At 38.4% G+C, this 122404-nt stretch overlaps 9 protein-coding genes, 1 long non-coding RNA gene and 2 pseudogenes across 13 annotated transcripts; 6 read left to right on the forward strand and 6 right to left on the reverse strand.

Moving 5' to 3' along the window:
* Positions 1–2617: 2617 nt before the first annotated feature.
* LOC133715669 (uncharacterized) lies at positions 2618–4692 on the reverse strand. The gene is made up of 2 exons (XM_062142271.1): positions 3970–4692; positions 2618–3602 (listed from the first exon to the last, which is right to left on the reverse strand). Exons 1-2 carry the CDS (start codon positions 4675–4677, stop codon positions 2883–2885), a joined length of 1428 nt encoding a protein of 475 aa, XP_061998255.1. The 5' UTR covers positions 4678–4692; the 3' UTR covers positions 2618–2882.
* Positions 4693–20199: 15507 nt separating this feature from the next.
* LOC133716480 (receptor-like protein EIX2) lies at positions 20200–25123 on the forward strand (annotated as a pseudogene).
* A 316-nt stretch (positions 25124–25439) lies between these two features.
* On the reverse strand, positions 25440–28068 carry LOC133715280 (ankyrin repeat-containing protein NPR4-like). The gene is made up of 2 exons (XM_062141717.1): positions 26971–28068; positions 25440–26598 (listed from the first exon to the last, which is right to left on the reverse strand). Exons 1-2 carry the CDS (start codon positions 27589–27591, stop codon positions 25708–25710), a joined length of 1512 nt encoding a protein of 503 aa, XP_061997701.1. The 5' UTR covers positions 27592–28068; the 3' UTR covers positions 25440–25707.
* Positions 28069–35645: 7577 nt separating this feature from the next.
* Positions 35646–40341, forward strand: LOC133717565 (peroxisomal membrane protein 13-like). The gene is made up of 6 exons (XM_062144288.1): positions 35646–35803; positions 35893–36013; positions 38295–38528; positions 38661–39007; positions 39244–39336; positions 39735–40341. Exons 2-6 carry the CDS (start codon positions 36007–36009, stop codon positions 39954–39956), a joined length of 903 nt encoding a protein of 300 aa, XP_062000272.1. The 5' UTR covers positions 35646–35803; positions 35893–36006; the 3' UTR covers positions 39957–40341.
* A 3211-nt stretch (positions 40342–43552) lies between these two features.
* Positions 43553–46526, forward strand: LOC133715214 (UDP-glucose 6-dehydrogenase 1-like). Its single transcript, XM_062141622.1, has 2 exons — positions 43553–43686; positions 44805–46526. Exon 2 carries the CDS (start codon positions 44824–44826, stop codon positions 46270–46272), a length of 1449 nt encoding a protein of 482 aa, XP_061997606.1. The 5' UTR covers positions 43553–43686; positions 44805–44823; the 3' UTR covers positions 46273–46526.
* Positions 46527–47859: 1333 nt separating this feature from the next.
* Positions 47860–48887, forward strand: LOC133714972 (large ribosomal subunit protein uL3c). The gene has a single exon (XM_062141261.1). The coding sequence runs from the start codon at positions 47941–47943 to the stop codon at positions 48733–48735; it is 795 nt and encodes a 264-aa protein (XP_061997245.1). The 5' UTR covers positions 47860–47940; the 3' UTR covers positions 48736–48887.
* Positions 48888–63751: 14864 nt separating this feature from the next.
* LOC133718335 (uncharacterized) lies at positions 63752–67576 on the reverse strand. Of its 3 annotated transcripts, none has more exons than XM_062145158.1 (7): positions 67190–67576; positions 66950–67093; positions 66782–66839; positions 66405–66476; positions 66244–66312; positions 66036–66078; positions 63752–64099 (listed from the first exon to the last, which is right to left on the reverse strand). In XM_062145158.1, the coding sequence occupies exons 1-7, from the start codon at positions 67254–67256 to the stop codon at positions 64058–64060; spliced, it is 495 nt and encodes a 164-aa protein (XP_062001142.1). In that variant the 5' UTR covers positions 67257–67576; the 3' UTR covers positions 63752–64057. The 3 variants fall into 3 exon arrangements, 2 of the variants coding, with proteins under 2 accessions (XP_062001142.1, XP_062001141.1); XR_009850257.1 differs by lacking the exon at positions 63752–64099 and adding an exon at positions 64106–64464 and having other exon boundaries at positions 64751–66078; positions 67190–67575; XM_062145157.1 differs by lacking the exon at positions 63752–64099 and having other exon boundaries at positions 64106–66078; positions 67190–67575.
* A 1241-nt stretch (positions 67577–68817) lies between these two features.
* LOC133715301 (uncharacterized) lies at positions 68818–97414 on the reverse strand. 2 transcript variants are annotated; one of them, XM_062141745.1, is made up of 9 exons: positions 97137–97413; positions 96086–96679; positions 95596–95799; positions 83277–83563; positions 82802–82913; positions 81859–82140; positions 73833–74285; positions 70785–71657; positions 68818–69646 (listed from the first exon to the last, which is right to left on the reverse strand). In XM_062141745.1, the coding sequence occupies exons 2-9, from the start codon at positions 96653–96655 to the stop codon at positions 68957–68959; spliced, it is 3471 nt and encodes a 1156-aa protein (XP_061997729.1). In that variant the 5' UTR covers positions 96656–96679; positions 97137–97413; the 3' UTR covers positions 68818–68956. The 2 variants fall into 2 exon arrangements, with proteins under 2 accessions (XP_061997729.1, XP_061997730.1); XM_062141746.1 differs by lacking the exon at positions 73833–74285 and having other exon boundaries at positions 97137–97414.
* On the forward strand, positions 93443–95504 carry LOC133715302 (uncharacterized). Its single transcript, XR_009849021.1, has 2 exons — positions 93443–94713; positions 94955–95504. It is a non-coding gene; the product is annotated as an uncharacterized LOC133715302 (long non-coding RNA).
* An 11621-nt stretch (positions 97415–109035) lies between the features above and the next one.
* Positions 109036–112272, reverse strand: LOC133715722 (phosphopantothenate--cysteine ligase 2-like). The gene is made up of 9 exons (XM_062142335.1): positions 112125–112272; positions 111866–111989; positions 111742–111786; positions 111547–111632; positions 110708–110760; positions 110493–110552; positions 110280–110381; positions 109892–110011; positions 109036–109376 (listed from the first exon to the last, which is right to left on the reverse strand). The coding sequence occupies exons 1-9, from the start codon at positions 112270–112272 to the stop codon at positions 109128–109130; spliced, it is 987 nt and encodes a 328-aa protein (XP_061998319.1). The 3' UTR covers positions 109036–109127.
* Positions 112273–112754: 482 nt separating this feature from the next.
* On the reverse strand, positions 112755–115022 carry LOC133715721 (putative pentatricopeptide repeat-containing protein At3g49142). Its single transcript, XM_062142334.1, has one exon. The coding sequence runs from the start codon at positions 114781–114783 to the stop codon at positions 112756–112758; it is 2028 nt and encodes a 675-aa protein (XP_061998318.1). The 5' UTR covers positions 114784–115022; the 3' UTR covers position 112755.
* Positions 115023–119601: 4579 nt separating this feature from the next.
* Positions 119602–120317, forward strand: LOC133716481 (kiwellin-1-like; annotated as a pseudogene).
* The last annotated feature ends 2087 nt before the right edge of the window (positions 120318–122404 follow it).

Raw genomic sequence — 122404 nt, forward strand, 5'->3', positions numbered from 1 at the left:
CAGGTTGAAGAAGGCGGGCAAATCTTTATCCGCCCTGGGAACACATGCATACACCAAAATTTTAAACACCTTACAAAGTTCTAATTATGATCAAAGAAAAAGGAAAGAAACCAAGAAAATAATACTCACTTGTGACATATCGGCATTTTGGTTTTCTATTTTTGAAAGGAAAAATAACTTCGAGCTATTTTAGTTGAATTTCGATTATTTTTAAACTATCTATAGCTTTTGAAAATTATTAAAATTTTTCTTTTGTCAAAATTTATCTTTCAAGCCTGTAGAATTAAACTTGACGTCGTTACGAGTTTGTAAGAATTTTTAAAGGAATTTTCAGACACTCGAGCTATTTTTAATGATTTTTGGAAGTTGGTATTATCCAAAAATTATTTAAAAATATAGTTTTAGAGGTGGTTTAATCTGGAGCGTGTATTTCAAACATCGTTAGATATGAACCGTTGACTTTAACTATATATAGGTCGGACCGCATCAGATCGAGACCCAGACCAACGCTGCCTTCGACCCGTTTGGGCAGCGGCGGAGATCCGATCGCATCTCCTTTTTCCGACCTCTCCTGTACGTCAGACCGGCGCTGTTCGACTCCTCTCGGCGGTTCGAAGCGGATCCTGGTCGTCTCTGCTCCGAAAATCCATCGACGACGGCAGGAGGAAGCCCTAAATATTTCTGGATTTCCTATCGGGTTTTCTGATTGTGGCCAATTCGCGGGGTCTGACCAGTATGGATGGCTTCATCTCGTTGTCCTCTTCATGAATGTGGTCTCAGTTTCTTCAGAGAAGCTTCCTAGAGAGAGAAACGAATGAAAGAAGGTCTTTAAGTTTTCGGGCCATATTCTGTGTTTTCCGGCTACCTTCGATTCCAACTCAGGTATCAAACTTGTTTTCCTTGTCGATTTCTACCTCGCTATATGATTGAATTTGGTTGAGTTTAGAAGAAATTGAGTTTTGGGCAGAAGTTTGGCCACCGTCTGTTTACTGTTCACGGCGGCGATTTTGGTCATTCTTTGGCCAATTCCGACCATGACGCGAAACCTTGAGTATGAATTGATCATTTGATATTCTGTTATGCTTGAATTCTTGAAAATGAAGAGTTGGGTGGAATTGCAGATTAAGGCCATTGAATTTTCGAGATTGTGAAGTTCATATTGATTGCTGAAGTTACCGGAGTTCATTGTATTAGCTACTGTGATTATGTTTGAATTCAAGAGATTGGAGTGATGGATGAAAACCCAGAATTGGTTATCAAGTGTTGGGGTTGGCAGGTACTGTGATTTATGAAGCATATGTTGATGAGAAATTTGAATCGAATTCAGAATTGGGTCGAGAGTGCAATCAGTGCATAGAGGATTTGAGTAACGAAGTTTTGGGTGTCCAGAATAATTGGATGAAAGGACCGGGGGACAATTTGAGGACTTGCATCGAATGAGGAAAATTACATCGATGGTTATTTGGAGTTATTTGGGTGTCCTTAGTAAATTTGAGAACTAGCTCGATTTCTATTTCTGAATAACTGATTGAGTTAAATTGAAGAACTTCGCCGACCGTCATTGATCAAGAGTCGATACGAGGATTGGATGATTATCGACAATCCCATAAGTAGAAGGATACTGATTTCAGAATGTGAGTCGCGGTGTTACTAGTTTTCAACAGTGTTGGATTTGAAGCTCGGATTTCCAGGTAGGGTTTTTCAAGGAACATTTTCTTAAATTGATAAATAAAATTATTATTGAAATCGGTGATTGCTTGTCATTGATTGACATTACTTGATTGAAGTCTCGAATGTTATTGCTTTTGATAAAAGCATGTGTAGTTGATGAGTTACTTATTAAAATGTTATCGATTTCTTTAAAAGCATGTGCTTGATATCATATTGAGTTTTAATTAGCATAAATAATGCATATAGAGGCATTGAGAGTATGCATTTGAAGTGGTGTATGTAGAATGATGTGAGTGATCGATGTTGAGACTGAGACAAGAAGTGAATATTTTTGTGTAGTTAAGTTTGGCGTCATGAGGCGTTCAGGATCGATGATCAGCCCCAACTGCACATTGAGGGAAAGTATGCCCTTTCAACAAAAGAGTGTTGATAAAACGATCTTATTGGGTTTCGGGTCTGAAGATCATGAGCAAATAAGATGACTAACAAAAGGGATATGTGGATTGAAACCTTATGGGTTGTGATGAGTTGTTAGATCATATATTCGAAACATTGTTACCATGTTTGATATAGTAAATAAAAAGTGATGAGCAAGAGTTGGTTGCCTATCACTATATTTCTATTGCTTTGCTTCATTTCCTTAGACAATATAAAAAAGTTCAAATGTCTGCTAGTAGACTAAAAAGCGAAAGATACTCTTATTTGCAAGTCATTAGCTAGTAGACTATCAAGGATCAACTCTCTTCAGGTTTCCATCTTTCAACTAGATCTAGATTAGAGATGATTTCTATTCTGTTGTACAACACATGTGTCTATCAGTGTTTTAGGCATATTTCAGGGCCTGATCATATTTAGGTTGCTTATGTTGAGGCGTGGAAATGATTTGATTCAAATAGGAAGCCTAATTCATCATCAAATACCACAAGCATAATAGTAACCATTGAGGAACACCTAAAGATCGATGTATTATATTTCATGTCTTAATTAAATACGTACGCAACAATATAGGGAGAAAAGATGAATTATACAACAGCGTGCACTATATAGTAGCTAGATTTTTTTTTTTTTTTTGTTTCCAAACAGATAGAACATCAAAGTAGGGGGAAATTAAATTGATAACAGTATACATGCCGGTGACTAGCTAGCTTGTAGTTTGATTGTTTTATCAAGCAAACATGCCAACAGATCGAGTATCGATCTTTTCACTCCACTTAGACGTTCGAACTGCTACCATGTGGGCTTATGGGAGGCGGAAAATTGTCGTTGATCGTCACCTCCTTTTTGGGAAAGATTATGCGCCACAACAGCTTTACGAGCCAAATGAGAAGTCGAATAACGTTATATAAACCAACCAGTCCAAGTAGCGGAACCCAAAACAATGTGACAGAACTCACAATCCTGATAGCGGTAGTATATTCAGAATTAACACTTTTGGGTACTACCATCTTTGCACCTTCACTGAAGGTCAGCGCCAAGAATGTGAGAGTGAGACACATGACTATTGACAAGAGCCAGACAAGTACTCGTTTACGGAGAGGAAATCCGCTTATAAGCAAAAGAGTGATGCTCAAAGAAAAAAGGAAGCATATGGCATTGTAAGTCTGGAAGTTGTTGAAGTAATCTCTATGTATGTAGCTTGAGACTGCAGTTCCGGCAACACAAGGCTTTGTTGCACTGCAAATAGTTGCTCCATCAAAAGTCGAATTGGTGTTCATTTCTTGCCAGAACCCACCTGGTGGGTTAATTGTAGCTTGGAATGTCATTGTTGAGATCATGGTAGCCACAACCATCAGCATGCCGCGTTTCTCTTCCACCCAAGTCCCACTGTTACAGCATTTCCCATTCACCTTATTTTCACTTTTCCTTCCCTTTTTTCCATCTTTCTTTGCTTCTTCTCGTACAACAGGCAGCGAGAGCAAGTATTTTATTGTCTGCACAGACATGGACTTCCATGTTCAACTTTGTCTAGGTAGAATCAGTTTCAAAGAAACTCAAAACGACATTAAATAAAAAAATAAAATAAAATAATAATAATAATAATAATAAAAAGAAAAGGCAATTGCTAAATTCGATAGTGCCTAAATGGTTCGAAAGTTGTTATTGTGGCAACGAGAGATTGTGATATTTATCCAACTTCAATGTGCATGATTAAAAGTACATCTAACATTTACATTCATGAACACGATTAACAATAATGATTAATCTTCTTTACGAGCAATTCATTAAAATGACCAAAAAATGGGATCCCTCACTAGAAATGTCATGTGTGTGTGTGTGAATTATATAAAACATATATACCTCAGTTTGCCTTAGCATCACAGCTAATTCGAGGATGGTCATACCACCATCGCATCCAGCTCTAGCATTGAGGAGGTCTCTATTGTCCCCTACCTCTTTCACCAATAGCTTCAAGCACTCTAATTGGTTATAAGTAACACATAAGTGGAAAACCGTGTCTCCTCTATCAAGAACCCTTAACATGACTGATTTGGGCATTGTGTGCATCAACTCAACTAAGACCTCAGCGTGTCCTCTCATAGCGGCATAGTGAAGAGGGATTCTTCCATACTGATCAGGAAACAAGCAAGCGGCCGGGTAGGCTTTCAGAAGAGCTTGAACAATCTCCTTTTGGCCCTCGTCAGCTGCCAAGAGAAGCGGCAGGCGTTTCAAGGAGTCCCTCACGGTGGCAAGTCTCCAGTTATGGGTAAGAATAGCCTTGGTGAAATCAATGTTGCCGAGCAGAGCTGAGATGTGGAGGGGAGTTTCACTGAAGTGAGTGAGTGAAACTTCGTCGAGGATGAGACGGTCTTTCTGGATCAATGTTTTAAAAGATGATACTGAGCCTGCAACTGCTGCCTCATAGAGTGCTTTTGTTGTATCGTCTTCATGGTCGTCTTCTCTAACCTCCATCTCTCTCTCTCTCCCCATTGATTCACTTGTTCTCGAAATGGAAAGGATTGTACTTGAAACAAGAGCAGCCGAGTGGGTGGAGTACTTATAGAACATGTGCGTCAATGCTTGACTCTTCTTAATTGCACCCATGCTTTCACAAAGTCTTGGTCAAGTGCAATAATTTTAGAACATGTGCGTCAATGCTTTACTCTTTTGACTCTTAAGATTGGACGCCCATGTTTACAAGGAAAGCATTAAATCTTGGTCAAGTGCAATAATTTTACAACTAGACTTATAGCAAAATTATTGCGGAGAGAATGCATAATTATCATCGTGGTGGTGGTCCGGTGCTTGATGCCGAGAGGGAGAAGAGTGGTGCTCGGTGATAGAGAGGAATGAATGATTAATTATGAATGATGAAGAGAGAAGGCTAGCTGCACGTTCCGGAAAGGACAAGGAGAGAAAACAGAGAGGGAAAAGGAAAAGGGATAATGACCACTTACCCATAAAATACTAAAATACATCTCATACACCCAACCAATTTATATTTATCCTCACTCACCCAAAAGTTTTTTCTTTTTCTCCCAACTATTCATTTCAATCTTTATTCCATTACCTACCCTCTCTCTTTCACAATCATTTCTTTTTCATTTCCGTTTTACTATTACAACAGTAAGTTTTCTTTATTTTTGACGGAACGTGGTGGGCCCAATTTTGAAATTATTTGTTTAAATAGCAATTACAGCTAAAGTTCATCCTCTGTATTCAAAGGTAAACAGTTAAAATTAGAGAGTTTCTATTCGGACCTCCAAATCTGCTCACTTGACCTCACTCTATTATGAATTATTAAATGACATATATAACCTACTATAAAATGACTATTAAGGACAATAATTATACCAAAAAAATATTATATTTATTTTATGTAGACTTTCCAATTCAATAATATTAGATTGTATTCCTTATTATTTTCTTTATCTATTTTCATTTTCCAATTTCAGTATTTCACTACATACTCATTAAAACATTCATATATATTTAATAAGAATTAAAAATATGATTAAGATCATGTAACATAAAAATGTATGATATATATGTTGAACACATATTGGTGAGAGAAAACAAAATAAATCCTCTTATGATTTATGACCTAAATCTAAGTCAATCAATTATATTTGCAAAAATAAAAATATTTAAATAATTAATCATGTGGTAACAAAAAATACAGAAAAAAAAATAAACATTAAAAAACAAATGATTTTTTTTTTAGAATAAAAACAAATGATTTCTTCATTTTTTTTTGCAAAGCTAAAATAGAAAAAAAACTAAAAATATTTAAATAATTAATCATGTGGTACAAAAAATACAGAAAAAAAAAACATTAAAAAACGAATGATTTTTTTTTTTTTGAGAATAAAAATAAATGATTTCCTTTTTTTTTTTTGCATAGCTAAAATAGAATTTTTTTTTTTTTAAAATAATAGTTCATGGCATTTTCTTATTGATTAGACATTAATTTTTGAAACTCAAGTTTGATTAAGAAATGTATATTTAGTTAAGATTTATAGAGTGATTAAATCATTGAAATGACTAAAATTTTTATTTTAAAGATAATAATTTGTTTGCAAATTATATAAGTGAGGTTATTTAAGGAAGTTTAGTGAGGTTTAGTGAGTAAATTTAGTATTTGAAGATTTGATAAGAGGTGTAAAAAGCATAGAGGTCAAGTGAGTAAATTTGGAGGTTCCAATAGAAAAACTCTTAAAATTACTATCCATAATTTCGATCGTTGACAGACTTGAGTTAATTGTTATTTGTAAGAATACTAGCAAAGAACTGAAGAAGGAAAGAGAAATTGAAAAAATTGAAAGATTTTAGAGAAAGTCTCAAAAGAGAAACTCCCAATTACTGGGATATCATCTTTAGAATTCAAACAAGAATCTATAAAATAGAGCAAGCTATTGAAAATATCTTGTATATTTTTAAAGAGGAACAAAAACCTCTTGATTATATGAGCATTGGTTAGATCCGCAAATCACTGGTATCAGAGCTTGCAAAGAGCTCAAAGGGGAATCCCTAATGGGGACAATTTCAGATTTAATTTTAGAGAAGTTGAATTCTCTACTTAAATCTGCTTATGATAACCATCAGACCCTACAGAAAGAATTGACTAGATGTCAAAATCATCTAGAAAAACTACATGATATACTCTACCAATTAGAAAAATTGGAAAACAAAATAGATTATATCAAAGAACTTCCAAAAACGGAAGAAGAAAAACTAACAAGTGTTAGTAGAAAAATCAATGAACAGCAAAAAACGTTGGATTCTATAAAAAATATACTGAAGGACAAGAAAGTGCCTACAATAAAACCAAAGAGAACTAATGGGTTCAAACCATTAGAAAGACCGGAAAAGAATCCTGTTCCAAATATGATTTTTCTGGAACCATTTACTAGTCAGACTAGTATTCGGTATGAAAATCCGAAAGAAACCAGAGATGTCAAAATGATGAGCATCTTCGGAAAAAAGAAAGGAGTACAACTCCTAAATACTGAAGAATTCGAATACAACGAAATCGAGCATGAGGTAAAAAATGCCTCAATTCCGAAGCTAGATTTTAAGCAAATCTACAAAAGGGGAACGTTTGACCTGATGGATAGCCATCATTCAAATTACTAGAATTCACAACCCCCTCTACAACAGGAGAAACAGACCTCTTACTAATCACTCCTGAAGAAGTTGCCAGAGCAAGGACAAAAAATTATCAATTTATGCATATTGGAGCAGTCCAAGTAGGCATAAAACTTGTTGCTCGAGAAGGTATAAACTGTTCAGTTCTATGTGTCTTACAAGACAATAGACTAACAGATTTTCAAGCTAGTCTTCTGGGAACACTTGAAGCATCTTTATGCAACCAAGTGGCTTACTTCAACTGCTTCCCAAACTTCTCAATTAGCTTGAAAGATGCAGCTCACTATCTAAGACTGAGAGTCAAGACAGATGGCATATCTATGAAAAAAGATATGCAAGAACTCGCAATAGTATACAGAATATACTATAAACTGATGAGTACCACAGTAGAGCCAAAGACAAGGATATCAAACATCCCTGGTCTTACTACTGGATTCCTCACCAGTCAGAAGAACCATTCACAACAGATTCACAAGGTTACTTGGAATGAAGTAACTTTTCCTATTGAATGGAAATTATCTGGTCCGAAGCTACGAGCAGAAAATGCAAAAGCAAAAGTTTATGAAAACAAAAAGACTGGTGAAATCAGTCTAAACTTTGACAATCACAGGAAAAGTGATGTCTGTCATGAAAACATCAGGATAAACAAAAATCTTCTCAGAAGAAGCTACAGCACTAAAGAAGCTAGTGTTAGTGGTACTAAAAACTATGAAGAACCAACAGAGTTTATTACTGAAGAAGAATTATAAGCTGATCTAAACAGACCAGTAAATTTGCTTAGAGCACAAAAGCTCTATGATGTCTATGAAGAAGCAGATCGAATCTTGTGAAAATCCTGAACGATTAGAAAAACTAATCGAAGAAATGAAAAATTTCAAACCAGGAAAGGAGAGAAAACTCCTACCTTATCAAGATGCTGAAATGGAAGAAGGAGAAAGCTCCAATTCCAAAACAGTAATCATTAGAGAAAAGGGAAAGATAAAACTCCCTGTACAGAAAGCCCCTACGGGCAAAAATGGAGAAAGAAATTCTCAAAGATTTGTCCCAGAGGACAATATACCCAAAGTACCAATTTCTTCTCATGATATCTGGCTAAATCTAGACAAAGCTCTAGACAAGCGAAAAACTCTTGACCAATGGGTTGATAGCCTGATGATGGCTTCTGCTCTAACCCTTGGAAAATTTGAAGCACCAGACCTTTAGGTGTACTATGAAACTACTCTCACTGGAGTAGCAAAGAAGTATTATTTCTCTTTCAAATAGACTGCCAGAGGAAAAGACTGGCTAGAAGAAATAAAAAACTCGAAGTCTCCGTATGAATTTGCAATACCCCTGTATGATCAGTTCTGTGGAGATATTTCAAATCTGAGTGAAAAGGCTAAAGAAACGGCCAAATCAAATATCTATGCTCTCAAAATATGTGACATGAGATATTTTGAAGAATACTTGAATGAATTTCATGAATACTACTGTACGATTGGTGAACTAGAGAATATTGATCTAGTCAACCTGTTGCACAGGAAACTCCCTGAACCATGGAGAACAGCTGTGAGAGAAAGCATAGCTGAAAAACCAATTGAAAGATTTTCAGTTGGAGGAATTGCTGACAGAATTCGGCAATTACTAAAAGAGCAATGCAAAGCCAATCTTAGAGCTAAGATGGCCAAGAAACAACTCAAATGAGTTGAAAATTTCTGTTATGGAATACTGGATATGCCAACCAACTGGGGATGTCACGAATCCAAGTTCCACAGAAAAAGAAAGGAAAAATATTACCCCAAAAGATTTAGAAAGGGTAATAAAAGAGATTGGAAATTCAAGAAAAGTTCCAATTTCAAGAAACAACAGGATGAAGATCCTAAAAAGAAATTCTTCAAGAAAAAGAAGAATACTCACCAGCATAAACAACCAAGCAAAAAAGCTTGCAGATGTTGGTTATGTAAAGCTGAAGGGAACTATGCCAATGAATGCCCGGAAAAGGGTAAAAGATCTACTAAAGCTCTATTTGAAGAATATGAGCCTATAGTAGAAACTGCAAATATGAAATGCTACAAAATAGCCTATTCTGATGATGAAGAAGGCGACAGGTCAGTATACTCTGCCTGGTCTGAAGAAGAAGAATCATATGACTTTGAGACAGATTCTGAAGTAGAGTACTTAGAATACAGACAGATGAATGTCTTAAAAGTCAAAAATTGGGAAGAAAGTAAGACAGAAGCATTAATGTCTTCTTATCAGGTGAACCCTGGTACATTCGTTTGTGACTACTGCCTATGTCATGAAAAGGACGGTCTCCCTATGTTCTGTGAAGAGTCAAAAAAGACTTATCACAAAGAATGCTTCATAGCTGAAGCAAGAAGAAAAACCAAGCATGGCCTTATCAGCCAGTTGGCTGAACAAGAATATGAAGAATATTTCTCTGAACAAAAAAAGGTAGAAGCCTTGTTCCAAGAAATTATGGAACCATCTTCCTCAAAAATAAAGGAAGAAAAAATTATCGATGAAGAAAAAGTCGATGAAAATATTGAACTGGTTGAATCACCAGAAATTGTTCCAGAAGAATGTAAATCATTCATTCCACAGGAACAAGCTCAAGAAAATGAGCTTCAACAATCGAAAATCGTCTCTACTAGTAGATACAGTAACTACATAGAGATTGGATTAAAATTCCCTGATCACAAGAAATATCATCTACATGCATTTGTGGATAATGGATCAGGATTTACTGTTGCAAAGAGATTTGCAATCCCAGATGAACTCTGGAAAGAAGATAAGAAAAGAACAGCTACTAGTGTCACCTTTGACGGAAGCCACCTTACAATGAACAAAGTAGCAAAAAATGTTCATATCACCATTGGTGGAGGAACATTTTTCATCCATAATGTTTTGGCAATCTGAAGGCCAAGGATCAGATTTCTTGTTGGGAAATGATTTTATTCTCCAACAGAGATTCATCCAGGATGAAGAAGCGATAGGCTTCAGAAAAGGAGAACGGGTGTTCTGGGCTGATCGGCTTACTCAAGCCAAAAGTGTAGTAGGACCAAACTTTACTACACAATATCAGAGATCGCAACAGAATAGTGGTGATCTTACCCCCTACAAACCCAAATTTGAAAACATACTCCAAATAAAACAACAAGAAGAATTACTTGTTGAAGAATCTTCTGAAGAAGAAGAAGAAACTACTGAAGATGAAGAAACTAGTTTCATCCATGAGCATAACCTCAAGCACTTCCAGAATAAGCTTGAGTCTCAGAAAATTCCTACTCTTGATAAAATCAAGAAACTACTCGAACAGAATATCGATGTAGATCCCCAGAAGTTCTGGGAGAAAGACCCAGTGGTCTATGAATTAAGATTACATGATCTGAATGCCATCTGTCATGTCAAAGCAATTCCTCAATACAAAGAGGAAGATCAGAAGGAATTCAGAAAAGATATCGAAGATCTCCTGAACAAGAGATTAATTCGATCATCCACTAGCCCTCATCATGCTCCAGCATTCTACGTGAGAAATCATGCAGAAAACCTTAGAGGAAAAGCTAGAATGGTAATTGACTACAGAGATGTCAATAAGAAGACCGTGAAGGACGGTTATCAAATTGCTCAAGTACGAGTACTGATCAACCAGCTCAGAGGAGCTAAAGTCTTTTCAAAATTCGATGCAAAATCGGGTTTCTGGCAAGTCAAGATGCATCCTGAGAGTATCCCTCTCACTGCATTTGGAACACCATAAGGTCATTACGAATGGTTAGTAATGCCTTTTGGTCTAAAACAAGCTCCCTCAATCTTCCAAAGAAAGATGGATGACATCTTCAAACATGTTGCAGAGTTCTGCGTCGTCTATATAGATGACATCCTGGTCTTCTCCAAAAACAGAGAAGCTAGAACACATGAAACACCTCCATGAGGTAGTAAAGCTGATAGTTCAGCATGGAATTATCCTAGGAGAAAAGAAAATCTTCTTTATCCTCGAAGAAGTTGATTTCCTGGGAATAAACATCAAGAATGGAGTGATAAAATTCCAACCTCACATCCTTGAGAAAATCTGGAAATTCCCAGATAAAATTCCTGATGCCAAGAGTCTAGAGAGATTCTTAGAAGTCATAAACTATGGGAGAGATTTCATTCCCAAAATCTCAGGACTAACAGCAATGTTATTTCCTAAAACAAGCTCCAAAAGAAAATGGAACTTCACAGAAGATGATGAGAAAATTGTGAAGCAGATAAAAAATCTCTGCAAAAATCTCCCTCCTCTACAACAACCAGAGGAAAATGATGACATTATCCTCCAAACAGATGCGAGTGATAATTATTGGTCCGGTGTTGTTCCGGCAAAAACGCCTGGAACTAATATTGAAAAGATCTGCAAATTTTGTAGTGGCAAGTTCAGCCCTGCAGAACTAAATTATCCCACAGGGGAAAAAGAAATTTTGGCTGTCAAGAAAACAATTTTAAATTCTCCAGCTTTTCTTGGAAAACCCTTTACTGTTCGCACCGATTGTGCTAGAGTAAACAATTTCAAAAATTTTAAACTTGATAAAGCTGCTGATAGAGGAAGATTAGCAAATTGGCAATTGTTTCTTAACCAATACGATTATATTGTTGAATTAATTGCAGGAAACAAGAACTATCTTCCAGACGCCTTAACTAGAGAACTGGCAATGTTCAGCCGAAAAGATGACGACGAAGGTCGCAATCCCAGAAACAGAAGAACTGGGAAAGAACATGAACCTGCTGAGGATCCCAAAGAAAAAATCCTCAAAAGATTCCTGCTAGGTCCAAAAGGACTAGCCACAACTGATCAATCCCAGGGTAAAGGATTGGCTAGCCCGTCTCAAACGGCAGACGGTAAAGGCTCATCAAGACCGTTGACGGCTGTTGCTTTGCCAAAAAGCAAACCTACTCCAACTGGAGTAATAAATGTTTTTAATTATGAACTTCAAACATTTGACACTCCCGTGTTCAAGACTGGCAGGAGACTATCTTACCACCAGAAAGCAATTCTGGATAATCTCCTATTTGCCTTTCAGGAAAGAAGCAGTGGTCTGATGTTTCCAGCTCTCTTTGCACTATCTGAAGAACTCTATGAAAATGCTAGACCACAGTTTGAAGAACTTCATACACAGCAGAGTGCTGTTCGAAAAGAAAAAATTCACTTCCTTGAAGATCCAGAAAGTGCTAGAGTTCCTATCATAGCACTAAAAGAATCAGATTGGTTTGAATTCCATACTTTGATAGGAAGTCACAATTCTGAGGCATGTATTCCTCCAACCCTCTTCATCATTGCAGGACCTTATGTTGGAAGATACTTAGTCAATGTTCAGAGTGAGCATCCTCAAGAACACAAGCTTTGGCTTGTTGAAAATGGTTTTGTCCATAATCTGTGGACTAAAACAAATGATGATCTCAAAGGCATGCCCCCCATTATTGTCAACACAGTCAAAAATATCAGAAAAAATGACTGTACCCTAAGACTGAAGTTCAGATCCACTCCACCAGAATGGATTCAGAAAACAAATGGTGAAGTTGAATATATTTCTCCTTATCACTATGTGAGGATTATTCAACGAATATATCTTCAGCCTGCCTGCGTTGGATACAATAGCCAGCCAAATTCAAGCATTCCATGGATGAAGGCCATGTCTCTAGAATATATCAAAAAGATCATCTCTGAGGATACAAAAAATACTTTCCTGGCAGTAGGAGAAAAAACAATTATCACTGCTTATGATCATCCTGACGTTGTCAGCAGTGACCTCTTCCTATCTCTCACAAGAAAGGAGATAGACTCGACACTGGCATGCTTACAGTGGGTTGAAAGGCTTGAAATAGACAACCACTACAAGATGTATGTTGATACAGATGTCGAAGACAATGCAACAAATGCTCGTATGGCCCAGGCAGATAACAACTTGTTTGTCCTTGGTCACAATTCAGAAACAAACGAGAACATGTGAAGCAGCAGGTGTAGAAAGCACCGAAAGTACTTTTGGACTTTTCCCAAAAGTTGCTTTTGCTTTAAGACAGGTGAAAAACATTTCACCTAAAGGAATCTGTTTTTCCCCGTCCGACCTCCACCAGCAGGAGCACTCAGGAAAGCAAAAAATCACGGAGTTGTTCTGTACATTTTTATGTTTTGAATTTCGGTTTGAGTTCCGCTCTCTATATAAGGAGTTTTAGTTTCAGTTGTAAGGCATTCGAAAAAAAAGATCGACTATCAGATAAAATAGTTTAAGAAACTTGAGCAGAAGAGTCTTTTCTCAAGAAGAATGCCATAGTAGCAGTGTGCTCTTCCCTTCCTGTTTAGTGTGAAGTAGCGTGCTTTCATTACAAGTAAGTATCTGTAATCATTCTCATGGATAGCTAAACAGCTTTTTAGCTGTTTACCTGAGAATGAGGCTCTGAATTCTTAGCTTGTAATTATGTTTGAATAACTAATTTCAGATTGCTCATCCACTTCGTCAAGTACTTTAAATTTTAGTTTATCTTGTTTATATCTAAGTTTAGCCTAATTCATGTACTTCCTTTTAGTCCGGATTTTCAGTTTCTAAAGAAAATTTGCCTCAGCTTAGAATAGAAACAAGCAGCAGTGATTCCGCCTGTTAAAGTAACCGTTAGGTGAAAAACTTGGGCATGTTGAAGGCTAGTTTTGTTTTTCTCAAAAGTTTGAACAGATTTTCCTAAGAAAAAGTGAATTTTGATCCAAAAGTCAGCATAGGATATACTAGGGACTACTTTATAAATGACTACCCTTATGAGTCTTTTCCCCAAAAGTTTGTGTAAATGGGCAAAATACAACGTTGATGGATTGATTGGGCAAAATACCATGTGCTTTTGGGCAAACGGGCACAACCCCAAAGGAAAAATAAGAGAGAGAAAAAGGAAGAAAGTGGCTGCGTGCGTCAGATTGGCGGATGTGTGCTGACGTCATCACGACAACATTAACATATTCAGATTTTTTAGATTCAGCATATATTATCAAGGGAAGATTCTGCTCTCTTGATGTGGCTGACTGCGGTTGATTTGTATTGCCTATTTCATCTTTTTTTCGGAATACTTAATTTTGCACTATTTTATTTCGTTTCCGCAACTCTGCTTATTTACTACAAAGTAAATAAAAATAAATTAATTAATATGTAATTAACTTGAAGATTAGCTCATTTCTAGTATTTGAAATTGAAGGAATGGATGGATTTCAAAACTTTTTAATTAGTGCGGAATAAGTTTAACAATTAAACTACTAACTAAACATAAAATCCATTCCTTTAACCCATGATCTTGGCTTATTGTGATATGTATATAAACAAAGCATGCATAGTAAGGAAGAACAAAGAGGGAGTTTATGTTCTACTCACCCTTGGAGCGTGATTTTAATCTGATCCAAGTGAACCACCAAAGTTCCTCTCCTTGATCTCTCCTTGTGTGTGTTTTCTCCACCTTGAAGCACCTTGAATTAAGAACTCCTTCTTATACTCCTTCTTGTGCTTGTAATCTCCTCCTTGATGTAACAAGTAAAGCCACAAAAATATATGGCCTCTAAGGATCTTCACCAAGTGAATCAAGAGATGAAGAAAGATGAAAGAAAAGAAGAAATTATGCAAGTGTTCTTCTTTCCTTTAATTTCTGAAAAATGGACCAAGAGAGAACTCTCTTTCTCTCTCTCTAATCTGAAAATAATAGTGTGGAGACACTCACATTTCTTTGTCCATGCTTTCCCTTTTATATAATAGGAAATAACTCCAATTACTAAAAGAAAAATATTGACTTTCATAAAGCCAATATTTTGGCTGGTCCATACATGTTATTGGGCACTAAAAATGTGTCTTGGGCTTTCATTTAAATCTCATTTAGTGAAGCCCAAGTCCACACCAAAAAACCCGACAATCGTTTAGGCCCAATAGGTTCGGTTTTACCCGAAAATCCTAATTATGTTCAAATAATAAATCTAATTAATTATTTGCTCATAACCAACTCTTGTTTAATCTTCTTCATATACTATCTCAAGGATCCACTTATATGGTGTGCGATCTCTTAGGTTCTAATTAACAAGGCAGTGAAGTTTATAGAAACCATTCTATTTTGTTTACGAATCAAAAACTCCATTTTTGATTCTCCCTTGTTATTAGGATAATAAATGTTTATTAATCCTCGGGGACTTCACAAGTCATGAGTGATGTCTTGCAACATATCATGACTACCCTAGTTAATGTAGAATGACAAAGAACCTATTCAATTGGAATTACAATACAATACGGTCCTTCTCTAACACGATGTTCTAAATCACATCATCGGGGTATGGAATTGATATGTCAATCCCCTAATGTGATTTTCATTCTTATGTGATTCTTAGAATGTGATTAAAAAACTCCTTTTTAAATCTCATTCAATGCTTTGGCCAAAGACTCATTGAATCACATCTTTGAACATACACCTTATTTACTTAAGGATAGAGATTCCTTGTTGTACACTCACATGTCTCCATGACCGAATTGATTATACCAATGAATGCATCTATTATATCCATTAAGGGACACAATATTATTGCATCATCAAGTGATAATCCATTCACTCATAAGACAACTATGGTGTCTCAGGTCAAAGGACTAATTTGTATTATTGCAATTTAGAGTTCAAGTTTGACATGTAAGTAAGACTCCATACAAGAACTCTAATGATCGCGTTCAGTGTACTCTTTAAGTTAAGAGCACCCACATACTTGTATTAGTGTCTCTACACAAATGACAAGAGACATATCATCCTCCATATTGAGCATACATAGTATGTGCTAGTCTTTCCGGATTATCAATGTCCAAGTGATAATCCTATGACTATGAACCTTTTAGGATAAGAGTGTGAAAGAGTAAAGGTCTCACACATCTAACTCTTTAGATTACTTTCTCTTTAACTCATATTTCTTGGACCTTGTTCAATCAAATATTAAATATAAGCAATGAACAATAAACTTGCCCTTTTGATTAATAATAATTACAATAATAATTATATCAAAATGATTGTTTTAGGACACAATTCCTTCAGAAATATGATTACATGTATAGAATTGCATGTAATTAGAGAGTTTATTACACAACAAATTCACCATCTGCCAAATTCAAAATATGAAATCATATAAATTTTGTTTTGTAGGACAAGAGTTTCTTATCGATTTTACTTGATTCACAAAAGCCATACCAACACGGACCGCCACTATATTTATGACCCTTTATTTGGTTCTTACATCTCCTTTTGGAGCACAAGGTGGCGACAAGAATTTGCAAATGAAATTTATTTTTTAATAAATTTCTTTTGTGGCAGATGCTTTGGCGGTTTGGCCAACCTAGGTCATGGATCTAGTGATCGAAGAGAAAATTTGGGAGAATGCTTATCCATTTCAAGCGACAAAAGAGTTGTTATTTCACTTAGGGTTAGGAAGCCCCAGAGGCACTTGTATTCAATCCCTCTTTTGTATTTTCTTATAACAAAAAAAACCTTTATATAAAATTATTTATAAAATTAGTCTGCAATCACATGTTCTGCATGTGTAAGAAAAATTTTCTATTATAATTTTTCTTAAAAATTATTTTAAAAAATACAAAAAAAAAAAAAGTTAATGTCCATATAGTGGGTAGTTATTTGCACATAAAATGGATTCAGAGAGTACTTTCAGGTGGGTAGTTTTTCCAACGTACTTATCTGTTTCACCATTTTTCTTTTCTTATTATGATTTTTTTTTTGTAGTCATCGTAAATAGCCATTATCCAGCGGGTCATCACACAGATTTCGCCGGTCATCACACAGATAGCAATCATCTCAAAGATTCATCACACTGATTTCAACGATTCATTACACAAATATTCCTACACAAGCTTTACATGGCAATCATCACAAAGATTCATCACACTGATTTCCACGATTCATTACAAAAATATTCCTACACAAGCTTTAGATGGCAATCATCACAAAGATTCATCACACTGATTTCAACGATTCATTACACAAATATTCCTACACAAAGCTACCATATCTTAAATCACCAATTAAGATGGTCGTACTAGACCCATGGTATCTCAACAATTGCACCAATACATATATATTTCACGTAAATATATATATACGTAGTCATTCACTCAGGAATGCCACTAATACCAACTATAGTCATAGTTAACCTAATAACTCCAAGACAATAGGGTAATCTTGCTCATAACGAATATCAATCATGCTCATAACGAATATCGTGAGATTTACTCACCTCAGAATCCCGCTGCGTCTTCATACATTAACCAAAGCAAGCACAATCGCCGAAATCCGTTCAACAAGTCCAACAAGCACCTGAACACATAGGGTCTTGATTCACTGCACGAATCACAAAGTGACTAAAGTTCGAAACCCTCATTTTGAACTAAAATCCCCATAAGTAACGCCAATTGAGGCGAAACCTCACCCAAGACCTCCCTAAGTCACCAGAACACTTCTACGATCGATGTGACAAAACCACAAGTCGATCGGATAGTCGGATCCTCACGGATCAATAACCGAAACTATCGAAACCGCAAAAACCCTAACATGCTCATACGATCTCCAAAAATGAAGTGTTGTATATCGAAATGCTCGTATCGACGAGTAGATCAAAATCAGGGACAAAAACTATCCCTGAGCCGGAAAACACCACCACAGTGGTGGCGCCGCCGCCGACCCAAAGTCATAATTTGGCCAAACTTCCAACACAAAAGTTCATCATCTCAACTCCAATTACAACTTTCATAACTACACCAAAGTCCAATTATAAACCAATCAGTCGAATTTTACCTTAGAACAAATCGGGCCGATTGAAACCCTAGAATTTCAAATCCAAAATTCAACCTCCACACTTTGAATCGATGCAAGCCACCTTGGGGAGAAGCATCTACGTCCTCTGGGCTCCAAAAGCCCTTAAGAATCACCGGCAAAGGTGGCCGGAATCTCCAATTCCGACGAAGGCGATTTCATCCTCGTCGCGGCTCCTTCTCGGCCTTGCAGCGGCCACCACAGCTCGAATCGTGAAGAATCACTTCCACAGACGTGTAGAGGAGGATGAGGCGAAGAGAACCCACTTTGAATCGCGTCCAGAGGCGGCCGGACGAGGAAGAACGACGCCAGCGAAGGGAGAAAGGCGACGCGGGCTCGGGGAGAGAGAAAGAGAAACATGTTTCCCAAAATGGAAATCTAATATTTTTCCGGAAACTCCTCTATTTAACCAAGATGGAAACTTTTTCTAATTGCCATAACTTCCTCATATGAACTCCGATTTCCGTGTTCTTCATGTCCACGAACTCGTATCGACGCGCTCTACGACTTTCGTGAAGGAAGTTTTCAGAGAAACCCAACGAATAAAAAGTCAACCTTTGCACCCCCCCCCCCCTAAAACCATATTATTCGAATAAAAATTCGTCCGAAACACTTCCGCTCCGTCCACGAGCCACGAAACCGTCCAATAACCACAATTTAGATTCTGGAAAATCCTTGGAAAATAATGACGAATTTCTGGGGCACTACAAAAATAATGAAAGAATGAGTGAATATGAAATCGTAACAAGGGGGGTTTTAGGTTTTGTAACACAGAAAATTAAAGTAAAACATAAAAACAATGCGAGATTTACAATGATATGAATGAAGATGTTAGAGATTCGGAAATCCACCACCAAGACATGCTCAAGACAAATTTGTTATCCTAGTTTCAATTACTAAGTCATGAAAAGGTTTCAATCAAGAACAAACTGTGAACGCACTGCATAAGTTCTTATTACTTCCCTAGATTACTTAAGCAAGATGAACGCACCATTACTAAGCCTTTAGAATAAAGAATCAAGGTATAGAACGCTATCCTATCAACAATTTATTCTAAGCATTAATCACATGTGGAAGTTTGAAATAAACAAGTATGCAAAACTAGTGTGGAACGCCTACCTAGCATGCAATCCTTTTTATTTGGTTTCACCTATTATCCTATAGGTTTTACTACCATTGAAATAAGCATTATTAACCGTTTAGGAGATTAAGATACCTATTTCTAGCCCCACTCACATGATCATAATATTTTATGTGCGCATTCATAAAACATAAACATGCAAGTGTTATCTGTAAACCAAAACCAAATAAACAAATTCACAACAAAGTAGTTTCAAAACTAAGAATCAAAATATTGTCAAAAACATGTCTTAGGGCTTCAAACCTCGCCCCTAACAAAAGTAATTTAGTTATACATTGTAGCAAAATAACTTAGTATAATAAAATAGGGAAAAAAAAAAAAAAAAGATGGTGGCGGAGGAACAAGAAAGAGAGGTAGAAGAGAAGGTGGAGGCTGCGGTCCTTTTCATTGTGTTGCAGAGGCTCTTTATATAGGGGATACACAACCCTAGTTTCCTTATTCAACTTTGCTTGTAATTTGCTTGAAGTTTCCTTCGATTGATGCACAATTTAATTACTTTCAAGCCAATAAAATAATTCCATGTCATCAAGATTGAGTCATCATCTCCAATTCGTATCCAAATATGATTGGGGAAGCCTTTGGATGTCATAAACTCTAGAATCTTCATGTAAATATAAATTCCCGTCAAAAACCAGATTCACGCGCAACTTGACCTTCCTGTACTAAATCGGCCATAACTTCTTCTAGAAAAATGATATCGAGGAACCGTAAAAAACTGTGGAAACTAGACATCCCAATATAAAGATCATTATCTGGTTCGTTCTGAGCTGTTCTCAGTGTTCTGTCGAAATTGACTGATTTGCACAGGCAGATTTCCTGATTTCACCTTTCGTGCGTCTTTTCTCCTTTACTCCACAAGAATCCAAAAACAATAAAACAAACATTAATACTTTTTATGAAGAGAAACAGCGTGAAAAAATGCAAGGAAATATTAATATAAATATCGCACATTATGCTCCTATCACCTCGTCGTTGTTATGTCAGGGACGAAGAGAAGCCTTCGCCTCGTCGACACCAAGGTCCGGGATGAAGGGAAGTCTCTGCCTCCGGCTTGTCGTCGCCAAGTCAGTTACGAATTGAACATTCTCAATCATTTCTGGTTAGCTCCCGCTCTAGTCCGCATTCATTAGTGAGTCAAAATCATCTACGGAATTTTTCATCACCAACAGGGTGCAGTGTTAACACATGCATCGTTGCATGCATCCATGTATTTTCAGTCATTTATTCCTTGATACATATAAAATCATATGCTTGAATAAGACATTGGGCATCAATCTTCCCTCAATTTTTTTTTTTTATCAGATAAACAACTCAAATGCTACAACTAGTCTTTCGTGATTCGAACTCAGAACCTCCCACTTACAAAGGGGAGACTATGCCACTAGACCAAATGGTACTAGGCTCAATTTTTCTTTTAGTTTATTTAACATTATTTATTTATTTTTATTTGATTGATTTGTTTAAGGGCTTCGCAACTGTTGATGCAAAATTTGGGATGAAATTGGAAATTCCTTATGGAGTAATAGAGAATGAGGTGAGAGCCACCGACACTTATTTGCTTATGTTCTTTACTTGGATGATTGTATGCCAAAATGTTATGTGTACGTTTGCTTTGTTCCCATGATGTGCCACAAGGAGCGTGGCCTCAATAATGAAAGCTATATGAGGATTTCACTTGCTTCGATCCGGTGATTTAGTAGAAATGAATTGTAATTTACCAGAATTTAAGGATGCCTCCTCTTTCAAATGGTTTTGTCAATAATATTTTTGGTCCACCTGGGTACTCATGGGCACACCTGAAACTTGGTATCATAAATGAATTTTTTTTATACAATTATTTTTTTCCTATCGGGTCAAATTATGAACACTTTGATGGATGGTTTCTTTTGTTCAAATTCTGATTACGAGAAGCATTCACTGATACTGTAAAGACCAAAACGAGATAAACCCAGATGACATTTTGATCAATATTTAGGTTTGTGAACAAAACTGGAACATAGTCAATATTATATTTTGGTGTGATAAAATAATGCTCTTGTAGCTTTCATTGTTTTTTTTTTTTTTCCCTTCAAATCTCTGCTATTCCTTTTTATATTACTCGATCATATAGTTTTCTGACTTTTCTCTACTTTACCCTATATTCACCAGTCAATCACATAGTACAAATGGTCTGATATAAAAAAATATTATGTTTGCATCACAATGTTTTATAACTTGCAGTTCACTTGTCATGACATTTTCCTTGTTAAATCATGAGATTCCAGTTTATTGAAATAGTCAACCCAACTATTTCCATGTTGCATCAAGTCAAGTCCGAATGCTAGCTGATTCGTTAATCAATTGTCTGTAGTGACTGTGTTGCCCCTAAAATGTGTCAAATGCGGACGTATGTTTGAATATGTGAATTTTTTAAGAACATAGGTAGACTATAGGAACTGGAATCCAATTGTTCCGATCTTTTTCCTCTAGGCTGGCCGTATCCAGGAAACTTCAACTTTTTGACTCTCTGATTAAGTAATATCAGTTTCTTTCTCAGCACGGAAGTGATTACTATACATTGAAATCTAGTTGTTCATGGCTTAGAGATACACTTGTAGCTTAATGAGATTTGAGTTGATGCAAATTGTTGCAATGCTTAGATTAGTTTTTCTGCTTCTTTTTTTTCATATTAACAGAGATTGCTTGTAACAGTGGTGCTCAGTTGATAGGATGCCTAGACACGGAAAGAGAAGCTCTTATTGACTTCAAGAATGGTCTCCAAGATCCTGAAAACCGGCTGTCTTCATGGAAAGGAACCAACTGCTGCCGATGGTGGGGGATAAGCTGTGATAATACAACTGGAGCTATTATTGCAGTTGATCTCCAAAACCCACATCCACTGCATCCATTTGAAGATTCTGCTTCTTCTGGCAGGTACGGATTATTTTGGAACCTTAGTGGTGAAATTAGACCTTCCCTGAAGCTGCTGAAGTCCTTGAAACATTTAGACTTGAGCTTCAATACCTTCAATGGCATTTCAATTCCTAAATTCTTTGGATCCTTGAAAAATTTGCAGTATCTAAACCTGTCGAATGCAGGATTTAGTGGTGCAATTCCAACAAGTTTAGGAAACCTCTCTAGCTTGCAGTATCTTGATTTTGCATCCAACTTTATTTATGGTGATAACCTCGAATGGGCGACTGGTGTTGCCTCTTTGGAATATCTCAATATGAATGGAGTTGATCTTTCAATGGTAGGATCAAACTGGATTCAGAAGCTTAATAAACTATCATCCTTAACTGAGTTGCATCTATCTAATTGTCAGTTAGCTGGATTTATTCCATCTATCTCTATGATCAATTTTACTTCACTTGCTGTAATAGAGCTTGATGGTAACAGCTTCAGTTCAGTAATACCTACTTGGATTGTCAATATGAGCAACCTTGTTACTGTCAGTATTAGCGACTGTGGCTTGTATGGAAGGATTCCACTTGGTTTTGGTGAACTACCAGGTTTGAAGTTCCTAGATCTTTCTTTGAATAATAACCTAACAGCAAGTTGCTCTCAACTTTTCGGACAAAGATGGCCAAAGTTAGAAGTTATTGCTCTAGCTTCAAATAAACTACATGGTAAACTTCCTTTTTCCATTGGCAATATCACAACTCTCACCTATTTTGATCTATTTGATAACAAGGTCGAGGGTGGGATTCCAAGCTCCATCGGCTGACTTTGCAACCTGAAGTTTTTCCGCCTAATGGGTAATAACCTTACAGGAGCTTTACCCGAAGTTCTGTTGGCTGACTACTGCACTTCTAGGACTCCACTACCTAAACTGCAGTCCTTGCAGTTGGCACACAATCAGTTGGTTGGCAAACTGCCAGAATGGTTGGGTCAACTAGAGAATCTTGTTGAACTAAGTCTATCCAGTAACTCACTCTATGGTCCCATCCCGGATTCATTAGGATCATACAATAAACTAAATGGAACTGTCCCAGATAGTTTAGGAAAACTGTCCCAGTTGTCTGTCTTTGACGTATCTTTCAATCAGTTGACAGGTATAGTAACCGAAGCACACTTTTCGGAGCTCAGTAAGTTAAAAATCTTACTTCTGTCTTCCAATTCCTTGGTATTAAATGTCAGTTCAAACTGGATGCCTCCTTTTCAGATACGGAATCTTGATTTGGGCTCATGCCATTTGGGTCCTTCATTTCCTTCCTGGTTGAGATCACAAAAGGAGGTCCGGTATCTTGATTTCTCAGAATCTAGCATTTCAGGTTCCATTCCCAACTGGTTTTGGGAAGTTTCATCTAACCTCTCGCTGTTAAATATTTCATTTAACCAGTTAGAAGGTCAACTCCCAAATCCATTAAACATTGCTCCTTATGCAGACATTGATTTCAGCTCCAACTTATTCCAAGGACCACTTCCTCTTCCAGTTGTTAATGTTGAGTTACTAGATTTATCCAACAATACATTTTCAGGTCCTATCCCGAACAACATTGGTGAAATCACACCAAGCTTGATATTCATGTCTCTTTCAGGAAACCAACTTATGGGAGAAATCCCTGCTTCTATAGGCAAAATGCTGGATCTTGGAGCCATTGATCTTTCAAATAATATATTAAGTGGAAGCATTCTGCCTAGTATTGGGAACTTTTCTTTTCTAAAGGTTCTAGACTTTAGTAAGAACAATCTCTCTGGGAGTATTCCCAACTCGTTAGGTCAGTTGAAGCTGCTCCAAACACTGCACCTAAGCGACAACAAACTCTCCGGAGAGTTCCCTCAAGCTTTGCAGAATTTGTCAAGTTTGGAAACACTGGATCTTGGAAATAACAGCCTAACAGGAACTATCCCACTATGGATTGGCGAAAGGTTTGGAAATCTGAAAATTCTAAGGTTGAGGTCAAATGCCTTTTCTGGCAAACTTCCTTCTCTTCTATCAAATTTGAGTTCACTATAGGTTCTGGACCTTGGAGAAAATCAACTGAACGGGAGCATTCCATCTAGTTTTGGAGATTTCAAAGCTATGTCCCAAGTGCAAAACATAAAAAGTTATCGATTCTATGGGATGTACAGGGGAATTTATTATGAAGAAAGCTTGGTTCTTAACTGGAAAGGCTCGCCTCAAAAATTTAACAAGTCCCTCTCCCTTGTAAACAGCATAGACCTTTCAGGAAATCAACTGAGTGGAGATCTTCCAGAAGAGATAACTGAACTTTCAGGTTTGGTTGTCCTGAATATATCCAGAAACCATATACGTGGTCACATTCCAGTAAGCATTTCCAAGTTGCAACAGTTGCAATCACTTGATCTTTCTAATAATAGGCTCTCAGGTCCAGTTCCTCAAAGTCTGTCTTCACTATCATTTCTGGGGTATCTGAATATGTCGAACAATGACTTCTCCGGCATGATCCCTTACACAGGTCATACGACAACTTTCGAAGCATCTTCTTTTGCTGGAAATCCAGGTCTTTGTGGTGCTCCTCTCGCTGTAAGGTGTCCAAGTACTGCTCCAGAAAAGACTCCGGGTGGTGATGATGATGATGACAACTTTATTGACAAATGGTTTTATTTGAGTGTTGGATTGGGATTTGCAGCAGGTATTTTGGTGCCATTCTTCATTTTAGCAACGAAAAAGTCCTGGAGTTATGCTTATTTCTGTTTCATAGATGAAGTTTTGGAGAGGATATCATGCTTGAAAAATTGAAGAGCAGTACATCACAGAACTTGCCATTGTCACCTGCATTGTATTTCCATCTTTGTCATTTGTGTGTGTGAATTTTCTGATTTCGCTACTATCTGTAGATTTCATATTTCAACATTGTTGTCATGTTTGATCTAGTAAATAAAAAGTGAGGAGCCAGAGTTGGTTTCCTATCACTATATTTCCTTTGCTTTGCTACATTTCCTTGGACCATATAAAAAAGTTCCAAATGTCTACCAGCTGTAGACTAAAAAGCGAAAGATACTCTTATTTGCAAGACATTAGTAGATTATCAAGGATCAACTCTCTTCTATTGCTAGTGTTTCCCTATAACATCATGGTTGTCAAGGTAACAAGGTTGCCATCTTTTAACTAGATTAGAGATGATTTCTATTCTGTTGTGTCTATCTGTGTTTTAGGCATGTTTCAGATCCTGATCATGTTCAGGTACGTTGCTTATGTTTCAGCATGGAAGTGATTTGAATCAAAGCCTAATTCATCATGAAATCATCAAATACCACAAGCACACAAGCATAATAGTGACCATCGAGGAACACCTAAAGATGTATAATATTGCATGTCTTAAGTACGCAACAATATAGGGAGATAGAAATGATGAATTATACAACAGCATGCACTATATAGTAGCTAGATTTTTTTTTTTTTTTTCTCTCTAAACAGATAGAACATCAAAGCAGGGAGAAAGCTTCATAACAATATACATGCCGGTGTCTACTTGCAGGTTTGATTGTCTTATCAAGTAAACATATGAACAGATCGAGTATCGATCATTTCAGTCCACTTAGACGTACGAACTGATCTCATGACTAGAGTTTAAAGGAGGCTGATGAGGATTTGCTTTGTTGCTGCTCGTCTTCTTGATTTTGGGGTAGATTAGGCGCCTCAACTTCTTTACAAGCCAAACCAGAAGTCGAATAGCGTGATATAAAGCGGCCAGTATAAGCAATATTAATGGAAAATAAAGGAATGAGGCACAACCACTAACCATATCAGTCATAATATCTTCATGATTAACACTTTTGAGTATTACCATCTTGGCACCTTCATTGAAGGTCAGCGTCAAGAATGTGAGAGTGAGACACACCACCATTGACAAGAGCCAAACAAGCACCCTATTAGGGAGAGGAAATCCACTTATAAGCAAAAGAGTGATGCTCAAAGATAAAAGGAAGCAGGCGATATTGAAAGTCTGGAATCTGGTGAAGTAATCTGGATGCATGTAGCTTGATACTGCAGTTCCGGCAACACAAGGGTTTGTTACATTGCAAACAGGTACTCCATCAAAAGTCGTATTGGTGTTCATTTCTTGCCAAAGCCCACCTGGTGGGTTAATTGCAGCTTGGAATGTCATTGTTGAGATCATGGTAGCCACAACCATCAGCATGCCGCGTTTCTCTTCCACCCAATTCTCACTCTGACTGCGTTTCTCATTCACCTTTTTTGCACTTTTCCTTCCCTTTTTTTCATCTTTCTTTGATTTGCTGGTTGGTAATGGTAGTAGTTGATCATTTTCATTCTTTCTATTTCTCATGATACCAGCACCCATCAAAACTCGTTGAATTTCCAAACTTACGAAGTCTCTTGGACTGTTTTCTAGCATGTTTAAAACCCTCCCATGTACAACATTTGCTTCTGCTTGCACAACAGGTAGCGAAAGCAAGTATTTTATGGTCTGCACAGACATGGACTTCCATGTTTAACTTTGTTTATTGTAGAAGCTTCAAAGAAATTCAAAATGACATCAAATAAAAAGTAAAAAATAAAAAAAGGACAATTATTAAATTTGAGCGTGCCTAAGGGGTTCCAAAACTGTTATAGTGGCAATGAGAGATTGTGATGTTTACCTAACTTCTATGTGCATGATTAAAAGTAATGAATCATCTTATTTTTACATTCATAATTAAACATGATTAAAAGTAATGATGAATCTCTTTTACACAGCCATATATGCATATATATTAGATTCAAGGACACAGATATATATATATAATGTTAACCAGAAAAGGAAAAGAAAAGCAAATTAAGATGGATACAACATATATACCTCAATTTGCCTTAGCATCACAGCTAATTCGAGGATGGTCATACCACCATCGCATCCAGCTCTAGCATTGAGGAGGTCTCTATTGTCTCCTACCTCTTCCACCAATAGCTTCAAGCATTCTAATTGGTTATAAGTAACACATAAGTGGAAAACCGTGTCTCCTCTATTAAGAACCCTCCACATGACTGATTCGGGTTTTGTGCGCATCAACTCAGCTAAGACCTCAGCGTGTCCTCTCATAGCGGCATAGTGAAGAGGGATTCTTCCATCCTGATCCCGAAACAAGCAAGCGTCGGGGTAGGCTTTCAGAAGAGCTTGAACAGTGTCCTTATGGCCCTCGGCAGATGCCAAGAGGAGCGGCGGGCGTCTCAAGGAGTCCCTCACGGTGGCAAGTCTCGAGTTATGAGTAAGAATAGCCTTGGTGAAATCAAGGTGGCCGAGCAGAGCTGAGATGTGGAGGGGAGTTTCACTGAAGTGAGTGAGTGAAACTTTGTTGAGGATGAGAGGGTCTTTCTGAATCAATCTTTTGAAAGATGATAATGAGCCTGCAACTGCTACCTCATAGAGTGCTCTTGTTGTATCGTCTTCATGGTGATCTTCTCTAATCTCCATCTCTCTCATCACTCTCTCCACTGATTCACTTGTTAACGAAATGGAAAGTATTGTACTTGAAACAAGCTAGAGCAGCCGATCGAGTGAGAAGGTGGAGTTATACATGGAACATGTGCGTCAAGGCTTTATTCTTTCAAGTCTTGTTAATTGGAACATGTTCGCAAGGAAAGCACTAGCTGATGCATGTTTGCACCCGTGTTGGAGAAGTGCGCATATGTATGTGGTTCAAAAAAGACAAGCTACTGATGACAGCCAAAGCAAGCAGCCAAACAATTCTGATCTGTGGAGAGAAGAGACTAGCAGTGACGTCCTTTCCATACATGTTTGTGGAGAGAATGATTAATTATGGTGGTGGTGGTGGTTCCGTGGTTGATGCCGACAGCACCACTACTCTTGGTGCTCGGTGAGAAAGATAGAGAGGAAGGAGGTGGCTGCGCGCGTGAAATGGGGGAATGGTATGATGACGTCATCATGACTTCATCAGGATTAATTCAGACATTCAGTTATTAAAATTTGGGTGGTGCTATTCACACACCCATTCAGTTATTACTTTAATTCAATTTATTTTTATAAATTACTCTAATTACCCTCCTTTATAAGTTTGATTATTTTCTTTTTTCTACTTGACAAGTCAATCATTAATCAATTATCATTTAAATTGCAAGGTTTGTCCTCATACGAGTAGGAGGGGTAAGACCCATAAATAAAAGCTTAACATTACGCTGAAAAAAACATTAGGCTTTGGAACATTATTTCCAATATGTAAAGTAGATCCTACGCAATAATATCTCAAATGTTGCAAAATAGCATCCAAAGAAAGTACAATAGCACTTCAGTCAAAAGATTGTTGTTACATAATGGCACTACGAATCTGCAACAAAACATAAACAAAAAGAGCACGATGTTAGTCAATGCAGAGTTTTATCATTCAGTAGTCACAAAAACTTTCTTTGATTACTTCCTCATCACTCAAAACTTAACTTCTTCGTGCAAAATCTAAAGATCATGGTCAAAATTTTGATGTAAGCAAAAAATTTGAATCATCAACCCTACATAAGATTTTAAGAACATTATCTAATGACCTAGAAAAAGAGTTTACCTCATTAAAATCGTCAACGTTCAGGAAGCAATAAAGGTGCTTCTTATTTTAGTTAATTATTTAGTTGCCCTGCAAAAATAAAGAAGACAAAACACGCAATGTCCTTGATTATTTCCTCATCACTCAAAACTTAACTTGTTCACGCTAAATCTAAAGAGAAATTAGGAAATTTGATACCAATTTGTCACACCCCAACCCGGCGTATGACTTAAGGAGTTCTCAAGCAAGAGATTTTTTTTTTTTATTTTTTTTTATTTTTATTTTTTATTTTTTTATTTTTTTATTTTTTTATGACTTTGTCAAGGGGAACCCAAAGGCTTCTTAGGCCTAAGATAAACCCCTTCGCGCGCATGTGAAATGCTCCAACTGTGCATTGCAGCACAGTGCCTGGCCACTTTGACAGCTTCGGGATTCGAACCTAGATTAGGGAGCACACCCAACTAGGCAAGAACCACTAGACCACTTGCAGTGGTTCAAGTTAGAATAAGACCAAATTTAACACAATTTAAAGTGGAACCTTAAGGTAGAAACAGTTCAGCTTTGGAGATTTACTAAAAATTCATTTGTGTAGCACTTGAAATTTTCCAGAATCAAAGTAAACACATTAAGGTAGAGCATGCTAAATATCATGCGGTTTGGAGTTTGGGAAGTAAGGCAAAACTTGAACACAAACTGACTTGCAAAATAAGGGTTTTGAAGTCCTTGTTTGCGGAAAAATAATGGTTTAGAATTTGACGATAATTGACTTGCAACATAAAAAAAATAATCAAAAATGCAAGAGACGGTAGTTAGTGTTGAAGGAAAATCGACTTAGTGTGCCTTATCAAACTAGGAGTAGTAATAGGAGAGAAGGTTCTAGAATTCCTAATCATAGATGGATTAGTATTCCTTGTAACATTAGAATATGTACTTTGTAATCCCTATATATAGGGCTCCTATTCTCAATAATATGTTGGACAATTCTCTCTACAATCTCTCTCAAAATCTTTTTTCCTTAAACACGTTATCAGCACGAGCTTTAACCAAAAACCAAAAACCCAAAAATCTTCTTCATCACCGCAGCTCCTAGCCCACGCTAGCCTCACCTGCGCGCCTGCCCCTGCAGCACCTACGCGCCACTGCACACGTATCCCTGCTGCCCCTGCAGCACCACTGCACGTCTGCTGCCCCTGCATCACCAACGCACACCAACTGCATCCTTCTCCTTTCCTGTGCACGTCCGTCTGCTTGCAAGCCCCGAAACGTCTAGTTCGGAACCTCAGATCAAAATCCTTTCTTCATAAAAGTTGTTCGTCTCTGTCTCTTCCATCTGACCTCCGAATTTCAGCCTTATCGGAGTTGTTTTGAGACCGGTACACCAATCGAAGTGCAAGCTGTTCAGAAGAGAATCTGTTCCGAATTTCATCAAGTAAGTTTTAAGTTAAAGTTGCCGCTTTTGAAATTTAATTTCCTCCTTTTTCTTCGGGGACTTGCAACCTCCCTTCTTCTACATCCCACCTTTCTTATAACGTGGGTTCGATTCTTGAGAAAGCGGAATCGTGGGGATTCACGCAATTAACGAACTAAGAGCGTTCGTAAGACTTCGGACTAAGAGCGTCCGTAAGCATCAATTTAACGAACTAAGAGCGTTCGTAAGCTACGGACTAAGAGCGTTCGTGAGCATAGATTTTGACCATTTAAACATCATTGTTTCGGTCTAATCCAAATATTCTTGGAAATCGATTTCTTGGTAGCATTAAGGCTCAGAAATCTTATATTAGTTTTCGTGGAAGCATTGACTCCGAAACTAATACGTTCTTGCTTTCCTTTCAGGATGTAAGACTTGAACTAGCTCGATTTTACTCCATTGGATTCTACGGGCACGGGATATTTATTTGCCTACAATCCAAGAGCCCTGTCCTAAAGGAACCGCTCAAGACTCACAAACTGAGATAGAAAATTCCAGGGCATTTACCCTGATGAAGCGCCACATGAAGATGGCCCTCCAGTTTGAGTACATGAATGAGGATAACGCTAACAACCTTTGAGTTGCGCCTAGTGAACGTTTTAGTAACATTCACAACTTTCCGAACATAGAAGCACGATGGAATAATATCTGCTTCACTATAACTTTGAAAGAGTTATGAAATATTGTTCGGAGGCTCTCTGCATCATATTATTTATGCATGCTTGTGGAAAAACACAAAATAACAAATTGATTGAGAAAACCCTAACATGACCATAGGAGTCATGACGTTGAGGGTATAGGGTTGGACACCATGGCGCCATTTTTGGCCATGATTGCACTATTCCAACGCCATTGGTTCTAGGGACCATATGTATTGTGTCAATACACCTCAATCAAGAGAGCATCCTCTTCATGGTATTTTATGGAGTACCTGATCAATGGTAATATATCGAGCTATAAAAGACTTTAAATCTGGCGATGAAGATAGAATGCCGCAGATTTTTATTTAGAATAGTCTTTTAATTTCCAAGAATTATGTAATGGCAATTATGCCTTAATCAATAAAATGATTTATTGGATTATCTCTTTCCCTCTAGGCGTACTCAATTAAGTATGATGTCTAGGAAAGTAATTGAGATTAGTGGTACTTAAGAGAGCTTTGCTCCACCGACATCTCTCTCTACTTCCCTGGTCATATTTAATTGGAATTACCGAACGAATTGAGTGACTACAATTTGTCTAATGTTTGATTTTACTTTGGATTAGATTATGGTCACGAAACTTTGATGTAATCATTGGCTATTATTAACAAAGTATCGATTTATTTTATCTCATGTCATGGACATATTTTTTCGAACTTTATTACTTCAAAGATATAAGAGCCAATGGTTTTCATGTGGAAACACATTGTGAGAATGGACAAGAGTTCCTTTGCATCACCTCTAATGACTACGGACATAAACGAGTATGAGAGAAACTTATGTGTCGATCTAGTGGGTTGTATGCAACCACTATTCGAGTAATTGAATCCAATCATGTTATATGATTTATGGGATTCTGACACATATAGGCTTTGGCATGACCGTCTGGGACACCCAGGTCGTGATATGATGATCCGTATATTAAAGACTTCACACGGACATCCATTCTTCAGAACGAAGAGAAGTAAAAACCAAAAATTGGTTCGAGGAGATGCACCTGCGCCTCACGGCGCCAAGACTGTGCAAGACCGGCCACTTAGGGCCGGCGCCGTCTACCCCCTACGGCAACAACATGGCATTAACGCCATGGATCATTATCTGACTCCTCCTTCTACTTCTAAAGTCAATTGTGACTAATGGCTAAACCAAAATCCTCATTGGTTGTCTCTAAAGCCCATCATTCGTTCTGCAAAGCCTGCTCTTTAGCAAAATTAGGATCGAGACCATCCTATGCAAAGGACACTAAAGAAAATATACCATTCTTGCAAAGAATCCAAGGTGATATTTGTGGACCTATTCAACCATTATGCGGACCATTTCGATATTTTATGGTATTGGTTGATGCATCGACACGCTGGTCACATGTCATGCTATTGTCCACAAGGAACGCTGCATTTGCTAAACTCCTAGCACAAATAATTAAGTTAAGGGCTCACCACCCTGATCATCCTATTAAGTCTATAAGATTAGACAATGCTGGAGAGTTTACATCAAAGACTTTTGATGATTATTGCATGTCCATTAGGATTGATGTTGAACATCATGTTCCTCATGTTCACACCCAAAATGGTCTCGCAGGAGCCGCCATTAAACGACTACAAATGGTCGCTAGGGCATTGGTAATGCGCACCAATCTCCCTATTTCTACTTGGGGCTATGCAATATTGCATGCAGCTGTGCTTATTCGTCTAAGGCCCACTGCCACTCAACCCTTTTCTGCGTCCCAGCTGGTGACTGGGTATGAGCCTAATGTCTCACACTTACGCATATTTGGGTGTGCAGTTTATGTGCCAATTGCGCCACCACAGCGCACCAAAATGGGTCCTCAAAGACGATTAGGCATTTATGTTGGATATGATTCTCCAACGATTATCCGCTACATAGAACCCTTGACAGGCGATCTCTTTACCGCTAGATTTGCGGATTGTCACTTCGATGAGACAGTCTTCCCGTCGTTAGGGGGAGATAAGAACATCAATGTTCAACAGGAACAACAGGAATTGTCGTGGTCTGTCCCCACTCTGTCTCATCTTGATCCCTGAACCGCACAGTCCGAAATTGAAGTGCGGAGAATTCTCGATCTTCAGAACGTAGCAGAATCGATGCCTGATGCGTTTTCTGATATCGCAAAAGTGACGAGATCACACATACTTGCTGCAAACGTGCCTGCAAGGATTGATGTCCCTAAAATCAGAGGACATGACGCCATCTCAAGGGCAATTGAGTATGGCGCCAACGTCCCCACCCTTGGTGACGTTGTGGCTAGGCCTACAGCTCCTGCCAGGAAGCGCGGGAGGCCCATAGGTTCGATGGATTCTCGCCCAAGAAAGAAAGCGAGTTTGGCACAAAATAATCCATTAATCATCGATGTGAATAATCCATCTCATGAGAATATTCCGGATTATGGTTATGTCCAAGAGACATCATTGGGGGACGCTCCAATGTCAGAACCAACTCCAGAGAATAGAGAGATCTCCATAAATTACACTAGTGTACATGAGATGATGGATAGAAATTCTATGGCAATTGATGATGCGTTTGCATATCATGTTGCAAAAGGAATCATAGAATATGATGATATCGAACCTCGCTCTGTTGAAGAATGTCAACAAAGAGCGGATTGGCCTAAATGGAAAGATGCGATCCAGGTTGAATTGGATTCACTAACAAAGAGACAGGTATTTGGGCCTATAACGCAGACACCCCCAGATGTAAAACCTGTTGGCCATAAATGGGTCTTTGTTAGAAAGCGTAATGAGAAAAATGAGGTGGTAAGATATAAAGCCCGCCTTGTGGCGCAAGGTTTCTCACAACGCCCTGGAATCGACTACGAGGAGACATATTCTCCCGTAATGGACGTTATAACGTTCCGCTACCTTGTCAGTTTGGTAGTTTCCGAAAAACTTGACATGCAGCTTATGGATGTGGTTACAGCATATCTCTATGGGGATCTAGATTCAGAGATATATATGAAGGTTCCAGATGGACTTCAATTACCCAAATCAAGTGGCTCTAAACCACGGAGCGCGTTTTCAATAAGATTAAAACGCTCACTATATGGATTAAAACAATCCGGACGGATGTGGTATAACCGTCTAAGTGACTACTTGATTGGGAAGGGATATATTAACAATGAAATATGCCCATGCGTGTTCATTAAAAGAACAAGTTCCGGATTTGCAATCGTAGCAGTTTATGTCGATGACATGAACCTAATTGGAACTCTAGATGAGTTGAAGGAAACTGCTAAATAATTGAAATCCGAATTTGAGATGAAAGATCTTGGGAAAACACGGTTTTGTCTCAGTTTAGAAATCGAGCACCGTAGTGATGGGATTTTGATCAATCAGTCTGCATATACTCAGAAAATCCTAAGGCGCTTTAATGAAGATAAAACAAAGCCTGTGAGTACTCCCATGATCGGTCGTCGTCTTGAGCCCGGAAAAGATCCGTTTCGTCCAAAAGATGAGGACGAAGAACCATTAGAGGCCGAAGTGCCCTATTTAAGTGCAATAGGCGCATTATTGTACTTAGCTCAATGCACAAAGACCAGACATCTCATTCGCAGTGAACTTGTTAGCTCGACATAGCTCTGCGCCAACACGCCGCCATTGGATTGGTGTAAAGACAATCTTTCGATACCTAGGAGGTACGATTGATATGGGCCTATTTTATCCCTACAGAGAGAAGAGGAATGACGGAAGAATGGGATCGGACCCCATTAGGCATGGAGCCGCCGTCCACCATAACATAGTGGCCGGCCATGTTGCCGCCAACGCCGCCACCACCATCAAGGGTGGCCGGCCTCACCCTACTCCCCTCCATCAAAACGACAATGATGTTTTGATGGGATTTGCTGATGCAGGGTACCTCTCTGACCCTCACAAAGGTCGCTCCCAAACAGGTTATGTCTTTACCATGGGAAGCACTGTGATATCTTGGAGGTCTACGAAACAGACCCTTGTTGCTACTTCCTCGAATCATGCAGAGATTATTGCTCTACATGAAGCCGTTCGTGAATGTATATGGCTAAGGTCTGTGATTCGACATATTCAAGGAAGTTGTGGTTTGAAGTCTACCACAGATGAACCTACATGCATTTATGAGGATAATGCAGCTTGTATTGAACAAATGAAGTTAGGTTTCATCAAAGGCGACAACACCAAGCATATATCGCCTAAGTTCTTTTATAACCAGCAACAACAATCACTTCTAAAGATTGAAGTGAATCAAATCCGATCAGAGGATAATGTAGCGGACTTATTCACTAAGTCGTTACCTAAATCCACCTTCGAGAAACATGTGAAGAGCATCGGATTGAGAAAGTTATCCGAACTCCCACGATTGTAGCAATCAGGGGGAGATATCGACATTAGGGGGAGTTATGATGTCTACATGTTCGATCTCGAAGAGTGAAGGACGTGTTGTGCTCTTTTTGTCCTTCGACCAGGGTTATTTTTATCCCACAGGGTTTTTGTTACCTGGCAAGGTTTTTAACGAGGCAACGGATGAAGCGTCACCACCAAGTTTGAAGCGGCACAAGGGGGAGTGTTGAAGGAAAATCGACTTAGTGTGCCTTATCAAACTAGGAGTAGTAATAGGAGAGAAGGTTCTAGAATTCCTAATCATAGATGGATTAGTATTCCTTGTAACATTAGAATATGTACTTTGTAATCCCTATATATAGGGCTCCTATTCTCAATAATATGTTGGACAATTCTCTCTACAATCTCTCTCAAAATCTCTTTTCCTTAAACAGTTAGACTTTAATTCGAAAAATAAGGAGGGTGTGTGTCTGTGTGAATAGCACCACCGAAAATTTTAATAAAATAAAGCTCTCAAAAAAAAAAAAATGTGCACCGCTTAATACATACAAGAATTTTCAATTCGCATAAGGCTCTAACATCGTCTTCTACCTTCGTGATCAGTCTCTGCAATTCTGATGGGAGTCCAAGCCCCACCCCTGAGCTTCAGGTTCGTTGATAATTTTCTCTTGTTTGCAACGCAATAGTTTTAGCGAATCCATTAGACAACAATTTTGATTCTTGATTTTTTTATTTTAGTTCATCTGTTAGATCATTGTTCGTTTCGATTGTGGCACTTGTCTCCCTCGTCGCATTCTCTTTCCCCCAGAGCGATTGATCTCATACCTCTGATCAATCTGTTTGATCCATCTAATGGCCGGTAAGTATATTTGATCATGCTTTCTATCCAGACCTAGGTTTATTTGGAATTACAGAGCTGGCTATTGTTTGTAATATGTGCATCTGTTCATGATTTGAAGATGATTTCTGGTTAGCTTAAAGCTAATGCTGGAAGCTAAGTTATGCCTTATTCTTTGCTAGCATTTGTTCCGTTTTGATATATATGCGTGTCGAAAATTGTGTGTAATTGCACTCATCTTTCTTATTAGCATTGTTATTGTTACTAGTTTTGACACCTAGAAATCCCCAAGCCTCCTTGGCGAACATGTGCTCGGAACTGGGGCCTCGAAAAATAGCTAGGTCGGTACTAGAGGGGGTTGGAGCCTATGAAGGAAGCAAACCATGGGCCTGAAGCCGTTCAGTTTGTCTACAAACTTGTACAAGATCGTTGCAAAAGTGTTGACTGGAAGATTAAGGCCAGGTGGTGAAAGACACTGTGTCTTGTGTCTAGGGACCTTTTGCTAAAGAATAGGTAGATTCTTGGTGCAGTTCTGGTGGCAGATTAGGTGGTCGATGAGGTGAGAATGGAAAAGAAAGGGGGTCTAGTTGAAAATTGACTTTGAGAAAGCCGACAGTCATCTGGACTGGAATTTTTTGGATTCTGTATTGGGAAATTAGGGCTTGGGACTCAGATGGAGCAAGTGGATTGGGTGGTGTCTTAAATTAGCAAATTCTCCTGCAATTTAAATGGAGACCAAGAGGGAAGTCTGAAGGTACTAGAGGTTTGAAACAAGGGGATCAGTCACCCTTTTTTCTTTATTCTGGTTGGTAATTGTTTTTAACCAGACTAACAGAGAGGGCTGAGAATTGTAGTTTATTGAAGTTTGGCTGTAGGGAGAGAAAATATTGAATTTACTCACGTTCAGTTTGCTGATGATACCATTGTCTTTTTTAGATGATGAGCAGAGTTGTGCTGATCTGAATTTGATCTTAGAGAGCTTAGATTTGGTTTCAGGGTTGATAATAAACAATGATCACCTTAGTGATTGGAATGGGGTTTCCAGAAGTACTAAAGAGAAGGAGGTCTGGAGATCTGAAATTTCATTGTGAAGAATATCTCGCTGGGGATGTGGCTGTGGAGATTTCCTGTGGAGAGAGACTCCTCGTGGCACAGTCTAATCACAAGTATAGTTATCATGAAACTGAATCAGACTCTAATCTTGTTCATCGAGGTTCTAGCAGAAGCCCTTGGAAGGACATTTCAGCTGGTTTGGACAATTTTCTAAATGTTTTCAGATTGTAGTGGGTAACGGGGGAGGAGTAAGATTCTGGGATGACAATTGGACTGGTTACAAACTTTTTAATGAAACGTTGCCAAAACTTTTTAAATCGTCAAGATTCAATCACACATTTATCGAACATCTAGCCATTCTAAACACTTTCCCGGTGAGTTGGAACTTTGGTTTTAGGACAAAATTTACATGATGAGGAGACAAAAGAAGTTTCTTTATGTGCTTGGATTGGTAGAAAGAATTAATTTGATGAGTTCAAAAAGGGATGTGAGGAAATGGAAGTTGGAAGCATTTGGTATTTCTTCTGCAAGTACATTCACAATTTTCTGAATGAGGGTAGCTCTGATCCAAGCTTTTCTCCTGCAAAGTTCATTTGGAATGCCAAAGTTCCTCCAAAGATGAAGGTCTTAGGCTTGTTGCCTTGTTGGTGGCGCATCAGAGTGAATGCTTCTCAGATGCTTCAATGGAGGAGGCCAACTTGCTGGTCTCGCCTCATTAGTGTGTCTTGTGCAAATTGAATGGAGAGAGTGCAAATTTTTTGTTATTAATATATTTTTATTTTTTGCATTGTGGGGTGACTGCCTATCCTCGGCAGAAGTTATATATGGAGGCTGGGGTGGTTTAGGAGTCCCCAGTGGAGATTTCTGCTTTGTTTTCTGAAAACCATTATCAGTTTGGTAAAGGGAAGAAAGCCAAAGTGTTGTGGGGCTGTGGTGTCTTGGCTGTTTTTTGGGTGCTGTGGATGAAAAGAAATAGGAGAATTTTGAGTTAAAGGGGCAGAGATTGAGGAGTTTTGGGAGAGAGTGAGATTTTGGTCCGCTCTTTGGCTTCAGTTTCTGAGGCTTTTAAAGATCACAGCTTCTCTTGTATTTTGAGGGACTGGCAGGCGGGCAAAAGTAGTTTAGCAATTTTATTTCTCTTTGGGAGTTTCTTTTGGGGTTACTGTTTTTTATCTTTTTGCTGTACAGTTTGGGCATTGGTGCCTTTCACTTTTACGTTTGGACTGCATAATAATGATGCCTTTTGCAGGTAATGGTCCTCCGCCTAAGCCGTGGGAGCAAGCAGGCTCCTCCTCTGGGCCTGCACCTTTTAAACCATCATCAGCTGGAAGCACAAGTGATGTAGTGGAGGCTTCAGGAACTGCTAGACCTGGAGAAATAGTATCAAGTACTGATAAAACCGCCATAATTAATCGAAATACTCTTGGTAGGCCTGTTCCCTCTAGGCCTTGGGTGCAGAACTATGGAAGTAACACATATGGAGGTTTGTGAACAAGTTCTTTTCCCTCCCTCCCCTTGTTTGTGGCTTTCCATTTTTCTTGGTTTCCATATATCTCTGTGTGTGTGTGTGTGTCATTTTTTTAATATTAATTTATGTTATGTTTGCCTATGACAGGCTATGGTTCTACTACGAACTATAACTCAGGTTATGGCTCTGGAATGACTGGCATATCTGGAATGTATGGTGGTACATATGGTGGCAATGGAGGATTATATGGTGGAGGGATGAATGGCAACAGCATGTATACCGGAGGATATGGTGGGCTTTATGGTGGATCTTCTGGGATGTACGGGGCTGGGTCTTCTGGGATGTATGGTGGTGGAATGTACAATAGTGGCATGGGAGGCCCAATGGGTGGCTATGGAATGGGCATGGGTGGTCCTTATGGAGGTCAAGATCCAAATGATCCATATGGTGGTCCTCCATCTCCACCAGGGTTTTGGGTTTCAGTACTTCGGGTGGTAAGCATCTCCTTTTGACTTGGTAGTAATTTCTGTTGGAGGGATGAAAAATGCTTGATAGCTAATATATTATTATTTTATAACATTGTAGAATTCAGAACTTTCTAATGAATAAATGAGGATGCTTTATTAATAGGTTTCCTTACTACCATTGAGATCAAATAAAGTTTTTGTTAGAGTGAACTAGTTGATGATACATTTAATACAGATACTCTCAATTGTTCCTGTTCTTGCAGATGCAAGGTGTGGTTAACTTTTTCGGTCGGATTGCAATTCTAATAGACCAGAATACACAGGCATTGCATTTGTTCATGACTGCTCTTCTTCAGGTTTTTATCTGCCATTATATATTCTAATTTGTCTCGAGCATAGAATCAACACATTGTTGCAGGAAAAATTGGCAAATGCATTGGCAACCCTTCAGAATGAGGGGTTTAGAGCTGTAGAAAGTCCAAAAATTTAACATGTTTGGCTAAAGTTTATGTTGTGTATTGCTATCTTCCTTTTGTACTTTGTTGTTAAAGTGGTAATGCCATCCCTAAGTTGCCTTGTCTTCATGCAAAAGAATAGTTTTAGGCACCTGAATAATAAATTCTATGGGGGTCAAGCCTTTACATATTCTCACTTGCTTGGTTATAGTGGATAATTGCCATAGCCGTGTGAGCATTTAAATCATCTCAGAAAATGCTTAAATTCTGCTGACTGTTTTGACAATACTCTGTTGCAGCTTTTTGATCGCTCTGGTATGTTGTACGGGGAGCTAGCTAGGTTTGTATTGAGAATATTGGGAATCAGAACAAAACCCAAGATGGGGCCTCCACAAGGACCTAATGGTCTTCCGTCTCCTGGACCCGGCAGTGCCCCTGAAAACCGTAATTACATTGAGGGACCAAAGGCTGCTCCTAGTGGTTCCTGGGAGAATGTTTGGGGAAATGATACCAGTAAATGACAGAGGCAAGACAAATCATTGTCATTTGATTGACCTGTGAATCGCTTCTTCCGTTCAGTTAAACAGAAGAAAGAAGAAAACATCTGCTGACTCCTCATTCTTAATGAAAACCTGTGCAAATATGATTGTAGCATCGAAGTCATGTAGTCTCTGCAACACATACCGAAGTCTGATCATGGGTTAAATGGTAAGCTCTGTGTCACTGGATGAAATGGTTAAATGGTTACCCTGGCTACCTCTTTTGTATCCGTAACACACCGCTGCAAGAAATGTCTCTTTTAACCCCAAAATAATTGTCTGATCTACTGAATTTTGTGATGTCGGGTATTTTGCTTGCTATGCTTCGGCATGATTATTGGATGAGGAATCTGAGAGAGTTCTAGTATTTCGACTTTAACTTGTATACAAACTTTATGAAATTGTACAGGAGTTAATTGATTACTAACTTCATCTGACAAGATCTGTTCATCTCATCGAAACCTAGTTTCCATGAGACACCAGAATTAACCGTGTGTTCCAGAATCCAGAGCGAGGCCATGATGGTTCACAACTACAGATAATGAATTATCAACACGAACGTTCATATTTTATGGGTGTTGATGAGGGATTGCTGACGAGTACCTGTGTCATTTTACATCTGTATGCCTAACATTGAGCATCAGCAAACTTCTGCTGAATATTTGGGAGCCAGAAACAACTGTATGAGTGCTGGTGCTGGTTCTGTACAATGTGAGAGACAGCATGTCAGCTGAGGACATTGGGTACGAAGTTCTGGGATAATCTCTCAGTGGCTCTTTCTTCGCGAGCACGTAAGGACCTTATCAGCTACTATTTTAATGTCTTCATGCTCTCCGGAAGCGTGCCGATCGAGCAGAATAGGTTTGACCCTCCAAACAATGATAACGATAATAATGTGTTGCAGAAATTAAATTTGGAATATCGTAGAGGATACAGAGTACCCTGTGGTGGTAACTATCCTGTATCTCTAGATGCTTCTGCAATAATCAGGAAGAAACACTTCCATGGTTGGCATGAACACATTGAGTGTGCTTATGACATAGATAGTTGGAATGAGATGGTGCCGTGGTTGGTTGCAACGATGTTAATGAATGATGGGGGTGATACAGATGATGGCTCACGATCATGTCATGCTGGGAACTCCCCTGGTGGTTGTGGCGGAGCCACCAAATCTCAGCTTTCGAGTCACATACCTCATCATAACGGGGAGGATTATGATCTATATTCAAGATGATTCTTGCATATCCTACGAGTATCAGCGAGAGAGTTAATCGATAATGATGCAAGTGAACATGCTCCTTCTCTTGATGAGTAGCATTTGAATTAACCTTTGCGCTTTTGAGTGACAATGTTCAAGAGGAAGAATCCTTAGGGTTCTAGGAATGGCAAGTGCAAGGACTCAAACTCGGCTTTGAGCTCCATGCACTCCTTTTAAAGGTGAAAGTAGATTTCCTTCAATGTCTTGAGGTCTTAGAAGAGGGTGAGTTTGTAACTGTATTAGTACTCCACCTACTAGACCTGCCAAATTGAAGCTTACTTGCCCGCGCGTTCTGGCGGGGTCCTCCGCTTGTGCTTTGCCACCAAAATGTTTAATTTGAGCATTTTATTCATACAAGGAGATCCACAGCTCCTCCATCGATCTCCTTTTCTCAACAACTGGACAAACAAACAAAATCATTTGGTGAGGCACTCACTACATTAACGTTACGTACAAAATAAGAAAATAATTTCTTACGTATAAAAAGAAAATGTTCCATAAGACATAACAGAGGGTCGTGCAGGTCATGCCATCACCTTAATGACCATCTCGACCAGCTTAGATGCGTCTATGTATAAATCGGCATTGAGTCTCAATCTGGCCATTTTAAAGCTCCTCGCCCCTAACTTGCAATGTAAATGGGGAACCCACTCCCACACCCATAATGCCAAATTCGAGCAAGCCCCTTGGTGTCAGTGTCCTCAGAACCAGTTTGCTCATCTCCTACTAACTAGTGATTTTCGTTCGTGAGATCTATGACTCTAATCTAATTAAAATAAAATAAGAATCACCCAACTAAAAGATATTTGTCTTCACAGTGGTGTTCACCTGGTCAGTTGCTGACCAAATAATTTATACTCAATAACCCTTAGATTTACATCCAAATGTGGAAAATAAAATACCTCAACTTAATAATAATTCTCTCTGCCATTGGATTTACATCTCTAAGGGTGGTTGAGTATTATTTTCTTGGTCAATAACTGACCAGGTGAATATTTTCGCTTGTTTTTAAAGTAATGCAATGTACATATTTTATGATGACAGTATATTATAATGGGGAAATTACTGGTCCCCCCTTTAACTTTTGGTGCGTCGACAGTTCAGTCCCTGTTATTCCAATTTTAACAGATAACTCCTCAAACATTCAAATTTCACACAATTTGATCCAAAATTACCATTTTACCCCTCACTTATTTTTTTTATATATCTAATATATACACACACATATATACATATATCTACACATACATACATACATACATATATATATATATATATACATATATATATATATATATATATACATATATATATATACACACACACATATATATATCTCAAACATTCAAATTTCACACAATTTGATCCAAAATTACCATTTTACCCCTCACTTATTTTTTTTTGTTTTTTTTTATTCTTCTCTCTCTCTCTTTTATACATATGTATATATATGTGTGTGTGTGTGTGTATATTTTTTATTCTTCTCTCTCTTTATATATATATATATATATATATATATATATATATATATATATATATATGTATACATATATATCTAATGTGTTTATGTATTTGGTAAGTCTATATACTATGTTTATGTTTCATATTATAAAAAAAATGCACGACTTTTATATATCTAATGTGTGTGTGTGTATATCTATATATATATATATATATATATATATATATATATATATATATATATATATATATGTATGTATGTATATGTAGATATATAAATATATGTATAATTTTATACATATGTGTGTGTGTATATATATGTATATGTATATGTAGATATATATATATATATATATATATATATATATATATATATATATATATATATATATGTATGTATGTATGTATGTGTAGATATATGTATATATGTGTGTGTATATATTAGATATATAAAAAAAAGGAAGTGAGGGGTAAAATGATCATTTTGGACTAAATTGTGTGAAATTTGAATGTGTGGGGAGTTATCTGTTAAAATTGAAATAGCAGGGACTGAACTGTCGACGCACCAAAAGTTAAAGGGGGGACCAGTAATTTCCCCTATAATGATAATCAATTTAATTTTTCTTTTTTGGTTACATAATCAATTTAATTTTGAACGATTGAAAAACAAAAATGATCTCCATTAATATTACGAATATTCAATTCTCCATTTCTATCAAGTTCTTTTCAAAAAAACTGGTCAAACCACGAAAACTTTCCTTATATGTTTAAATGCGAACCGCAGCTCTGATCCAATGGCTGATGTTGCAAGTTCGCATCAAACCCGCACAGTCTTAGCCCGCACCTGATAGTCTCCCGTTGCCATTGAATCAAATTCGCTCTGCTATTTAAACCAAGTCGTGCATTGCAGTTGCAATGAATTAGGAGGCATCAGTAAATTCTCCCTAAGGAAAGGAACCCAGCAGAAGAACAAGGAGCGAGCTAGCTTTTCCGGTATATTCCACCATTCCTTCGTCGTTGATTTTCTTCGTTTCATTCTTCAGATCTACTCACATTTTCTTTTGTTTGATGATTTATGAATGATTGAGTAACCATGATGATGATGATTCGTGTTTCCATACATCTGATCTGATTCTGTTACGGTTGATAAATTTTGGGTGTGGTTTGATAATTCTAGATCTACTTGCATTTGTGTGGGATGTGAATGTGATTTTGATTCTTGGTAATGAAGGTATTGTAGTTGCAGCTGTTTTGAGCGTTATTTTTTGAATTTTGTACAGTTGGAGGATGAAAATGTGGTTTTATTGAATGGATCTGGTGATTGTCAATGCTTCATTAAGGGGATCTAGATCTGGATCATTAATATACCTTTTGGCGATTTGATTTGATCTCAATTATGATCAGTAATGTTGTCAAATGCATTGATGATTATCAATAGGGATCCCAGATTTGTATTTTTCATGTTTTCTTTATTCGTGAAACGTCGGCGTTTTGTCTTAGAGTATTGTTTGTCTCTGTACTACTGTGTCTTTATATTGGTTCATTAAATCGAAGAAATGAATTAGTATTCAATCATGTTTTTGTAACCTGACTTGGGGAATGATTAGGCTGTTGGAATTAGCTATAATGTCTCTTCTGTTGTATGTTGTTGTTGACTTGTTGTTGCTGATTTTGTTGAATTCAGTTTATGATATTTGTCCACTACCAAGAACGTCAGGGATAATTTTTTTTTGTTTGTTTCTATTTATCTTACCTTAATCTGATGAATAGGTTCATCTGAGATTTTTTCTTTGGTGTATAGGTTTATCTAATCTTAACGTAGTGAATAGGTTTGTTTGTTTCAAAACTGATTGCACTGGATCAAGAACCTTGTCTGGTGGATGTTGTTTTTTATTTTTGATGTGAACCTTGTCTGGTTTCTTCACCATATAATTTTCTTTTAGATCTAACTACCCCTATCATTTGAATAATGCAACCCTTTTGCATAGGTAGAGTATATCAGTATATGTTATGTTTTAAATACCTTGTCTGGTTTCATCTTGTTTGGCATTTTACTTTTGTTTTTTTATCTTGTTTTGATCATGATATAAATGAACATAATATATGAACAGGTTATAGAGTGAAACGAAAATGGTGAAGATCTGTTGCATTGGTGCTGGATATGTCGGGGGTCCTACGATGGCAGTGATTGCACTCAAGTGCCCCGCTGTTGAAGTTGTTGTTGTTGATCTTAATCAGAAACGGATTGATGCTTGGAACAGTGACACACTTCCAATTTATGAGCCTGGTCTTGATGATGTTGTCAAGCAGTGCCGAGGCAAGAACCTATTCTTCAGCACCAAGGTGGATGAGAGCGTGATGGAAGCTGATATAGTGTTTGTCTCTGTCAACACCCCAACCAAAACAACGGGTCTTGGAGCAGGCAAAGCAGCCGATCTGACTTATTGGGAGAGTGCTGCTCGAATGATTGCTCGTGTATCAAAGTCCAGCAAAATTGTTGTTGAGAAATCGACAGTCCCAGTCAAAACAGCTGAGGCAATAGAAAAGATTTTGACCCACAACAACAAATCAGAAATCCAATTCCAAATTCTCTCAAACCCAGAATTTCTTGCTGAGGGAACTGCAATCGAAGACCTTTTTCACCCGGATCGTGTCCTCATTGGTGGCAGGGAGACCCCTGAAGGCCAGAAGGCTGTCCAAGCATTGAAGGATGTTTATGCTCAGTGGGTGCCTGAAGACAAAATCCTCACCACCAATCTTTGGTCTGCAGAGCTCTCCAAGCTTGCTGCCAACGCATTCTTGGCCCAGAGAATTTCATCTGTCAATGCCATGTCTGCTCTTTGTGAGGCTACAGGGGCCAATGTTGCACAAGTGTCATATGCTGTTGGCAAGGATAGTAGGATAGGACCAAAGTTCCTTAATGGTAGTGTTGGTTTTGGTGGATCTTGCTTCCAGAAGGATATCCTGAATCTGGTTTACATCTGCGAATGCAATGGCCTTCCAGAGGTGGCAGAGTACTGGAAACAGGTCATTAAGATCAATGATTATCAGAAGAGCCGTTTTGTGAACCGTGTTGTTGCTTCCATGTTTAACACAGTGTCCAAGAAGAAGATTGCCATTCTTGGTTTTGCCTTCAAGAAAGATACTGGTGACACTAGGGAGACCCCCGCTATTGATGTGTGCCAGGGGTTGTTGGGTGACAACGCCGACCTGAGCATATATGACCCACAGGTTACTGAAGACCAGATCAAGATGGATCTCACATCGAAGAAATTTGACTGGGACCATCCTCTTCACCTACGGCCGATGAGTGATACCACTACCCTTGAGAAGGTTCGTGTGGTCAAGGATGCCTATGAGGCAGCAAAGGATTCCCATGGTGTTTGCATTCTGACCGAATGGGATGAGTTTAAGACTCTTGATTACCAGAAGATCTACGAGGGTATGCAGAAACCGGCATTCATATTTGATGGAAGGAACGTGGTTGATGCCAATAAATTGCGTGAGATTGGTTTTATTGTTTACTCAATTGGAAAGCCCCTGGATGCATGGCTGAATGACATGCCTGCTGTGGCATAAAAATAACGGAGTTTGAGTGCTTTCAAGGTCGAAGATCACAGTTAGTTCGATTCTTTTCTATATTTTTCATGGACTTTTGTACTTTCTTTCCTCCATATATTGGTCAGGATATTTGGTATAATTTTTGTTGAAGTAACAGGCCCTTGTTTTGCCTGGCATGAAGTTATTATACCTGTTTTGTTACTTTTCTATTACACAGGATTGTTAATTGCTTATAATATGTTTTAGTTTTGCTGTAAGCATTTGAATTTTGATTGTGGGTTTAAATTTGAATTAGTACATGCTGTAAGAGATGGAAAGTTTGTCTGTTCTTTGAGTTCTAGACATTCTAACTTGGCTATAGTTTATGTGGACTGTAGTCTTGGATATGATTTCAACTTATGTTTGAGTCCCTTTACCTGGTACTCATTTCTAAACGGCTCTTAAAACCCAATTATTTTAAGGGAAATGTCTCTCAAATCTAAAATTTCAGAAAAGTTTCACAAATATATCTTACTTGACATTGTTGTGCTGCTGCTGGTTCCAAACTAAAGCATTTTCGCCATTTTGTGCGAGGGAGAGTTTACGTTAGAAAGGTGACTCTCAGACTCAACTTTTTAACTTCCATCAGACGGTATGTAGCATCGCTGATTGTAAGAGACTCTGACTTGGTAATAGGGCTTATGGATCTTGGTTGTCATGTGCAGATTTGCTAGAGAATTCCCCTATCAATCTGCTAGATAGGTTAGATGACCAGGTAATGGTTGACGCTCATATTATAGTAAAAGTTTTGCGGTACATCATTGCACCGTTACATCAACTAATGTACGGATACATCAAGTAAACTTGTTCAATACGAAGATAAAGTAATCTCAAACTAGTCTACTAAACATGGAATCGGTCTACCTCCAAGCAGTGACAGATCCATGATATTAATTTAGGGCTTTTTCATAAGATATATATATTTTTTTAATGCGTCTAAGAATTTTGAGACTAAATTTAGGGCTTGCTCACATCTTTAGGGAATGCAATATGACTGCGGATGCCCTTGCCAAGAATAGCATTGATCATGAGCTTGGACTGATCACCTTTGATGATCCCCCTATTCATGCTGCCCAAGCTTTCTTAGATGATCTATCTGCTGTAACTAGAGCTAGGAGGACTGGGTTTTGTTCCAGTTCTTAGTTTCTTTTGTTGTTTTGTTTGGGTCTTTTAGGCCCCGCTTGTAACCAAAAAAAAAAAAAAGGAAAAAAGAAACAAAAGAAGAAAATGACAAAACAACAGAGAAAATACAGGCGTAAATTGTCTTTAAGAAGATTCTAACCAAAATTGTTAGGGAAACAACTTGTCACTTTGCCAACTGAACCAAAGACAACTACGTAAGATTTTGCTAGTGAAATAATAAACGAATTTTGGGTTGAGGTATAGATATGCCCCTACCTCCGATTAGAACTAATCAACTTCATATAGCACATTATATTAGCTCACTTAGTTTCTCGAAACATTTAGCCATATTTGAAATTTTATCTTGTTATCTTTTGGGTAACGCCCATGGAGTTGGGGTGGTCGTGCTTATCAGTAGATTGCCACTCTCCCAGACCCCAATTCCTTTGAGGATAAGACCAGTCTTCTTCTTCTTCTTCACTCCCAACTTCTGCTCTCTATAGAGAGAAAACCAAACCCAAAAATATGGCACTTCTTCCAATCCAAAATGCTCTCCTTCCCAATCTCAAACCCTCTCCCTTCCTCACACCCAAAAACCCATTCCCCCTCCTCACCAAAACCCACAAGAAGCCCCACTCCACAGTCACCATGATGAGCATGGAGGCCGGCATCGGCGTCATGGCCACCAAGCTCGGCATGATGAGCTTCTTCGAACCCAACGGCAAGGTCGTCCCCGTCACCGTCGTCGGCTTCAAAGAAGGCAACATTGTCACCCAAATCAAAACCCAAGCCACCGACGGCTACGACGCCGTCCAAGTCGGCTACCGCCGCATCCGCGACCGGAAACTCACCAAGCCCGAAATGGGCCATCTCAACAAGGCCGGCGCAATCCCTCTCCGCCACCTCCAGGAGTTTCGTCTTCAGGACATTGAAGGGTTTGAGCCCAACCAGAAGCTTGATTTCAGCGAGCTCTTCAAGGAGGGTGACCTCGTCGACGTCGCCGGAACCACGATCGGAAAAGGGTTTCAGGGTGGGATTAAGAGGCACCATTTCAAGAGGGGGCTGATGACTCATGGGTCCAAGAGTCACAGACAGCTTGGGTCGATTGGGGCCGGAACCACGCCGGGGAGGGTTTACAAGGGGAAGAAGATGCCTGGGAGAATGGGAGGGACTAAGACCAAGATCAGGAAGCTCAAGATTGTCAAGATTGATAAGGACCTCAATGTGGTTATGATTAATGGTGCTCTTCCTGGTAAGCCTGGGAACCTTCTCCGCATTACTCCGGCTAAGATTGTAGGGAAGAATATCCCTAAGAGTTAAGCTCCAATTTCGGATTTTCGGGTTTTTCTTAGCTTTATTTTGTGAATTTTTGTATTGTCATTGACTCATATCAGCGATTTGGCTGCATTCCTTATAGCATGTAATCTGGCTGTGGCCTTGTTTGTTATGATATTCGAAGCACTTTTTGATTGTAGGAACAAGAATCACTGGTTTATATTGTCTAATATCAAATGTAAGATAGTTTCTGTGAAACTGGAAATATGGTTGTTCTAATTATGAACTAAGACAAGCATGCTGGCTATTTTTCTGTATCATCACTGCATAAATGTGTATTTGTAAATGTAGGCATATATGTAGCTTCTTGTAACAATTTTTTTTTTTTAGTTTATAAAGTCCATATGGAACTAGTATATCTTCAAAAGAAAGAGTGAGCACAATGTTATGATAGAAAAGCAAAAATTTTGACTCAAATGTAATACTGTGTCCTGTGACTCCTGTCCTAGACAAAAGCCTGCCTTAATCCTAGTATTTGCAATTGATGAATGGTACACCTAATTGGAGAAGTTGTTTGCTTTGATATAATGAAATTATGAATAGAGAAATTGGTTAAAAATAGCAGTGAAAGTGGTCACTCACTTGAAAGGTTATTTATTTGGTTTTGTGAAGTTTAATATTGTCATTAACTTATGTCAGCTGTTAACTAGTCTTGTTTGGATGAATTTGGCAGCACCTCACCTGGTCACGGAGCAAATATCATTAATTTGAATTATACTTATGTGCTGTGAAAATGCAAATCTTTTGTAAAATTTTTCCCTTTAAAAAATAAAAAATAAAGGGCATGGTTTCTGGAAAAGCAATCATCCTTGAAAACTACATGGGGATAGTAGAGATACTACAGAAAATAGTGATTTTCTGTGGCATCACTCTATCCTTTGGCTACATGCTCTTTATTTTTTAAATGTACAATCATACTTGCCAATTGCCATGTTTGGTTAGAGCTTATTGGAATACTATTTAATATAACAAAATACTACTGATGCTTCCTTAAATCATGTTCACGCTACTTGAAATGCCTTAATCCAATTATTCAAGGATTTGGGATTGATAAATGGTTGCTGTTCAGTAAAGTAGGAAAGAATTTTCATTATACAGAAGTTACGAGTGAGAAAGAAATTAATCAATACTGATATAAGGACTAGTAAAGATTTCAAATCAGTATAGATTTCTCCTCTCTATAGAAAGTCGGTATGTATCTAGTTTCTCAAGAAAAGATAGCGGTGAAAGTTATCGTCATAATGGTGATTGAAATTTTAAGAAAGAAGCAGAAAAAATTGCAGAAAAGCTCGTACTTTCTTTGGTAGTTTTCACGCTGGTTAACTAGTACAATGAGCGAAGTGCAGGTATTTATACTAAAACTGACTGACTAGTGGTCTTAACAAACTTTTCAACTCTTCCACTATCTATTTTGACATCTTGGACCGAGCTTAATCGTCATTAGCAAGCTTACTTCCTTGATTAGCAAGACAGCGTGACGACCACAGTTTGCTTCTTTGCCGAAGACACTAGCCTCTTTTTTTCAACAGACTTGCAATGCAATTTTAAAGATTAAAAACTTTTGGAATCATCATTGTGTCACCTATGTAGTGTTTCACAATGGAAACTTTCCACATTAAAGGCCCTCGCTGCTCATGCTGAGCTGGACCACATATGAACCTAAAGACCTGTAACCTGGCTATACTTCTTGTATAACAGATTACCGAGTACGTTCTTGTCTGTACATATGTTGCCAAAGAGAAATTATAGGGGGCAAACTCTATTCCATAAATCTGTCTTCTCTTGATTATCCCCACAAGCACAGGATAGTACTACTGTATTAGTTTCCTGGGAGAGGATCCTCTCCTGAGCTGTCACCTAAGCTTGCACATGGACATTGATTTGCACTTTGCAGCGTGCCTGAAAACTTGGTGTCCCCTTATGATTGTAGATAAACTATAAAAATCACAGTTACTGGTGCACGCCCATAAATTCTAAACCCCAATCATTTCCTGCTCCTGAACCAAAAATAAAGTGTAACCTGTTTAAGGAAACACGGAAATTAACAGAGAGAGAGAGAGAGTAATGAATCTGAATTGTGTGTATTATTCATCTCATACAAGGGTGTATTTATAGGAAATTCTTTGTAGTGTGAATGCTCAAAGAGGAAACCAATTTGGTAACCATGAACTTTGGTTTGTAAATCTACAATGGCTGCTGCAATGATCACAGCTGCAATTCCAATAGTAAGGGCTGCTATGCTTGTTGTTTTCCCATTTACTTTATGCTACACAAGTCCTCATACCTATGCTATACACTCAAGTACTTTGTTCTATACACTCAAGTACATATTTACATTTACATGAAATAACCATAATTCATTTATACTATAACACTCCCCCTTGGATATTTCATGTCAATAGTATTTGTCTAGGCCATGCGCTTCTAAGTTGCCTTGTTAAAAACCTTGCCAAGTAATAAAACCCTGTGGGAAAAAACAACCTTGGTCTAAGGAGAAAAAGAGTACAACTCGCGTTGAGTGTGGAGTATGTTTCTGGATACTCCCCTTTGTGCTGCTTGAACTCGGCGGTGACGCTTCATCTGTTGCCTCGTTAAAACCTTACTCGAGTGTAAAACCCTGTGGGAAAAAAACAAGCTCGAGGAGGAAAAAGAGTACAATACGTCCTTCACTCTTCGAGATCGACCATGTAGACATCATAACTCCCCCTGATGTCAATATCTCTCCCTGATTGCTTCAATCATGAGAGTTCGGATAACCTTTCCAATCCGATGCTTTTAACATGTTTCTCGAAGGTGGATTTATGTAACGACTTTTAGTGAATAAGTTCGCTACATTATCCTCTGATTGGATTTGATTCATTTCAATCTTTGAGGAAGTCTGTTGTTGCTGATTATGCTTGGTGTTGTCGCTTTTGCTGTAGCCTTGCTTCATTTGTTAAAAAAATAAGCAACATTATCCTAAATGCTTGTAGGCTCATCTGTGGCAGACTTTCAAACCACAACTATTCGAACATGCGTGACTATGGATCCAATCCATATCTATTCACGAACCACTTCGTGAAGAGAAATAATCTCTGCATCGTTCGAAGATATAGCGACTAAGGTCTATTCTGTAGACCTCCAAGATATCGTGGTCTTTGTTTGGACCCAAAATGAACATTTTGGCCTGACAAGGCATGTGTTGGAGAAATTGAGCCAATGTCAGTGGCTCAAGCTATATATTGTCGACAAGCTCGAAATATATATTTAGAGGCTAAATAAAGCCTACTATGGAAGTATGACAAGTCAACTTTAGCATATTTTCCTACTTCGGCTAGGAAAAACCGAGCTAGACAAGGAAGGAGGGGTGGCAGACTAACCAAATGAAAACGAAATGTGCTGAAACTTTCCAGATCCATTCTAGACACCCAAGGATCATTTCTTATGAAGAGTGCAAGAGCTTTTTTTGAGTGGAAGATCTTCAAACAATCAGCCCAATTTTCTACAGAAGCAAAACTGGAAAACTGGACCTGTAAGAGGTCCAGCAGCATTTTCGGCCCAACCACATGGAATAAAACTCTGAAAATTTGTCAGGATGATCTACACTCATAGTGGAACATTTCATATAAAGAAGTCGAAGGCATATAATGAAGTCTTGTTGGAGAAATAATTGAAGGAATAAAGGGGCAGAAACTAACCTAAAACCAGCTCAATATTCACATGTTCATGTTTCCTACCCACATGAAGAAAGCTAGATGCTTTTCTCTTTTTCCTTGGATATATTTTTCTTCTACAATCTCTTTAATAGATCATCACCACTTCCATGTTGCTGCACCTTCATGCTTTGCTTTCATTTCATCTTTTCTCTATCTTTTCCATATTTTACAAGTGAACTTAGATCTACTTTCATTATTTTTCTTCCACTCATCATTTCACTCTTCTTTTTCTTCCCTATATAAACACCTTCTCCTCTCATTCTAAAACACACATTCACAACACAACATCAAAACATCTCTAAGATGATCTAAGTTCTCTCTAGAGCAACTCCTCTCCTTCTCTTTCTCTTACCGGTGATCACACTCCTAGAGTAGAAAAGAATACTTCAATTCAGGGTTAATTCGATAATTCTATTCATCCCACAATGAGGGTATATATATAAGTACAAAGGAGTAGTCTAACTCTAATAGGAAACAATCTTTCCATAATTACAGGATATCCTAATTAAATAAAATCCTAATTACATACAGATTTACAGCGATTCTACACTCCCCCTCAAGTTGGTGCATAGATGTCTATCATGCCCAACTTGTCAACTGAGCTGTCAAATACCTTCCTGGACACTCCTTTAGTAAGAACATCAGCTAATTGCTCCTCTGAGTTTACAAATGGAAAGCGAATAACCTTTCTGTCAAGATTTTCTTTAATAAAATGACGGTCAACCTCCACATGCTTTGTTCTATCATGCTGAACTGGATTATGTGCAATCTCAATGGCAGCTGTATTATCACAATGCAAATCCATAGGCTTTTTAAGCTTGTAACCCAGGTCTTTCAAGACATTACGAATCCACAACATTTCACAGACTCCGTGTGCCATACCTCGGAACTCAGCTTCTGCACTTGATCTGGCAACAACTTTCTGCTTTTTGCTACGCCAGGTGACAAGGTTCCCTCCAACAAAAGTGAAGTACCCAGATGTAGAACGTCTGTCAGTTTTATCACCAGCCCAATCTGCATCTGTGTACCCAACAACTTCCAATTCATCTTTTTTCTGAAACAGTAACCCTTTACCTGGCGCCATCTTCAAGTACTTCAAAATACGAAAGACTGCATCCATATGCTCTTCACTAGGACAATGCATAAATTGACTAACAACACTCACAGCATAAGCAATATCAGGTCTAGTATGTGAAAGATAAATCAACCTTCCTACAAGACGTTGATACCTCCCTTTGTCAGTTGGAACTTGATCAGGATAAATAACAAGTCTGTGATTCATCTCAATGGGTGTCTCCATTGGTCTGCAGTCCAGCATTCCTGTTTCAGCAAGTAAATCAAGGACATACTTCCTTTGTGAAAGCAAAATCCCCTTCTTAGACCTTGCAACTTCAATACCCAGAAAATACTTCAGTTGTCCCAGATCCTTCATTTCAAACTCCTTTGACAGATACTTTTGCAATTCATTCATCTCTTTCGGATCATCCCCTGTAACAATCATGTCATCAACATACACAATAAGAGCTGTAATCTTACCATTCTTGCGTTTGATAAACAAGGTATGGTCAGAATTGCTCTGTCTGTACCCAAAGGCTTTCATGGACTTTGAAAATCTTCCAAACCAAGCTCTTGGAGACTGCTTCAGGCCATACAAAGACTTCTTCAATTTACACACCTTGCCAACATCACTTGGGTAATTCTTAACACCTGGGGGCATATCCATGTACACTTCTTCCTCCAAATTCCCATTAAGAAACGCATTCTTCACATCAAACTGGTGCAAGGGCCAATCTTTGTTTGCTGCAAGTGAGATTAGAATCCGGATAGTATTAATCTTTGCCACAGGTGCAAAAGTCTCCTCATAATCAATCCCATAGCATTGTGTATATCCTTTGGCAACCAACCTCGCTTTGTATCTATTAATAGTTCCATCTGCATTAAGCTTCACAGTAAATACCCAACGACATCCTACAGTCTTCTTTCCAACCGGCATAGGTACTAGCTCCCATGTTGCATTTTTCTGAAGAGCTTCCAATTCTTCATTCATCGCCTTTGTCCATTTTGGATTCATCAATGCATCCTGCACGTTACTAGGAATAGATACAGTAGATAATTGATCAACAACAAGTGCATGTGACCCAGAAATCCTATGGTTAGACATAAAATTAGCTATAGGGTATTTAGCTTTGGCTTTGATATCTGGTTCATATTGTTTCTTAGGAATTCCCTTGGTAACCCTTTGTGATTTCCTAGGTTCGACACTTTCTAACCCAGAAGACTCATTAAAGTTTAGGGGTACCTGAGGTGGATCATTCTGACTGGGATCTTCAGTTGGTGGGGCAGAAGGGGGAATATCTTGTGTGTGAGCTTCGGATACGTCTTGATTTTGTTTCAAACTATCCAGAAAAGTCGTTTCTTCTGTCTCGGAATTCACAACGCTCTGTTCGGCAGTTTCAGCAGTTGCATTCTCTGTTTCGGAATTCACAACACTCTGTTCGGCAGTCGCATTCTTTGTTTCGGAATTCACAACACTCCGTTCGGCAGTCGCATTTTCTGTTTCGGAATTTACAACACTCTGTTCAGCAGTCGAATTTTCTGTTTCGGAATTTACAACACTCTGTTCGGCAGTTGCATTTTCTGTTTCGGAATTTCTACCTTCAAATCGTTCCTCCAAATCTTCCAAGTCTTCAAAGACATCAAAATCAATAATAGAACAAGGATTCCCTTCATAACCTCTCTCCCTGAAGGGAAGACTGAGAAGCTCCCCCTGAGTAATATGGCTCAGATTCACGGAATGAGACATCAAGAGATATATGTATAGTGCCAGTAAGAGGATCATAACATCGATAACCCTTCTGGAAGTCAGCATAACCAACAAATATACACTTACTGGCACGGGGATCAAGCTTGCTACGTTGAGGCTTGGGAATATGAACATAAGTTGTGCACCCAAACACCCGGGGCTCCAAATTAGGCATAGAAGGGATGGTCAAAAGTGTATGAAGCTTCTGATGAGGATTCTGAAACTCAATCACCCGTGAAGGAGTACGGTTGATAAGATATGCTGCTGATTTCACTGCTTCGCCCCAATAGGACCGAGGTACATTCATGCCAAACAAGGAAGCACGAACAACTTCCATCAATTGCCTGTTCTTCCGTTCTGCTAAACCATTCTGTTGAGGAGTATAAGAATTAGAGGTTTGATGACGAATTCCATGTGACCGGCAAAACTCAATCATAGGGCCATTCACAAACTCTCCACCATTGTCAGACTGAAACACTCTGATGGATTGTTGATGCTGAGTTGCCACCATTTTGTAAAATTCGGTAAACATTCCAAATACATCACTCTTATTCTTCAGTAATGACACCCATGTCATGCGAGTGCAATCATCAATAAACGTTACAAAATACCGAGCTCCAGAAAGAGAAGGAATTTTCGCAGGACCCCAGACATCGGAGTGAATCTTCATAAAAGGAACAGGACTTTTATTAAGACTTGGTGAATATGAAATACGGTGACTCTTGGCCAGTTCACAGATGTCACAGTGGAAATCCAATTCACTAACAACTGAAAACAATTGAGGTTGCAGCTTCTTAAGATAACGAAAGGATAGATGACCTAAACGGCGATGCCATAACCATACAGCTTCCTTCGCATTCTCTACCCCGTTGATCTGATTAGCTTGTCCCAAAAGATGCTTCTGTTTCTTTCCAGTCTCTGTCAGATCCAGATAGTATAATTTCCCCCTTCTAACACCATAACCAAGAATCCGTCGAGTCAGAATGTCCTGAAACACACAGAAAGACGGATAGAAGGTCACAATACATGCAAGAGCTAAAATAACTTGACCAACAGACAGGAGATTATAAGCTAGTGATGGAACAACTAAGACAGATTCAAGGGTTAAGGTATCAGATAAAGCAATAGAACCTTCTCCGGTGACCGGAGTTGGAGTACCATCAGCAGTAGAGACAAAGTCTTGAGGGGAACGTCTAAGGTTTTTCACAAGACTTGGGTCATTGGTCATATGGTCAGATGCACCTGTATCAATTATCCATGTACTATTAAATGTAACCTTACCCTTCATACCTGACTGCGCTACATTAGCGGAGGCATTGTCTAGGTAAACTTCCTCTTTAGTAGCAACAGCGGCCTTGCCCAGATTCTTTCGCGGTTTCTTGGTGAAGTCCCACCAATCAGGGTAACCAATCACTTCATAGCACCGCTCCTTGCTATGACCTAATTCCCCACAAATAATGCACCTTTTGTTTGCATATGGATTTGGTTTACCTAGAGGACGGTGTGGAAAAGGTCCTGAGAAGCCTGGAGGAGGACCCTGTTTACGTTGGGCCATAACAGAAAATTCGGTAGTTACCGAATGCCCCATAGCCTGTTTCTTTGATTGCATCATTGAGGAATTCATGATTTTCGCAAGATTGGATTTTCAAGGGTTTCAAGATGGATATGAATGTTTTGGAAAAAAAAGGTAGGGTGATGGTGGTTTGAAATTCAGGATGGTTTGATTTCAACGGTGGTGGTACGCAGCGGTTTGTGGTGTTCTTCGGGATTCAGGGTTCAGGATTCAAAGGATGCAGCGCAAGTTCAAAGGATTGAACCTGCTCTGATACCAAGTAGAAAAGAATACTTCAATTCAGGGTTAATTCGATAATTCTATTCATCCCACAATGAGGGTATATATATAAGTACAAAGGAGTAGTCTAACTCTAATAGGAAACAATCTTTCCATAATTACAGGATATCCTAATTAAATAAAATCCTAATTACATACAGATTTACAGCGATTCTACACCTAGTCCTAGTCTTCTCAGAAGCCGACTTTCAGTGCCACCAAACCCTCTGTCAACGTGCTTCGGTCCTAGTCTCCTCGGGAGCCGATTGTAGTACCACGACCAAACACCAACACAAACACATTCACATTCAACAACAACATCTCTAAGATGATCTAAGTTCTCTCTAGAGCAAACCTCTCTAAGAGCAACTCCTCTCCTTCTCTTTCTCTTACCGGTGATCACACTCCTAGTCCTAGTCTTCTCAGAAGCCGACTTTCAGTGCCACCAAACCCTCTGTCAACGTGCTTCGGTCCTAGTCTCCTCGGGAGCCGACGGTAGTGCCGCGACCACAACGGTTACAGAACCGGCCAAGCAAGGGTAACGCCCTAGCAACCCAGCCAAGCTAAAGTCACGCTTTAGCAAGATCTCAATACTTCCCGGTGATTTCGCTCTGCTCAATCTGCAATATTGAGTATCGATTGTGTGAACAAGAAGAAACTTCAGCAAAGTCCTCACCACGAGGCACAAAGAATCCCACGATGAGGTTGGTGCTCTCCTCGTCCACAATTGCTTGAAAGAAGTCAGGTCAAGGGACACCCCCGACGACCGCACCCGAACGGTGTTGGCACGCTCGCGCAAGAAAAGAGACTGTTGACCAGCTGCAACAAAATTGGAGCCAAACAGTCTTTACCCATGGTGAACACTTAACCCGTTTTGGGAAGACCTTTGTATGGGTTATGAGATACTCAACATCAGCAAAACCTTCCAAAACACTTATGTTGCTTTGGGGTGGGGATAGAAAACGCAGGCCAGCGTTGGCGGCGTTTCTGGTTGTAGGGATAGAATAAGCCCATATCGATCATACATCTTAAGTATCGAAAGATATCTTTTACTCCAATTCAATGGTGTCACGTTGGCGCAGAGTTTATACCTTAGCTAACAAGTTCATGGTAAAATGAAATGTCTAGTCTTTGTGTATCTGAGCTAAGTATAATAATGCGCTTATTATACTTAAGTAAAGCACTACTGCCTCTAACACATCTTAGTCATCATCCTTTGTACGAAGAGGATCCTTTTCAGGATCAAGACTATGGACGATCATGGGGGTGCTTGAAGGCTTGACTTTGTCAAAATGCCTAAGCTTTTATCAACACGATGCTCAAGTTCCAAACCGAGGTATAATCGTGTTCTCCCAAAAATCCTTCATCTCAAACTCGGATTTCAAGTGTTCAGCGGTTTCCCTTAGCTCTTTAAGGGTTTCTAATAAAGATCATGTCCAACATGAACCGCGATAGAATCCGAAACTTATTTATGAAAACGCGAGGGCATATCCCTTCCCAATCAAGTAGTCACTTTAGTGAGCGTTTCAAATTTTATTGCAAACGCGCTCCGTGGTCTAGAGCCACTTGACTTGGGTAAATAAAGTTCATCATGAACTTTCATATATATTCCGTATCTAGATCCCCATAGAGATACGTAGTGACCACATTTATAAGCTGCATGTTCAGTTATTCGGGAACTATCAAACTGACAGGGTAGTGGAGTGCAATGACATCCATTATGAGAGAATATGTCTCATCGTAGTCAATTTCAGGGCGTTTTTGTGAGAAGCCTTGCGCCATAAGGCGAGATTGTCATCTCTTTTTCTCAACACGCTTTCTAACGAAGACCTATTAATCAATAGGTTTTATGTAAGGAGGTGTTGGCATCACTTGGCTCAAAGACCTTCCTCTTCGTTTAAAGAATCCATCTTAACCTGGATCGCATCTTTCCATTTTAGGCCAAATTTCTCTATGTTGGTATTCATGCTTCAACAGAGTGTGGTTCGATATCATCGTACTCAACAAACTCATGCGCAATAAAATGCACAACTACATCATCAATTATGATGGAGTTTCTATCCCACGTCTCATGTACACTAGTGTAATTTTCATAGAGCTCTATATTCTCAGGAATAGGTTCTGACGTTTGAGACGTCCCCCAACGATAACCATAATCCAGAAGATACTCATGAGATGGATGTTGAGTGTGATCCAAGGATTGGTTTGTGCCAAAGTATCCTTCGAATCCACTGGCCTCCCATGCATCTTAGCTGGAGCCATGGCCTGTAACGCCAGAGTGCCACTCTCTATGGTGTTGGCGCCTTGCCTACCTCTGTGTAGGGTGGCGCTACGTCCTCTTGTAGGGACGTCCTTCCTTGCAGGCATATTTGCAACAAATGTGTGTGATCTTGTCACTTTAATAGGGATCAAGATGAGACATAGTGGGGACAGACCAAGACAATTCCTGTCGTTCCTGCTGAACATTCATGTTCTTATCTCCCCCTAACGACGGGGAGACTGTCTCATCAAAGTGATATTTTAAGGAGATCGCTTTGCAAGGGCATTAAGTGGCGGACGATTGTTGGAGTCTCAAATCCAACTGAGTTGCTCACTTGTTTTGAAGGACCTATCATAGTGCGTTGTGGTGGCGCATTTGGCACATAAATGGCTCACTCGAATGTGCGTAAGTACAAAATACTTGTACCCAGCCACTAGCTGTAACGCAGAGATACATTGAGTGGCGGTAGGTCGGAGATGATTTAGCTTTAGTTGTATGCGATATTGCATCACCCCAAACGGTTTATAAGGAGATTTGGTGTGCATCACCAATGTCCAAACTATCATCGTAGTTATTTCCGTGAGACCATTTGGGTGTGTATATGGGAATGTGATGTCCAACATCTCTCATTGCAATAACCATTGAACCTCTTCGATGTAAACTCTCTAGCATAGTCAAACCTGATTGACTGAATAGGATGATCCAAGGAGTGAGCCCGTTGTCATATGATATGTGCTAGGAGTATAGCATAAGCAGCTTTTACAAATGGACAATGGCACAACACGTGACTAGCATGTTTGTGTGTCAACCAACAACATGAGATATTTAAACGTCCGCAAGTTGGTTAATTGAATGGGTCCATAAATATCAATTTGGATTCTTTGCAAGAATGGTATTTAGTGTCCTTTGCATAGGATGGTCTCGATCCTACTTTTGCTAAAAAGCAAGCTTTGCAAAATGAATGATATCCGTGTGTTTTAATATATGGATCATCATATCATGACCTGGATGTTCCAACCGGTCGTGTCAAAGCTTATATGTGTCAGAATCCCATAAGTCATCTCTTTATGACATGGTTTGATTTGATGACTTGAATAGTGACTGCATGCAACCCACTAGAGCGACACATAAGTTCCTCTAATACTCGTTTATGTCCGTAGTCATTAGAGGTGATGCAAATGAACTCTTGTCCATTCTCACCATGTGTTTTCACATGAAAACCATTGGCTCTTTATATCTTTCAAATAATAAAGTTCGGATTTTAACACATGTCCATAATAATGCGACACTTTATTAATAGTCAATGATTACATCAAAGTTTTCCAAAGTCTATTCCAAAATCAAACTTTAGACAAATTGTAGTAACTCAATCCGTTTGGTAACTCCAATAAAATATGACCAGGTAAGTAGAGAGATGTTGGTGGAGCGAGGCTCGCTTAAATACCCCGATCTCAATTACTTTCCTAGACATCATATTTCATTGGGTGCGCCACTGAGAAAGAGTTAATACAATTGTTTTTTATTGACTAAGGCACATTTGCCGTTTTTGGAAAATAGAAAAGACTATTCTAATCAAAATCTGCGGCATCCTCGTGCTCTTTATTTGCAGCTTGGAAGTCTTTAGTGGTGAGAGTGATATCTTCACCATCTTTATCTTCAGCAAGATCGATTTCTTGCTCTCTCAATTGCCTATACTCCTTGTAGCTTACAGCTAGTTGGGTACTTGCATGGCATTGCTTGAACCAGTGCTCAATTGATCCACATCGATGACACATGTCATTGTGGTTAGCTCCCTTCATTTGAGGTGCAGGTTGTGCACGTTGTGGATATTCCCTAGAAGGATTGCTGCTACTACCATATCTCATGGTGTGACCTCCACGGCTGGTGTTGCCATATCCATCTCTCCCACGTGTGGCTTTGCCATCCCATGTGTCCGCTCTATAGTTGTGGTTTCCTTCCTTATTGGGGCGGTTATATGGACTCGTTCGTCCTCCATATCCCCTGTTATTAGGGTACCGCTCCTTGCGCCCTCTTTTGGGTGCAATATAATTTGCCTCACGAACGCTCTTGGTTCTGATGGGCCTTGAATTATAATTTTTTACGAGGATGTTATCGTGCTTTTCAGCTACTGACAAAACATTTATGAGCTCATTAAACCTCGTAAATCGTCCAGCATTGAAGTCAGTGCGATGTTGCTTTGACAGTATAAGTGCTGCGACAGGGAAGGTGGAGAGAATCTTCTCAATTAGCTCTTCTTCTGTGAGAGGTTTTCCACAGAACCTCAACATGGCTTTGAGGCGAAGAGCTTCTGAATTGTATTCAGAAACAGACTTGAAGTCGGAGAAGCGTATATCATTCCACTGAATCTTCAAGTCAGGGAGGAGGGTATCTTGGATGTTGCCAAAGCGCTCTTCTAGCGCTACCCATAGCTCTCTTGCATTTTTAATCGACATATACTCCAACCTGAGTGTTTTGTCCATATGACGTCGCATCAAAGTAATTGCTTGAGCATTCTTTGTGGGCATTCGTTGGAACATAAGTCCCTGGCGAGGTGCCTGGATTATGGGCAATATCTCCCTCGAAGTGAGGTGGTTCTCAACATCGGTTACCCAGCTATAGTAATGAGCCTGTTGAGTCAAGCATAGGAAAATCGAGTCTAGGTCCATTCGACATCCTGAGAAGAAAATAAGATATATTAGTTTCGGAGCTAAACTTCCACGAAAACTAAGATTTCTGAGCTATGCTACCAAGAAATCAACTTCTAAGAATATTTAGTTTAGACCGAAACAATGATGTTTATATGGTCATAAATCGATGCTTACGGACGTTCTTAGTCCGAAGTCTTATGAACACTCTTAGTTCATTGATTACGAACACTCTTAGTTCGTATAGCGTGAATCCCCCACGATTCCGCTTTATATAGTCATACATTGATGCTTACAGACGCTCTTAGTCTGAAGTCTTATGAACACTCTTAGTTCGTATAGCGTGAATCCCCCACGATTCCGCTTTATATAGTTGCAAGTTTCTGAGAAAAAGAAACACAGGAAAAAGGTAAAACTCAAAAGCGGGAACTTTTAGTAAGAAATACCTCGAAATAGTTCTTGGCCTTTATGTACCCCACAGTCCGTAGTTTCCGGAAAGTTGTTCGGAAAGTGGTCCGAAAAGTAGACCGAAAAGTTGCCGGAAAAGTGCCGGAAAGTCGCCGGAAAAGTCGTCGGAAAGTCGCCGGAAAAGTCGCGGCAGGTGGCTCGGCAGCTGCTGCGCAGCGTCTCGGCAGCTGTTGCGCAGCTGCTGTGCAGAACCTGGAAGCGGTTCAATTTTTCCGGTGGTCGGTTCTGGCGGTTCTAAGGCTGGTTCTGGGCTTTTTAGAACAAGAGCTTTGATATGTGGTAGGGTTTGGAGGTTTTTTGTAGGTTTGGAAAAATGACTTCGATTGGATATAAACTTCCTCTACTCTTTGTCGATTTTCGATTCTAATTCTAGAGCAACATCGTGCTGATAACGTGTTTAAGGAAAAACGAAAATTAACAGAGAGAGAGAGAGAGAGTAATGAATCTGAATTGTGTGTATTATTCATCTCATACAAGGGTGTATTTATAGGAAATTCTTTGTAGTGTGAATGCTCAAAGAGGAAACCAATTTGGTAACCATGGACTTTGGCTTGTAAATCTACAATGGCTGCTGCAATGATCACAGCTGCAATTCCAATAGTAAGGGCTGCCATGCTTGTTGTTTTCCCATTTACTTTATGCTACACAAGTCCTCATACCTATGCTATACACTCAAGTACTTTGTTCTATACACTCAAGTACATATTTACATTTACATGAAATAGCCATAATTCATTTATACTGTAACATAACCAACACATACCAGGTCTCCATGAGCTACATTTTCTTCACAGAACAAAAGGAGAGGAAAACATGAACTACAATGTAAAAGTAGATGGTCTCTCTTCTGAGGTACAAGGCTCTTCTAAACTACCGTCGAATAAATATCAGGAAAGAACTAACACTACTACAGAAATTGAAACAGACGACGGGCAAAAACTGTCGTCTGATATGGAGGCTGACCGTCGTATATCGAGGGGCCGTCTGATGAAAGTCAATTGTAGGGAACCGTCGTATGAAGGGCTCGGCAGCATGGCAGCAGCATGTCGGCAGCAGGGCGACTTTAGAAACTGTTGTGTGATTGCAATTCAGAGGTCGCTTTATTTTATGCCCGTTGTGTGATTTTCATTCAGACGACAGTTTTTCAAAGTATCCATGATCTATTTTAAATTCAGACGACAGTTTTTATTTTTAGGTCATTGTAAATATTGTGCACATACGACAGTTTTTTTGTGGTTATTGTTGTCCTAATAGAATGATTCAATGCATTGTATATGCTGAAACTGAAATAAAAAATGATCAAATTAACAGTAACTGATCAATATATAGAAGAAATTGTTATAATCCACATCATGCACCAAAATAGATTGTGCAAATGTAATCTTTCATCTACAAAAGGAGTACATCTAATACTAGTCTCCTAGCAATATACATCCAGAAATTTACTTAAGTCTAGCTATGCAAGCTTTGCTGCTCTCATGGCCTCATTGGAGTCTAGCTTTAGAAGCTTCTGTAGGAGCTTTTTGCTCTCTTTCTGTAGTTCCAGCTGCATATGGATCAATAGTTCACTGAGGGGTACACATGCCAAAACAGAAACACTGCAATTCAATTATACCCTTTCTCACCAGTATTGCTAGGATCATGTACCTGAGATTAGAAAAAAGGAAACAACATACTTATTCACATATGTGGTCAATGAAATACTGAATTTATACATGTTCTCATCATTTAGGAAAGGAAACAACAAACTGGACTATATCTAAAGCTTCTTTAAGTGCTCCATGTTTCACCAAATTCAAGGGAACGGATAGCCGTAATGCATGCATCATTTGGAATGACATAATTCCTACAAGCGCTAATCCATCTGTGCATATGGAAGCTAAGATATGCAAAGCAGCTGCTTTATCAAAAAGATTACTGCCTCCAATATGCATTGCCAATGACAATACTTGAGCAAATCTTGAATAATTGACAATACTATAATTTTGGAACACAAAGGATCCAAAACACACCTGAGCATAAACAAGTCCACTGATGTGAGCCATGTCACAAAGCAAAAGCAGTAACCAAACTCGTTTTGTAAACAAAAATCATTCCAAACCATAGCTCTAACGTTCTAAGATTATGAACAGACATGTACATACCCAACAACTTACTTCTTTGACCTGAAGATTTAGTATATGCTTAACTATTCAAATGTTTGTATCACACTAGAACAACTTTGACTCATAAATCACTAATGTTATACGTACTTCACATCATGGAAACCTTATCTAGCTAGAGAGTTGTGAAACGTACCAAATGCTATGATGGTGCAGGACACTAATGTACCAATAGCACCAAACATTACAATAGTAATGAAATTACGAAAAAAAACTGCTTCTTTTTCACTAAACCTGTATGGATAAAGGATTTTAAGAGCACATATATCTCAATTTCATCATTCAGATAAATTCTCTTATAGTTTGCAGAGGCAAGCCAGTTGAGTTATTTTTTTTTTCTTTTTTTTCTGCCAAAGAATGCCAAACTAACACTGAAACACAGCTCAAATTAACGACAATCAGAACCCCAAATCATGTAAAGCTTTTCAAGATTTAAATTACCGAGTCTACAAAAATAAAAATCAACAAATCAGAGAATGAATTCAAAGAAATTGAATCAACAAACCACTAAATGGAAAATAGGAATGGTCAACTTTAGGATAAACTATCATTGGACAAACTATCATACACATGGAGAGATACAGCTTCTATTTCATATACAAAGGGCTTTCAACCTTGCCATGATAAGTATTAATTGTGTGTGTTAAAATGTAGAGCCATTAAGGCATTATTTATTTTTAACAAGACTGCAGAGTATTGGATATGTTGCTTATTCTACTTGGCTCACAGAATACATAGCACACTAATCTTCATGAGTAGTAATTATCATGGCAAGAGCACTTGATGAATCTAACAACACTAGAACAACAAAACAGAACCGCCCAACTAAACCTCACAATAACAAAGGTCCAAAGCTAGAAGACAATGAACCATCAATATGCACCAAAAACTTAAAATCAAAATAAATCTTAGGACTTTTCCTAAGAACTTCAGTCTGGGGCAATTGCAAATTACAAGATGCATGTTCAATCTCTTATGCAAGTATTTCTAACCAGTTTCCTAAACAATTCTTTGGACCAAAACCTAGACGCACCAATTCCCAACCATTCAGGACATGTTCCAAATGAATGTAAAGAAGATAATTATTAAGAGATATCCCACATGGAATTATCAAAATTCGGCCACCACAAGACAAATGGTACATAGAGGATCAAAATGAAATGCACAACCCATCAGAAAACAAACATTGATCAGAGTAGTAAGCCTAATTGAGTAGACCCTGGTACTTCGACTAGCAAAACCAACCAACTGGTAGACAATTATAATTCCCTTGAGTCACTTCTTCACACTAGAAACTCTTATACGAAATAAGTATCGAAACCAATCCTATCTAATAATGCAACAAAGCTAAATACTACTGATGCAAATAGAACTAAAATCGAGCACAGAAAAAGGCCAATTCCATGAAATGTAAAACCCACCTTCCTTATGAACGACTCCCCAAGCCTTTCCATGCCTACCATCCTGTCAAAATTAAAAAACCAGCATAAACCCTAAACCCTTAAACAATCAAGAAAACGCAAAACAAAATCCACTCTCACATTACACACAAGCAATCAAATTCAAAACCAGAAGATTCAAACCAATCTCAAATCCATATCATTTCTCAAAACCCAGCAATAAACAAACCTTGTAAAGATTGATTTTGGTGATCTGATACAAGACGCCGGGCCAGTCAGGTTATTGCCTCTAACATCACTGAGCATAAAAGGAAACTTCAATACCAACAGAAACACAAAAAGAACACAAAGAAACCAAAACTGGTTGAAATACAGAAGGAAAATACTTACAAGTACCACAGACCAGTTAATTGACACGTATCAGGGGACAGTGCTCCAGTCAAAGAGTTGCCTCGCAATCCACTGTAAACTCAAATTCCAACCAAGAGAATCAGAAATAATATATAGAGGACTTTTACCAAATACAGTAAAGTAGCTACAAAACAAAGGTTTGTAAATAATCTACTGAATCAAAAACACACATGAAAGCAAGAACAAATGCAATACACAGAAATTCATGGAATAATTGTTTCAAGTACTCACAGAGATATAACAGTTACAGACCATCAGTTACAGTTCATGATTTGACAAAAACAATGAAGCAAATGAAAGTAGACAAGTGAGAAATGAGAACCCAGAAGAGAGAGAGAGAGAGAGATTATTAATACCTAGTAGTGGGGCATCGGAAGGGGAGGTTGAAGCGACAAAAAGAGGAAGTCCGATTAACTGAGAAACTGAGAGAGGCCGGAAGCTAAGAGATGAAAGTTGGCTCATCTCTATTTCGGTATCAATCGCACTATCCCTTTTGCTTCGAATGGATTCGATTCACTACCAACCTTTGTCTTTCTTTTCAGTATTCACATGAGCGCCTCCGCTGCTCTCGACCAAAGCAGATTTCACCTCCGCCTTCGACCAGAGCTCTAATTCTGATCTTCGGACCCTCCACTTTGAGCCCGATGACCTCCCTCTTGGTCCTCTTACTGCAACAAAAAAATAATCGCATCAGAAATCAAAATCCCCAAAATTCAGGAAATCAAAAACTTAGGTCAAAATCGAAAAGAAGAGAAATTGGATACCCATTGGTGCTGGAAAGTGAAGGCTCGATTTAAGCCAAGGGAGTTTGGCTGCCGGTGACGACGTCATCTTTGACGCCGGAGAGGCTCCTCTCAGATTAGTTTGATGCGGAAACTGATTTGGTTGTTGGAGACATGGATTTGGGGTATAGGTGTAGAAGATAAGAGGGAGAGAGGAGCGAGGTCTACTGATTTGGTTTTGGATCCGATGAATTTGGTGTCGGTGTAGACTGTAGAACAAAGGTCTTGGATCCGATGGACTTCAAGTGTAGGTTTTGGTTTTGGGGAGACGCTGTCGGGAGAGTGAGGTGAGGAGATTCGGGTTTTGGTTTTAGGTCTGTCGAGAGAGAGAGTGAGGAGGTTTGAGTTCTTCGTTATTTTCTTTTCTGAAAGTGTTTTGATGCCCGGCCTACATTAATTTGGACAACGACTCACACAACAGAATTTTATAAAGGGTGTTTCTAAATGTACCCAGCAAAAATCCAAGTATACCCAGCAATTATTTTTAAATTAAAAATATATAATAAACTCAATTAATTTTTCCATCATTGCCCCATCGCCAAACACCCTGCAAATATTGGGTTTTTCTTTCTATACCCAGCAGCAACGTCTAAGGATTGATTTATAGGAAGAGAAGTTAATTAGTTTCTTCTTGTGGAATCCATTATTCAATGAATATTACTTCTTGATCTTGGTGGTAGAGACAACAAATCAATTCCATTGAGATGATTTCTCATTCAGTTTGAAGATGATTTGCACCTTTCTCAACTCTTGAAAAAATTTTCTCTTCCCTCTAATAATAATTTGTTCTTTTATTTTGCTTAGATGATTAATTGAACACAAAAACTCATCAAATATGTCTCAAACTGAAGCAATTCCTACCGGAACATGAATCTTGAAACCCAAAATAAAAGAGAAAGGGAATAAGAAGTTGCTGGGTTTGTTTTGTGTAGATGAGGGTATTTTGGAAAATTTATCTGCATTTAATTAGATATTATTGGATATAAATAATTAGCTGGGTACACTTAGAATTTTGCTGGGTACATTTAGAAAGACCCTTTTATAAAAATGTGGTATGTATGCGGCCATTTGAAATTTGGGATTTGTCTCCTATCAATTTAACTTCCCTCTTTGGAAGTTGAAGAAAAATGGTGGTGGGAAATCTCTCCCCTTTCTGTCAAACATATTGATTAGACGACAGTTTTATTATTTTTCATCGTATGATCAATACATGGTATGGGGAAAATTCAGGGTTTGAGATGCGATTTGGCACCACTTACATGGTGGGAAACTTGCCGCTCAAATTTTTTAGGGTCATACAACGGTTCTGTCATTAAACGTCTTCTGAACTAATTCATAATTGCATATCAGACGACGAATTTTATAAAAACGACGTCTAAAAAAATAAAAATCAATCAGACGGCGGAAAACTGTAATGCGTCGTCTGAAAGGTGTCGTCTGATTGGAATTTTGTAGTAGTGTAATTCAGAAAGGTCCTGTAACTCTGTTTCTCAGTGATACTCTGTTTCCAAGCTTCCTAGTTCTCTGGCCCAGCCTTGCATTATGTTATTCAATTCGGTTTAATGAAGAATATTTGTATACCACAAAAATGTTCAAAAGAAAAAGAAAAGAAAAAATACAGCACATTAAGTAATAAACAGTCATAGCACAGGGATCCTTTTTCTGGCCATTCATAATCACAAATAGTAACATCTGAGTCTGCTTGGAAATGAACATAGAAACATACAATGTCTCTCTCTACATAAATCCTCAAGGCGCTGAAGGAGTAGAAGATGCGCCTGTAATCCCTGTGTAACCCTCTCTGGCTAAAAATGCAGCCATCTCGTCTAATTTCCGTTCCTGATCAGATAATTTTCGTCCCTGATCGTCTAATCTCCGGAATATGGTCTCTCTAATTAGAACTAGTTGCTCTAGAATTATGTCATGACCCTGATGAAGCCGGATAGTCTCCTCAATAGTGGACGTTGGTGCTGTATTAGCCACACGATCTCTGCCATCATCAACCAACTGCTGAGAATTCATACAATTGTCGAAATTCCACTGCGATCCGCATTTGGAGGCTACACTTTTCAAGTCCTCGGCCTTGAGAATCAAGGCTTCCACTTTTGTTTGACATCTGACATCTATAGCTGAGATGACGGGATTATCAGAAGAAGAAATATTGTTGGGAGATGCCCAGCTCAGAAGTTGTTCTCCATAAAAATCCCCTTTCCCAAGGATCTTGTCATCACGTGACTCGGTGATCTCCGAGGAACCTGTTGTTGTGGCATTGCAGCTAGTCGTGTCAGTCATTCCAATTGTGCCTCGGAGAATGAAGATCATCAAACCAAGTGGTTCTCTAGCTCTAACAACATAGCTATTCCTCTCGTACACCTTTGGCTCGATATGGTTGCAGATGATTTCCAACACGTATTCGTGCATCTTTTGAAGCGTGGGTACCTGTATATAATCCAGATTCCAGAGCCTATAATTAGTATGTGAAATTACATTTTGTCAACTAAAATTGAAATCAATGAAACTTTTGGAAATAATTTAATTAATCATTAGAGAATGCTAGGTGAACCACCTTTTGAGGAACCACCTAGAGCCCACCTTAGGTTGTAGCTTATGTGGCGTATCCATATCATTAAAGCATAATTTCTGATTTTTATATTTCTATGTTTTCTTAATTACAAAAATTCTTTTTTTCTTTTTTACTTTCTTGATTTTATCTCTTAAACCCTTTTTTTTTTCTTTGTGATCGATGTGATATTATCTGGGCAACGTCTTCTCTATCAGACGTTGTTTTCTTTTCTCCTCCTCTCACCCCTCCTCAACCCTCTCACCTCTTCTTCAATTGATCAACGCCTTCTCAATTTGATCTCGGTTTCCTCGCAAGTATCGTCAACAAACCCTCTACCTAAACGTGGTTAGTTCTTTTTTTTTTTTTTCTTCCTGATTATGAAACACGAATAGCATAGCTTGTTCGAAATTAGGGTTTAGGGGGAAGTGGATTTGAATTAGGATTTGATCAACACATTCTCAGTCTGATTTTAGTTTCCTCACAAGCATTGTTAATAGAGCCTTTGCCCATTCTTATCGTGTTTCATACTTAGGAAAAAAAAAAAAAACTAACCACGTTTAGGCAGAGCGTTTGTTGACGATATTTGCGAGGAAACCGAGATCAAATTGAGAAGGCGTTGATCAATTGAAGAAGAGGTGAGAGGAGGAGAAAAGAAAACAACGTCTGATAGAGAAGACGTTGCCCAGATAATATCACATCGATCACAAAGAAAGAAAAAAGGGTTTAAGAGATAAAATCAAGAAAGTAAAAAAGAAAAAAAGAAAAAAAAAGAATTTTTGTAATTAAGAAAACATAGAAATATAAAAATAAGAAATTATGCTTTAATGATATGGATACGCCACATAACCTGCCACCTAAGGTGGGCTTTAGGTGGTTTCCCAAAAGGTGGTTCACTTAGCATTACTCGATTATTACTCTAATCATTAGGGACAACTATATCATAAACATATATGTTCATTTAAACCATTCGCTCTTCTTTTAACAGTGGCATTATAGAGAGGTTGAAAAACATACTTTCTTTAGGGCATTCATGCCGAGATGGCGTTTTATGGATTGTTTGATATCACTTGGAGGATTAGCGAATAGAACATCCACATCAACATCAGCATCCATGTGTCCTTTTTTGCCTAGGCAATTCTCCGGATGTTCAATGTCTACTGTCAGCCCCTGGTTTTGTTCTGACGGTGGTTCCGGAGGTTCAATGTCTACTCTCAGCTCCTGGTTTTGCTCTGACGGTGGTTCCGGTTCCGGAGGTTCAATGTTTACTCTCAGCTCCTGGTTTTTCTTTGACGGTGGTTCCGGAAGTTCAATGTCTACTCTCCGCTCTTGGTTTTGCTCTGACGGTGGTTTCTCCTGAAGATGCAAGCTATCTTGCTTGAGGATAGTAAGTAGGCAATCAGGTGCATTGCCAATCCAAGAAGAATAATTAGGAAAATCCACGGCATGCTTTGCTATGCAATTAGCTGCTGCATTACTTTGGCGCTTACAATGTCTAAAAGGTTTAGGTTTAAATTTTGAAGCCGACTTGATAATTTGTCCCAGGACGGGTCGAAGGACGTCAGTTATTCTTTCATTTGAGTCCAAAGGCTGACAGAGGCACTCAATGAGATCTTTGTTATCAGACTCCACCACAATCCGCCCCTCGCCTTGAAATTTATTCCTAGTGAAAAATGCAATAGCTTTTTTTATGTTGTCAGCTTCAGCCAAAAATCTGTCCCTGAATTCTAAACCACCTCTACTTTCAGCACCCAAGAAAGTTCCACCTGCATCCCTGCAAACGTAACCTGTTCCTGCCTTCTTAGTTTCGGGGTTCCACACAACACTACAACTGAGCTTCACCCAGCCAGGTTCTAACTGTTCATACTGGGGAATTGATTGTAGATCATCCTGTCCAATTGCCAAAAACTTAGTAATTAGCTAGCATTATAAAGATGAGTATTTATTAATTATTTATAAGCCTCTAACATAAACTATATTGATATGTAATATATGTTTAAATAATTAAGGAGATCTAAAAATAAAAAAGGTCAATCGATTGATTCCCCAAAAACTTGGTTATTAATTTCTATATCTGTTCATGAAATTAAGATCGTTAATTTCTATGGTGAGATTTTTGATGCTCTAGCGATCTAAAACATATACATATACATATAGCTAGTAGCTAGATTACCTAGATGAGAGTTTCTATTGGGACCTCAAAATCTACTCACTAGACCTCCCTCAATTTTTAATTATTCAATTACAAAAAGACTGTTAAAGACAACAAATTAATAAGGAAAATTTTTTTTTTCTCTGCAAAGATTTATAATAATGGAAACACATTTACAGTACTTTAATTATTCATTTCCATTTTTGTTCTCATTTCATATTTCTCATTTTCTTTGTTTATAAAAGCTTTTAAAAAAGAAAAAATCAAGAGAAAATGCATTCAAAACTACTTGGCAAATTATATAAAAATAAAACTATGATACAAAAGTCTTTTTCTTGAGGATCATGAAACGGGGGATAGAGAGCCCTCATGTAAACTAACAAAATAAGTTTGTGAAGCGGCATATAAGACAAAAATAAATAATAAAAGAACAGAGCGTGAGCAAATTTAAGAACAATTCTTAGGTTCACCCCTAGGGTGAATGAGCATATTCATTCTCTCTAGCGATTAACGCATAATAACTTTATAATTTTCTAATCCAACCATTCATGTTATATAATATAATACAAAGATTAGCTATGTAAAAAATCAATCAAATTGAAGACCTTTTAGTTATTCATTTCTATGAAATACATGAACGGTTCATCATAATAGTAATAAGTGTTGTTAGAACCATCCATTTATTTGATTCAAGTAGATAATTAAACGATTTCCGATTCGATCGATTTTTTACAGAGATGATCTTTAAAGGATAATTTAGGATATAGACCGTTGGATTGTAAATTTATTAAGTAAAAATATGTTAATTGACAACGGGGTGAATATGCATATTCACCCTAGGGGTGAACCTAAGAATTATTCCAAATTTAATATCGCAACCTATCTAAATTCCAGCATGCAACCATAAACAATAAAAACTAAGCTTTAAAAATCCATAATTAAGCATGAAACAGTAGGCTTGAAAAACCCCTGATAAATTTATGTTAATTAGTTACACTATCTTTTTTCAATGATTATCTCATATTTTTTTTTTGAACAATGTCAAGTTTATTTTGTGGTAAATAAATAATTATGGGAGCACTAACTCATCTTTAATGCACCCAAAAATTTTCTTTTATGAGTAAGGTTAAGTTAGGTATATGAAAGAGGTTTACTTAGCAAATTTTACTTTTTAAAAAGCAAATAGGAGGTGTAAAGAGATGAGAGGTCAAATAAGCAAATATTGAGATCCCAATAGAAAAACTCTACCTAGATATAGTGATGAAGCCGCATGCTTTCCCTTAACGCCTCATTTGGTTCGCGGAAATGAAAGTAATTCCTTTTGTCTTTTCCATGGGAATGGAAATAAAATTTTCGAAGAACTTTCCATTCCGATATTTGGTAACATAAGGAAAGTTATCCGGAAAGTTGTTAAAAAGTTTATAATTAATGTAATAAAATAATATGTTCTGAGTAATAAATGCAAGGAAAAAAAAGGGAGAAAGCGATTCCTTTGAAGTATGGAAGGAACCACTTTCCCCCCTATTTTCCTTTGCTTCAGGAAAATATTCCCTTCTTTTTGTCATTCCAAACGCAGGAAAAGAACAAGTTTTTTTTCCTGATGCTTACTTTCCGCGAACCAAACGAGACCTAAATATTTAGTTGATCAATTAACTGTAAGTACGTACCTACGCATAACATGCAGTAGGTTTACATACAAAATGTTACGTACGTACATATGTACTGCTATATTATAGCTAGCTTGAAACGTACGTGTCATAGATAAACTAATAAGTACGAAAATGTTAATCAATAGGAATTAGCTAGGAAAGTGGAAGAATAGATTATGGTGTTAGCTAACTTTATTTGGCTAGCCTCATGGATCCATCATTTAACGAAAATTATGAAGAATTATAAGGGAAAATGGTTTGAACCTCGTTTGGTATCTGATCGGTGTTCTCTTCAATGCCAGCCAACTTTTCCGACTGCTCAGAATCAATCTTCGACTGGCTCAAGTTCTGCTGGGTAATAATTTGCATCAAGTCCATGGCCTGGAGTTCAAAGGCTTCTACTCTTGTTTGGCATCTGACCCATCCGGTGAAAGTTGGAAGAGGGTCATAATAAGACCTCATGTAGTTCCTTGCTGCCCAATTTTGAATTTGTATTCCACAACAATCACCTTTTCTTAGACGCTTAAAATGGCTGTTGGTAATCTGAGTTTCGGTACAATATTGGTCAATTTCACCTTGTATGATGAAGATCATCTGAACAAGCTTGTTTCCGGCCTGTACTTCAGGAATGTGGTCTTTGTTATAGACAACTGGCTTCATATATCTGCACAAGGTCTTTAACCCGCTTGCATCCAGCATCTTCTGAATCAACGGTACCTATATGTTGACTTTTGAGTCATTAATAAGTTTAATAAAAGAATATTTGAGTCATTAATAGAATGGCTAAAATCTGTTTAGTCCATGTACTATGCCTCTCTCATCGTTTCAGTCCCTGACATTCCAATTTAATCTGAAAAATCCCTGAGGTCTCAATTTCCGTCTAATAGGTCATTTTCGCGGGAAATTAGGAATTGGTCTTGGGTGAAATGTCCAATATACCCCACAGTTATTTCTTTTTTCTTTTTTTTCCTTTTTAATTTATTTTTTTCCTTTTTTCTTTTTCCTTTTTAATTTTTTTTTCTTTTTTCTTTTTCCTTTTTAATTTCATTTTTCCTTTTTTTATTTTTATTTTTTTCCTTTTTCCATTTTAATTTCTTTTTTTTTTTTCTTTTTTTTTTTTTCTTTTTCCTTTTTAATTTCTTTTTTTTCTTGTTTCTTTTTTCTTTTTCCTTTTTAATTTCTTTTTTTTCTTTTTTCTTTTTCCTTTTTAATTTCTTTATTTTTCTTTTTCCTTTTATTTTTCTTTTTTTCCGTTTTCCATTTTCATTTCTTTTTCTTTTTCCTTTTTAATTTCTTTTTTTTTCTTGTTTCTTTTTTCTTTTTCCTTTTTAAGTGAAAAGTTTCCAAATTGAGGCTTGATGTGGAGAGAGAAAGTGGGATTTGAGTGGGAGAGAGAGAAGTAGGCTGTGAAAACAAGAGGGGAGTGGTTTAGCGGCGAATTTCCGAGCTGATTGGGAAACAGATGGGTTGTGGAGTTTGATCGGAATGGGATTGGTGGGTTGAGGAAGTAGAAAGTAGGCAAAACGAAAAAGAAAAAAGAACTTAAAAAGGAAAAAAAAATTAAAAAGGAACAAGAAAAAAAGAAGAAATAGCAAAAAAGAAATTAAAAAGGAAAAAAAGAAATTAAAAAGGAAAAAAGAAATGAAAAAGAAAAAAGAAAAAAGGAAAAAAAGAAATTAAAAAGGAAAAAAAAAAAGAAAAAAAAAGAAATTAAAAAGGAAAAATGAAAAAAAAAGGAAAAAAGAAATTAAAAAGGAAAAAGAAAAAAAATGAAAAAAAGAAATTAAAAAGGAAAAAGAAAAAAGAAAAAAAAAGAAATTAAAATGGAAAAAGGAAAAAAATAAAAATAAAAAAAGGAAAAAGAAAAAAGAAAAAAAAGAAATTAAAAAGGAAAAAAATAAATTAAAAAGGAAAAAAAAGAAAAAAAAAATAACTGAGGGGTATATTGGACATTTCACCCAAGGCCAATTTCTAATTTCCCGCGGAAAGGACCTATTAGACGGAAATTGAGACCTCAGAGACTTTTCAGATTAAATTGGAATGTCAGGGACTGAAACGATGAGAGAGGCATAGTACAGGGACTAAACAGACTTTAGCCCTAGAATTGCTAGAATTTATATATAGAAGAACATCTGTATTTAGTATGTAGTACTGACTTGTATTACAATGTGATGTACAGTACAATAGGGCTTGTATATAATCCCTTTTACACGACTATGAATAATATATCAGAATATATATTATCAAATATTTCTCTCTTTCCATCTCAATATTTGGTTTGTAAAAAAACCTCTAGGCGAAACACAAACGACCTAAAAGTGGGCCTTCAAAACTTGCGGAGCGACCCGGTAAGGCAAAATTTCAATTTCTTGATGGCGGCAATGAGTCTCATGCTCTCCAGACTAGGCAGAGGCAAGATAACGGCGGCGTTGGAATCCCGACCAAGGTTCTCGAAGGCTCCGGTTGAGACCATTCTCGGCTGAGGGTGGTGTTTTTGGACGTGGTTTGGCGGATCATGTAGGAACTGCGAGGTGGGTGTCGGCCCCTGCAGCTTTCAAGGAGCTCGGGCTCTGCGTCGTTTGACTGAGCTTGGGGTCAAGTCTGGGCGGTTGGAGGCGACCGGTGGTGGCATTGAGCCTGAACGAAGTCAACTTGGGCTGTGATGACGCAGGTTTCCAGCGTTCTATGACAACGGCAGGAGGGCCGAGATGGGTCGATCGCCAACGATGGCTAGGCAGGGGCTAGGAAACTAGCTGGGACTGATCTGGCAGCGCTGGTGATGAGTGCGGCTGCAGGCTGCAGGCAAGAAGCCCTTTCTGAAAAATCGACGGGAAACCCTAGTTCTGAACCAGGGTTGACCGCTAGTTTGGCCCGGCTGGATGGAGCATATGGGCCGGAGAAAGTGGATAGGCTTAAGGCTACTTTCTGTGGGCCGCTGGTGTTAACTGGGCCTGTTTGTAGGAGCCTCAAATTTGGATAGGGCCTGCAGACCTTCAAAAAGAGCCCGAGGAGCAACCTGTTGTCGAGATTGTTGGCTACTGAGGAAGCTGAAGATGATGCTGGTTCCAACCCTAAAAGGAAGGGATTAGCGCTTTCTTCAGTTCTTTAGTCTTTTAGACAATTCTGGACTCAAGCCTTTTGAAGTAGGGATACTTTCTATAGGCTTTTCTAAGATGTTTCTAGTTGATATTTGTACCACAATTGCGTGATTGGCAGATTAGACTAGATGAATATATTTTCCTTAGAGAGCGAGATTATTCTTGCTTAGTTTAGGCTTGCTGTTCAGCGAGCGTCCCCTTAGACTTTAATGAGTTTGTGGCTTAGATAGATTATTCGGTTTGTTCCGGGGTTCCTTATGTAAGTTTTGTTGGACTCTGGCATGTTTTCATGGCTTAATTACCAATGAAATTAATTCGTATTCAAATATATATATATATATATATATATATATATATATATATATATATATATATTTGACTTAGTATCAAAGTGAAGATCCAAAAAGACTTACCAATGAAATTAATTCGTATTCAAATATATATATATATATATATATATATATATATATATATATATATATATATATATATTTGACTTAGTATCAAAGTGAAGATCCAAAAAGACTGTCTGTTTGTTTTTTCTTATTGTCCATTCCTCTTATTCAGATGTTAGATTCTTGTTCCTTCCTCTTAATCAGATGATTGGACTATTTCTCATAAGGCCGTTTTTGTCTTTCATAGCCAACATGTTTTTTCTCCAACAACCCTAATTTCGACTAGTTGATCATCTACTCTCGACCAGTCAAATGGCATTCTGTCTTGATTCTACTACATAATCAAGTGTTTCATTTTTTTTCTTCCGAAATGGCATTCTCTCAATTGATCTGCAACAACTGGAAGAACTTTCGACACACCAAGACAACATGTTACAAATTGGTTGGCTACCCACCTGGCTACTTTAACAACTCCAAGTCTGATGGTAAGATCTCTGCGTTTGGGTAAGGTTAACGTTGCTTTACAAATTTTTGACTTTATTAGTGGAGATATTGGATAATTGATTCAGGTGCCTCAGATCATATGACTTATAATAAATCTCGTTTTTCCCATTTGTCGCCCTCGCATGTGTCTAGTGTTATAAATGCTAATGATGAGTATTTCCTTGTAATAGGAATAGATACAATTTGAGTCACTCCTGCTTTAGCAATCCATAATGTTTTATATGTTCCAACTTTATCCCATCACTTAGTATCCGTATCGCAGTTAAATGCTCAGTCTAAGTGCTTAGTAGCATTCTTTCCTATGTATGTCATTTTTCAGGATCTCCTCACTAGGGAAATAATTGGTCGTGGATGTAGGAGGGGTAGATTGACCCATCTTGATTGCATGTATGGTAGACAAAAGCCAACAAAGACACCTCAAGCTGCCTTGATAACAAGTTCTTGTCAAATTGAGGTACGGTTGTGGTATCGCCATCTTGGGCATCCTTCTTTTAGCAACATGAAAAGAAAAAACCATGCCTTCTCTATTTATTGGGATAGATGAGTCTGTTTTACGTTGTGAAACCTGTGTTCTTGCCAAATTTCATCGTGCTAGCTATCCTTTTAAGTGTTTCCAATAAAAGTACTTACCCATTTGAATTTATTCATTTGATTTGTGGGGACCTTCCAAAGAATCCACTAGCATGCGTTACTTTGCACTTTTCATTGATGATTGCACTAGACTCTCTTGGCTAGTGTTGCTCAGAACTAAAGATGCCCTTTTTATTTACTTTTCAAGCTTTTAAGAGTCTCATTCAAACCCAGTATAATGGCCATATTAAAGTTTTGTTTTAACAATGGGGAGAGTACATGAGTCATGAGTTTCAGGATAATCTTCAACCATATGGAATTATTCATCAAACTACTTTTCCTCAAACCCTTGAGCAAAATGGAGTATTAGAGCGAAAGAATTGCCACCTGTTAGATGTCGCTTGAGCACTATTGTTTGGTGCTCAGATTCCTAAGCATCTATAGGGTAAAGCAATTCAAGCTGCTGCTCAGCTTATTAATCGTCTTTCATCTAGTGTTATTCAGAGTCGTATTTCTTTGGAGGTTTTGTCTACCCATGTTTCTATTCCATCCTTTCATAATCTTCCAGCCCGTGTCTTTGGATGTTTTGCATTTGTACTCATACCTGACAAACGGAGATCAAAGTTAGATGTCCGGGCTCTCAAGTATGTGCTTGTGGGTTATGGTTCTCATCAGAAAGGCTACAAGTGCTATCATCCACCTACCCGGAAGTTCTATGTGACAATGGATTTGACATTTTATGAGGACGTGTTATTTCCCCTCCCCCAACACAACCTCTCTTCAGGGGGAGAATGAGTTGTTTGACGAGACATTTGTTGGTGGAGCATCAAGAAGAATCAGGAGCCTGAAGAAGAACGTATTGAGGACCAGGATCTGACTGGTCGAAGTATCCAAATCAACCAGTCGAGACTACAGACCTGCAAGAACACAAAAGCTTGATTGACCACTCAAACCTATCTGTTGACCAGTTAAATTCAGAGGAGCACAATATCTACCAGTCAAATCCAGAGGAGCACATTATCGACTAGTCGAATTCTGTGGCACTAGAACACAAGACATATTTTGACAAATTAGAAAATCAAGCTGAAGAACCTTTGACAGTGACTCCCCCTCCTCAATTATCCCTCATTGATCAAGATTTCCCAAGTTTTGAAGATCATTTAGAGGTACGTTCTGAACCCATGTCTGAGTCTAATAATAATGTTGAACCCGCTGATGTTGAGTCTAGCCCTAGCAAATATATCTTTCCTAACCGGTCAACCTGCCAAGAAGTATGAGCCCATTTCATACAAAATCTAAATAACCAGTTGCAAACTTTGTGTCAACTCATACTAAATCTAAATATCCAGCTGCAAACTTTGTGTCAACCTATAGATTGTCAAAGTCATATCAATCTTTTGTGCATTAAATATCCTCTGTACATGTGCCTAATAAAGTACAAGAGGCTTTTGAAAATCCTAAGTAGTCCAAGGTGATAGAGGAAGAAATGGATGCATTAGAAAAGAACCACACTTGGAACTTGTACCACTTTTGTGTGGCCAAAAGAAAGTACGTTGGGTGTAGGTGGATCTTCACTATGAAACACAATCCAGATGACACAGTGAGTAGCTATAAGGAAAGGTTGGTGGTTAAGAGATTCGAGATTCACTCAGACGTATGAAATTGACTATGATGAGACATTTGCTCCAGTGGCCAAGATGAACATTGTTCTAGTGTTATTGTCCTTGGTTGCTAATTTGAACTGGCCACTCCCGTCAGTTTGATGTCAAGAATGTATTTCTTTATGAAGAGTTACAAGAAGAAGTGTCCATGAATCTTCCTCCAGGATATGCAACTGACACGCCTAGTGATGTTGTATGTAGATTGAATAAGTCCCTATATGGACTAAAACAATCCCCTCGTGCATTTATTTGGCAGGTTTGCTTAATCCATGAGGCGCTCTGGGTACAGACAGAGTAACTCAGATCATACCTTGTTTCTAAAACACCAAAAAGGGAAGGTAATTGCTCTTATTATATATGTGGATGATATGTTGATTACTGAGGATGATTTAGTTGAAATTGGGAGTCTACAGGAGAAGTTGGCTTTAGAATTTGAAATGAAGGATTTGGGAGACTTGAAGTACTTGCAGGGGGAGAGATGACATCTTCTTGTGTCAAAGGAGGTATGTATTGGATCTCTTAACAGAGACATGTATGTTGCATTGTTGTCAAATTGACAATCCAATTGCACATAATCGTAGACTGGCAGAGTATCATGATCAGGTTTCAACTGATAAACCATGATATTAAAGGTTAGTGGGACTTCTAATTATTTATCACAAATTAGACCAGATGTTGCTTATGCAATTAGTATAGTGAGTCATTTTATGAATAATCCAAGTGAATGACACATGGATGTAGCGGTAGAATTTTAAGGTTTTTAAAGTCAGCACCAAAAAAAGGTTTGATGTTCTCTAACCATTAACATCTTGATGTTAGTGAGTAAGCAGATGCAGATTTGGCGGGTTCCATCACAGACAGGTACTTCACCTTTGTTGGTATAGATACCTCTCAGGGACAAGTATCGGAAGCACAAGGCTCATTAGCCACTTAAAGTAACACCAATAAAGCCCAGACATGATGTCGATATCATACACTTGTGGTATCGGTTGGACCACAGCTAGTCCCACATTGGAAACAAAAGGGTGACAAACACATCCCCACACTATAAATACATGTCTCTCCACTCATTCAAGGTAAGGTACCTAGTCTACATTCTCACATGTATCTGACTTAGACATCGGAGAAGGCTGGCTAGCCCGGTCTTCCTTCTGACCTCTGTTCATGGTTGACAACCGGAGCTCGGAGATGGAAGTTCTCACCACCACCCCGTTTCTACCACTGAAATATTTGGCGCTAGAAGAGGGGCCTCTCAAGTGGAAAACACCTCATAGCTCACCATGAGCAATTTCACCATAGCTCACTTATTCAAGTTGTGCTGTACACAAATTGAGGTCTTAGGCATCTATGTTTTTAGGATGGTTGCTTTCTTATAGGGTTGTGTAAGAGTAACGTTTTATTTTCCGCTTGTTCTTTTTTTGGTTTTTTGTTTTGCATTTTCTTTTTGGTTTTTAGTTTTTGAATAAGTGAGCATGGTGATGATTAATGAGGAATTTTTTATCCTTCTAGCTTGACTAGGCACGGTCGTTTTTTATTACCGGAACCTGATTCCATTTTCCTATATATATATATATATATATTTGACCCTGCATGCAGGGGTGGATCTAGGTATAGGGGAGCGAGGACTCAAGCCCTCCCCAAACTTTTGGGTTGAAAAAAAAAACCTTTATATATGATATATATTTTTTGTTTTATGTATGTTTGTTTGACGAAACCCAACCGAACTCCCAAATTATCGAAGTCAAACTCCTCTCTGGCTCTCTCATTCTCTTCGTCCATCACAAACTCTCATTCTTCCCAAAAAGGCTTAAATTTCAAACTAAATTCAATTGTTGAACATTTGAACTCTCATGTTCTTATCTTCCTGCTCCTGCATTCCCACACTTGTGCATAATTGTACTAAAAAAAAAAATTTGGGCTTCGCCTAAAGAGACACATGAATACGTAGTCCACCCTATTTTTGGATTCTACATCCGCCACTGCCTACATGCATAAATTAATTATATGTATTGCCAATTGGTCAACTAGGTTCATTATTACAAACACTGTTGAAGGAACATACCTTTTTTACCGCATTTTGTACGAGATGCTCCAACAGAGGCTCTCTGATACTAAAATTGCCAAAACGATTGCCGTCGAGAAAATATGTCACATCCACATCTGCCTTTATGTTCTTTTCCAAGACATTGTATTGTTTGATGTACTTCTTGATTCTGGTTTCCATATTTCCAGAGATACCAATATTTGACATCCACTTCTTTATTTCTCCTTTCTTTGCTTTAATCTTTTGGCGTCTTGATTCCTCGGTCTTCAAAGATTTTGTGGTTTCCAACTCCATATATTTCTGTTTCAAACCTCCATTTTTATAATATTAGTCATATATTTAGTTTAAATTGTTCAACTGAGGAAACTTTAGAAGTATAAAATAATTTATGTCGATATAATTCACCTAAACATTTAATTTTAGAATTTCCAAAAATTCAAATCATCCTCTTTGTCAAAAAAAAAAAAAACAAAGAATTCAAATCATCCTTCTAAATGATTTTAAAATGTAAACTTTTCCTAATTAATTAGATTTGTAACAACAGTTATTATTAGTAATTGGCAAAGTGATCTCTTGCAATAACGTTCAAAAGAGTGTAAAAGTTTCAAATTTGTACATAAAGTTAGCAACTTAATTTGCAGCAATTACCAAGTAAGTAGTTGGAACAATTTATAGCAGCGCAAGGGCTGGCCCTGGCTATATAGACATGCTCCTAGGCCCCAAATTCTTCTAGACTACTTTAATATACCTACGTTAAAAACAAACAAAAAATGTAAATGGGGCTTTCTTGAAAACTTTGAAAACTAAAGCGGTCCGACAAATAAAAATCATATTCGTTAAACTGGCCTAAAAACAAAAAAAATTAATGAAAAATTTATGGGAAATTTTGTTAACCTAGGGCCCAAAATTCTTAGGACCACGAACATTATTTCTAAAATTGATTTAGAGTTTCATTACCAACCTGCATATTTCCAATCAAATAGAGAAATAGTAGCAATCCACTAACACAAATGATAATTGCAAAACAGTTCTCCCACATGTAGCTACTGGTTTCGAGGTTTGTGCCAAAATTGCTGCAAAAATCAGTTAAGCAATTAATATAAATCATGACATACTAGTGACAACATAATTTAATGGCGTAACATCTACACATGCATGAAAAGCACGGATTGTCTACAATTAATTACACTGAGAATAATCACTTATGACCTATTGATTTATTTTGGCACTAAAGTTGCATGTGCTTAAAAATCCATTCCACTAAGAAATTTGTTTTCTTGTTCATATTTCATCTCCATGATCCAATCCATTGCACTATGAATGGAGACATAAATCTTGAATTATTTAAAGAGACTGCAACATGAATTCGACATGCAGGTAAGATAGATTTTTCATGGAAATTTGCTAATTAATTCTGAACAAAAATATATACATACCTTAGATTTTTTAAGCCCCACCATAAAGAGTAAAAGAGCTTTGTTAGAAAACTAACATTCCCCGTGTTACCAGACTGGAGGATTGGAAGATAGATTCCAAAATCGAATACTGTAGTATTCGGTGAATTTATAGGGCATAATTGATTTAAGACTGTTATATTTCTTGAAGTATTGGCAGGGCTACTACAATCAAAATTAGCTACACATCTTGGAGTGTTTTTGCAGGTTTGATGCCAGCATGATATCTCTCGTTCAATAGCAAAAAAGTACCAAAAAGCAGCAAATACCTAAAAGAGAATTAAATTAATTAGTTGAAATTGATGCAAAATTAAACACATATCTCGTGACATATCATATACTATTTAAGAGTTTGTGATTAATAAAAAATACATATATCTTGTAGAGACTCCGGATAATATTCTGAGATTTTCTCTACATGCTTATTGTAATCAAGATTTAGGCTCAATGTCCTCTCTTTATATGCGGCAGTTTCATTAATCAAGACTTGAGAGCAACCATACCAGCCATTTATTCAAAAAAAAAAAATTGTAATTTTTATGATTTATAAAAAATAAAAGATAACAGTAATAGTATTACTAAAAGTTTTTGATAATGAGTACTCACTTTGCTTCACTAAATTAAAGCAGCATTTGCAGTTGGAAAGGAGATTTATTGTTATTTTCTTACTCCGGATCTTTTAGCACACTACTAATCTACTATCACACAAGGCACCTCTATCGGATTTTGTAAACCTTATTTTTACTTGAGGTCTAAGGATTATTCACAACTTTCAACTTCCACGGAGTGTGCATTTTTTCGCTGACTCTACAATTATGCCACCTATTAACACAATTATTATATATTGCGAGGAAGTTGTTGAAAAAACTAAATTTGTGTGTGCCTGATCCAAACATGATTACTTCTTCTAGTTGGAATAGGGTACAATATCCTAAACCTCCTAATGCGGTTGCAGATTTTTGACTATGCGCACCACATCTGCATACATGCGCACAGGCACCGCTGCACGTCTGCACTTACTACTCGGATAGAAAGCACAGCAGCAATCCTGCTGACACCTGTGCACGTGCATAACTAGAATTGAAGCTCAACTGCAATCCTACACCTAGATTGAAGTTCAACAACAATCCTGCAATAGGATCGAAAGCACCGTTGCAATTCTATCTTCGTCTTTAAGAAATTTTTTTCAAGTAATTTTTTAATAAAAGTTGCTGCTTTCATTTAATTTTTGCTTTCTACATTCGGGGATTCTAATATCCCTTTTTCTACCTCCCACTTTTCTTATAACGTGGGATTCTAAGCCGAAGTGTGGGGGTTCGTCCTACTCCAAACAAGAAGTTCGTTGAGAAATTGAATATACTCGAACAAGAGAAATTGAATATACTCCAAACAAACGACCATTCGAATCATCATTGTTTCGGTCTAATCCAAAATTCTTAAAAATTAATTTCTTGGTAGCGATTTAGGCTCAGAATTTTTTTTGTTTTTCTGGAAGCGTTTTAGGCTCCGAACTAATTTATTCTTGTTTTCCCTTTTCAAGATGTCAACCAACTCAACTCTGCTTCACTATAGACACTACTTGAGTATATGGTTGAAAATAACCCAAGGAATCTATGGGTTGCGCTTGAAAAGCGCTTTGGGAATATCTGAGACTCCCAACTTCCGAACTGCGTAAGAGATGACAAAATTCCACCTCATAGACTATAAGTCAGTATTTGAGTATTATTCAGAAATGCTCAGCATTAGATCTATGATGTGATCCTTTAATCAGAATGTTACAGATGAGGAATTGATTGAGAAGACTCCCTACACTTTCTTGTGAAAAAATATCACAATGGCACACCTAAAAGAGGCCGCCATGAGCGAAACCCTAAATCTAAGAGTAATAAATTTGGATATTTTGGTCCATCTAATCTCTCTACTCAGGAAAAAGAACGCCAAAACAATCAAACAGACACGCGGCCATGGGGGCCGTGGTGTAAAGAGAGGGATTGCTACAACCACCAGCAATGGTGGCACCGTAGCCAAACATAGGGCACGCAATATATGCACATATTTTGAGCCTCAATCATGATAAGATCAACCATAAACCGAGTTTTAATATGAAGTGTGTTTTCAGTGTGAAGCAATTGATCATTGGGCAAAAATGTGTCATATATATATTTGATTTAATAGCTATAATACAAAGCTTGAAGGGAAGCAAGAAAAGCTTATCATGCAGAACATGATGATCAAATTGTCGAGCTCAAGGTTGCAGATTTTTGACTATGTCAATGTCAAACGGCATAGAAATCGCCGATTTTGATTAGAGTCTTTTTATATTTTAAGAATGATTGTAATGACACTTGCCATAGTCTTATTGTTGCCTTCTGTTTCTTGCTTTTCTTCGAATAGGCTCATCCAAGGTAGATGCGATGTCAAGGCAAGAAGTTGAGATTAGTGGTATTTAAGTGAGTCTCGCTTCACATACATCTCTCATTCCTTACATGGTCGTGTTTATTTTAGAGTTACCGAAAGAAGTTGAGTGACTACCGTTGTTTGCAATAGTTACTTGGATTAGACTTCTAGTCAGAAACTTTGATGTAATCGTTGGCTTCAATGAATAAAATTTCAGTTTTTATTTTATTTCAGTGTTTTAGGAATGCACTCTGGAGAACTACATTGTCTCGCGGATAGTGCGACTACACAAACTTCGCCATGACAACTATTTTTTAGATGTTGCCTACATATTTCTATATGAAAACTATGGAAGGCCCATTTATATTGATTCAAGGCTATGGAATCGCCCAATTTTCCTTGCTCAATGACACCATAATGACTATCACAAAAAGCTCTCTATGGTACTAGAGCTGGGAGAACTCTTTTGAGCTTTTGAGATATCGAGCCAATAGATTTCATGCAAAAACGGATAGTGAAAATGGGAATGAATTTCTTTGCATCACCTCTAATGATTACGGACGTAAGCGCATCTTAGAGAAATTTATGTGTATCTCTAGTGGACTCTACATGACCACTATTCGAGCTATTGAATCTAACAATGTCATAAGAGATGACTTATTAAATTCTAACACATATTGGCTTTGGCACTACAAATAATTAGGTCATCTTGGTTATGATATGATGATCTGAATACTAAATACTTCACACAGACATCCTTCTTTTTCGAGTGACAAGAAGCAAGAATCAAAAAATGATTCAAGAAAGAATCCGGACCGCCACCGCCGCCATCCACAGCTGCCCTGGTGCCCGCGCCGCCGCCTACCCTTTGCGGTGCACACCTACCTCAAATGCCAAGCATGGCGCCTCCTATGCTTTTAAGGCAAATAATGGCATGTTGGCCCAACCAAAATCCTCATTTGTTTCTCTTAAGGCCCATCACTTGTTATGCAAAGCCTGTTCCTTAAAAAAATTAGGATTGAGACCATCCTATGTAAAGGACACCAACAAACTTTTTCCATTTTTACAGTGAATCTAAGGTGATATTTGTGGACCTATTCAATCAACTTACGGAATTTTTAGATACTTTATGGTGTTGGTCGACGCATGGAGATTCTGGTCACTTGTCGTGCGCTTGTCCACAAGCAATGCTGCATATGCTAAACTTCTAACACAAATAATTAGGCTACGGGCTCACCACCCAGATCATCCATATAAGTCAATACGTCTTAACAATGATGGATAATTTATATCAAAGACTTTTGATGATTATTTCATGTTTATAGGAATTGATGTTGAGCATTCGGTTCATCCCATACACACCAAAAATGGTCTCGCAGAAGCCACCATTAAAAGACTTCAAATGGTCGCTCAGACATTGGTAATACGCACCAATCTTCCAATTTTTACTTTGGATTATGCAATATTGCTTGCAGCTATACTTATGCGTCTACAACTCACAGCCACTCAACCCTTTTCTGCCTCACAGTTGGTGACTAGGTATGGGACTGATGTGTGCTTGGTTTATGTGCCAATTTGTCATAAACAACTGGGTATTTATGTTAGATATGAATTTACAACCAATCTCTTTACCGCTTGTTTTGCGGATGATCACTTTGATGAGAAAGTCTTCCTGTTGTTAGAGGGAGATAAGAACGTCGACGTTCAACAAGAACGACAAGAATGATCATGATATGTCCTTACTTTGTCTCATCTCGATCTCCGTACCACACAATTTGATATTGAACATGCAAATTGTCTAATATACCCCCTGCCTTTTCCCCCATTCTTGACAAAAAAATAACTCCAAAGTGCTTGAATTTGTCACTCCAAACCCCACACCTGCAGCAGCAACTTTTCCAAACATATACATTGAAACTCTAGCAAGCTTCTCAAGTTTCAAAACTCCATTCTTTGAGCTCTCGATGCATAATTACATAGCACCCACAAATTCTTGTTTTACTTTCCGGTTCAAGCTTCATAGTTTCGATTATCATATTAACCAACTTAACAAGTATGAATACCAGAAATCAAAGAAAACAACTATTGTTTCTTATCTTCCCCGAGCAACCAGCTTAACCTTCCAATTTTCCAATTCCTCCATTTCTTGAATTAAGCATAAACAAGTAACCAATACATGTTCCTGAGCAAGAACTGAATCCAAAATAAGCCGAGAAGATCAGCACCGCCGCCACACACAGTGATTTTAACGGTGGCCAAAATCACCCAAAACTCCAAATTTCTCAAACCTTAACTATAATCAAAACCAAGTATATAGACATGTAGATCTCGAAGAGTTTATCAAGTTTCACACATCACTTACCATCAACTGTGACCCGTGTCACTGAAAAACTCGTCGGAAGCACCGAAGCTTCCTGGCTTCGATTCTCTCTCACACCTTATCGTTTGGACAAACCGACATTGCGGATAGGTCGGCGAGGGCAAGAGGAAGCTTCTAGCACCGGTGAGCCGCCACGATTTGGACGGAATAAAAAAATCGCCAGAAACGCATGAAGCTTTCGGGCTTCGCTCGGCCACCGTCGCCGCTTATTTGGAGCAAGGAAGACCGGGCTCCGGTTTGCACTGCCAAGAAGAGTCGAACAACACCAGTCCGAAGTCGAGACGTAGCCGGAAAGTGGAGAGAGGGCTGGGTAACCGTCGCTCTATTTTTTGGGCTCGATCTGATGCTTCTCGAGAAATGGATGGAGAAGGGTTCGGCCTAAACACCCATATAAAGGGCATCGATAGTATGGACATTTTGCAATTGGAAAGGCTTACGTGGTGTTGACTTTAATGCCACGTCAACCTACAAACAGAGCAATTGGACGGAGTGTACTAATCGGACAGAAATTGTGACCTCAAGGACTTTTCAGATTAAATTAGAATGTCAGGGACTGAAATGATGACAGAGTCTTAGTATAGGGATTAAACAATATTTTCTCCTTTGTAAAAAACTGAATCTGCAGCTTATGGATATGGTCCCAACATATCTCTATGGGAATCTAGATACAGAGATATACAGGAAGGTCCCTGATGGACTTCGATTACCTGAATCAAATAGCTCTCAGCCATAGAGGACGTTTTCAATAAGATTGAAATGCTTACTTTACTGAATAAAATAATCCGGACGGATGTGGTATAATCGTCTAAGTGATCGCTCGATCGGAAGGGGATGTGTCAATAATAATTTTTGCCCACGCGTTTTCATTAAGAGGACAAGTTCCGCGTTTTCTATTGTTGCGGTATATGTCGATGACACAAACCCTATTGCAACTCCATATGAGTTGGAAACCGCTATGCACCTAAACTCTGAATTTGAGATGAACTTGAGGATCCTGTTAATGAAGACATACAAAATATGTTCAGGCGCTTTAATAAAGATGAAGTGAAGCCTGTTAGCACTCCCATGATTGTCCGAAGTCTTGATCTTAAAAAGATCATTTTCATCCTAAGGATGATTGCTAAGATATGCTAGAGGCCGAAGTGCCCAATCTAAGTATAATAGGTGCATTATTGTACTTAGCACAATGCACAAGACCAGGTATCTCATTCACAGTGAACTTGTTAGCTAGATATAGCTCAGCGCCAACGCAACGCCATTGGACAGGTGGAAAAACTATCTTTCAATACCTAAAAAATATGATAGATATGGCATGTTCTATCGCTTCAGAGAGAAAACCAAAACTCTGATATAGTGGAATCAAACTCCACATATTGAAAAACAGTCACCGCTGCCGGCGCTGGCGTTCCCGTTGCCAGCCAGCGTGCTTCCTCCCTCCATCAAAGTCTGAGTGATGTTTTGATGAGTTTTGCTGATACCAGGTTTCTCTCTTATCCATATAAAGTAGTTCCCAAACTGGTTATGTCTTTCCCATAGAAAACACTGCGATATCTTGGAGGTCTATTAAACAGACCATTATCACTACTTATTCGAATCATGCAAAGATTATAGCTCTTCACGAAGTTGTTCATGAATGTATATGGTGAAGATTTGTAATTGGGCATATTCGAAGTACTTGTGGTTTGAGGTCTACTACAGATGAATTTACGAGCATTTATAAGCATAATACTGCTTGTATTGAGAAAATGAAGCAAGGTTACATCAAGGGCAACAACACCAAGCATATGTCGCCTAAATTCTTCTACAATCGGCAACAATAAACTCTCCTTAAGATCAGGGTGAACCAAGTTTGATCTGAGAACAATGTGGCATACTTATTCACTAAGTCATTTCCTAAATCTATATTAGAAAAACATGTTAAAAGTATTGGTCTAAGAAAATTATCCAAAATCCCATGATCACCGCCATTAGGGGGAAGTTGACATAAGAGGGAGGCTCGATGTCTACATGTTTGATCTCAAAATGTGAAGAGTGTGTTGTATTCTTTTTCCCCTTTGACCAAGGTTATTTTTTTCCCACTAGGTTTTTGTTACTCGGGAAGATTTTTAATGAGGCAACATGAGGAGCACCAATGTTTAGACGACACAAGAAAGAGTGTTCAAGGGAACCCTGTTTGTGTGTCTGGCATAAACATGAATACTTATTCTAGTTGTAATAGGATAGAATATATTAAATCTCATAATCCATGTTTGATTAGGATATCTTGTAATCCAAGGAATTGTACATATCTTCCATATAAAGAGACCTCTATTATCAATGAAAGTATCTTAGTATTCTCCCGAATTCTCTTCTCCTTAAATAGAATTCAATTTCTTAGGCAATTGAGCAAGGTCCCTTCTCTACCTTAGACCAAAAGAAAGAAAGAAAAAGTCCCTTCTCCAACGCCATACGTGCAAAAACATAATCATTTTTTAACAATATTGAGGCAAACGAGTGGTAGTAAGCATATTAAAGGAACTTTGAAACCTTTTTTTTTTAATAATTTTTTTAAAAAATAGAAGTTGATTGCATCAGATTAACAGCCAAAAAGTCAGAGACTACAAATACTTAAAAATAGAAAAAGTAGCGGTGCAACAACCAAATTCCTATCTAAGCACTACAACTCATTACAAGACAAATTGAACTCGCTTTTTAATAGTGAACTTAAAAACAAAGACTAACTCCATGTCTTTTAGAAAAAAAATCATCAATTAGCCCTCCATCCCCTGACACGCAATTGTGGTACGAAACAGAATGTTGCTTCCCAGCAAAAAAATATGAGCCAATTCATCATCCATAAGCCGCTTGAGATACACCAGTCTGACTTGAGGGAATTGATAATCGGAATCATGATATGAATTAAAGTGGCACTTTTATAGACCATAAAAAGGCCCAAACTGCTCAAGTAGGTCAAATTATCAGGTCACGCTAGACCCATTCCAATTAGCCCAGAGGAGGCTGAGCCTATATGGCCTAGGCCCAGGCCAGGAGGCCCAAACCCAGCAACTGACCCGTCCATCTGCCTATGGTGCACCGAGGCCGTTTCACCACCACAACACACGCTTAAACTCTGGCAACCCGAGCACCTCAAACGTCGATCTGTCCCGACTCGTTTGACCTCGAGACCGATCAGAACCAACCAACGCCGAGCACCAACGATCTTCAATCCCAGCCAAAAAACTACCAAGCATGCTCACTTCCCGAAAAATAACACCGCCATTGCATTCTACCATCACCGGCGAAACAACCAAATTAAAATGAGAGATCAGAGTCTTCAATTTCCTCAATCTCTCTCCATGACCCGATGATGGCACACAAAAAACAACCTTGCCCAGCCTATACTGACCTAGACTGGAGTCGGACCACGGTTTGTCACTGTCGATTTGCACAAAAGCCTAAGCTAGGGTCTCAACTCGATGACGACCATATAGATCTTTTCTTTTTTTTTATCGAGATCACACGGTTCCTCAAAGGCTTCCTAGGCCCAGAGATAATCCGTGCCAAGAGATCATGTCAGAACGCTTCCTCCTCTCTGGCCACTAAAAATATATTGGGATTTAACTCCAATAAGCGTCGGCGGGATTCAAACCCGGCCATATAGATCTTTAGCTTCTCTTAAAAGATAACAAAAGAAATTAAAGGAAGGGGGTGGGGTGAGGAGTTGTTTAATCGGTGGCTAGTTATTGAAGGAAAAATATTAAATGTAATAAATGGTGTTGAAGTGTTTCTAATGGGTTAAATGCAATTTAGCAAATTTTTTGATAAGACTTCATTACAGAGGAAACCAACCGTCCACCCTAGTCGGCGGCAGGTATTCCAACTGACAGATCGCCCTCGTCCGGTGGCGGCCCTGGCATAGGCCCGCCTACGCCGCTCGGTCTGCTGCCGGACGGGGATTGATGCTAACATTCCGGGGGATCTAGAGGGGTGTTGCTCGGAGTTCCTGCAGGTTGGTTTTTGGTTTCAGATTTCGAGTAGAAATCTCCGGGATGCAAGGCCATGCGGTGCAGGATCGATGGTCCTCGTTTGATGCTCCTGAGTCGTCGACGATGCAGGGGGACAAGGATCGGAGGGTGCTAGATCAGTGCAGGTTCGGGGCGATGCGGGTTGTGGCGGCTGGTTCGTGGGTTTTGGTTGTGACGTTTTGGTGCGTGGCAGCAAGGATCCTAGTGGAGCAGTCGTGGCGGCGACGTGGGTCGGCGGAACTGCAACTGCAGTGTTGGTTCAGCGTCTGCTGGAGGTGGAGGCTGGGTCTGGGCCAAGCCAGACCTAATGGGCTTGGGTGGGCCTTTTCTTGATGTTGCTCTGGACTGGCTATGTTTGGGTTAGGTTTTTGCCCTAGGCCCAATCCCTATGTTTTTAGTTTTGTCTAATTACAATAAATTCCTTGTATTAGGAACACTCTATGTCTTTCTAGCGTCTCTGGAGTAGTACCGAAGGAGGATATCCGCTATTTCTTCGCTTTTGAGTGTATAATGAGTAGGACTATATGTATGTACCACTTGTGGGTACTACCACTAGCTTCTTGTCTGTCTCTGAATGAACAGCGGAAGGGTATGTAACGACTTATTCTGACTTCAGATGAATATATTGGCGCCCAGCTTGGGTGAATTCAAAAAAAAAAAAAAAAATGGGTTAAATGCAAAAGTTAAGGGACTGGGGTTCGACGCAAAACTCTAGTTTTGAACTTGAAGGCCTTCATGGTCCAATCTCACAATGAAATTAGAACCAAACGGCATCCATCAACAATGTTACTGTGTCCTTTGCGGCGTCCCTGGCTTTCGCTGACAGTGAGGTCATCCACATCTAAAAAATGACGCAGGGCTTTTGCTTTAGGGTATCACAATCCTGTCTACTTGCATGGCCTCTGGCGCCAAAATCGATAGAACTAAATGACCTATGACGCTTTTTCAGGCGTGTCTGGATGCTGGAGAAGGATTTTAGGATCCAAGAGCGACCACAAAATTATTTTGTGATTTCCTTCGATCTAAGAAGGGGTCGAAACAAAGTTTTCAAAAGAAGTCCATGGAGGTTCTATCGCACACCGGTGGTGCTGAAGGAATACGACATCATCACGCCGCCGCACAAATTAGAGAAGAACTCGTTCTTCTTCTAGGTCCACATCACTGATATACCACCGGATTTTGAGGTAAGGGAAACCATTGCAAACATTGCCTCTGTTGTAGGAAAATCTATTGAACTGGGTGAAAAACTGTCTGGGAATACGGGGAGGATTAGGGTTAAAGTCTCACATGAAGATCTCTAAGCCTTTTTTTTTTTTTTTTCTGAAGAAAACCTTGAAACTAGCATCAAATGCAGAGGCAGAAATTTCTTTCTTTTTCAAAAAACTTAAGGGAAAATGCAAGGTCTGCCATTTGATTTTTCATACAGAAGGTGTGTGCCCTACGGCTAGAACTGTGGCGAGGGTAGCACACATGATGGAGAAAAGATTGGAGATAGCCAGCCTGTTTTTAGGGTTTGCAAACAGCATGTTTCAAAATGGGGCTTTCAAATTTCATGGAATTCAAACCCTTGTGCTCCCTCTTATGTGTCGCTCCTTGCTTGGCCCGAAAGAACAGGCACAATTGTGCAAGCATCTAGTGCTGCATGACCATGATTTATGCTCAAACTCTAGCACAGACGATGCACTTGCATTGGTACCCGTCAACGAAGCTGGTATGTCAAAAAGGGGTCGGCCAACCTCCCCCTTCTCCTATCCAAAAAAAAAACTGAAAGTTCTGCTACCAGAGCTTTTTAACTAATCACTGAGTACAGAAAAAGCTTCACATGCCAAAATTCAACGCTAAGTTCACAGCCAACTCTTTTGGCATGGTTGAAGCACCAGGAAGCATCCTTGTGCCAAAGGAAAATTTTGACAAGGGGACAGAACCAAAGAAAAAAAAAAGGCAGGCCTCTTAGCTCCAAGAACAAAAATCCCCCCAAGTCGAAGAACATTATTGATGTAAAGGAGCTATGCTTGGCATACTTGATACAACCTTCGAGCCCTACCTTGAAGCGCAAGGAGAAAATTTAAGTTTGTTTTATTTTTGGACTTTGCCTATTTTACTATGTTTATGTTTTACCTAGTTCATAAAGTGAGTACTGAATGTTGTACAAGTGGTACTATTAGGTCGTGTTTGTTATGAGGGACTGGACGGGACTGGGTACCATAACACGAGGTAGCCCGTGTTTGGCAACAACCTGGACTGTGTTAAATGAGACTCTGCAGTCCCCAAAACACAGCCCACACCGTCTACGAGAGCGACGCCAAAACTCATGGGATTGTGGAAGCCCGTGTTGTAGACGTTGAAATCCATTCTCGCTGGATCTGCTCTTCGCCTCAACCTCATCATTCTCTCTCTCTCATGCCATTCTTTTGCTTCAGCCTCCTTCAACACCTCTTCTTCGGGTTCAATTTCATCTTCTCTCTCTTTGCATTGATTATTTTTCACTCTCCCCTTCAATCCTCTACCTTCTTCTTTCTCTATCTCCTTTATTATAGATCATTTGTTTATGGGTTGTAATTATTTTAAGGATTTGGTGTCTGGGTAGCTTGATCTGCTGAGAATTTTGATCAATTTCGTGTCTGGGTAGCTTGATCTGGTAAGATTTGTGATCAATTTCACATTTGTGCTATTCTGTTCTTCTGGTTTTTTTTTTTCCTAGATTTAAAGACTGGTTTTTGTTTAATTAAGGTTGAGTTTGTCTCTGTTTTTTGCATAGTTCCTCAAGGCTTGATTAATCATTAATTGAGTTGGTTCTCCTCTGTTAGTTTTCAACTCCACCAATCAATGCTTACTCTGGTGTTCTTCTTTCTTCTGTGGTTGTTCTTTCTTATTATCAGTTGGAGCACCAAACATGGATCAAGACTGTTTAGAAATAAGCCAAGTTATAAGAGTCCGGGACTGCTATAGAAATTAAGGTGAAGGGTGATAGTCCTGTTAAACAAACGTGACCTTAATGTTGTATAAGTGGTACTATTTTCTATACCACTTTTCTTATCTGTCTATATATGTTAGGACAGAGGAAAGGTATGTAACTTTCCGCCTTGGCTTGAGTTAACGAGAAAATCATTGTGATTTTGATTCAAAAACACAAAGGTTAAGGTGATGTAAGCAAAAAAGTACTCCCTCTATATATGGATTCCTTTATCCCCTCTCTAATTTTAGCGCTCTCCATTATTCATATTTTCATTATCTATTCCTATACTGATTACTGAATGTAAAAGTATATATAGAATGTCAAAAATTAATATAATTGTGATGTAATGAATTACTTTATTTTTAGACAAGAATGCTACTAATGACTTAAAACATTTAAAAGTTTATTTTTTCATCAACCAATCATATTTATTATTATTAATTTTAGCTAAATTTTAAGAAACATTATTAGAGGTGACTTTTGAAAAATGATTAGTTAAACATTTTGAGAAGTTATTTAGCGAAAATATCTTTTAAGAATGTTTGTATAGATAATGAAACTTACGTGGCTACTAAGGATGTAAAGAAACAAATTCAGCGAAGGTTTAATCCATCTTCCGCTTGTTCTAAACTTCTTACTAGATAGGTAGATTTGACAAACCCTTGGCAGATACTGGAGGGCAAGAGAAGCGTTGAGCGTTGTTCTTTTAATAGAAACTTCAAAGCCCGATGAGCGTCCCATTTGGTAAAAGCCAACTAATATAGCCACCTGAACGAATAACAATAGGCAAAGTCAACAAGTAAAATCTAATAATTACTTGCAGACAAAATAATATTAACCAAATTATTTTACTAATAGTGTAACATTTTTCGCATCAGGACCTGGACCTAGTCTAATGCAATTTCTAACCCAAAGGAATAAAGTAATAATAGTATACAAAACTTTCATCCTAAAACTTGTAAATAGGCTAGAATAAATTCTCCTCCTGGCCAGAATCAAGCAACTCAAATATTGGCTATGACAATTTATACAAAACAAGTTCACGATCTCTTACCTGTGGTATGGGAAGAATGGCAAGGCAGTTAACTATAATAGAGAAGGACAACCACTGCATCCTCTTTGCCATCCTGTTTTTAACGATCTTCAATGAAGACGATGTTGCCTCAGAATGGGAGTCGAAGTCGGAGTCGGAGTTGGAGTCAGAGTCGGACCAGTTGGGGTAGTCAGAGTCGACCCAACCACAAATTTGATCTTTAATATGGAGTACTAAAGGGGCATCCGTAAGCGATCGGAAGACAAGAGCTGTAGTTCTCAACTTTTTGTCCATTGAGAGACATTTATTTGTCTCGTCGATGATTGGAATGTAAAAGAACAGAGGATCCAGTGAGACCGCAATACATGATATTACAAATACATGTTCCCACTTTGCTGAAGGGATGTCAAGAAAAGCCTTCCATACCCGCCGAATTGCAATTGATTTACATGCCCACCTAATTGCAACCATTGGAACAAATATTGGAGATGCAACCATCCAAATTAGAACATGCAGAACCCACTCGCAGAGGCATATGGATATCGCCCAAATTAAAGATAAAATTGCTCGCGCTTCTTCCCATGTAAGCATAGTGATTTATAGATGGATGGTAAACTGCAGAAATAAAAAGACAGAGATTACGGCAAGGCCCCAAAACCAGTATAATTAAAGAAAAATTAAATAATAGTACACATAAATGTAAACGTGAAAGAAAAATTATCTGCCTATCATTAAAAAGAAAGCACCCAGAATTGTTGACCAAAAAAAAGAACATCAAAACATTCTATCCAGACACACATGACGAATCTGATAACTGATCGTTGATCGAATAGTTCGCAACGTTTAAGGTAGGTCTCAAATCTCAACATAAGAAAAACTACAGGTAATGAGTAAATAGGTTCAACCCATCATATGAAAAGGCCCTCTACGGCTCTACATTACATATTCCTAGGCACAGATAAAATATGTGTATCATTTTTTATTAATAGTAAAATGAACACAGCAAGATACAAGTAAGTACGTAGAAGTATGAGAGTAACTAGTGAGAACTGAGACAGAGTGGTTACTACACCTGAGATTCAAAGCTTGAACTGGGTAACCAGTGCGAACCAGGTTATAAATTAAAATGGAGTTCTGCTGTTGCTAGCAACAAAAATATTTGCACTAGCTCTCAATTATCATTAGGACAAGACCAGATTACCAGCCATGGTTAGCTCAATAAGGACTCGACAAGTATCCAACCTCATCATCTTTTCTTCCTACAGCCTTCTTCAATAAAAGATTTAAAAATCATCACAAACCTTCTTTTTTTCTTTTTTCTTTCCCACATTCCAATGATACTAAAGAGCTTTTTTATGTGGCCCATTGTTTGGGTCTAGTATTGTAATAGATTTGTTTTTTAATGAAATATTGTTCCTGGCTTCCTGCCAAAGAAAAAAAGGAGCTTTTCTTTGTGGTTTCCACTTTCCAGTTGTCTTGTTTCTCTGCGATGTTTCCTTAATTTTCTTTTGGCTGTTGTCTTCCACCTGTATTGTTTGCTTTGTGAGTTTGTGGTTTAAAATCAATGAAAGTTTCCTTTCAGACCCAAAAAAGAAAGGAAAAGGCCGAAGCATCTTCAGTACATGGTGCAAGTGTAAATGCCACGTGCTGGTCACGTGACAAGAAGAATCACGGACACCGTTAGTCTATTCTAGGTTGGGGTCAACAAAAATGAGTAAGAACAAAGGGTAAATCTATCATCCAGTTTTTCATCTTGTTCAAACTTTCACCCAACCATTCCCAACCCTTCAATTTGAAATCAGAAGGATGAACGCCAAACAATGGGCAATTCCTTAAATGGATTGATTGTCACACCCTCAAACCCGAGACCAATATTACATTGAAATATGGTACCCGAATTTGGGATGTGAGTTAAAACAAAGGAAAAAATCACAAACAGTGCTTGAACTATCAGCCACTAATAACTTTCATACCTTAAGTTTCAAAAATATCAGATTAGTACTTGGATTTTTATGCCCGACCCAACATACATACCTGGAATCACTCTCGCTGTTAACTCCGTTAACTTTTCAAGGCTAGATCCGTCCTTTCAATGTTCATCTTCTCCAAAACTCTCTCTTATCTCTTTGCAATCCCAGATTTTTTCTTCTTCTCCATACCTCAATTACCTAGATCAAATACGTGACGCCACGAATCACACACACAAACTCAAAGCGAGCAAAAACATATAAAGAGGAAGAGATATCAGAACCCAATACCGGAAGGGATCTAAATCTCTTTCTAAATTTTTGACTTCTTTGCGATTGGTTCTTGATCACGGCTTCTGGCTCATAATTCGAATACTGGTTCTCATTCGGTTATGGTTCTGCATTGGTATTACTTGACATCATTGCCTAATTTGGTCTACAATTTATCAATTGGTGATATTTGATCTATTTGCACTGTGGAGAGTTGGTTGGCGTACTTACATGAGCATTTTCCAAGCATAATTAGCTATAATGAGCCACGCTTATACTACCGCCAGCGGTACCGACAACCATCAACGGTGTGACCTACGGAAACACATCCAAACAGGCTATCATCGGAGCCCCGACTCATCCCCAGATCACCGTTGACGCGCCGCCATGCGCAGCGCCAAGATCGCCTCGCTGAAGCATCAGAAGCTGGGAACTGAAGCATATCAGTCCCACATGGAAAACAAGGAAGAGGTCAGCCTCTTCCCCACCTATAAAAGGTCCACTATTCTCTCCTCATTAATTACGCATTTACTACTTACCTACTGTTATTCTGTCAACACAAATACATTGACTAACTTAGGCATCGGAGAAGAGAAGACCGCCCACCGAGGTCTCCCTTTGACACCCTTTGTATTTTATTTGACAGATGGCGGAAGCAACAAGAATATCACGAGTAGCGGTTCGCCCCTCGAACCAGCGTTAACCAAGATTAGGCTACCGCCCAATCTTAGACATGAACAGTTGGAAGTTTGGATTGTGGTTTTGATTGTTCTTAATAGCAGTACTGTGGGATATTATAAGAAATTTATCTCAAGAAAAAAACCCTAGAGAGCCGAAAGCACAACCAGTGAGAGAGTGATCCCTCCGACAGCTCGCCCTCGTGGAGGCTTCGTCGGATAGGGTAGATTGGACCTAGTGTCCGACAATATTGGTCAATGGAATAATCTCAGTCTGAGTGGAGGCTCTGTGGCTGCTTCGTCATCCAAAACGCGAGGAGGTATCGCCGGGGAAGTCCAGAGCCTGTTCGGCGGCTTATTGGTAAGGTTAGGATCGATCTCACAAGAAAGGGAGGCAGACTGCCGGAGGTGACGTCGCTTGATGGTGCAAGGATGGATTTTGAGCGGCCCAGATCTGATCGGAGTTTTCCGATCTGGTTTGTGTCGTTTGGAGTCGCCCTGTGGAGAGGGGTAGTTGGGGATGGTAGTGATGCACGCTGGAGTATTGGGGAGGGCGGAGAGAGGATGGGACGATCTAGTTTTACTCAAGCCGGCGGTTTGGATGCCGGTGATTTGACGGAATGGCTCCGGCTTGCGGGACGGTGGCGAGGTGACCACAGCAACCTGTACTGTTAGACTGGGCTGAGCAGGGGTTGGGCCTGGGTTAGGGCTCTACGCCCAACTTCCTTTTGTTTTATGTTTTATTGTTTTCTATTGTTACTAATTAGATGTGGCTATATGCCGGAAATAAGTACCCACTGCTTTTTGGTAGGGAGAAATGGGCGTTGTCCCAGAATGCACACTCTGTGTGCCTTGTCTGGCCTAACGAGGCGGCAAACTGTTTGTTTGATCAAATGGACGCAACCACCTAGTGGTAGGATGAAATTTAGTGTCGCCAGATTTATTTCCGTGCGGCAACATAGTGGGAAAGTTGTGATATTTGTAATGATGCTTCTTCGTTATAGAGTTATCTTTTCGGTATGTCACCGCTATGTCAAAACAAATGGAGTAGCCATTCGTGCACTCTTTGCTAATTGGTGCTTGTTAGAATACATAGATTTTGTGGAGAATCCTGGTATTATTTCAGGATGTTCTCCTTATGCTTATTGTAATCTGGGGTTCAGGCTCTACGTCCCCCCCCCCCCCCCCCCAAATGTATTCTGCAATTTCATTAATCATGGTTTGAGGGCAACCGCACCAACCCCATTTCAAAAAAAAAAAAAATAGCAGTAATGTGCTAGCATTATATGAGAACAGCAGATCAATGGAAATAGAAAGGCAGTTGAAAAGGAGAATTCAAGATGCTAGAGATTCGTTAAATACATGTTGTCTACATTTGGTTTGGTTTCATGTGAAGAAATTCCAGTATTACTTTTGGTTTGGAATCACATTACTATTGATATTGCTCATCCTCATTCTCATCATGAATAGAATACACAATTTCCCATCATTTATGTTCTTTCCAGTATGCAGAATTTGATTACTCTGAGGCTTGATCACAATACTTACACTCCATGGTTCTTTCAAATGGAAAATTTGATTACTCTTAGGATTTATGTGGAGCATATATATATTTCATAAATTCATATTAAGGACGGAACTCGTGAGGTGGTTTGTTGGCAAAACCACTAGTAAGGGTGGAGAATATATTTGGAAAGAATAATGGTGAGTTTTCGTGGGAAAAACCAAAGTAGAAAGAGAAGCAAGAAATCTGGGAATGCAGAGAGATAGGAGAGAGTTTTGGAGAAGATGAACATTGAAAGGACGGGTCTACCCTTGAAAAGTTAACGGGTTTAACGGCGAAAGTGATTCCATGTACGTATGTTGGGTTGGGCATAAAAGTCCAGGTACCAATCTGATATTTTTGAAACTTGAGGTATGAAAGTTATTAGTGGCCGATACTTCAGGCATTGTTTGTGATTTTTTCTCTTAAAACAAATAAAACTTCCTCCTTAAATAAATTTATAGAAAGTAAAAGAATTTATATATATGTCTGAATAGTACTTTTATTAGAAAACAAAATCATTAATTTTACAATACCAAAGTTTAGCAAAATATATTACATATATTTTCTTGATATAGTAGTAGAAAATAAAACATTCTTTTATTTAGTAGGTTCATCCCTTTTACCCAAGCATCTACTCTTTACCTGAAAACAAGAAGGTTTAGCATCATGAGTAACACAGACCCAGTAAGTACAGCTTACATTCTTATATTAATGTGTCTTATAAGAAATCAAAATTGAACAACCAAGTAAAAATGTACCGAGAACCATTTATATGTTTATACCAATTCTTAAGTATGTATATGTACACACACAACACACACACACACAACTCATAAATGTTCAAATATATTCATCTGCATGAATGTTTATGAGGCTGGTAATAAATCACAAAGTCAGGTGCTAGAGTCCACTCTACTCAAAACACGGATAAGCCACAACATACTGAGGACACTACCAAAGTATGTATACTCAAGGTTGACATTTCCTTCCTATGAGTATAATACTGCACTATCTGTATGGACTGGGGCCAGGCTAACTCCACATATCACAAAACACTTTTAACACAGTAATTCACTTAAACACAAGGTAATACTAATCACCCGACTTCACATCTCCAAGCATAATTACGTTAATAAAGTATAGCAAGCTTTAAGTAAAAAATAAGCCAATTACCTTAACACTAACAAAGCATATAAACTTATATAATTTAATACAATTGAATATTGTCAATACACAATTAGAGTGAGCAAATCAATATATACATATTTTATATATAATTAAACTTGAAAGTAAATTTGCAATGAAGTAAAGGTACTGTAAATTAAAAGTAGTATGAGAATATTAGTTAGAAGCCAAGTCCTTTTTCCCATAGTATTGGAAATCTTAGTCCAAAGTGTCCATTCATCTATCAAAAATAATAGTACCAAGAACCGTCAACTTTTCATTTTTATAACTTATTCAATTTATGTCCGAATTAGGCTGGAAATCTTAGTCCAAAGTGTCTATTCGTCTATCAAAAATAATAGTACCAAGAACCATCAACTTTCCATTTTTATAACTTATTCAATTTATGTCCGAATTAGGCTAGTGAGGATAACATATCAAAGGATTTTTCGTAAGGAATCCAATGGAATAAGTCATGTAATCCAGTTCGAAGTGATAGAGTCCAGACTTGATGAAAAACCAGAACAGCGCAGAAACCGATATTCTTGATACTAACCTTTGATGTCTAAGTCTTTATGTGCTGTATATTTTACTATTACTTCTCAAACTTTCCAGATTAAAGTAGAGGTCCTAAGATATACGAATTTTTGAAGTTGTGATAGTTGTGTGAGATTTCCAGCGAGTTTACTAGTTGAAAACTTTGATTAGCCATAAGTTCTTCATTTCTTAACCTTTTTTAGTGATTCAAAAGCCTAAACTGAAGCATTTTTCATAAAAAAATTTAATAATTTGATTACTTTTGACAAAATCAACTTTTGTTATATAGGAAAATATAGGTTTGCAGCAAAGCAGATTCTTTTCCATTTTATCATCGATTATGCATTTTGATAAATCTTAAAGGCAAAAGAGTATAGGAATGTATTCATGTACTGACTTAAGAACTCAGAAGTGAAGTGAAGATTTTAGTCTTGGATTCAAGCTTGGACTTCTTTGAACAAAAGGGAACTTCTCAAGAGAAAAAGGTTAAAGGATTTGTGTGAGGAGCTTTAGTTGAGATTTCTATTCAACTAGGGGAGCTTCCGATCAGTTTTGCATTTGATTTTAAAGCTTGAAGGAAATATGATACAGATCTATGTTTATATAGGATAGAAACATGCACTAGAAATCAATTCTCAACAATCTTGCTTGACTTCATAGACCAAGTATTAAAGTGAGTTGATAGTCTAGCTAGTTAGGGTAATTGTTCACAAGGAAAAACAAACAGCAAGAGGTTGAAAGAAAAATATTAGCTAGCTATCTATACGTATTGGCATAGATACACATTTACTCAAACTATTAAGTAAGGAATTTTGGTGCTTTCTTAAGGTTCAAATATGTGTTAGCAATAATGCAATAATTAGCACTAAAATAACATGCATCATAAAAATAATGTAGATAATAGTCTTGAGCTTAACAAATATCGAGTGTCACTATGCCAATAATGCCTTCAGGCAACACACTTCAGACGACAGAATTCTTGTTTTCTGTTGTCTATATAAGTTTTTAAAACTTCTTTAGACGACATATAAATTAATTCTGTTGTCTAAATAGCATGAGAATCCATACTATTTCAATTTTTCATCTTTTTTGTAAGTTGAAAAAGTAGGACAACATATAGCTATCATTTGAAAAAACTGATAAATTCTAATTGAAGGTTGAAAATTAGGACAACATATATGTTGTCTGAGTAAACAGAGGAATAGTATGACCTAGTCTGACCAAAAATAGTTTTTTGACACAATTAAACCTATTCACCCCTTTTTCCCTAAGACCTTGTGTTTTTCCCACACTTAGTTAAAATTTTTGAAAACTATGACCTTTCTTTCTATGGCGCCTCTCTCGACCTAGCTCGTTTTTTCTCCACACAAACTCATATCAATTCTTTCATGTTAACTAAGAGAGGGTCTTCTCCCCTAGAAGAGACATAAGCTACAAGCACTTCCTGAGCTAGATTTTGGACAGAGAAGATCTGTTAGCTAAGTGAGAAGGATAGTTGAATCTGTTGACACTGTTCTTCGATTTGAAGAAGGAACGGGTCCGAAGAATTCATTCACTGTTGTTCATTGGTAAGCCTTTTTCTTCGTCGATGTTAGGGCTTCGACTTTGGTTTGATTTGCGTTTTAGGGTTTTCTTCGATATCGATTTTGGGGTTTAGAAGTTTAGGGATTTGCATGTAATTGGGTTTATGAATTTGGGAATGGGGTTTGTTCTTCAATTTGATTTGGGTGTTTTATGGGTATAAATTTACAAGCTGAATTGGGTTTTAGGGTTTTCTTCGATATCGATTTGGGGGTTTAGACTCTTAGGGATTTGCATGCAATTGGGTTTATGAATTTGGGGATGAGGTTTGTTCTTCAATTCGATTTGGGTGTTTTATGGGTATAAATTGACAAGCTGAATTGGTGAAAATTCGATTTGGTATTGGGATTTTGGATTTCCTTGTTGGTTTATTCTTCAATTCGATTTGGGTGTTTATTCTTCTAGCTACTGATTGTTTGTTTTAAGTAAATTTAATATCTTTCAATAATGTTGTTGCTATAGTGAAAGGTTGGAGTACTGGGAGTGGTGATTAGCTAGGCTGTGACTGGTACTCCTTTCTAATCTTTATGTCAACCTCATTCCTTGAAGCCACAACTCTGGCGAGAGATCCTTGATTCATTACTTGCTGTTGATTGCTTGAAAAAAAAAGCCATCTAGAAATACTTCTCACGACCGATCAAACACTTAATTGTGACCTTAGTATTGTATAATCATACTTGGGGCCACCTTTCCATTTTGGTAAGATAGAAAGTTAGAAACAATCATCAAGTCCAATCTGATACAAATTTTATAGGCGTATGCAATGCACTAAATAACTGTGGCAAGAAATGATGTAGAGATCATCTTTTGGTCAACTATTCACAATTCTATTAATACCAAGTCACAAGACTATTAATACCAAGTCACAAGACTTTAGGATTCTTTTCTTCTTCCTATTCCTTATCTTCATAAATAAAAATGCCAGAGAACCTATATTCTATAAATGAGAAGTCCAGCCATCCAAACTATGGAAGCATATTGGCTCTCTGATAACACAATTATTGAAACAGAACAAGAAATCTGATGATGCCTGGCCAAGATTAGTTACAAAAGCCAATTTGTTATATCATTGCCATTTTTTAGACTTTGTAGTATAAACCGTCTTACGACATTCTGACTTGATGCAATATTTATGGAAAGATATATAAGAAATTCAGGATGCAGCCTCTTTGGAATTAAAAACCATGTGGGGAAAAAATGGAGGGACCCAATCGTCTGCGCTCTTCTTTTCTGGGCTGTAAGTGGAGCACGACGGTCAATTTTGATAAAGTCTATTTCCTCGACATTGTTGCTCATGGAAGGTATACTTTCCGATACAACTAATAAATAAGTTAGACCAAATTAATAGACATATAGAGATTTTGTGCGATCCAAAAAATAAAAATTGTAAATCCATAAATTTAACATTACCCATCTGTTCATAGCATATTAGTAGGTACTGTGTAAAAAAATTAACCTGATTTGCTGTCGTTTCAACATCAAACAAAGTGGTCAACCATTAATACGTTTATATGTCCCCTAAGGGGAGCTGAATCACGAGGAGACTAGCTTCCTGAAATTTTTATATTAGTTGATATAGATCGTACCCACGAGAGTGTGAGAGCTGACAGATTGAAAAAAGAAGTTGTGAATGGGCACTTATGAGAATATTAGTTTTATGTGGTATTTAGGGTTTATGATTGACCTAGTAGATCGAGACCCAAACGGTGACGAAAATAGTTGAAATTTTAACCATAAATATTTTTTCTTATCATGATAACATCCAACGGTCGATTTTGATAAATTCTATTTCCGCCACCTTGTTGTTTATGGAATGTATACTTTTTCATATAACTAATTAACAGGTTAGACCACATTAGTAGACATATAAAGATTTTGTGCGATACAAAGAGTCGAAATTGGAAATCGATAAATTTGACAATACCCATCTATTCATAGTGTATTAATAGGTACTATGTAAAAAAATTAACCTGATCCGCCGTTGTTTCAACATCAAACAAAGTGGTTAACTATTTATATGTTTATAAAAAAGTGACTGTGTTACGCTCCCATTTTCTCGGAGCATCCAGGCCGAAACCCTAGGTTTAGTGCAGAAGTACGGTGGCGGCTCCGAGGATCCTCCGGCTGTGAGAAGGACGCTCCGGCCTCGAGTCTTCAGAGCCAGCGACTTGTGAAGTAGCGGTAGTAGGTTTCGAGCTCAGATTTGGGTTTTAGGCACACTCGGTTGGGTGGGGAATCGCAGAAGACCTTCTTGATTGAGGAGAGGCAGCTCTGACCGTCTTGTGGCAGCAGTGTTGAATTCGAGGCACTGCGTCGGTCTTTCGGATGAGGCGAGCGGATCTTCCCTGACTCGGATTAGATCGTGTTGTTGTAGCGGCGGAATACCAGCAGGTTGGTGCGCGGTATGGAGGCCATGGCTGTTCGGGTAGGGCAGCCACCGGACTAACTCAGCAGCAGCGGCGGCTCCGGCGAACCCGCTAGGGTTCCGACTCATACTGGTCTGGGTGAAGGGGCGAGGGTATGGGGTAGTGGGTTGGGCTTTGTGTTTCAGTCCATTTTCCCTCCTCTCCTCAGTTTGGGTAGGTTTGGGCTGGACCTCTAGATGTGTTTTGGTGTGGGCTGGCCTGGTACCTAGCATTTGGATTCTAGTCTTTTTGCTATTTAAGTTTAGCTTCTCTAGTTGTACACTAATCGAGGTCTCTAGGCAATTAGAGTTGCTCTAGCAAGGATTTAGGTAGTGTGGATTTGTGTTCATCTGGCTAGGTGCATAATAATTGTGTGTATTTGTTTACAATGAGGGTCACTTGTCATTTGTTTGGTGGCTTGTGCCATCTAGAATTGTTGGTATGAGACAACTTGTGATGTACGTGCCTTCTGGCCATGGATAAGTAATGAAGTTATCTATTTCTAAAAAAAAAACTACTTATATGTTTATATTCCCCTAAGGGGAGCTGGATCACGAGGAGACCAACTTCCTGAAATTTTTACATTGGTTGATATAGCTCATATCCACGAGAGTGTGAAAGATGACAGAACGAAAAAAGAAGTTGCGAATGAGCGGTTATGTGCATATTAGTTTTATGTGGTATTTAGAGTTTATGGTTAACCTAGTCGATCGAGACCCAAATGATGACGAAAATAGCTAAAATTTTGACCATATCCATTTTTTCTTGTCTTGATAAAATCCAACAGTCGATTTTGATAAATTTTATTTCCTCCACCTTGTTGGTTATGGAAGGTATATTATTTCCTATAACTAATAAACAAGTGAGACCACATTAGTAGGCATATAAGAATTTTGTGCGATACAAAAAATCGAAATTGGAAATCGATAAATTTGACATTACCATCTATTTATAATGTATTATTAGGTACTGTGCAAAAAAATTGACTTGATCCTTTGTCATTTCGACATCAAACAAGCGGTCAACCATTTATATGCTTATACTTCCCTAAGGGGAGCCGAACCACGATGAGATACACTTCCTAAAATTTTTACATTATTTGATATAGCTCATTCCCACAACAATGTGAGAGCTGACCGATCGAAAAAAGAAGTTGTGAATGAGCGGTTATGAACATATTAGTTTATGTGGTATTTGGGGTTTAGGGTTGACCCAGTAGATCGAGACCCAACCGGCAACAAAAATAGCTAAAATTTTGACAATAACCATTTCTTTTTATCATGATAACATCCAACAGCCAATTTTGATAAAATCTATTTCCGCCACCTTGTTGCTTATGGACGGTATATTTTCTTATACGACTAATAAACAAGTTGGACCACATTAGCAGACATATAAGGATTTTGCGCGATCTAAAAAATTGAAATTGGAAATCGATAAATTGATCCATATCGTCAAGCGATGACATCTTAGTAACACTATATTTGTTTATTACATTCCTCTAAGGGCAACCCCATCAAGACATAAGACGTTGGGAAAACCGACCGTTGGATGCATTGATTGAGATATTTTATGCTCATTGATTAAAAGGATTGAGGTCTGCAAGGAACGCACTACCACCAGCTTAGGCAGAATTCTCCCGCCGTCGTCCCACCATTCTCAACCCAACCAACACCTTCCATCGACTGCGTCGACCTCTACGGCCACCTAACCTCGCCCTTATCGATCAACCATTAATCCCCTCATGCCGGATCTCAAGCCCATCAACCTGTCCCTCCCACTGATGTAGAACGGATGGTAAGAAGGATCGAAGAACAGCTCAATCAATCAAAAGGAAAACCCAGTTTGCTGCAAATTTGGCATTCGGTGTCCGAATCATGATTGCTATACCTTTTCTGAAAAGGAACGACGCCAGTAACAAAACTCGTCTCTTCGCCACGACATGTGGGCTTTTTCGGGCTTTCAGGATCATTCCGGGCCTCAAAACTGCAATTTACCTTTTTTCAAAATTTTCGGTTTTCTAGTTTTTTTTGGATTTGTTTTATTTTAACCCGTGGGCTTTAGGGATTCATTAGGGTTTCTTTTCCCATATATATGCAACCTTAAATGGCTGCAGAACCATCTTTTGTCATATTATCAATTAAATTGAGAGTTTTCTCATTTATCTCTGGTGGACTCCAGATTTCTTGTTTAGGTTTATTACTTGTAAACCAGTTACTTTTCCGACTACGTCACCCACACACGGATTGCCCGGAGAAGATGGCGTCCTAGAAACTAAAGAGCTGAAGGTGAGAAAAAGTTTCCAAGATTCTACAGTGATGGGTGACGAGCACGGTGATGAACACTTCCAGGCTACAGTACTTAATCCAAGATCTACCTCTTATCATCGGAGCAATCACATGTGTAGATTGGCTTATCATTTCACTCGGGTCTGCTCTGGGTAAAACCCAATCCACCCCAAATCGATTCACCCTATAACTCGGTAAAACTCAATTGAGAAACAAAAAACCGGGAACAGGCTAAGCCTTTCCCATGTGACAGTGAGGAGAGACACCTATCCCCATCTCATTTGGGGACAGAGGATTTCCTGCCGGCCGAGCATTACCTACTCGGAGCATGGAAGACGTTCTCCCAAATTGTTTCTGAAATCTCATCTAAGGAGACAATAAGACTTGAGCTTCATTCACTGGAACTTTTCAGTTCCATGACATACCAGAGAGATAATATTTTCCTTATCTCCCCTCCAATGTGTGATATGGTGTACAAAGATCTGATTGCTGTCGACAGCAAATTTTCTCTCATAATCTTCCGCTGGACGAGCAAAGAATAAGTACCGTGTTTAAAACTATATTTCACCAAGGCCGATGACATAGTCCACAAAATCTTAGCCAGAAAGGGAACTATCTTGTTGCACCTTCATATAAAATCAGTCTTGATCTGATCAACATAAGCTGAATGCCTCTCCACAAGAAGCTCAATAAGGGCGCTCTCCACATCATCAACACCCAGAGACTTGTTTCGGCGAACTAGAATCTTTTCATTGCTGGTGACAACTACAACCTCTTCTTTTCGGCTCAAAAGCTCATTGGCTACAACCATATGCATCTTGTACTTCCTAAGAGCCATATCAGCCTTCTCTAACAGGATCTTTGAATCTGTTTCTAGCTGTTCAGGCATGTCCAAGGTTTTTAGTCACCAAGAAATAATACTGCATCATGTTAGTTGGAACAATTAAGCAGGGCAATTAACCCTCAAACTTTTGTGGGAAACAAAAATTAAACACTAATGCATTAAAGAAAGTAAAGGAGTCTGACATTTTGTAGTAGATATACAATTGCATCGTAACAAGTAGAGTGAGACATATAGGTCCACTTTCTTTGATACACAAGCCATAATGGAAACTATTTCCTGTCTAAACCTACCCAACTTTTCCTATTTCCCCAACTGAGAATATGACAAATGGAAGTCTGAAACACTGAGGTGAGAACTCTAATAAATGATACTCCCCCAACAAACTATTGACGTCATTATCAGGTTATTCAGCCACACCCAAAACTCTTTTGGATATTAGTAAAGAAAATAATTTTTCATCCACATACAGTAATCAGAACTCGTAGAAAGAAAAAACGCTGATGGATAGGATTAGTGACTAGAAGAAAAGCAGAAGCTTCGTGTCTAACCTTGAATGATATGCAGAAGGCCATGGGGGCCCAGTCTTTCCTCAGCATTAAGAGCATCTTTGGCACCTGAACAAGTCGCATATCCAATGGACCAGACCCTGACTGAATTTTGTGCTCTGCCTGCATAAGCATTTTTTTTTGTCTTAAAGAAAATGAGAAGGACATATGAAATAATATTCTATCCAAATGGCATCATTACATATCACTGATATCACTCTATAAAGACATGCTATGAAACTTCCAAGGATTACATATTTTGCTGCTGCAAACTATTTAAGGAATACTAGGGTCAAAGGGATGGGTTATGTGATCTACCTCTTAAGGTGTATAATGCAGCCATGAAACACAGTGAAAAGCACATAAACAAAAAGCAGTTAGTAATCATTACCATGCTCTTCCAAGGGACGTAAAAGTCAGATACTGCTGCTGCAAGATATAGCATGGCATGTGGTCCAATACTTCGCATTGTAAACGCAACCATCTGCAACATCTGCTCATATGCAAAGACCAAATAGTCAAGCCGGAAGATATCTAAAACTACCAGCCGCTTAACATAATATAACGTAATGCAGGCAGCTTTGAGGTAGCCTCTAAAGCTAACCTGGAGATACTCAAATATTGTTGTAAAGGGAAGTTTCAGCAAGAGGCCGTCTGCTACTGCCTACAATAAAATAAATAAATAAATAACCATTTAGGATTCATTGTCACATTGTGCTACTATTCTGCTATTGCATTATATGCCAAGAGAAAAAAGTCAATATGGACAACTATGTAAAGAAATTACTGAATGCAAGAAAAAATAGAAGTGGTCCATACAGCATGACTCTTAGTGATAGCACTCCTCACTGCTTGTGAATGGGACTGGTGTACTGTGAATATGAAACAAAATTCTGTCATCTAAGCAGGAACTGTTTTTACATATTCATGACATGTAGTTATAGTTTATATCATAAGATAATCATCACAGGGCTATATATAGTATTACTACTCAGATCGACTTTGAGATCACAAGAAAGCAGCAAGAAAAAAAAAAAAAAGACTCCTCCTGTGTCCCAAAAACTAGATCAGAGCCTAAAACAACAACTCAGATAGCCAAGTATTGTAAGGCCGACTCAAATAGTTTAACCTAACCTTTCGGATCATAACACTCCACCATCCTTCCAAAATCTGACATCCTCATCCATAAACCAGTACTTATGACTTGGCACTATGCAAAACATATACCGGTGCATACAAATTGAATCTCTAGTAAGCTACTCAAGGAAATTGAACCTGGATGTGGTGGAACCAATTGCTAATAAATACACAGTACTCCTGAAAAGTGTTGAGCTGTCAATGAGTGAAAAGCTTCATTACTTCAGGAAATTGTTTCTGTTAATTAGGCCATGAAAATTAAGTTTCTGAGTGGTGTAATTGTGTACCCATTTGCACAAAGGTCTCATTTTATTATGGCATGTGATGGTCTTTCTCAAGTTAGAGGTTTTCTGCAAATATAGTATAATTGATATGTCACAAAACCATGTATCATTTTGTCATACTCATACCCAAACTTGAAGAGCTGGAAACATAAATTAGCGTTTGAATAATCATGTGAATTTCTATCCCAAGTATAAGAAGAGAACATATATAACTATAGCATGACAGTAAGTACAGACCTTGAATGTTTGACTCGTCCACAATTTCCAGACATTCAAGTAACGGATCATCGGGAAGAGATCTGCAATATGGTTGGCAAGTTCCCCTACGTAACATTTGCAGATAACAAATTATAAAAATAAGATTTGTTTTATACCATTTAAAATTGTTGAAACGAATAGATACATATATAAGGTGATATAAACCATTATTACCTCCGATAAAGAAAGATAACAGCACAGCCTGCCTTCAAAAAGTACCTGTAATATTATCAGACAACTCTTATCAAATATCATATATATTAAATATGGCCTATTCAGTGATTTTAAGGTGGTATACTCTGTGGAAGCTGCTCCTCTGTAACCTGAGCTGAAGTTGTCAATGTAGCGAACACATCGTTGCTCCAGAGGAACCGTGGTACCACCAGAGGTTACACAAACCACCCTCCTAGCTCCTCCATTTCCTACAATATATGCTAATCAATCAAAAACCAATAGAACCTTGTTTTTAAAACCTGGAAAACAAAGGGAAAGGGAGGGAAATAAAGTTTAATAGAATTGGAAAATATTAAAATAGTGAAAAAAAAAAGTGAACGTGCCAGAAGGCTGCGAATTCTTTTTAACAAATGCCTCAAGTTTTTCACTGACATCATCTCTGTTCTTTAAAGGAGGAGCTGAGTCAAAAAAGGATTTGATTTCTGCATCCAGCACTTCTTTAGGAATTTCCAACCCATTTGTTAGAGCCATTTTGTAATTTGCCTGCAGACAAAAGACTTACTAAAATTTCCAACTTTATACACTGTCACTAGTGCAGAAGCTATAATTATAATTGAATAAACTTAACCATCTCTATATAGGAGTATAACGATTGAAAATCATATTCATTTAGATGAATGAGCAAAGTGAAACCTAATATATGTCAAACAAAAGTGCCCACTTACAGCCTTGCAAAATACTCATCAACATAACTTGGATCAAAGCCAACGTAATCGCACCCATATATGTCAGACGAAAAGTAAAGTTATCTGCTAGCGAAAATTGAGGAACCCAGATTATCATCAAAACTATTTATATATTGTTTTTCCCAGTGAGCAAAGTGATTGCTTACCAGTCACCGTAAATAGTCATTCATTTGGATCTATCCCAAACTACTGATCAATTTTCTCACACGAACACTTCAATGAAGTCCCAAGTATATATGGCATCATACTGTGAGTTCTGGGTGGAGACTCACCAATAGTCCCCGCAAGAACATGTGCCATCCTTAAAATGGTGGAAACGATTAGTATCCCTGACAACAATTTCACGTTCAGCTATTTTAGAGATTAGCTTAGCAGCAATATGGCAATCACTACAAACACGAAGATTTTTGGTAATTCTGATCACTGCCCCTCGCTCAGTATGCAGAATGGCAAACACAATTGCCAGCTTCTCACTGTGAACTGCAAGATGGCATTCCTTCTCCTCCTCCTCCACGTCATGAAGAGCAGAATCGGTCTCAGGGACATAACCTAACTCCTTCATTTTCCCAACCAATATATCTAATTCTTCATATATCACTTTAGACTGAGGATGTGATCTGTCACCAGCAAGAAAAGTGTGAACCTGGTCTTTGAGTTCAACATTGCTGACACCTGGTATTTTCTTGATTCCTCTACTCTTCATCACTGACCGGACTGCGGTGACATCTTGCCATTTACCAGCTTTTGCATAGATGTTTGATAACAAAACATAATAACCCGATTCCTCTGGAGCCAATTGAAAAAGGCAATCAGCGACTAAAAGTCCTACACTCATGTTAGAGTATACCCGGCAAGCACTAAGTAGAGCACCCCATACTCTTTCATTAGGCTCCAGTGGCATCTGTTTGACAAAACTATAAGCCTCGTCCACTCTTCCAGCACGCCCCAACAGATCTACCAAACAAGCACAGTGCTCTATCCTAGGATCAATGCCGTACTCCTCAGTCATCAATTTAAAGTAATATTGTCCTTCCTCCAACAATCCCGCATGGCTGCAAGCCGCGAGAACTGATACAAATGCAATTGAATCAGGAACTACACCTGAGTCACGCATTTTCACAAAAAGTGCCACAGCGTCATGACCTTGTCCACTCCTACCATATGCAGACATCATGGAAGTCCACGAGACAACATCCTGAAATGTCATCGCATCAAAGACTTCTCTTGCATCTCGTAAACATCCACACTTAGCATACATGTCAATCAATGCATTCTCCAATAACAAATTTGGCCCAAGTCTCTTTCTCTCAACATATTTATGAATCCGCCTCCCTAGCAACAAAGCAGAAAGATCCCCACAAGCGGGGAGAACACTTGCAATTGTGACTGCATCAGGCTCTATTCCACTTTCCTCCATCTGTAAGAAAAGGTCAACTGCCTCACCAGGCATCGAATTATTCACATACACTGCTATCATCACATTCCACGAAACCAAACTCTGTTTATCCAATTTCATAAACATTTCCTTAACATACGAAACATTCTCAGATGAAGTGTTGGTCACAGCTGGGAATAGGCTAGCCATGGTACCAGCATCTGGTTTAAGCCCCAATGTCTTCATTTTCCTACAAACATCTAGTGCATCATTGAACCGTTCATTTTGTGCATACCCAGCTACCATAGAATTACACGAAACCACATCTCTACATGGCATCTCAGCAAAAACGCGCCGAGCCTCCACCAAACAACCGCATTTCCCATACATGGCAATCAGACCATTCCCAATAAACAAATTCCGATCAAGCCCAACTTTCACAACAGCAACATGAATTTGCAACCCCACCCACAAATTATCCGACCCCGAACAAGCCTTGAGGACACAAGGGTACGTATAGTTATCAGGATCAAACCCAATGGCAGACATAGTTTTGTACAAAACAAGAGCATCATGGTACAAACGGTTATTCACATAGCTTCTGATCATGACATTACAAAAGATGACATTCTTATCAGGAATTCGATCGAATATACAGCGCGCCATTCTGGGTTCACCACAAGCAGCATAAGCTCTCATGAACTTGACACCTAGTGAAGCGTCGCCGTGGAGATTCTCATTGACAATAAAGCTTGCATAGAGTTTCCTCAATGTAATGCTACCTGGGTATTGATCCAATAATTTACCAAATACTTGTTTTGCAAGAGTTGGGTCTTGAGTGGAACATCCAATTAATGATATCAAAGCTTGAGATTCTTTGGCTTTCGAAAAACGGCGAAAAAGGGGAGTAATGGCTTTCATGTATTGAAGAGTTTATCTGGAAACAGGGTTTAGCTCTTGAACCTATAAATCCCCAATTGATTGATAACACCAGTTAACAGAAAAAAGAAAAAGAACCCATAAGACAGACTAGACATTTGATTGTGGTAGCACTCAGAGGACAACAGTTTGAGGTAGTATACAAGATTTCTCGTACCAAGACTATCATCAATCAAATAGAAATAAGAGACTGCACTGCATTCAAGAACAATCACCTTTTTGAGTTGTAGAGGATGCCGACCACAGCAGCGGTGAACACGGTCCCAACCCAACTGTGTGAAGAGAAAGAGAGAGGGCTTATTGAGTCTGAAGCTGTTGAGAAACTGAGAATGGAGATTAACCAAGATATAGAGAAAACGGTCGTATTTTTCAACCGGGTTTAGAAAATCAGATTTATAGGTTATTAGAGCGTATAATCCCATGTAGACAAGTCTATATTTTGTTATCTTGGACCTGCCATTCGGGTCTGGGGGCAGATGTGCCCATGCCCCATTTGGTCTTGTGATAGTCGATTGTGTCAAAAATAGTGTCAAAAAGGGTCGCACGATAAGATTGATTGTGTGCAACATGAATATAAGAGACATGAATCTCATCGTGTGACCTGAACTAGGCCCTAACAACATGATCACTTTTTTGTGTAGAAAATAGTGTCAAAGACGAAAGGTGATTTGGGACAAGGACTACTTATGCCAAGTCACACCATGATTTTCCAGCTAAGGTCACCAAGTGATTTCTATGGCTTCTTCCTTGTGGATGTACCCAACACAACTGACAGTAAGCAGAAGCAGGAATGCAATATAAAGAGATGTAGCAAGATTGTCATGCCTTTAAGTAAAATAATTGCATTAAGAACTAGAAAGGGGACGAATTCCAACCCTTACATGAAAATATCTTCTTGTTAAAATCATCTGATTATCCCCAAATCATTACATAAAATTCAAGATATCACTATTCGGTCTTCTCAAAATTGATGAGAGGGTTCGGGTATAAATTTATACCACTGAACATTTAAAATCTATGTACGAATTAAAGCAGCTTCTCTACGAGGGGAAACTTGAGGCTTAAGGATCAACCAGTGCGCTTCCATGGTTTTATAAGGAACTTTTCTTTAAACTTCTTCAGTTATAATTTTATAACTCATACCAGCCTTCAGCCTTCATTCGATCAAAACGACCATGACTTAATTTTCATATTACTAAAATTGTAGAATCCATAGAAATCTGCATTCCAATGGAGAAAATATTTTACTTTGGTACAATCCCACATTAGATAAAACATGGATAAATGGCGGCTTAAAAGAACTACACTTGTCTTAAGTTATTGCCGAGCCCAGTAGCGTGGGTTTGTTACTAAGCGGGGCATTAAAGTGAATTGATTGCTTAACCATGCCAGGAGAGCTGCCGGGGTCTTGATTTGTATTTGTAAGCTCGCACGCCCACCCTCGGGTTAGTAGGAAACCCCATCCTCAATGGGTGGGTAGCAATTCAAACATGAATTTAGCAAATACTATCGGGGTTGCACCAGTTGCACCCCACACGGATCAAGATACTCCTGCATCTCATCGTGCGACCTGGCATAGGCCCTCGTCATACATTCACTTTTTGACTTCTTTCATTTTTTTCTCCTATATATGGTAGCTTAATTTTTTCTTAGAAATAAGAACATTGTTCTTAATTAGCCTGCTTGAACTCATGATTTGACCTCCATCTATTGGCCATAGTGAAAGTGGAAGTTGAGTACGACCAACCAAGGTCGGTATTTCTACTGCAAGTTAACATATATAGGTTAAGCTTATCATCAATTAAAATTGACTACTTATTTTCTTGGAAGGAAACTTGAGGCGTTTCATACATCGATCATATGAAATCGCCCTCAACATTCCCCTGACCAATTTTCAGCTTGTAATTACATGACCGGCAGAACAATAGGAAGACACTAATCTAATAAAACAGGGGACACCTTCAGATGAAGACAAAACTAGAAGAACAATGGACATTTTCGAGGATTTAAACACATTTTAGTTAGACATTTTTTAGTACACAATCAGCCGTAGCAGAATTGTCAGAAAGGATCGATAGCCATTTTTAACTTTTACTGCTAGTAGAATTAGAATCATGAAATTGTCACGTTCATTGAGTCTAAATTTACTGACTACTGAAGTAAGATATTATCATATGGGGAAAAGTATACATTACTGTTCAAGAATTAGCAATCAGACTTTCCAAACAAAAATATCATGCATGTTAAACTTCAATAGGCTCCTGACTCTGCTCTCTAATTAGTTTAGAGGCCAGTCTTAATAGTCTAAAGGATCTTTGGAGTAAACTATCACTAGTGAATCTTTCGTTAGTTTCTCTTGTATTAAGGATCTTCTAGTATTAATCAACCAAGCCAATCTTACGCAGCTGCAGTATAAATTCAATCATTACATTGAATTCAAGATATCACTATTCGGTCTTCTCAAAATTGATGAGAGGGTTCGGGTATAAATTTATACCACTAGACATTTAAAATCTATGTACAAATTAAAGCCGCTTATCTACACAAGGGGAAACTTGAGGCGTAATTAAGGATCAACCAGTGTGCTTCCATTGTTTTAATTATAAGGAATTTTTCTTCAAATTTCTTCAGTTATAATTTTATAACTCATATCAGCATTCAGCCTTCATTCGATCAAAAACATCATGAACTAATTTTTAATATCACTAATAATGTAGAATTCACAGAAATTTGTGTTCCAATGGAGAAGAAAATATTTTATACTTTAGTATAATCCCACATCAAATAAAACATGGATAAACGGCGGCTTAAAAGGACTGCACTTGCCTAAGTTGTTGTCGAGCCCAGTAGTGTGGGTTTGTAACTAAGTGGGGCATTGAAGTGGATTGGTTGCCTAACCATGCTAGGAGAGAGATGTCGGGGTCTTGATTTGTAGTTCACTTCGGTGAGCACTGCTGCGCACGCCCACCCTCGGGTTAGTAGGAAACCCCATCCTCAATCGGTGGGTAGCAAATCAAACATGAATTTAGCAAATGGTATCGGGGTTGCATCAGTTGCACCTTGCAAAGTTGCTCCAGTACGTTGCACTTGCAAAGGTTGCCGCACCCCACGGATCAAGATACTCCTACATGTCATCGTGCGACCTGGCATGGGTCCTCGTCATACATTCACTTTTTGACTTCCTTTCATTTTTTTATCCTATGCTAGCTTAATTTTTTCTTAGCAATATCCAATTTATTTCAAAACATTGACATGCAGCTCGTGTATTCCAATCCATCATCACCTACCATCGTCCTAATTCTTACCCAAATGCAACCACTCCTTCCATGCAGTGATGGTATAGTTATGTCAAGTAAATTTATATGTACTGAATGCATTTTCTGGTAACCCACATTGCCTCATTTGTAGTCATGCTTGTTTAATTCATCTTTGCTAGCTAGCCTGTGTAAGATCGACTAGACGTTAAAGAAGAATATCAATTGTTCAATATCCGAAGGACCTAATTTGTTAGAGTGGCGCTGCAATGTGAACTTTTTGATCCACATGAGAGAATGATACTAGTTCTTATAAAGATCAACATCAACATACAGTTGTCGTCGTCGAGCTTAGTAGTGCGAGTTTGTAACTGTGCATATCAATTTTCCACCCAAATTTCCTTCCGATGCTTATAGAATAACAAAATTGCATTCTCACAACTAAAGAGATCAAATTAGTTTCTACGTCGACTTTGTTCTGCAAGAAAATAAAAACCAAAACTGCACTATTTTTAAATTCAACATTTTGTACATACCATCAATTTAAGATCCAAATCTTATCTTACTATCTGTAAATCCATGCCAATCATGCGTTCGGTGTTGATTAATCCTTACCTGTGTTGACACTCACAATGTAATGTTAGCATCCACATCAATTTTCTCTACTAGCAAATCTATATAGCAGTAGAAACAAAAGTATAGTCAGTCCAGGTTCGATCCACAGGCATTGCAAATTTTTTATGAGATATATCCTCCTAAGTCCTAGACTTACATAGTTCTCATTGCATCAAGTATTTGTAGAATAATCTCAAATACTAGTTAAAATTCTCAATTACTTGAACTCATGATTGACCTCCATCTATTGGCCATAGCGAAAGTTGAAGTTTAATACGACCAAGTCGGTATTTCTACTGAAAGTTAACATAGGTTATGCTTATCATCAATTAAACACATTTTAGTTAGACATTTTTTAGTACACAATCAGCCATAGCGGAATTGTCAGAAAGGATCGATTGGCTGTTTTAACTTTTCCTGCTAGTAGAATCAAAATCGTGAAATTGTCATGTTAATTGAGTCCAAATTTACTGACTAGCTAGATTTTATCATATGGGGAAAAGTATACATTAATGTTCAAGAATTGGTATTAGCAATCAGAATTTCCAAACAAGAATATATATCATGCATGTTAAACTTCAATAGGCTCCTGACTCTGCTTCTCTAATTAGTGAATCTTCTAAAGGATCTTTGGAGTAATATATCATTAGTGAATCTTTAGTTAGTTTCTCTTGTATTAAGGAATTTTCCAGTATTAATCAACCAAGCTAATCTTACACAGCTGCAGTATTGAGTACAAAAATGGTTCTTTGTATTTGGTGATATAATGAGCTGTGTGCAGACAATCAGATTGTATGTATATGGAAGCTTACTGCACAATTTGACAGTATACTTATCAGCAATATTACCAAGCCGTATCTTTAACGGACAGTATGATCATTCTAGAGAGATCAAGTAATTTTATATTAAAAACCAGCTAGCTATCTGTTTCATGATCTCCGTATATAGCCTAGTTAGGATCCAACTTCTTCAAACCAACCTAAACCCAAAAGCCAAGAGTACAGAACATGAAGTTCCACTTTGTTCTTCAGGTGCTTTTCTCTTCATCTTTATCATTCTTGTAACAATCTGTTTGACCATTGAAGCACAAACCTGCAATCCAAGTGGCAAAATAGTGGGTAAAAGGCCTCCTCCGAAACAATGTAACCCTGAGAACCAGTCTGAATGCTGCAAAAAAGGCAAGCTCTACACCACTTACAAGTGCTCGCCTCCGGGTCCAAGCGTACAAAAGCAACCTTGATTATCAACAGGTTCGAGAAAGGTGGTGATGGTGGTGGACCGTCTGAATGTGATAACAAATTCCACTCGGATAACACGGCGGTCGTGGCATTGTCCACCGGGTGGTTCAACAATAGGAAGAGTTGTCCACACTACATTACCATACATGGTAATGGAAGGAGTGTGAAAGCCAAGGCTGTTGATGAGAATGACTCCACAATGGGTTGTGATCCTGTTCATGATTACCAGCCTCCATGCTCTCACAACATCGTTGATGCCTCTCCAGCTGTTTGGAAGGCCTTGGGAGTTAAGGAAAGCGACTGGGGTGAAATTCAGATATTCTGGTCTGTTGCCTGATTGAGTGATTGCCTCTACATTGTGATACATATAAGAGTGAAGAAGGTTCATAGAGTAACATGAAATTGCAATCTGTAGTTGCTGCTCCTAAATTGAGTAATACAATTATTACAGGTAAAGAGATAAATCAATAACTCTTCTGCTAGCTACACACCCTTTTGTAGTTAAAGTACACACCACGGTTTAGTTTGATCTTTAGATCTTTGTTTAATAATGGCTGTTGAAGCCAGAAATTTTTCTAATCACTGGGTCAATGGAGATAGAGTAATATGTTTAAGGAAAAAGAGATTTGAGAGAAATTGTAGAGAGAATTGTAGGGAGAATGTAATCATATTATTGAGAATAGGAGCCCTATATATAGGGATTACAAAGTACTAGTTCTAATGTTACAAGGAATACCAATCCGTGTAGGATTGGGAAATCTAGAACCTTCTCTCCTATTGCTACTCCTAGTTTGATAAGGCACACTAAACTTGATTTTCCTTCAACACTCCCCCTTGTGCCGCTCAAACTTGGTGGTGACGCTTCATCCGTTGCCTCATTAAAAACCTTGCCAGGTAACAAAAACCCTGTGGGATAAAAATAACCCTGGTCGAAGGACAAAAAGAGCACAACACGTCCTTCACTCTTCGAGATCGAACATGTAGACATCATATCTCCCCCTGATGTCGATATCTCCCCCTGATTGCTACAATCGTGGGAGTTCGGATAACTTTCTCAATCCGATGCTCTTCACATGTTTCTCGAAGGTGGATTTAGGTAACGACTTAATGAATAAGTCTGCTACATTATCCTCTGATCGGATTTGATTCACTTCAATCTTTAGAAGTGATTGTTGTTGCTGATTATAAAAGAACTTAGGCGATATATGCTTGGTGTTGTCGCCCTTGATGAAACCTAACTTCATTGTTCAATACAAGCTGCATTATCCTCATAAATGCATGTAGGTTCATCTGTGGTAGACTTCAAACCACAACTTCCTTGAATGTGTCGAATTACAGACCTTAGCCATACATATTCACGTACAGCTTCATGTAGAGCAATAATCTCTGCATGATTTGAGGAAGTAGCAACAAGGGTCTGCTTTGTAGACCTCCAAGATATCGCAGTGCTTCCCATGGTAAAGACATAACCTGTTTGGGAGCGACCTTTGTGAGGGTCAGAGAGATACCCTGCATCAGCAAAACCCATCAAGACATCATTGTCGTTTTGATGGAGGGAGATAGGAGGACGCCGGCCACCATGAGCGGCGGCGGCGCCGGCGGCGGCAACATGGCCGGCGGCCATTCCATGGACGGGGGCGTTTTGCCTTTTGGGGTCCGATCCCAACTTTCCGTCATTCCTTTTCTCTCTGTAGGGATAGAATAAGCCCATATAAATCGTACCTCTTAGGTATCGAAAGATGGTCTTTACACCAATCCAATGGCGGCGTGTTGGCGCAGAGCTATGTCGAGCTAACAAGTTCACTGCGAATGAGATATCTGGTCTTGTGCATTGAGCTAAGTACAATAATGCGCCTATTGCACTCAAATAGGGCACTTCGGCCTCTAAGGGTTCTTCGTCCTCATCCTTTGGACGAAACGGATCTTTTCCGGGCTCAAGACTACGGCCGATCATGGGAGTACTCGCAGGCTTTGCTTTATCTTCATTAAAGCGCCTTAGAATTTTCTGAGTATATGCAGACTGATGGATCAAAATCCCATCACTACGGTGCTCGAGTTCTAAACCGAGACAAAACCGTGTTTTCCCAAGATCTTTCATCTCAAATTCGGATTTCAAGTATTTAGCAGTTTCCTTCAACTCATCTAGAGTTCCAATTAGGTTCATGTCATCGACATAAACTGCTACGATTGCAAATCCGGAACTTGTTCTTTTAATGAACACGCATGGGCATATTTCATTGTTAATATATCCCTTCCCAATCAAGTAGTCACTTAGACGGTTATACCACATCCGTCCGGATTGTTTTAATCCATATAGTGAGCGTTTTAATCTTATTGAAAACGCGCTCCGTGGTTTAGAGCCACTTGATTTGGGTAATTGAAGTCCATCTGGAACCTTCATATATATCTCTGAATCTAGATCCCCATAGAGATATGCTGTAACCACATCCATAAGCTGCATGTCAAGTTTTTCGGAAACTACCAAACTGACAAGGT

The sequence above is a fragment of the Rosa rugosa genome, chromosome 6 (genome assembly GCF_958449725.1).
Source record: "Rosa rugosa chromosome 6, drRosRugo1.1, whole genome shotgun sequence".
In the NCBI taxonomy this organism is placed as follows: domain Eukaryota; kingdom Viridiplantae; phylum Streptophyta; class Magnoliopsida; order Rosales; family Rosaceae; genus Rosa; species Rosa rugosa.

What these genes read in the sequence shown, in the direction of transcription:
- LOC133715721 (XM_062142334.1), bottom strand. Translation starts at nt 114,783, where the DNA reads ATGAAAGCCATTACTCCCCTTTTTCGCCGTTTTTCGAAAGCCAAAGAA.
- LOC133715280 (XM_062141717.1), bottom strand. Translation starts at nt 27,591, where the DNA reads ATGAGAGAGATGGAGATTAGAGAAGATCACCATGAAGACGATACAACA. An exon ending in TGATGCTAAGGCAAATTGAG is followed by an intron (nt 26,599 to 26,970) that starts GTATATATGTTG and finishes ATGTCTGTGCAG; the next exon opens with ACCATAAAATACTTGCTTTC.
- LOC133715669 (XM_062142271.1), bottom strand. Translation starts at nt 4,677, where the DNA reads ATGTTCTATAAGTACTCCACCCACTCGGCTGCTCTTGTTTCAAGTACA. An exon ending in TGATGCTAAGGCAAACTGAG is followed by an intron (nt 3,603 to 3,969) that starts GTATATATGTTT and finishes ATGTCTGTGCAG; the next exon opens with ACAATAAAATACTTGCTCTC.
- LOC133717565 (XM_062144288.1), top strand. An exon ending in TGGAAGTAACACATATGGAG is followed by an intron (nt 38,529 to 38,660) that starts GTTTGTGAACAA and finishes TGCCTATGACAG; the next exon opens with GCTATGGTTCTACTACGAAC. An exon ending in TCATGACTGCTCTTCTTCAG is followed by an intron (nt 39,337 to 39,734) that starts GTTTTTATCTGC and finishes ACTCTGTTGCAG; the next exon opens with CTTTTTGATCGCTCTGGTAT.
- LOC133715722 (XM_062142335.1), bottom strand. Translation starts at nt 112,272, where the DNA reads ATGGCTCTAACAAATGGGTTGGAAATTCCTAAAGAAGTGCTGGATGCA. An exon ending in GTTATCTTTCTTTATCGGAG is followed by an intron (nt 111,633 to 111,741) that starts GTAATAATGGTT and finishes AATGTTACGTAG; the next exon opens with GGGAACTTGCCAACCATATT. An exon ending in CAATATTTGAGTATCTCCAG is followed by an intron (nt 110,382 to 110,492) that starts GTTAGCTTTAGA and finishes GCATATGAGCAG; the next exon opens with ATGTTGCAGATGGTTGCGTT.
- LOC133715214 (XM_062141622.1), top strand. Translation starts at nt 44,824, where the DNA reads ATGGTGAAGATCTGTTGCATTGGTGCTGGATATGTCGGGGGTCCTACG.
- LOC133715301 (XM_062141745.1), bottom strand. Translation starts at nt 96,655, where the DNA reads ATGCTTACATGGGAAGAAGCGCGAGCAATTTTATCTTTAATTTGGGCG. An exon ending in TGGGGCTTAAAAAATCTAAG is followed by an intron (nt 82,914 to 83,276) that starts GTATGTATATAT and finishes TGATTTTTGCAG; the next exon opens with CAATTTTGGCACAAACCTCG. An exon ending in GCATGAATGCCCTAAAGAAA is followed by an intron (nt 69,647 to 70,784) that starts GTATGTTTTTCA and finishes GATTATATACAG; the next exon opens with GTACCCACGCTTCAAAAGAT.
- LOC133714972 (XM_062141261.1), top strand. Translation starts at nt 47,941, where the DNA reads ATGGCACTTCTTCCAATCCAAAATGCTCTCCTTCCCAATCTCAAACCC.
- LOC133718335 (XM_062145157.1), bottom strand. Translation starts at nt 67,256, where the DNA reads ATGACGTCGTCACCGGCAGCCAAACTCCCTTGGCTTAAATCGAGCCTT. An exon ending in TTCCGATGCCCCACTACTAG is followed by an intron (nt 66,477 to 66,781) that starts GTATTAATAATC and finishes TTGAGTTTACAG; the next exon opens with TGGATTGCGAGGCAACTCTT. An exon ending in CCAAAATCAATCTTTACAAG is followed by an intron (nt 66,079 to 66,243) that starts GTTTGTTTATTG and finishes TAATTTTGACAG; the next exon opens with GATGGTAGGCATGGAAAGGC.